Below are 144,179 nucleotides of genomic sequence, written 5' to 3' on the forward strand. Positions count from 1 at the left end.
TGTGTCTGGTATGGTATGTCTTTCAATTAGGATATTTATTTGTTTTACAAAAGAACAAAAGAATTTGCTAATGTTTCTTTGAGGTTGCACTACTGTGTAGTGAAAGGTTTATGTCTGCTTTCCCTTTAAAAAAAAAGAAATAATTTCTTTGTCTGGGATGTTGTAAATATTATATTGCTTTGTGTCATTGCTGTGAGCACTTTATTAATTTCCAAGTTACAACGAGGAACAATCTTTTTCATGACTGCTGACGATGTTGATCAAGTCCAGATCTAATAATAATTCTATGTCTTTTTCTCATCAAAGCTATTGTTGGAGTAAAATAAAATTTCCACACAAATACCACATCAACATGGACATCCTAAAGACTCTGCATGTACAGTTCTGTCTGTGTAAAACTAGCAGTGTGTATTTTCAAGTCTTAGCTGTAAGATGCTTGCACTCATGCATGCACACACCCATACAGAAAAACCATCCATTGTTACTTGTGATGGACAGAAGTCTGTTGATACAGCTAATCCTAGGAGTTCAGATACTAATCTCGGCTTGACGAAACTTTCCAAATTTACTGACACTGCAAATACTAGGTGGGAAAATCTCAATTACAGACTTTCTCAAACAGCTTCAGCATTTTGATGTGAGAAGCCTGAAGAATGGCAAATATATTCTTGTGTGTTTAGTGATGAGTCTTTGGTTACATAATACTTTTTCTGACAGTTTCAGAATATTCATTCATAGCTTCTAGTGAACCATGTATCTTATTAAATTAGGATTAGTCTGTTTTACATCAGTACCCATATTTCTGTACATACATATCTAAGTGTAGAAATGTATTTAGATGTATTTTTTGTTCAGTAAATGCTGTTACAGTTAGAGGTACTGAATGTTTATTTAAAAGTAAGCAGCTCATGATAGGTAACTCACTTTCACTAGAAGGATTCCTGTCCACTGCTGATCATTTGAAAATAGGCAAAAGTCTGTGTTGTGAAACACTTGGCAGTTATAAAAGCCTCATTTTTGAACTCCATGAACTGCACTTTTAAGCTATAACAAGGCCAAAAAAAAAAAAAAGTCAATATCTTGAGGTTTGTTACAATGAACAGAAGTAAAATAAAACTGTCTTGGGTGTTTGTTCTGCTCTTTAAAAGATGTACAAGTTTAATGGATAGGCAGGGCAAAGAGTAAGTGCACTGGTGTCCTACTTGGGAACTGTAGTAGAAGACATTTTTTGTGCCTTTTTTTTTTTTTTTTTTTCATTTTTCTCTTTCCACTTTTGAGTGGACCTCACCTGAATGACATAGTAGAATGGTCAGTGGTGCATTTGCCCTTTTGCTTCTTCCCCCTCCCCCCTTTTTTTTGAATACAAAGGGGTTTTGTTTTTGTGTGTGTTGTTTTTTTTTTTTTTTTTTTTTTTTTTTTTGATTAGTCTAGTTTAATTTCTTTTCCAGATTCATCAACTTAATTTTTAAGGTTGTACACCCAGAAGCCACAATGTTTTGTCAGTAACATTGTGATCATTAGATGTGAGTAGATGTGGCAATGTGATTTAGAAGAAAATTTCATATCACAAAAAATTAGCTAATTAAATGAAACTTTTATGTGTTAGAGAAAAAAAAACAGACATTAAACGTGGTATGAACTGATATGACATGGGAGATGTGATAAAATTCAGAACAAGAAAAATCAAAGTTGAACACAGGAACAAAAATGTAATATACATTGTAAAAAACATTTATAACTATGAAAACCATCAAAGCCATATTATTTAGTAGATGACCAAGGTCATATTTAGCACTGATTAACTCTGAAATGTTAGAAACCTAATCAGATATTTGCAAAACTGGAGCATTGTTTCAGAACTACCAAAGCCAGGAGTTAAAAAATTGAGTCAAATTTCAGACTATCAGGAAGTTGAGTTAGTGGATTAAAAATGAAATTTAATTATTTTTATTTGCCATTTAAAATTAATTCTAACCTTTTCAGGGGCTATGAAATAGCTTTTATTTGAGATGAGAATTGAGATCTCCTTTAAAATGGATAGCTCAGCGCTGCTGGTGATTTGAGCAGAATATCAAAACCATGGTACCGTGCTGAATGGACGGTGCTTTAGTTTTGTTCATCTTAAGCTAAACAATAAAACATAAGTTAATGTATAGGAGTAAACCTGAAATATTTAAATATATATATATATTTTTTTGTTGCCTGTTGCAGAACAATGATAGGGAGGGCACTTTTGCGAAGATGATGGATCTTGCATTTTAATCTAATTATATTTTTCTGCCATACAGAGGCATAAAACCCTTACTGCCACCGTGTCCTTGCCCCATATGGGACAAGGCATATAAACTTGACATTTACACCTCCCCTGTACGCTTATCACTTTGGATCTGCACACTGCCTACCACGAATGAGGGGTGCGAGGGGTGCTACCGCAGGACCAGCACCCCGAGGGCAGAGCGGCCACCGTGGACGCGGGGGAGCCCCAGGGGACCCCCGGGGTGAAGCCGGAGGGGAACCGGTGCCGGTGGGGGTCCCGCCGTGCTAAAGCTGGAGCGAGGCCAAAGGCACAGGGGATATAAGGCTGCCCAGGATATAAAGCGGGAGGCGACGGGCAGGGATCCCAAACTAAGGAGAGGCGAGCCTTAGTAGTCGGGATCTCTGCGTTTCACGTTTAGATGATTAAAAGTGCTTAATAAGTACTTTTATCCCGCGTGGTTAGAGAACGGCTGCAGAAACTTTACGTGCCCTTTTTTTTTTTTTTTTTTTTTTTTTTTTTTTTTTTTTTTTTCCTGTAGCCTTGGAACTGCAAAACCTCAGAAGCCACCTGGAGAGCGCCCCGGCGCGGGGTGGCGCCGAGCCGTGCGTCCCGCTGGAGGGGAGCCTCGGTCGGGGCTGGCAATGCCGAGGGGAAAAAGGACCCGGAGTACGGGCTGGAGGAAAGTCCGGGCTCTTCGCCTGGAGGACATCAGGCACTGGTGGATGAGGCGGCTGCCCGTTTTGGAGTGGGTGCCCACCTATGACTGGAAGGAGAATTTGGTTCCCGACGCGGTTTCTGGGATGATGCTAGCCATTCAACAGGTGACACAAGGTACAGTTAGCACAGCTGAGAGTCATATTTGGAACTGGGGTCCTGCTAAACTTCGTTGGTCTTCTTTTATCCCCCTATTATCCTAAAACTTTCTTTAAGACAAACACATGCTTACCTTTTCAATGTTGATTTAATCTAAATAAAAATATGAGTTTACAGTGTTAACTCTTATGTGTATGTAATCGAAGTAAAAATGTGGATGGAAATACCTTGTGTTATTTTAACTGATTGCTCTGAACTGAACGTTTACTATCCCATCCCTCTGACAGATTTTAAGACTTAATATTGGAGGTAGGAGACCAGTAACTCTGTTCACACAGCATAGGGTTATATCTGATGTTTTAATCAGTTAAATGACCACATTTCCCTATTTTACATGAAAAACAAAATATATCTACATGATAATTGCACTGTAATGTGTCTATTTTATAATTGAATTTAAAGAAATGCCATTCTGGAGTAAGCATTGGCATTCCACTATTACCTGTGTAAACCCAGTGTGCAGCATAAAAGTTAACAACATTTTGTAGTTAAGAGGTGCTTCTTCCAGAAACATTACCCATGGAGAGGGTTTGTGTGCATATGCAGCTTGCATATTTCAGTTCCTATGTTGATTTAAAACTGTATTACCGTACCTAACACACCTCTTGTCAAGCAGCGATACAAAGTAGGGGTAGAGCTAGACTCCATTTAGCAGCTTAAAAATAAAGAAAAATCAATTAAAAAAAAAAAAAAAGAAAAATACTCAGAAAGAAAACCCTGCAGAATGACCTGCAGAAACCAAAAGTCCCAATAATGCAAGTTTGCAAAGTGTTTGCTACTGGGAAATAAGAGCTTTCATCCATTTTTGATATGTCTTTGATAGTGTCACCTTCTTTAGGCAATATTTTATATGTGTCTGAGGCAAATCCCAGCTGCTTGTCTGCTTCAGATGGATTTCAGCTCCTTGCCTTATATAAACTATATATGCTATTTCTTAACAATTTCCCATATTAACTATGCTTAACTATCATCCACATTGTTAAATTATAAGCACTACTTTAATTGAATTACACTGGAGCTGGAAACAACCGGTTTGTATAAGTATTTGTGCTTTTAAGGTAATTAGGAACATCTGCATTGGCATGATTGAACTTTAAGAACCTTAATACCGTAATACTGTAAAGTTTCTAATTTCACTGGTATGTACATATACAAAAATTGTAATTAAAATGCTGTTAGTAACAGCATGGTGAAATTCATAAAAATATTAACAGCAGTTCTACTTTGCTCATGGCTTCAGACAGAAATTTCTTGTTAACTTCTTGTACCAAGAAGTTAATTAATATGAGAGATTAATTTAAGATGATCCAGTAAAGATAGAAAATGGAAAAAACGAACACTGGTATGAAAAAGTTAGAAATGACTGATAATTGTCATGCAGAGCACAGTGTCATTGGGTGTCACAGCAACATATTTAAGTAAATTCACGTATACAGAAATATACTTCAGTTATGGAAAAATCTGAATCTGAAAGCATACACAACAGCTTTCTGAGTGATAAGAGCTGCATGCTTCAGGGCAGAGAGCAGCCCAGTAGTTTGAGAATAAAGAAAAACCTTCCCTCAGAGCTGTTTTTCACAATTTCCTACTGTGGGATATCTTACTCATCTGGTATTGGCCATATTCAGAATATTCAAGATGGCAGGTGCTCTGATCTGATGTAAAGTGTCTGCATTTCAACTTCTAACCAAAAAATTAGAAGAGAGAACTGTCTTTTCTTTGTAAAGGAAGGGTAAGAAGGAAGTCACTGCCCTTAGTGGGTCATGGCATCATACTGAATGCAGCAAAGGTTACTTTTAAAATTGTTCCCTGTAGACTTTTTTAGAAATTGCTTCTGGATAATTCTTATGCAAGAGCAGTTTTCGGAGTCTACCTTGTGTAAGGGAGAAATATAGAAGACTAAATTAGTGATAGTATTAGTGATCAATGCATGCAGATAATGTTTGCTCCCCAAAAGTTTTTTTTTACAGGGCTATTGAATACTTTAGAATATCTGTTCTTATGCTATCTTTTGTTTTGGACAGAATTTTAAAGAACTACTTCCACTTATCTTGTGATTTTCAGTGTAGAAGTGATTGCTATCTAAATGTGACTTATGCCTTTAAACTCTGTAAGGTACCTTCAAGTCAGGCACTCGAAAATTAAATTATGAGTTAAAAATTAAATCACAAGTTCATATATCACTTAATTTAGGATTAAAATTAATTCCACCATGAAATAAATAAAGTAGAAGGTAAGTGCTGTGGGATAGTGTCTAGGAATAGTGCACAAGAAAGGCCTGATACCCAAATATTCAATTGCCTTTACTTCCATGTGCAGTGTGGAAGAAATAGACCTTTAGAAGGCTTCCAAGGTGTTATGTTTACTCTCTCATATTATCCAACTATGACATAATCATTATCAAAGAATCCATAATGTAATAATCTCTGTAGAAAGTGAACCTTCTGAAGATGTTCTTCAAATTCAAACTGAAGATTGTTTAAAACATGCTTAATTTGTGTTTGACCATGTGTAGGGAATTCATTGATTCAAGTGTAACTAGTGGGTCCAGTACTGAGGTAGGGGAGACTGGACAGGGGGACTGGACAGTACTGAGGTAGGGAGATTGGAAGGAGAGTCATGGGATTATTGTGATGTGCTATTTGGCATCTGCGAAGAAGGAGGGCTCAACACCAAATCTTTGCTGAAACCAAGCAGTACTTCTCCACATGCTCCTATAGTTGTTTTATTGTCTACTGCAAATGCAAGTTAATCTTAATTCACAAGTCTCAGAATTCACTACTGAATTCTTCTGTCCTGTTTACTCATCGAAACAATACCTGCACAGTCCCTGTCTATGTCCTCTAGTTTTAGTGTTTTAGCTAATTCAACAGAAGGTGGTGGAAAGAGGTGTCCAATGTAATTATGTTTCTACAAATTGTATGAAAATGGCCATTGAAAACAGATCCTGCAAGTTCTAAAAAGTGGTAATAGAAACTTGTCAGACATTAGTTAATGTGTAGGAAAAAAAAAAAAAAAAAAAAAAAAAAAAGCCTTTTAATGCCCTGATTGCTGGAAAGATGGAAAGATTCAGTTGGAACTTGCACTGCAGGACTGCAAAGGCAGTCAACCTTTAATCTAAATAGACAAAATAAACCAAGCTTCATTAGTTCAAGCACACAAAACTATAATTTTTTAATAATGTCATTCTCAACATCTCATTTTTCAAACACAGAATCATTATTCTTACTCTGATACCTAAGGCTGAAAAATAATCTTAGAATCTTAAATGAACTTGGTTATCCAGTGTTGAAGTTTGTAGCACACTTTCAGAGATAGCTAAGAAATCTCAGTTTTCACGTTTTAGTAATTACAACCTAATTTGTCTGTTTCTCAAAAATCTGTTTTTTATAGACTAGAGAAACAAGTCTCTAAATTAGCAATTGAATCCTTTATTTGCTTCTCAGACTAGTACTTCATTCCCTCTTAAAACTCATTAATACCCCATCAACAGGGAGATGATTTTAAAATATGAAGACTTTTCTTTCTGTTTTGTTCTTTGTTCCTTACCCATACACACAAATTCAATTACTGTCTCCGTGTAGATGATTTGCGAGTCCCTAATAAGATTTTTCTCTCCAAATTAAACTTGCGTAAATAAAATAAACATTCCACAGTGTAGGTATCTACTTGTCAAGGAGCTGCTCTTGCATTCCTCACAGTCAATGGAAATCTAGTTGGTAAGAGTTAGTGAAATTTATGGTGTTTGATGTTGTAGGAGGTAGTGAGTGATTCCATCATTTTTGTTTGCTTGTTTTTCTCTTTCCTTCACTTACTAAACTGTCTGTATCTTAACCCACAAGTTTTCTCACTTTTGCTTTTCTGATTCTCTCCCCCATCCTTTGGAGGGACCAAGCAAGTGGCTTGGGAGTGCTTAGCTTGACCTTGTCAAGGCTGGTTGATTGTACCGGTAAGATTTCCACCAAAAGTAATAGAAGACTGGCTCAGGGGTAGCCACGGAGGATGTAGACATGAAAATTTAGGCGAGGTATTTCCCAGCCATTATAACTGTGGCATTGTGGGTAATAAACCGTTCATGTTTCAAATAGTTAATAAGGCTTTTCTTTACTGTATCTCATCCATTAACCTGTCACAGTAATATCAAATTTCTGTTTGTGGCTTTTCCATGTGACCTTGACTTCATCTATGTAGGCAAGAAGCATACTTTGATCAAATTGTGTCTGAATTTTTCTGAGTTTTCTTGCATGATAACATTAAGATGCATTATGATGTATTCTTTCCATGCAGCTAAATCTCATAAACCTGTCAAACTGATTTTCTGTAGCCTCCTGAACATGTGCTATAACCCATTCATATCTGTTCTGAATGCAGCTGCTTAGCTCATTTTCAGTCTGTGGTAACTTTTTATTGCACTAAACAAGTTATTCATCTTTACTTTCAAGGCCTTTCATAGGTGATCTTCCCTGGCATTATTTATTCATTACCAAGCTGTTGATACATCTCTGATTAATCCATTTTGCTAGCCTTCTTCATCCAATGTAATCTTTTCAAACAAATACCTTTTGTGCCCTCTCTTGGGATATAAAGTATACAATACATACTGCCTGATATATTGCATGCCCATCTCAGTTTTTGCTTCTCTTTTTGATTCTGTATAGAATATCTCTCTCTCTCTCTCTCTCCCCCCCCCCCTTTTATTTTCTGCTTTCCTGTCAGAACTATGTGTACTGTCTACATAGTACACGGCCTCTAGAAGCCATGTAGGTAATGCATCAGTAAGTTTCTCTGACTGTTATGGTCTGCAAAAATGTAAATCTGAGTTTGTCTGAAAAAGGCTATGCAAATTTATCCTCTGTTATGCAGCTGAGTTCATAGCCGCAGAAATTATTCTTAATTATCTCCCATAATCTGTTTGAATACATATATTAGTGTGCATAACTTATTTAGATATGTCAGTTCTCTGTATAGTTAGGGGATGCAGATGTATCCAAAGTGTAAATCAGAGTACTTTGGTTAGGACATTACATAATGTGCAAGGTAAGTTCTCTGATTAACAACTGAAGTTGTCTTACTCTTTCTGGAGGTAAATTCCTAATATAGGTACCTAATTTTAGACAATATGAACCCTTCCCCCAAAACTTTTTCCAAGATCTTGATCTAGGTTAAGATAACTATAATCTTCTTCTGCAAGCCATTAATGACCAGAGAGAATTCTGCTTTGGCAAATATATGACTTAATTTATGTTTTGTGATTCACTGGGTGATGATAATACTTGCACCTTTCACTTTTCATTGTAGGATCTTGGAGATCTTTACACTGTCTAGTAATAGCATTTAGAGTAAAAAAAAAAAAAACAGTTGCAGCACATGAACAAATAAGAATAAAATAACATGAATACATTGAGACTTAAAATCTAAAAATGAACAATTAAAATATAAGGATAAGGAGATATATCTCCTTATCACATAACTCATATATGCATTAAATTAAATTTGCCTGTTGTAAAAGGGATCAGAACACAGTGCACAAAGGGATCCTTCACAAGTTTGTTTCCCTACAATATCTGTTGCTGCTCCAAAAACTGAAGTTTTAAACTGAGGTATATCCATTAATAAATGAAGATAAGTGTTTATCATAAAAATAAACAAACAAAAAGCACACAAAAATCTTCCACAAACCCTCACTGTATTTCTGATTCCATCTTTATATTGTTAAGTTCCTGATATTTGGCTGGATTCATAAGCATTTTGCTATTTGTTCTGAAACAAAGGTGTGACCATGTGCTATACTGCATATACTCAAAGGGTACCCATATGGAAGCATGTGGATACAAGACTTGGACTTTCATGTTTATTGGATTTGAGGTTACAGCAGTGTTCTGCTTTTATTTATTTATTTTTAAGTATACTTTTTGTAGTCAGTGAGCACATGTATATACTTCATATAGAATTTATACATAGTGTTATACATTAGCTGGCTTTCCTATGAGCTATCATGAGAAAGAAACGCTTTGGCTCAAATAGCTTTTGGTGTATTGTTTTTTTGGAGGGGTGGAGGGCCCTTGAGGCGTATTTCCTCCAAAAGTGAAATATGTAGATGGCATCTGATGAAATTAGGATTGTTATTCCTGCCAACTTCTTTTTTTCATTCTGCTAGCCCAATAATAACTCACCAAGGCTTGGTGTGTTTTGTATGTTTTAATTAAAGTTAATTTAATCTTGAGCTGGATTTATTGCTGAACAACTAATTCCTTAACACTAGCTGGAGACCTTGCTGTTAAAAAAAAATGGACTATACTGCCTTCATGCATTCCAGAACTGGTGCCCAGTGTTTTGGAAGGCACGATGCCAAATATATATATGTATATATATATATATATATATATATATAGCTTTTCATGGAGAAACCTCAGCTGTCTTCTCAACTGTGATAGTTGCTGTTTCTTTTTGTTTGTTTGCTTCTTTTTTTTCTTCCTCTTTTTCTTTTCAAGCTCTGACCATAAATGCAGACATAAATATACTCTGAGCAGACTAACTAGAGCTAATAATTTTATTAAGGAGTAGATCTGTCTTGTAAATATACATCTGACATACAAATAGCATATGTAGATGAAATTGAATAAGCACATTTGGAAAGAGAGCCAAAAAATTTCCTAGAGAATGCATTGGAGAATCCGTGCAGTTCATAAATGATTTGTGGAAGAAAGTCTCCAGCTGAACTCTGGTATAGTTCTCCCTTACAAAGAATAATGATGTAAACTGATAATGAAATGTAGCATATTAGTAAGTAAATGCAGGGCAATATTTCATATTTATACAACTTTCCAGCAGATGACTAAGGCATTGGTGCTGCTGTGAATGCACTATTTTCATTCCTAATGTCTGTTAAGATTCTTCCAAGTTGCACATGTGCTAATGCAGACCTGTCTGACAGACTACAAGAAATGTGAATTCAGCTTCTCAGACCTCTGAATCCTCTGGAGCCAGAGTACAGGTATACGTGTTAGTATGACCAGACAAGCTGTTCAATGTCCCATCCCTGCGCCTGGGACGTACCTGAGCACCATGGACAGAGACTGACAAACCCAGGGAGTGTTGACTCCCTGAAGAAAAAAATGACTTCAACTATAAACTTATAGGTCAGATAGATCAAGAAGACTGTTAGTGCTGAGATCCTTGATCATCATTTTGTCAAAATGGATGGTTTTCTTCATAGGTCTCATGAAGTTGGGTTCATCTTGGGTTAAGGCCTTTTATCAGCCAACAACTGGTCTTTATTTCTCTACAGTGTTGATGCTACTTAAGAGGCTACCTCATAGTTTAGTTCTCTGGTTATTTTTACTGAGGTGTAGAGGAGTTCTCCTGTAATCCCTTTTCAAAATACTTATTTTGTTTTATTTTGGAGATGGCCAGGTTCTTCATGTGTTATGGCTGACTGGTGTATTATAGTAATTGGTCTAAATCTTTAATCTCTGTTTGTTTGTCAACAACATTTTTTTTTTCTTTCTTTCCTGGATTTTCATGAAAAGAAAAGAAAATGCTAGATTTTTTTCTATCTGTTTTTGGGTGTAATTATGTAAAATTTTATGTACAGAAAGGTCAAGGTATCTTGATTAGAGAATTCGTAAATGAGTCACACAGTCCACTTGTTTCTACTACTGTAATACTTGATTATCCTTTCTTTTGAACATAAAGATACAGCTGTGAGTATCTGGAAATCTGCAAAGTGGAGAAGTAGAACAGTGTTTTCCCAAAAATACTTTTGACGTAATTCTCAGATGGCACATGGGGAAAGATTCAATTCAGATACTGTATGACTAATACAGTTGAGATACTCCAGTCTCTGTGGACTGAAGGTGACAGTTGCTTGGGAAGGTGCTGCACTAAAGCATCCCTGAAAAAGGAGAGAATGGTTGCTAACACTTGTGTGGACTCTGAAAGATTTATGCTAAATTTTGCAGAATCTATCCTCCCATTTTGCTGTGAATGGGAGGATACTTTCTCCACTTTCCTTAGGCTCTGAATGGCAGATTGGGAAATGATTTTTAGCTCTTTGTACCTTCTCTTTAAATAAGTTAAGCAGAAGGTAAAATCCATGTGTGTAGCCCCAGAAAATTATGCCATTAGGCAATAGAGATCTTGCAAGCATGTGTGCACCATCAAAGAACTGATACTGAGCTTTCCAATTTTTGAAGGAAAATTATTATTTACAAAGGATCATTTTTTTTGTGCTAATAGCTCTTAACAAGCCAGTGCCAAATAATCTTGCAGGGATGTAGATTTGTGTTAAGAAATTGTTATGAAATATACATATTTTTTGTTAACTCAGTAAAAATTGTTAGCCTGGACTTAGAAATTAAAGCCTTAGATATGAATCATTGGCTGTTTAATTTGTTGGTTTTCCAAGAGGGATCGATAGGAGACTCATTAAATGTGTTAATTCTACATTTCAGGACATCTAGAGGAAATGCTTTTCTTATTACATAATTCAGCATTGTGAAGGAGAGAAATTGACTTTTTCTGAAGCATCAGAGATTTTTCATGACTACAGATAGTGTTTTGAGAGGGATAAGATGTGTTAGTGTTGTTTGGGGTTCCATAAACTTGATGTCTGGCTATCTTAATATAGTCTCATTCAAGAAAAGAAAAGTTACAATAATAATTTTTACTTATATAGTAATGTATGCTACAGTATGTAGCAAATGTATAGTTTTTCACAGTAAATAGAAAATGAAGAAATTTTTGAAACTCTTCAGATTAGTTGTAGACTTGCTACTTTTTCTGCTTCTAGTTTGCATACCGCATTTCTAAAAGACATGGTATAGATATCCTCTGAACATACATATGTGTCACCAGCTTTTTTCCAAATGCAAAGAATTGTTAATCACTTCATCATACTATGATGATTCATAGTTCTTTTTATGGAAAATATTTTTTATTGCTGTGACTGTGGTTTTGGCTCTAGCATAATTAGGAGAAACTATCAAATTAGCAAACTGACAGACCTTTATCCTGTGGTAGGCCTTATTTCTATTTGTATCAAGCTTGTTATTCGATAGTTATCTTCATTTGATAGCTACCAAGAGTGGTGCCACATCTCTTGCTTTTCAGTGTGGCAAGCTGTGATTGTTATGCATCTGGTGCTAGCCAAAGAGCGTGGTTTTCAATGAAACTGCGTTGCACAATGTTATCTTATGATAAGGAGTTAGTTAAAGCAAAGAACCACAATATTAATGTACTGTATTTGAACTTATTGTTGTTTGCATTTCTTTCCATGGAATTTATATTCTTATATGAGAACCTTAATGTCACTGCCATTGAGGCTTCTCCACATTACCACTGAAGATTACATGGGATCCTTGTTTTATGATATATTTCTTCTGAGTATTATTACTGTTTGGAATGAAAAAAATTAAAATAATGTTTCTTGTCTTTTGACTAGTTCTTGAGCATATGGAATGCATTGTAGTGAAGTTTAATATGAAAATTAATGAAGTGAGCTGAAATATACTACTGCTTATATCTTTAAAATGTATTTGAACTTTTAGAACATTATATGTCTTACCAGAAATCCTGAAGTCTTTACTAATTCTGTTTTATAATGCCCCTCTGCTCTTACACACAATTGACACATTTCAGTAACAGGAACAAAAACCCAATGGAGTCAGGACTGGAAACAAAGACTGGTAATTTTAGCTCTGCCTTAACTGCCATGACCTCACCATGAAAAGAATGAGCCACCACATCTAGAAACTTAATACAAGAAGACTGTGAAAGGTCCACAAATGCAAAGGCAAAAACAAGGGCCAGATTTATGTTCAGATTATCTGCCTATAGATGAGATGTATTTCTCAGCAGTAAGTCTGTGAGCAAAGTAAAATTCCTTCATGTATCCTGCGGGTTTGCTGGTCTGGGTAGCCCCTTTCACAGTTTTATAAAACTTGTCTGTAAGAGTTCAGGTTATGCCTCTCAATTCTTCTGTGCCCTGTTCAGAGAGCTGAAATGAGACGTTGATGCAGTTTTTGTGTTGCTTCTTGTGCTCTACACACAGCTTGTACAGCTTACGCTGGATCAAACGCATTCTGGCCATAATTGTCAAAAGTTTCAATTGTCATAACGTCCTAGGAAACATATAAAAATGTAAGTACATGTAGAGAGACAATAATTGGCTTTTACAGTCAGATGACAACAGAATACTTTGTGGTAGCTGAATCTTTGTTTTCCTTTTAAATACTGAGAGGAAGAACAATGTATGCTGTTCTTAATCCTCTATTAATTGGAAATATCAAATAGGAAAAAGCTAGTGGTCCCTCTTCTGGAAGAATTTTAGCTTAGCTTGTGGTATATTACTGTAACCTCTAGTTTTGTTTTGTACAACTTCTAAGGTAACCTCATCTTGAACTGAATCATAAAGTTTCTTAGGGTGAAAACTTATTAAATATGAACCATTTCCTTTTATAAGGAAAACTCTTCAGTTCCTTTTAGAAGGAAAGCTTCAAGGTCCAAAATTCTAACAATTAAATTCTATTGTTAGATATTATAAGACTTTAATCTGCTTTCTGCAAAAATGGACATTATTTTAAAACTTGTTTTTCAAAATCATTACTTTTTCCTAATGAAGAAGGAGTTTATGTGCTTCCCGAACACTTAATGGAAGACAGAGAGCATATAAAAAAACTAACAACTCCTTCGATTCATAGATGTGAACCATCTCTCTGTCCCAGACTATGCACGGTCTCTTCCCCAGAACACACACACACATATCTATATGAAAGCTTAGACTGGACTCTCATGTTGAAAGTGGACTTCAGAAAGGCACCTTGTGTACTGCACAAGCCAGTCCTGTGTCCCTACTGCAAGATGTGGTATCCAACAAGATTTACAGAGGACCTCTGCCAAGCAATTTCTCCTAATCTTAGTTTCTAGAAGGAAAAACAGTGAAATGACAGTATAGGCTGTTGCTCTGAAGCATAGTCTGAGGAGTCTCTCTGTTGCCTTATAAGAAGTCAATGTAGACTTGTTTTCTGTCTTGGGTATCTGAAACTGAACAGCAACCACAGCTGCTGCTCTGCAGATATGTCTCTGTTAAAAGAGGCATATTGGGAGACTTTCTAAGAGAAAGATGGACATTGTCCTCTATAGCCAAACAATGAAGGTAACTAGTAATCTATAAAGTTAAATCCTAACCAATTCAGTTCATTTTCTATTTCAATATAAAAATCAAATATTTTCTGTGTTTCTGGACCCACAGCTTTACATGATGAAAAAAAAAAATGTTAATATCTGAAGGATTAAAAAAAAAACAGGCACCTAAAAACAATGAACTCAGGAATATTTTTTTGTTGTTAAAAAAATTAGAAGAAAGCAGACTGAAAGGGCTCCATCCAAACCAAAATTATGAGTTTTGAACTGCTTGTAAGAAATAACCATCTGACTGCCTGGAGCCCTGGCAGTTTCAAACCCTTGTTTGTTGGAATGGGGGGTGGAATGGTACTGCCTCCTCCTGTGAGGGTTTTCTATTAAAAGAGTTTGGAAACCTTATCAAGAAAACCTGGAAAAACAGTAGTTGAGGCCATAAATCATATCTGTGACCTATTTGTTTCTGTTAGTGATGATGATGCAGAAGAAAGTGTGAAGATTTTGATGATAGACAATAGATGAAAAACCTTTCTCAGTTCTTCCTGATCCTTGTTGTAAAACTCTCTTTGCAATGGCTTATGGTCTAGATTTTTGTAAATGAAGGTGTTTCTTTTCCTGCTCTTAATAAAATCATAGACATTTCCTCATTAAAAAAAAAAAAAAAAAAAAAAAAAAAAAAAAAAAAAGCAGAACAGTTTTTATTTTACTTTCATGCAAAGAAGTAATTTCATTTAACTCTCCATAGGGCTGGCCTTTGCTGTTCTGTCTTCAGTCCATCCAGTTTTTGGTTTATACGGCTCTTTCTTTCCTGTCATTATTTATGCCATATTTGGAATGGGTCGTCATGTTGCGACAGGTAAGTGTCTATTTGCTAAAACATTTTGTGAAATAAGGAACTGGCAATTGAAATAAAAGTGTGTTATAAGATCAATGGAAGGAAAATAATTTAAAGACTAAACAGAAATATATATATATTTCTTCTTTTTATGACTATTTCTTTTTTTCCAGTTTACACAATGTTGAATTACCCAGACACCAGGAGATCCACCTCTTCCTTAAATGAGGTTTCACCTAGTTCAACAGGGACAAGCATGAGGAAGTGGTAGCCCAGAAGTACCAGACTCCTGACATCAGCAGAGCTGAGTATAAGTCTAGTCCTGAAAGTCCTAGTCCTGGACAAGCAGCATGCACTTGTTGTGTGGCATCCTGTATTGCTCCAACTAATGTATGCTTGTGGGACCAGTGACTGGATCTGAAAGCATTAATAAAGCTCTTTTTACCCATTAGAAATATCTCTATCTGTATATCTCTATATACAGTACAAGACAAAGTGCATCTGAATTACATCAGTGTCTTTAGGTTTTGCAACATGGACAAAGAAATAATTCGGTAAATTCTGTTTACCTTTTAGGGGAAAAGCCATCAATGCTAAATTTGGCTGACCAGTAATTCTTATGCCAGTCATTCTAATATTCAGTTAAATTATTTAAAATTTCTGAACAGCTAAACAATATTTTAGAGCAGGAGGAAAGCCAGAAGTTTTTTTTCCCTAAATGTGCAGAAAGTTTTTGAGCCTTCTGATGTCTGAGAAAGAGCTGTGGATGCCAATATCAACTTGAAGCTATAAAGAACATTGGAATGTACTCTGCTGATTTAAGAAATATTTTTTAAAGTGAAAATTTAGAATTTGGAAAATAATTTTGCTACTTGAGTAGAGATAGACTAGTATAACTAGTATACTTTTTTTTTTTTTTTTTTCCCATTGAATATATTAACACGAATCTATAATGAAAAGTTGTTTAAAAACAATAATTTGGCAGTGGATTGTCAGCTGCTTGTTATTGTGAGGTTATTAGGAAGATAAGAATGTCTCACATGATCATATGTAGGAAAGTGGATAAAACAGTATCTGGTTGACCTAAATTCTACTAATGAAAACAGATGAGGCAACAAGTAAGTGCAAGCAGATAAGGCTGATCTTTTATCCTTGGGAGGGAATAGCATTCAAAGAGTGATTTACTGAGAGTTTCTCAGTTCTATGGCTGAGAATTCCTGCACAATCTCTTTTGTGGAAACCTGGAAACCTGTTCAGATGTCTTCCAGACAAACAAATGTATTATTATTATTATTATAAATAAACTTGTGTGATATATGTTGTTGAACCTTTCAGTAGAAATGTCTCATGTACTTATCCCATCAGCCACAGTTAAGTAATTGTGGCAAGCAGGCTGAATTGGAGCAATACTGCCTCTCTCAGAACTCCAAATGCTCTGTAATTGCTCTTGTACATAGCTGAAAATCTCCTCTCCTAACAGCAGCTTCTACAATATCAATGGGGCTCTCTATATGTGCATAGGCTACAAGAATGTCCTTTGTTAGTTAAATCACTTATGTTAGCAGGAAATAGGAAATTTCATCAATGGCCATGTTCTGTCAACTTTTACTTGAAATATCTTTTCTATGACATTGTTGATCTAATTTGAAAGATTATTTATCTGAATAACAAATCCCTACATGTTTTTCTTGTCTACTCTTGATGTAAGTGGTTTTGAAGGATCTTCTGTTAGTATCTTTATCAGTGATAGGAAGGCCATGCAATGTGGTAGGTCAGATGTACACAGGAATCAGGAAGGCTAAAAAAATGAATTTGAAGACTGCTGTGGAGAAAATGATCAAACTGGTAGTTAAAAGATCTTTAAATACATCAAAGTGAGGAAGACAGGAAGGAAACTGTTGTGACACCTTTCTGACAAAGATATAAATGGGACATTCTATAACAAGGTCACAAGACCATTGAACTGCCAGAAGGGCTCTGGAGGGAATCCTGGAAACTGTATTTCTCCCCTATTATTACAGACTACAGTAAAAAATAAGATCACTGAAAGTTATGTATGATCAGAGTTTGCTGGAAAGGTGCTAATGTGACTTTTACGTAGGAAAATCCCATCTCACTAACCTCCTAGAGTTCTATAGGAGAGTTAGTAAGCACATAACAAAAAGAAATACTTTGAATGTAAGATATCAGAATGGTCAAACAGCTGCTGATAAGGTTGCACACCAAAGGTTATTAAAGAAACTAAATTGCCCTTGTGATAGAAGAAAAGTTATTTTATTAATTATTAGCTGGTTAGAAGATAAGAAGACAAAGATAAGACTCAATTGTAATTTTTCAGGGTGGAGGAGTCCTAGTAGGGTCCCAAAGAACTTGTGATGGGAGCTTTACTATATCGAGGCCAAGGTGATGGTAGAACTGTACTCACCAGGTTCTGTACAAATAGGGAAGAATAAGAATAATGAGAGCTCAATGAAACTGGTGAGATCACTTTAAAAGAAAGTATAGAATAAAGAGAACACTATGGCAGATTCTGAACCTCTGGAACCTGCTCCCAGAGGACATTGTGGAGGAAGAAAATACAAGCAGGTTCAAACAGAAGATTCAACAATTCATTTCCTAACCTGCCTCCAGTGCAGATTATTTCTTGATTTTTATTTTTATTTTTAAACATACACATCTGCTAACTATATTGGGCTAATAATTAGGTATATAGTATGATTTAATTACCCTAGAAATTTGAATAGTGAACATTTGGGACCTTTAGACAAAAAATATTTCATCACACACATGGTAAGTCAAAAACATCTGTGGTACCTTCAAATAATTGTGAATAATTATGTTTCAACCTCTTTTATTAATATGTCTACATAAATATTCTCATGAAAAGTTTGCATTTAATTTAGATATCTACATGGTATTTTACATAAAGAAATTTGTAATATGTGAAAATATTATCTTAGAAATTATTGTTAGGATTGGACAAAATGACACTCACTTAAAATGGCCAAGTTTTGAAACAGTGATCATTAGTGATGAGCACACATATACAATCACTGGTAACTTTTTTTTTCTAATTTTTATTGTATTATTTTTTTTTAGGAACGTTTGCTTTGACTTCCTTAATATCTGCCAATGCAGTTGAACGTCTTGTTCCCTCAGCTGGCACTAATTTCACTGCAAACAATAATTCAGGAGTCTTGGGCCTATCAGAATTTGAAATGCAGAGGATTGGAGTTGCAGCTGCAGTTTCATTTCTGGGAGGAATCATTCAGGTAAATGGTGAACATACATTCTGTATGCTGCTGATGTTTGGCATTTGTGACAACTCTGACTTTTGTAATATACTTTTTTCACTTCTCTAAGAAAAACTGATCATTGGTCTGGTCTAATGTTCATGAATGTGCTTTAAGAATTTGCTGTTTGAGATGCAGTAATTATTTGTATACATGCTCCTAGGGTGTTGTAATGTGAAGTAAAACCACATTCCATCAGCTCTAATATAACATTCAGTTGCTGTTGGTGTTCCCTTTCCTTCTCCTTCAGAAACAAAACATGAATCAGCTCTCTGGTAAGCACTGACATATTCCTGAGGTTTTCTATTGCTTTTGGCCTGAAGAGAAATACTATACAATATTCAATAATTAAAAACAGTAGGGGAAACATCTTTAAATTCTCTTTAGAGTTCATACACCCATCATTAAAGCAAAATAAATTAGTAAAACAGATGTCTTCAAATGATTCTCCAAAGCTTATTAAAATGATCAGAGGTCTTTTAAATTTTTTCTCTTCTCCTATTTTCACCACAAGCACTGAATTCCTTTATCCATTGCCAGTTGCTTAGGTCTTCAAAGAAGGCTTCCATCTTTCCTAGTAAATATTAAAATGGAAGAAATGTTCCAGCACTTGACATGCAACACCTCCTGGGTACCTCACTTCCTGGAAGAAATCCAGATCCCTACACTTGGTGCTTTGGTTCCCTCTACCATGCAAAAGATGAGCTAAGGAGCCCATATTGGCATCTCCTGTGGCTTGGAACTTGGAAGGAACTGGGGCATAGGCATATGCTAGTTGGTAGGGAGTATCAAGAAGTGTGGCCATTCCTGCTTTTTTTTTTTTTTTTTTTTTTTTTTTTTTTTTTTTAATATATATATATATATTTATTTTTTTATGTTTGTTGTTGGTGGTTTTGTTTTCTTTTATTGGATACAGACTTATAACTTGAGTTTACAATATGAGGGAACCCCCAGAGACAACATGTAGAGTAGACCTGGTGCAGATAACATCACACCTTTCCTAGAGAGGCTGTAGTAGTCTCCCTCCTTGGAAATCTTTAACAGCTGTCTGGACATGGTCCTGGGCAAACAGCTCTAGGTGGCTCTGTTTGAGCAGAAGGTTTGGACCAGGTGACATCCAGAGGTCCCTTCCAGGTCCCTTCCAACCTCAACCATTCTGTGATTCACTGTGAACCACTCTGTGATTTTGTCTGGCTTATGTATGTGCACCAATGACTGTAACACACCACTGCATCGTGTAGAGTGCTTGTAACAGCTAAAAGTCCTTTGAGCATACACATTGGTACTGCTGTGCTCAGAGAATATCAGTCTCTTATGTCATCCCCACTTGTGTGTTAAAATGCCAAAATGCCTAAAGTGGGAAGTTGCCTGCATTTGATCTAAGTTTAAAATCCAATGCAGAAAAATTTTACTTAGCTGCTGCAGAATCCCATTAGGTGTGTGAATCCTCTAGACCTCTTCCTCTTTCATTTTGAAAAGTTCTGCTTTTTCATATGCTTTAAACTGCCCCAGCTGACTTATCTTAGCCTCTATCCTATTTAAGCCTGATTGGAATGAGAAGAACTGGAAAATCCTTTGCTCGAGTCTTCAGAGTGAGTCTGGGAGGGAGCTGTGCCAAGTGTGTGGGCAATTCTCCCAGGTCAGTAAGGTTGTTTTTATTACAGCCCTACTAATAGAGTTAGTGCTTGCTGTGCTGTCACTAGTGCTTCATGCAGGTATAATGGTGAGAGCATTTACCTGGGACACAGAGAACAGATAAAAATATGCATTTCCCATATCCCAGAGGACTGCCTAGAGGCTGCTCATCACAGACATTCAGGTGGAAGTCCAGATAAAAACTGTGATTAAATTTTGCCGTCATCTTAGGTGCTGTGAATTGTGAGAATATTCATTTCTCATTTTGATTCCAGTCTCCTGGCTAGCAGTTGCTGCAGTTATCAGATAAGGAGACAAGGTGAATCTTGCTGGTAGTGGAGAGCTCCATCAATGACCTGTGTCATCTTCTGATCAGAGTAAATAAAAAAATAATGAATCATATGGAATAGGCGTTGTATTCTGGTATGAGAAGATTTATATGACATGTTTTGGAGCAATAGATTTCCATTGAGGACATCCTGAATTTCAAAAGAAGTGGAATTGTCACTGTTGTTGGGATGGTACTTATCTGGGGAAGGAGCAAACCTTCATTTTGTTGTCTTCTCATAAAGCTGTTTTTTTACATTGAAACACAGTGTTCTAACCAGTCCCTAATTACATGGGGGGACATAATTACATAATTACATTACATTAGGGAAACTACAATAAATGGCTGATGCTGTGACTATTCCATACCATGGACATTTTCCACACAAAGGATGAACTGTCCCTCTCCAAAACATCATGTTCCTTCTTAGAAAGAGTATGTAAAGACTTGAACTTGGCCAGAAAAATGATTTGACACTATTTTTCAGCTACTATATCTAAAAAGCATTAAAAACAACTTTTATAATTGGTTGCTGATGAGCAGTATTGGAAAGAAAAAAATGTTCCTGCTTATCCAGAAAACATATTAATGTGACCTGCTATAAGTTTGTTTAATAAGGAAGGAGCACCTTTGAACATGAAGCATGTTTTTGAAAAGCTAATATTCTTATCCAATACTTTGCTTCCCTGTGGAGAAAATTATGTTGCACTATTCTATGTAATACGTAGTTCGTTCTGAAACCAAACATAAATCTTTATTATACAGTGGTAATCAGGAAAAGAGCTCATTTTCCTTTTACAATGGAAAGATTTAGTTAATGACTTTCTGCAGGCTGATATTCTGCATCTTAGAAAGGACAGCTAGGATGGATGGGAGTTCTGGTTCCCACAATGACAACACAGCACAGCATGCTATGTGTTAGTCTAGACCACAGAAGGAAGTCTTCAGGTCTTGGAGTGAAGAAAGCTCATTCAACACACCACCAGAAGCTACAAAATACTTTAAACTCAACTATAATGAACTTAAGAGCAGTAGTTCTAGGAAGAAATTCTTTACTCAAAGGTTGGTGAGGCAGCCTCTGCCAGTGCCTAGAGAAGCTGGCAGCCTCTGCCAGTGCCCCATCCCTGGAGGTGTTCAAGGCCAGGCTGGATCTGGTCTGGTGGGAGGTGTCCCTGCCCATGACAGGGGGTTGGAACTGGGTGGGCTTTAAGGTTCCTTCCAACCTGAACCATTCTATGATTATAAATCAAAAGAACAAAAGTTACCAATTATGTCTATTTTAACAGGCTAAAAAGAACTTTAAACTGGTGACTCAGTGAAGCTGAACTGTCTGTGTCATGTTGGTCTCCAGAAGTTCCCAGGATATCTTCACTTTAGCAATCTTTGATTTCGAGATAATCTACAGAAAATACCAAATGAAAGTTTCACAGTCTGTACTGTTTCCTTACAAGAGATATTCCCTGTGCTTGAACTCATCTTCTTAGCCCAGGCAGCAAATGATTGAAAAGAGTACCACCACTTCTAGTTCTGTGTAATGTTCAAAAAAGAATCATCTCCTTCCAGAACATGGAGTTTGGAGGGTTTTAAAATGTTCTCCAAAACTGAATTCATTTAACAGGTAGCACATTATCAGACTCCATTACTTTGGACAGAAAGTTTGAGATTAGTGATTTCCAAGGAGCCTGTTATGCGTGAAAAATTCTTACTGGCCATAAAGTTAAATTGACTACACAATGAGAGTGGAATTTTAACAATAATAAACTGAGCTTGTTGTCATGGGAAGTAAGTATTGAAAGTGGACAAGAACCAAAAGTGCTTGAATTAATGAACATAGAGGAGTTTGCTTTCTGCAATTACTCATATCTCTTCTCCTTGCTAAATTCCCATATTTTTCTTCTACTCTACCACTTCTGCTTAATCACTTGGTTTTATAATTTTTTTCTGTGATTTTATTTTTTTCTTTTTTTTTTCTGTAGTGTGCATTAACTCAAGACTGCTTTCCCTCACTCTCTCCTGGGTATTTTCCCTTTCCCTGACAGCTCCTTCTGATTTCATATGCATGAATTTTATCAAGAATTTATATCTAATGAAAGCAAAATTAATCTCAAGATTAATGAAAAAGACACAGAAACTAGAAAAAGACACAGAAAGAAAATTTTTTTTTTTTTTTTTTTTTTTTTTTTTAACTCGCATTACTCTCTCTTTGAATTACTCCCTCATCTCCTAGGAACTAAATTTTGAAAAAGGAAAAATTATGGAGACAATCCTAAACTATGTGAAAATTTTATTCTTTTTACAGTTTAAGAAAAACCCATTATTAGTACAAATAACAAAAAGAGAAACTTATTTGCTTTTGGCAGTATTTTGTATTTTATTATTTGCTATTCTGAAGCTTCACAGTCAGTTTTCTCTGTAATTTTTTTGCATCAACAGGGAACGAAAATCATACAGTACACCAGAAAAGACTAGGAACCCACAAAAGTTAGCATCATGACAGTAATGAAGATAAAGTAGATTACTATAAATTTTAAATTAGTAGATTACTGTAAATATTAAACTCTGCATTTTGATTATTGCTCAGTGGGTGAAAGATTTTATGACATAACATAATGTGCTGTAATTGTGCAGTGTCACATTAGCTTACTCTCAAATGGTGTTTATCCAAAAAGCACTGTTAGCCAAGCTATGGACTGTGTCTGTCCTCCAGCAGAGAAGGTTAACTTGAGACTTGATCTATGCCTGTATAAATGCTAAAAATACATAATATATACATCACAAGAAAACTTACATGAAAATGGTTTTGGGAAGTTGATGGTTTGGGGAAGTTGATTTCCAAACAATGTTTTGCCTCCTCTCTATCTAAGCTGTTCTGTACATTACTAATATTACAAGGACAACAGAAATTTGACATGCCAGTTTATACTGAAAATTGCACCCTTCTATTCAGATGTTTTCTCTTCTGGTTGCTTCATGGATGCACACTTAATTAATTTAGCTATAAAGTGAATAAAGAGCAGGATGTACATGCTGATGAAGAGTTGCCATTTTTTCTGGAAGTCCTGAGTTACCTTCTATAGTAAGAGACTGATGATCAGCATAGGCAGGTGCTCGTTGTTTCATTGAGCGGCTTCAGAAATTGCCCATCTGAAACCATAGGCCAGATTTGTATTTATTTTATATAACCCATAGTTATACACAAACAATAAGAAGTATGCTTTAAATGTGACTAACCTTTTAGTTTCTACCTGTGAAGTAGGGTCACATGGCCTCAAAATGCTGAAAAATTAAAAAAAAAAAAATGTAAATGTGTATGAGATGCAGAAGTTATTTTCTGTAATCATAAATCTCTGTAATTCACTGTAGTAATAATAACTTTATCTGAAATATTAATATTATCTAATATTTCTCGGTGATATTAGTTACCTCACTGAACTGCCTCTGTGGTTTTGATTTTTATTAAATAAATATCCATCTCATCCTCTGGAAAATAAAATATAATACGTTTAGAAATTTCACAACAGTACAATACAAACTGATCTTAGGAAAAAAAGAAAAACTCACTAGGGGAGGGAAAATTTATTCCTTATTGAACTTTGCTACTGCGAACAATATTTTAAATATCTGAATAGGCACACTATTAGAACAAACAGATAAACAAAATATTTGAAGTTAGTAATTATTGGTTTCAGGCATGACTAACTAAATTACTAGAGGTTTTTATGTTAAATAAAAACCGCTCTGTTTTTATTGTGTGTGTGTGTTTTATTATTTTATTTATTTATTTATTGGTGAGCTTTTAGACTTGTAGCTCACTGCATACAGGTGAAAAAGCAAATGTTGGTCATGTGTAAGGAATAGTAACATTTGAAAAGGATTGTTTTAACCTCAAAACTACAACAAAAACAAATATAAAGGAGACTGATTTGTTCTGAAGTGACTGTATTTAATATGGTAAACACAAAATAATCCTCATGGACAGTATTGTCATAAACAACTCTGAGCAGAGTTGTTTAACTTTTCATGCAGAACAACTAATGCAAAAGGATATAAAAGTAAAAAAAAAAATAATAATACTTTTTGATCTAATGAGTCTGCAGAACTCACTGTAAGGGGGATAATTTAAATATAATTTAATGTAATCCAGCAAAGTATTGCATGTTATGCAAACCACAGTAGCATCTGTAAGTCAGTAACAACCTTGGTCAAAGAAACAAACTCTGTCAAATCTCATTCTTTAAAGAAAATAAGTGATTGCAGTCTGGGATAAAATGAGATAATATAGTAGGACACTTAATACTTTGGGATTTTGTACTATATTTGTATGAAGAATCTACAATAGTTGTAAACAGATTCCCAGATTAGAGAGGAATTCTATGATCCTATCCCTGCACTCTGAAATAACTTCTGTAAAAATTTCAGGGCAGCTGAAATTATCTTCAAGATCAAATACATGTATAACTGAGCCAAAGTCTACTTTTCTTTTTTTTTTTTTTTTTCCTAGAGGAGAAATCTAGTTTGAATATAGGATTGTGTTTATGAAATTAGATGTTGATTTTCCTTCCTGTTTTAAAATTTCTGATTTTATACAGATATTCTATTTTAAGTTCAAGTATTGCCCAAGTACATAGGAAGTAGATTTTTAAAATCTTTAAAATATCTTGCTTTTACTATAATAGTATAGATTTTGTTGAAACAGCACATGAAACCATATAAACTTCTCTGGTTTTCTGTAAAGAAGAAAATATTTTTGTACCCTCCATCATCTAAAGCAAATTCTGTATCTCTCTTACCTGAATAGCTGCAAAACCAGAAACCTCTGCATTTGAAGTTGATGTAACTATGGATTGGTCATACATGAAATATTTGATGTTGTAGCATGAGAGTACCAAGTATCATGATATATCAGACAATATGCTCAGGGTCAGTAGGATATCAGGTGGCTAAAATTCTGCCAGAGGAGCTATGATGTGTGACTGTGTGGGATAGGGACGCTGGTGGCATAGTGTCCTGGGGCAGGGCAGAGCCCTCTAAGCCCTCTAAGTTGGCATTGGTTAGGTGGACCACAACCCTTTGCCTACTCAGTATGACTATCAGAGGAGCAGGAATGAGTCGGTACAACACTTATTCAGCTGATGTTTTTATAGTATTTGTTTTTCTCCCATATTTGAGTAAGAGAGAATAATAAGTGTCACATGAAGACAGCTTCTCTGAGTTGGCTTACATTACTAAACTAAAGGTAGAATCTGGTAAACCAGTGATGTGAATGAGATAATGCAGATGAACCAGTGGGTTCAGTTTTAAGTTCAGTTCATCCTTCAAAGGACTTGTGTGTTCTATTCTCAATTGTCTTACAGTTTATTAAAAGGACTCTCACTGCCCTATCACCAGGAAGCTGCACTTTATTACACTTACTGATGCACATACCTTTGCTTTCCAGGTAGCAATGTTTATGCTGCAGTTGGGCAGTGCCACCTTCTTGTTAACAGAACCAGTGATCAGCGCAATGACAACAGGAGCAGCGACACATGTGGTGACTTCACAAGTGAAGTACTTGCTGGGAATGAAAATGCCATATATATCAGGACCACTAGGATTTTTTCATGTGAGTTCTGTAAATGAGATGGGTTATTTCATTAGCTAACATTTTCTTAGCACACTATGTGGTGTTTTTTCTTTTCTTTTTTTTTTTTTCTTTATATATATGTGCAGAATTAGTGATGCATGTGTGAATGAAGAAAAAGTAACACTAAAAACTTTTTTTTTCACTACTTCTGTTTGTAGAAACAGATTAGGAAAGCTTGATGAAGAGTTAGCAGGACTGGTCATATTTTGAAATTTAAAATATAAACATATTATAGTATCAATAATTCCTTTCATTAACATGAGCAATTACAGATTTTATACACTTACAGGGAGGGTTAACTTCTGCATGATCAGCTTCTGAGAGGGAACACTAAATATTTCAAATGTCATATTCTTCATATTTTGCTCAATGTAACACAACCATCATTGTGGTAAAAAGAAAGTGACTTGTGATTTGTGGATCTGTTATGCAAAAAATTACCCTAGATATGTTACGTGTTACTTTATGACTTTTTTTTTTTTTTTTTTTTTTTTTTTTTTTTTTTTTTTTTCGGAAGTACTTCAAGTATACAGCTTCAAGGTAGCTTTTATAAAGTGCATATAACCTTTTATATATTATCATGGTGTCTCCCTTTGGAAAGTAGACATTGATGGCTGAAAATTTTAAAGATTTCAATGCTGTATGATTTTACTGCACAAAAGATCTGAGGTTGATTCTTTAAGTTAACTTACTCTAGCAAACTGAGTTTAGGTGTTGTGAGTATAATATCTTGTCTGAAGAATTAGTAGTATTATAATAATATCTATCAAAATGATAATTTACTCATAGCAAAATTATATTTACTAGCTGAGTAGATATTTACTTTGAATTGATTGTAACTGATGATTTGGTTACCATCAGTTACCATCAGATGAGGGAGGAGGTGAGGTTTGTTTTAGTTAGCTACTAAATTAGGACACCTTATTTAAAAAGATTGACCACAGTTTCTTGCATTGCTCATCTCTTCATTTTCTCCTGTTAGTTTGGGAACTTGGTTAATTCAGATTATGTAGTTAAAAGAAAAAAAATATTCATTTCAGAATGTTGTTTTATAGTATTGTATACATTTGGTAACATTTTATTTAGATAATACATCAGTAAGTTTTTCTAGAGGAACTATTTATTAATGAGAATTAGGGACATATAATAAAGGCAAGTAAATATATCTTGTAAGAACATAAGTCAAAATGTCATAGTCATTTTTATGAGTAGTTGGTTGGCCTGTAAGGCTATCACAAATGATTCACCATATATTAAAAAAAAAATGTTTATTCTTTAAAAGCCTTTTCATAAATACTTCTTAATATAAAATGAGAGCAGCTATTTTTTTTCTTTCTTTCTTTTTTTTTTTTTTCCTCATGGTATTTCTGTGGTGACTCTACTTACATATAGGCATATTATCATCGTGTAGAGATGACTAGTGTTAAGTACCACAGCCAAGACATAATCAAAACATACATTATGAGCAATAATAAAGAACAGAAGTAACACAAGGAAATATTTCCACATTGGTGTGCTGATGATATCATAAGTGAGGTAATTCAAATGCTTTGAAAGAAATCTATTCCCTTATCCCTTATATTTTTTAATGTGTTTGAAACAAGGTCTTTGCCCTTCATTTCACTTTCAACCCCCTTTGAGCATTTTCCAAGTAATTTTTTTAAGGTTTTCAATTGCTCTATAGAATCATGTAAAAACAAATCAACAACAACAACAACAAAACTCTGCAACTTAATAACAAATGACAAAGCCTTCATATATAGAAGGGACAATTTTACCATAAAAGTATTTTTAAATGCTTCTGGTATCTGTTTAGACTTATGGATTGCTTCAAAAAACTCTGGTATCTCAGTCAACAGCACTGAATTTGGCAGTGTGTTTCTGGACATGTTCTTTACTCCAAATTCATGAAACCCCAAAGACTGGTATTTTTGCATTTTATTTGTATTTTTTTCCTTTCTCCACTCCAGATCACCTCCCACTCACAAAGCCCATTGTTTTGCTTCAGGCAGCGTTTGGGTTGGCAAAGCAAGAATAAGAATGTTTAATAAAGTGTGATAGGAGAGTTGAAAGTAAAACAAGCCAGTGAAATATATTTTACAGTGAGTGAGATCACGAATAAATATGTAAAAATGAGCATTGTATATGGAGAACAAATCTACTACACTGGCATTGAGCCTATGGGATTGTTGTGTTTACACATAGCTTATGTAATTTATTACATTTAATTTTCTCTGTATATGATTTGTAACACTGCAATTGAGCTGCACATTGCAGTGTCAATAGAGATTTTACAAAATGGAATGGCAAGGTGAATGTGAGAAAGACAAATGGTGAGACAGCGCTACATGTGAAGTCTAAATTTCACAAGGGACAAGAAGAAAACTATCAGCAAGTTTTACTTAGTATCTGAAAACAGAAGGACATATCTATATTTGCCTTTCATCCTTGTGTAGATATGTTTATCCTACCACAAGTTTGTGAGAAAATGCAGCACTACAAAGTGATCTCCTGTGATGTGACAAACCTACTTTGGAAAAAACAGTCTTTTGTGGTTGTGTTGCAACTTGTTTACAAAATCTTGTGGTGCTGCAAGTTAGCCGAGAAAGCCTTCATGTCCTTTCATGTCCTGTTCAAGTCAGTCCTTTACCTCCTCTTTTTCATGTTTTTTTTTGTGTGTTTTTTTTTTTTTTTTTCCCTCTGATTTTTTTTTTCTTACGTAATGTGCTGTATTTGTCAAAAAGAAACAAACATTTTTTAAAAAATGTAGTAGGGCGACATGCCCTTAAGTTGTATAAGGTGTTATAATTTGAATTTTTAATTTTTGAATTTTTGTTTATTGAATTTAATTCTTCATTTGTTTGCCTCAGCTTCCATTCTTGTTTCTGAAATAATCTTTTTTTTTGGCCTTTGACACTACTCTCCATAAGATCCTCATAGAGAATCTTTCTACACTATAGTGTCTAATGGCCAAAGTCTAGTTGGAGACCAGTATCTAGCAGTGTACCCCAGGAGTCAGTAGTGGGTCCAATTCTGTTTAACGTCTTTGTGAACAGTCTTGATGATGGGCACTCTCAGTTAATTCACAAATTACACCAAATTGGTAGGAGTGGCTGATTTACCAGAAGACTGTGATGCCATCCATGGGCACCTCAACAGGCTGAAGGGCGGGACTGACAGGAACCTCATGAAGTTCAACAAGGAGAGCATCCCTCCACTTGGGGAGGAACAACCCCAGGCATCAGCACATGGTAGAGCCACCCATCTGGAAAGCAGCTCTGCAGAATTGGATCTGGGGGTCACGGTGGACACTGAGTTGAACATGAATGAGTGATGTGCCATTGCTGCTAAGAAGGCTAACAGTATTCTTTGCTGCATTAGGCAAAGTATCACCAGTATGGCAATAATGGTGATCTTTCTGTTATACTCAGTGCTGGCGTGGCAGCACTTGGAGTACTTTGTCCAGTTCTGGGCTGCCTAGTACAAGAGAGATCTGGACATTCTGGAAAGAGTCCAACATAGGGCCACCAAGAGACTGGAACATCTGTCCTATGAGGAGAGGCTGAGAGAGATGAAACTGTTCAATCTGGTGCCCAGTGTGAGGACAAGAAGGAATGAGCACAGACTTAGGTTTGCGCCTAAACGGCTTTACAATTAACAATTGTAAATTTACAATTTTACAATTAAACTTTACAATATAGGTGATAGAGCACAGGCACAGGCTGCCCAGAGGCTGTGGGGTCTCCTTCTTGGAGACCTTCAGAAGCCGTCTGGATGTGGTGCTGGGCACCCTGCTCTGGGTATCCCTGTTTGAGCAGGGGCGGGATCGAGTAGTCTGCAGACAGCCTCATCCATTCTGTGTAAGTTCTAGGAGTCTTGGCTATATATTTTTAGAAAAATAACAAATCTTATTTTTTATTCAATTTGTAAAGAAAGAAAAACATTCAAAATGTTTATGCACATTTCTTAGTAATTCTTCATTAGAATTATATTTATTCAGCCTTCTTTATATCTCAGTTTTTCTAGGCAAATTAAATTCAACACCAAAGCCAGAGATAACTAATGCTGGCAGAGCTCATTTTAAAAAGACCCACATCTCTTTGACTTTAACAATTAAGAATCAATCTATTTCTTCCCTTTTCTTACCTCCTTACCTTAGATCTAGCTCAGACTTTAATGGCTTCGTGGGCACAGCTTGCAATGTAGTTTTCCAGATTGCTTTCTTTGTCCTAATTAATCACAGCTCCTGCTTGGGCACTGAGCCAAGGTCTTCACTCTCTTAAAAGTGCATTTTTAGAAAATTATGGATACAAAGACTTATCCCAAGTCAGTCAAGACACAATCCACATTGTCTGATGACAGTAGGATAATATGTGGTTAAAATCTGTCATTTGATTACCATCCTTCAGACCTATGACATGTAGATCATTTTATTTAACAAGTTGATTTTAAAATGTTTTTATTCCAGATTCTGAGAAATGTTTGTGCTGGTTTATATTGTTCATCCTCAGTCAAAAGTTCAAGGCCAATGGGATGGTCTACATCTTCCCCTTTATGAGAAAAAATACATTTCTTCTCCAGTTTCTTCTTATTTTCCATAACAATTTTTAGAACTTTTTATCGTATCTTTTTCCCTTATAAATTATGAAAGACTTCATAGGAATGACAAGAGGAAAAATCACGAAGCTATTTGTAATTTACTCATTCTTCAAAATAAACGTTATGTCTTCAAGGAGAGACAGAATCAGAATGGGGAAAAAATGCCATCATATTGACTACTTTTCTGCTAGAACAGTACTCTTTCCTAAGATAATTTTTCTAGTCCTTTTTCCCATCTAACATAAATATCTGTATTTAAACTCCAAACTACCAAACCTTGTTAGCATTATACATTTGTTTGAAAACAGATTCTGTGGGGCTGAAAATTATTAAGTATATTTTGATAAAATTACAAATTCCACTTCCAGTTTATTTTAGTGATCTTTGTTGTTAGAAAAAGAAATACCTTTCATTTGTTTAATTAAATATCTGTCTCAATTGTTAGATTTTATTATCCTTTATGCTGTCTTTTTAAAGTAAGATACTTGTGAGGCAGTCTAAATCTATAGCCTAGATTTTAACTTCTGTTCTCTATACAGTTTGCATTTCAGGCTACACAGCAGGAACCAAAACTTTAATGCAGAATTCCAGGGACTGAGCCTACCTTGTTTTTTTTTCCCCTGCAGCTTCATTAAGCATATGCATTATTTCCATTTTCATGCCTCTTTTTTTTCCTCTAGTGAGCTAGCCCGGCTAGCTCAGTCGGTAGAGCATGAGACTCTTAATCTCAGGGTCATGGGTTCGTGCCCCACGTTGGGCGCCAAAAAGACTGTCGTGGTTTGACCCGGCCGGCAGCTAAACACCACGCAGCCGTTCGCTCACCCTCCCCCTCCCTCTCTGGGACGGGGGAGAGAAATGGAAAGTGAAGCCCGTGAGTTGAGATAAAGACAGTTTAATATGACAGGAAAATAATAATAACAAAAGTAATAATAACAATAATAATAATAATAAAATGGTGATAATAGGAAAATAATAATAATATGTACAAACAAGTGATGCACAATGCAATTGCTCACCACCCGCTGACCGATGCCCAGCCTAACCGAGCAGTCCGGCCCTCTCCCCCTGGCTAGCCACCCCTATATATTGTTTAGCATGACGTCAGATGGTATGGAATACCCCTTTGGCTAGTTTGGGTCACCTGTCCTGGGTCTGTCCCCTCCCAGCTCTTACTGCACCCCCAGCCTGCCTGTTGGCAGGACAGAGCAAAAAGCTGAGATGTCCTTGGCTTGGTATAAGCACTGCTCTGCAACAATTAAAACAGCATGTTATCAGCACTCTTCTCATCCTAAGCCAAAACACAGCATTCCACCAGCTACTAGGAAGAAAATTAATTCTGTTCTAACTGAAACCAGGACATCTATGCAATGGACTATTGCTTTCATTCATAAGGCCTGAAAATAATTTGTGATGGGGATATAATTATTCCTCTGTATATCATGATGGAAGTTTCCTCCAACTTTCTTCAGTCCTTTGTAACCATTCCATGGACTTGTGATTTTTTTCATTATTTTTTGTTAATCTGTTATCATACTGATTTATGCCTCATTTTCAGGAGCCTCAAATTCAGAGTAGAACTGAAATTACAGTTCACTGATAACTGTGTCCTCAATACTGGAGTGAAGGCAACTGCATTCTTCCAGGCCTGTTATTTACAATTTTGTATTCATCATAATATATCCCTTTTATTCATTCACAGTCATTCTATTCCTATTCCTTCTTTCTATTCCACAGGTTACTTATGTTTAGCATTATATTTCCTTTCTTCATCACAGATGCAATATTATTCTGACCACATTTTACATCACATTGCGCCACACCTTATACTTCAAGCAGCTGAGGCCTCTCATTTGCAGCTCTGTAGCTCTGCTCCAGTCTCCTCTTTTAGCACTTCATTCTGTCTCTCCCTTGCAGTACTGTAGCCATTCCCCAACACCCTGGAACCTGCTGTGTCAGGACTTTTAATCTTGTGGTCCAGTGTGCTTTGCACCCTTGCACCTGCAGATTCCCACACAGGGCTGTTTTTCCCACAGAAAAAAAGTTTCCACTGATGTGTGAATCATCCTTTCTCCCCCCAGCCTCTTTCTATCTCTTGCTTTGTGGCTTTTAACCTATAACTTCATGCTAGGGAAAGAAATAGAGCCTCATAGATAGCATTAGTCATTTAAATAGTTATTTAAATAGCCAACAATACACACACAAAGCATGACAACTAATTAGTATATGCAGCATCTGGACCTGATCAAAGTGTGTTCTATGGAGTGCTTTTAGTATAATGGGCAAGAGCAACCAACACGGAGACTGAGAGCATCCTGATGAAACTATACAGTTACTCTAGAAACTGTACCCCCATGAGTGCTGAGAGGGGGCCCTGAGGAGGGCAATCATCTGGGAAGATTCCTCTTGCTTCTCTTCCCAGCCACTACTGCATTTATTCATTCTCTTTTTCTTCTTGCCCTCTCTCCTTTCTTTATTTTTTTTTTTTTTTTTTTTTTTTTCCTTAGAAGTTACTTTTACCATTGGAATTAATGGATGTCACAAGCTATGGACACCTAAAATAAATCTTTGTGCAAGCTTCTCTCAACATTTTTGTGCAACACTCATTTTTGTCATTGAATTTAATGAAGAGGAATAAGAAAAGGATAAGTATCAGATGTACTGGAATTTTCTAGCTTGCTTCTGCCAACCAATAGAAATGTATACATTTTTATATACAAACATTCACTACACTTTTTGAGTCTTTGAAAATTCATAGAATTTAGCAATGATAAGTTAGTGATTTTTTTCCTTGCAAAATGTTAAGTGGATGTTAGTGTGTCAGATGACTCAAATCCTGGAGTACTGATTCTGATCTCCTGGGTAATTCAAAGCATTTCAAGTTGTGTAGAACATGTCATAGCACTTGACCCAGAACAGTGTATTTTGTAAACTGATTCTAATTTGTTGTTCTTCTCAATCACTGTAGATTTATGCCTACATATTTGAAAATATCAGATCAGTTCAACTAGAGGCTTTACTTCTCTCCTTGCTGAGCATTGTGGTGCTTGTTCTTGTTAAGGAATTGAATGAGAAATTTCAGAGAAACATTAAAATTGTTCTTCCTATCGATCTAGTTTTGGTAAGTATGAAGCCAAATATCAGATGTTTTCCTTTACAGAGTTTTCAGTGGTTTAACTAATCTGCTAAAGTTTATTATGTTGTCTATAGTTACCCACAACCACACCTGCCACTTATTAAATGGATAGCTAATTTTCATGGCTGTATGTTAAATGTAAGAACAGGACACAGTTTGGCTAAATAATTAAGAAAGAAGTGACATACGTTCCCAATTTGTGTAATATTTTTCATGTGCTTACTACTTTTTACATAATTACAAGAATATGGAGCCTAGCATGTTAAAGTGTAAGAAGTTTGATGTAGAAAATGAAAAGTAACTGACACATTGTAACTCCAGGCAAGTCTTGTACTGGGTAGTTCTGGCTCAGATATTGCCTGTTATTTATCTGCAACAAATTTAAATACCTAAACTATTGCTTTCTGTAAGTTTACTTACAGATTTCCTTTCATATGGCATAGGCTAAATTGAAATTAGCTATTGCATTGTAAATCTCTACTTTAAGGATTAAGCTATGGTCAGATAACTAGCACCAGGACAGAAGTTTCTGTTTTTCTCTAGACATCTAAAAGATTTTTTTTTTTTTTTTTTTTTTTAAGTGAAAGATTATTTTCAGAGTGGATCATCACAATTACTCTCTTTAAAAAAAAAAAAATACAAAAGAATCCTTTCTCATGGGCAAAATGCTGGAAAATGAGGTTCTGGTCCCTGCTCTAAGATCTGTTTCTGTATTGTCTTTTAAACAATACCAGAAAATGCAGCAGACCAAGGATGATGGACTGGAGCTTGATCCTGTTCTTGTAGGATTTATGTGATCAGCTCACAGAAAGTACAAGAAACAAGTTGAACATCCTTGGGACCAAAATCTCCTCTCCCTCAGCAAGGTTTATACATGCTGGAACAGACATATAGGAGGCAAACACACCACCTCTTTTGTGCCGAAGTTGTCTCTGCCAGTCTGGATTAGATGCACTCAGACAACATCATCTGCCTCAGACCACTCAGGAATAGCTAAATTATGAATTACTTTAAGCTGTTGGCATGAATGGAAGTGGCCTGAGGCACATGCTGCACAGGGACAGTTTGATGCTGATTGTCAAGAGGCTTTCCAGAGACTTTTGCAGATTGCTTTTATTAACACAGAGCAGCCAAACTTCACTATAGACCTTCTTCAGACATATTTTCTAAACCCATTATTGCATCCAGATCTTAGATTCTTTTGCCTCACTTCCACATTTGCTGAAATTTTAGTAATAATACTTCCCTGTCATAGTTAATTGTAGTAAGGATAAATTCATGAACCCTGTCATGTGTTTAGCTATGGCAATAACAGGGACCATGTGAGAACCTGAAAGCAACAGAAACATAACGTCTTTCTCTGTATTGAATCAAACAGATAATTGCTACATCCGCTGCCTGCTACTATGCTGATATGGAATATGTCTATGGGCTAGAAGTTGTGGGACATATTCCCGAAGGGTAATGTGCTTTTTATTAGCTTCTGGCTTTTAAATATGTTTAGTTCTGCAAACATCTTGTGAAGAGGTCAAAGTAGTTTTCTGAAATAAGAAATGGCAAAAATCTATCATGTCCATTTCTGAACTCCTCAAATACTCTCTCACAGTTCAGTCCCACATTAAAAAGGTGTATTGGTATAGATATTATAATCAAATGCAAACTTTCTTGTACATTTTTGTAGTTATTTCAATACTTTATGGAGTAGGTACAGGATACCTGATGATGTCTAATGGATATATAATAGAAAGGAGATCCTAAAGTCCTTTTGTGGAGTACAGAGGTGGTCTGGGGTGATTCAGTTCTTAACTGCAGCATTTCATAGCAACCCCCATTACAAAGTCTCCCTTAGATGGAGTACATTTCCATACCATCCATAACCTATGAAGATACTAAGTGGTTTAAAAGATTTAAATTGAACTTTTCAGGAAAGCCAAGTATGAAAAAAGAAAAAAGATATACAGTCGAATCTCTTCTATTTCTTATTACAAAATTAGTGAATTGGGGATTTTATGTCAGTGGAGAGAGAGATAATTTAAAGGGAGCTCTCCATAAATTCTCAAACCACAGTTTACAGATGGAATTCTCTATATAAAACTTTCATCTGCCACTACAGTTTTTCCCTGCGGTTCCCAATAGACAGTTATCTTACTAATCTAAAATATTGATAAATATCACCTTACAAGTATTTAAATGTTAACCAGGCATACAGAGACTGTTTCTCTGTTTCTCTTGTATTTTCATGAATTGCAAAATTGCAAAAAGGATTGTTTTTTTTTTTTTTTTTTTTTTTTTTTTTTTTTTTTTTTTAAATTACAGGCTACCACCACCAAAGCTGCCGCCCATGAATGTCCTGTCTGAAGTAGTCACTGAAGCTTTTGGAGTAGCACTGGTTGGTTATGTAGCATCGCTAGCTCTAGCCCAAGGCTCTGCTAAAAAGTTTAAATACACTGTGGATGACAACCAGGTAAAGCTCTTTCTCCTCACTTAAGGAGACCTTAAGGTCAGTAAGCCTTGAAATTGCTTCACCATTTTGGAAAAGTGTTATATATGAATGCCCAGTAGGAAAGCATAAGTTTCATGTGGCATCCTGAGGCCTTCCAGTGATTACTGTAAAACCACAATCTAGTACAAATCAGCTGTGTTATAGCATAGTTGGTTGAGATATACCTTTTGGGAAAGTGCTTCCTTCAGGATAACCTCATAATGCTTCATTTGGTCCAGCCAGCAGCCAATTGAGGTGTTAACATGTTTTTCCAGTGTTTTAAGGCAAGACAGCTTCTCTTCTGGCAGCTGAGGTCTTAAAGACCAGCTAAGATTTTAAATCAGCTACTGATTAAAGAAACAAAGCAATTTTAAAAATAAACCAGGTACTTACAGCCCCAGGACATTTATAATATTTATCAGTTATAAAATAAGGGTTATGCAGAGTAGAAGTCCCATCTGAAATAAAGGTTTATTTATATAAAAGAAGCAGGGTGGGTTCAGAGAGCACTGCCAAATTTGCAGCTGTAAGAGCTTTCTGTGCAGAGTTCCATTCTGCAGCAGGCAAGCTGCAGATGAAAGTGGGGTGTTTGCTTCCTGCACTACCCCACTGCTGGTTATGGTGGACAGGTAACTTCAAGCCAAGTGGAAATCCATGGTAGGAAACACTCCATTTTAAATAAGGTCCTAACTACCAAATAGTGCTATGTGATGAAAATGCTGCCCACATTTTGCTGTTAAATGGTTTGAGATAAATGACATAAAGCTGGATGATGGTTTTGCATACAGGTGGTTTTGCAGCTGGAGACATTTGGTCATTCTATCTCAACAGGTCAGACTTGCTACATCAGTGAATGTGCTTTGCAGCTTCTGCTATTACTGGAAATGTACAGTGACAATGTTCTTGTTTACTCAGTTCTCTAAAAAAATGTTCAGAACGAATACTTTGTTTCATGAATTTCTATTGATGCTGCAGAACAGTGTTTCCCAGGTAGCAGGGGGAAAGCACTTTGAGCTGATATGCTGTAGTGTCTCAAGGACACTAAATGGAGCACAGCAACCTGTGTGTCTTTCTGCATGTTTGGAAAACTTGTAACTTATGCTACTTAATTACTGAAGTGGTGGGAACAATTTATATGTCTGCACAGAATAATGGAGCAAAGAGCAAACCCTTCATGAGAACAGTGTGGCAGCATAGTGGCAAAGATGCATTGCATTCAGGGGTCAGGCAGAGGGGGCTCTACATGGTGATACATTGATGTGCAAGGCTATCTTCTGTCCTTTAAAGTGGTGCTGTTTAAAGTGGTGCTGTCCTGTGCTGCGGAGACCAACATATGATCATGTGTTGTCCTGGCTGGATATAATACCATTTGTGTACTGAGCCTGTGTACTTCTAGCAGTACAGATGCCTTCTCTTACACATTCCCCTCCGGAGATGAAGCCTCGGGGTAGGAGGCTGATGCTGGGTAGCCAAGTTGGGGTGCTTTTGAACAGCTTTAAAAGCTGTTCATCTCAGGCTGCAGACACAAGGTAGTTTCCCCACTGCACTTTTTCTTCTGTAAGTCATTTTCCAGACATGTCTGCATTTTGATTGTGAATATACATCAAATGCATTTGTAATGAATTACAGTATACAGGTAGTGTTGCTGCCATACTTCACTTTCACTAAAGCATGCTATGAAAAAAAAAAAAAAAATAAAAAAGAAGAAGAAGAAAAAAAAGACAGTGGCTGTCTTCTTCCAGTAGAGTCATAAGCCAGAAAAAACTTGGACATTCTCCAGATCCCACTACTTGAGACTGCTGCCTGTTAAAAAGCAGATGTATATCACGATGTAAATACTTTTGCTGAATTTCATCTTCAAAACTTAGCACTATCATTTGTTTTGTGAACAAAACGTCTCTTCTGCTTTTGATGAATCTGGGTTCAGTGGCTTTCAAAATAGCTCTGTGTTGCAAGAAGATATATTATACTGGGAGATATTTTATCATGTATGTATGTGCTATTTTCCCTCAAAAAATATGCCCATCCTTTATCATTGCTAATATTTGCATAGGAGACTCCTTTGTTGGCTAGAAACATTGAAATGACAGAATAACAGGGGAAAAAAAACGTATTCTTTTTAACAACTTTGCAGGAATTTTTGGCTCATGGTCTCAGCAACGTGATTCCTTCATTTTTCTTTTGCATACCAAGTGCAGCAGCAATGGGACGGACGGCACTTTTATATAGTACGGGTGCCAGAACACAGGTAAGAGGTTACAGTGCAGTCAGTAGGAGAAATAAGTCTACGATGCTGCTTACTGGAGCTTGCAGTTGTTGATCCATTGTACTCCTCTCTTCTCCCTTTTCCTCTATCCTGGAAAATTACTCTGCCCAGTCAATTTTAACAATCTGCATGGATCAGCAACCGTCTTACTAGAAAAGCTAATGGTTCCCCTTATGCATTTTTACCAGTTTAATTCAATAAAAACTCTTAAGTCTGGGGCAGTAAGGTGCCTTCAGTGCTTTGCTTTCATACTGCAGAAAACTATACAGAAGACTTTTTATTTTATTATTATTATTATTATTATTTATCTGTCAGCACTGTAACAAAAGTGCCCTCTAATGGTGTCTAAGGAATTTAATGGTTCAGGCTAAACTGTTGTTTTTTGTTGTTGTTTTAAATTCATTTGGTGCTCTTATATGATTTTCAAAATGAGAAAGTAATCTTAAGAGCTGCTCCTAGAGGAAGCAATGCTTCAACTTCTGCCTTGTGACATGGTGTACTTGTCCTGTCCCTCAGCATTCATTGAGACCACAGAGATGACATTTCATTTTTTCAGGACTTTTTTTTGGCTTTCTCTTTCTTATGGAAATGAAATCCAAAAGATTCTGTGGCAATAGCTTGGAAAAGAGGGAATTGTAATCAAAGAAAATGCTCACTGTGACCCTGTAATATTGTTACCTGTGCTTGTGAACAAGAAAGGCAACAAACTGCTCTTCTGAGACCTTGGCATATGATGGCACCATGTGGGCTACCCCAGCTGGGAAACCTTGAGCACTGCCTCTCCTTCCTTCCTCTGAAACTCAAACGTCCATCAGTGTCATCCTGCCACATAAATGTGTAACATGGAGTTTGTTGCAATTGTCCTTTTATAATGCTGGCCTTGCCTGTATAAAGGTCATTAATTACAAGGTAAATGTTAATGCTAAATGACTGACAAGCTTAAGCACAGTCTGTAGGCACCGATGTTTCTTCACTATATTGTGCAATTGTTTCTCAAGCAGACACCACAATACTGAGAAATGATACAAGGCTTTATTTCAAAACTCTGCATGTTAATTATGTGCTAATTAGCCAGCACACTTCTCTGAACGCAGTTAATCATAATGAATAATTTATCCAATAATCATCTTTGAAAGCATTTATATGCAAATAGTTTAGCTACCACTTTGGTATTATCTATTTCAAGTTTTTGCATTGGATTCAATCTCATGTCATGTGCCCTCGCCCTCACAGACATCCTCTTCTCTTACCTGCTCATACATGTATCTTTTGTTGGCAAAGTGCAGTTTTACTGAATTGTGGGAAGCTTTAGGGTAACCTGAAGGCCTATCTGGGTAATCTGTATGGGTTGAAGGCATATAGGACATCTGAGTTCTGGAAGATATAGACAAAGGCCCCACTAGAACATCGTTCACAATATGAAATGGAAAAAGAAACGAACATGGTTTGAAGTCAAGGTAGGAAGTCCTAAAATAACAAGTGTTGACTTGCTTTATCCACAGGTTTCATAGTATTGCAGAGTCTGCATCCACAAATTGGACTGTGGTCATACACTAGGATTAGGAGAATACTTTATAAATAAGTATAAAGTATTTATAAGTGCATAAATAACAACATTCTCTCTCCTGCCTTCTTTGCCTTTGTTTTTGAAGACAACATATCTGCTCAAGACCTTTCTTCTGTGTCTGTCTAGGCAGAATGAATAAATTAGAATATCACTAATTGATTGCCATATCATAAGGAAATAAAAAAAGAAAGGAGCAACAGCTTGAGTTAAGTACACAGGGAGACATGAGAGAAATGTGAAGAGCTTTGCAGAGGCTATATGCATAGCCCTCTTTTCTCCAGACTACATTTTGCATTCAGTGATGTTGCATATTCTTCACTGACATATTTTCCAAGGAGACGACAGAAGTGAAGGACTGTATCATAGACTGAGAAGTGTCCTTCAAGTAGAATCAACACTTTTTTTTTTTTTTTTTTTTTTTTTTTTAGTTGGGAGGTGCGTTGCTTTTTTGAGAAGGCAGAGAAAGGGAAAAGCTCCGTGTGACTCTACCAGCAGATTTTGTGTCCCTTTTGCTGTAAACACTCTCTCTACCCTTCTTGATGGTATTTTTAAGTACACCATGGCTCTCTCTCCTAGTGTTTTAACAACTTGTCTGGTTTTGTTTTTAACAACTTGTCTCTTAAAATTAAACTTAATTATTTTAGTAAAGAAACATTTTATCAATATAAAAATAAAGTGAGCATCTGTCTACTTACCATCAAAATGTTCTGTGAATCTGGACTGTATCTTAATGAGACCAGAAGTTCTCTACTTTGTGCACAGTCAGAGTGGAGGAGATTGTAGTTTTACTGTAGTTTTCCATCAGATTAGTACCATGAATACTGTGAAGTAACATAATTCTTAGGCCATATGTTTGTCTGGATTCATGTTACTTGCATTAATTATCATTATATATACATATAAATGTAATTTGTTGCTATGTTTTCTAAAATAAAGTGCATAGCTGCTATAGCACAAGGGTCATTGGTAGTTTCTGACTTAACCCAATAGCTTTCCAACAGCTTCCTTTCGGTGCCAATCCCAGTAAAAAAAGTTAGAAAACTTGTCCTGTGCAAAAATAATAATACAGTTCTTCATATATAATTGGTACTCAGTGTTATGACAGATCTGTGATTCACTGCAACATAGAATGCAATTGTTATAAATATGTTATGGAATGACACTGGATGCTGTAAAACATCTGAAATGAGATATTAATTACACACGTTTCATTTAAGAACTACATCGGTGGCATCATGGTCTCACTCTGACATAATATTCTAACCCAGATATTGGTATCCCTTACTATGTTCTCACTGTAGTTGGCTGAAGGTAATCACCCTAGATAGAAACTGAAACTACATGTTTCTGCAATCCATAGATACATTAATAGCTGACATATTCAACATCTCATTCTTGATTATGTCTACAACTTTTAATAATAAAACTTTTTTTTTTTTTTTTTTGATTGGGTGATTAGATTGGATTTTCTTTATTTATTTTAGGTGGCTTGCCTTATCTCCTCTGCATTAATTCTTGTGGTGATCTACACAGTTGGACCAATGCTATACTGGCTGCCTATGGTATGTTCCCTATCTTATTTTTTTTGCATCAAATATTTTCTAAAGACTTAATTTCTTTGAGGGAAAGAAATGTCGTATTACATCTGAAATAGCTCCCTTTAATTTCAATGAGAGAAAATAGCTAAAGGTGACTGTGTAGTATATGTAGATTTTACACATACATTGTTATATATATAAGCTATCACTTAAGCATATAATAAAACATTTCTCTTCTACTTACTTAAAGTACTACTTAAAGTCTCTTCCAACCCAAAGCATTCTATGATTCCATTAATTTTACTTAAAGATGTCAAAGATGCTGAATACAACCCCAAAATTATCTAGAATTTTGCTATGTTTGCATACAATTTTAAAACTTACTTCATGCTATTGTTTGCAATGTCAGATGAAGGCAGAACACTTTTCAAAAACATCCTTTTATAGCTTATTCTACTCATGCAAACCAGAGACGTCTGAAGATGCACAATATGTCTTTTTTCTTACTATACTCTTTTCCTCCCTTCATTTTTATATGGAATATATGTAAGTTTTGACTGTTTTCTTATAGAGTTTTCCATATTAGAAAAAGAAAAATGTTTCATATGTTGCTTTCTTGATATTTTATTACTTCTCTCCTATGCTTTTTCAGTCCTCTGTTCAACATTGCAAGTTGAATATTCTCCATCATTCTTGAGCTCCTGAAGATTTCTTCATCCTCTTTTTTTTTTTTTTTTAATTAATTAATTATTTATTTTTATTTGGAGGACTATAAATTATCTTGTCTGCCACAAAATTAATGAATTTTATTTATTTTTTATTTTTGCTTTAAACACTTTCTGCAGATAATTATGAAGGGAAATTTAATTTCTTCACTGTGGAGAAGTTTAGCGCTGATTTGCTTTGGAGTCCCCCAAATGAGTCAGAATGTAGTTGGTCTGATGATGCATGGAGAGTCTTGGAATGTCCTGAAGTTTTTGTCATTTTCTCATAGTCAAGTGCCCTCTAGAATGCCTTCAAGAAAGAAAAAGAATGTCTGTGATACTATTATATTTACATCAGAAGAATACTTGAAATGCTTGAACTTATCCCACTTTTGAAACACTAACTTCAGATTTTCAATAATTTGATTGCAATATTGATCACAGAGCTGGAGAAAGAACATTCATTTTCCCTACTAATTTCATAACAAGCTTTTGTTTTTCTTTCTCTCTCTCTCTTTTTTTTTTTTTTTTTTTTCAGTGTGTGCTAGCAAGCATTATCATTGTGGGCTTGAAAGGAATGTTAATGCAGTTCCGTGACTTAAAAAAATATTGGAATGTGGATAAAATAGACTGGGTAAGTGAAACTCAATCCTAGGAGTTTTTCTTGAGGGCCTTTAATAAATACTTGCTAAATAAACTTTAATAGTTCTATGGCCTTAGAATAGATAAGTGCAAGACATTATTATTAGGGTTTTTGTGTATTAATCAGCTAATTTTCTGTCTCAGAATAGCAGCATCTGAAATATCAGTGGTTTGTATTTAAAAATAATAATAATAAATTTTAGAAATTTTGGCAAGTGATAAAGAATCAAACCCGATTTAATGTTGAAAATGTATATACTGTCAGATCAGATCAATTAGATATGTATCTAATTTTGTAAGCCTACTCTAGCCAGTTAGCATGTTTTTGCTATTGGCAACATTTTTTATTATTTTGCTATTTTTTGTTATTGTCAAAAATTCCAGTACCTTTGTTCTCTTTGGATATGGAATGACCACACAAGACAAACAGAACTGGAAACACCAGAGATGCAGAAAGACGTATGTCCTAGGGTGCTGTAGGTAAATTGCCTTAACTCAGAGATTTTGCAAAGAAAATATGTATTTGATCATAATAAAAGATTCTGCAATATTAGAGATAAAATAGAGCAGAAAGAGCAGACAGGCAGGAAGAGGCATAGTAAGAAAATACAGTATAATGAAAAGTCTGAACAATCTGACATACCTTTGCACAGAATTCCCAGCAAATATTAAAGATGACTCCATGTCAAGAAGACTTCTAGATTTCTTTTCCAAGGGAACCTTTTGAACATATTGCCTAATTAGTGGAACCAAAACTTCTAACAGCTTTCTAGATCACATAAACACATATTGATATCCCATAATGATTCCAAAACTTCTGTTTATGCAGTTTCAGTTAGCAAATATTTATAAAGGTATTTTGGGCACATCCCCCTGTTCTGTGGTGGGAGGTACAGGTTTCTGGAGGTAATATTCAATTTTATTGAACTCTCCAGTGACTTAGTATTCTACAGGGGCAATGGTCATTCTATCCTGATTAAAATATAAATATTTTTATAAAGTACTGAATTTCAATATGGAAAATGGAATTGAGTAAACATCATCAAGTTTGACTATGTGAGGTTTCTCCTATTCCATGACAGAAGACTAGAGTTGATTATTATTATTATTATTAATAATAATATTAATATTATTGGTATAATCCAGAAGAAAAGGTCTGTCTTTCATGAAATCTTATATTCCTAGCAGCAAAATTCTGAAATTATTTTCTATCGCATGTACTGTATTTGGTCTTCAGCTTGACCCAGGCTGCTAGTGACCCAAATGATAAATGGTGTGGATCAAGAATTATTTCTGGGACAGTGGACTTAGGAAAATTGGTAGTTGTGGGAGGGATCTATAGCTTCCCTAACAATGCATTGAGAAAATAAGTGGTTAAGTTTTCCAGCAGAATATTCTAGAAGCTCACTAGCCTTGATGCATCTTTATAGGCAGACTAGCCTGATTGATTTTTGCTTTTGTAGTTTTGGCAGAAAAGGATGGGTGAGTAGTTATTACATCTCTGACATCTGTCATTATTTTTAAGAGAGGTTATAGAGAGGGAGAGTTTGCTGGGTTTATCTTTTTGACTGAACGTACTTGAGCACCGATTTATCTTCAAGTAGTTGTACCATCAATCCTTAGCCTGACAGGGTAAATCATCCTGCTTTAAATAGCATAATCTAAAGCTCTAAACATGGATCTTATGTTGCTGCCTAGGCTAAGGAGCCCCACCAAGCCCAGTGATTTGAGAAATTACAATGGTGTTGATTTTGGCCTGAAAATATTCACCCAAGACCTGACAGCTTGTTGGAAACAAATCAGTTCCATTACCAGGTTATCCAGAGCATTTTGAAGAGAGAAACTCTTACAAAACATTTGGAAGTAATTAGCAGCTGTCCTTTCTGGAACTGATTCTTTGAAGGGTGTGTGTCATGTAACATAGAAGTCAGGTTTGTTATGCTCATGTGTCTGGCAAATGATAGTGCATGGAAACATAATGTTATAGTTTTTGTTACCTTGTTCCCTCACACTTAAGCTTCTCACTGAACACAGTTTGTCGAGTAGTGATTTATACATCATAATCCTTTCAAATGTAAAAGGTACAGCTTGAAATCTCTCCATTCAGCCACGGATTGCTTTCTCTCTCTTTTTTTTTTTTTTTTTTTTTTTAATCAGCTTTCAGGAATGTCCTGCTTTTAAATCCCACCCCTCAAATCACAATGAACTTATTTCCAGATAGAACATCACTGCTCTTGTTCCAGAGTCCTTTCCTGTCATTCACAACTTTCACATTAACTTTAAAGGTCTCTTGCTTCAATTAAGATCTTCTGTTAGCCCCAACACCTTTTCAGATTACTTCAATGATTTCAGATAAATAACTATTCTATTCCACTGATACGTGTTTTAAAATAACAGTATGTTTACATAACTATATAATTTACAGATTTTCTCCTCCCTCCATCTTTTGGTTGTTTCTAAGGTGTTGATCCCTGTGTTATCTGTGTTTTGTACGCTGACCTGAGAATGATTTGTCATGAATTTTTGCCTCTTTTTTTTCTTTTTTTATTGGCGGGGGGGGGGAGGCAAGGTGAGGTGGGGGAGGGAAAGTGGACTTTTTCTGTAGGGGTACCTCACTTTTCAGGTCATCAAGTTCAAGCATTGGTTTCTGTACCCTTCCCAGCAAGGGTAATTCCTTCTGTAGGCCTACTTGTTAACATATCTTCTCTTTTCTATTCACCAACTTGAGAGTGCACTTTCCTAGTATCAACAAAAAGGCCAGTAAAGTCCTTGTTAATTCTTTTTAGGGCTGAAAATCCCAGACGAGCTGCAGCTATTCTAACTAGTTAAAGACAGATAATGGACTGCTAAAGAAAAATATTCATTTTGTTGTTAACATTTGGAAACAGAAATTATCAAATACAGGGGAAATGTGTTTCAGAAGGTGAAAAATGACAATAGAATAAGGATTATTCTCATGAGTTAAACAGCTATATAAAAGGGATTTAGGGTATTGAACAGAGAAATAATATTTAAAGATAAAAAGTGTTAGAAATTGTACAAATGACTTGGCTAGGAAATGACCTCAGCTGAGACAGAGTTAAGTTGTGTGCCTGACTTGTAAAACAGAAAGAACAGCAACAATTTATGGTAAAAATTACACATTCCTTGCATGGTGCTGTGATGTGAGAGGTAGTTATGGATGAATGAATTGTAAGTGCACATTTATTAATATGTAAAAGATGTAATCAATGATACCAAGTCAACAATTAAAGTAGAGCCAACAAGGGAGGGCTTACTTTCAACAAGTGCCCTCCAGCATCTTGGCAGTGTGGGTTTTTAAGACACAAAGCCGCCACATTGTCTAACTATTTTGTCAAAATAGATTGGAGTAGGGGGTGCAGGGAAGGTCTTCCATGGGATTTTGGAGCCCATTGGTGTACTTTCATGCATTTTTAGAACATTTTATCTTCTTATCCTCATGTGGATAGCCTCATGATAACATTTTAGATTTGTTCAGGTATTCTTCATGGTGAAGCCCTGTTTCGTGAGAGATCTCAGAAGGCCTTGCTAATAATCAAATTTCCACAGAGTAACAAACAATCCAGCTCTTCTATGACAATAATTTAACACAAATACTTCTAGGTTATGAAGTCCTAGATTTTCTATCCCTCCTGCATTAGTGAACATGCTACTCTGTGTTACATTAATTTTGCTGCAGTTTGTCTAAGTGGAGTGGGAAGGGATTTACAAGTGCTTAATCCATTGACAGTGTGATTGCCATATAAGTTCTTTTTAAAAAATAATATTTATATCAGTCCATCTGTCTCCAGGCAGTCTGCAGAAACAAATACCCTCTCAACTCTTGAGTATGGAATGTTTGTGAAAACTGGTATTAAAAACGTACTGTATCATCTACTATTCATCAGTTCCTCTTGTATGACTGTAGTGGACTTGAGCACTCATGTTGAGTTTTGGTGCAGGGTACTCTGAGGAATGTATGCAGGCATCAGTCATTTGTCTGCAAAATAATAGAATCACAGAATCATCTAGGTTGGAAGAGACCTCCAAGATCACCTAGTCCAATCTCTGACCTAACACTAACCAGTCCTCCCTTAAACCATATCACTAAGCTCTACATCTAAATGTCTTTTAAAGACTTCCAGGGATGGTGACTCAACCACTTCCCTGGGCAGCCCATTCCAATGCCTCACAACCCTCTCAGTAAAGAAGTTCTTCCTAATATCCAACCTAAACCTCTCCTGGCACAACTTTAGTCCATTCCCCCTCATCCTGTCAACAGGCACGTGGGAGAACAGACCAACCCCCACCTCGCTACAGCCTCCTTTAAGGTACCTGTAGAGTGTGATAAGGTTGCCCCTGAGCCTCCCCTTCTCCAGGCTGAACAATCCCAGCTCCCTCAGCTGCTCCTCGTAAGACTTGTTCTCCAGACCCCTCACCAGCTTCTTTGTCCTTCTCTGGACATTCTTCAGCACCTCAATGTCCTTCTTGAAGTGAGGGGCCCAAAACTGAACACAGTACTCGAGGTGCGGCCTCACCAGAGCCGAGTGCAGGGGGACAATCACTTCCCTAGCCCTGCTGACCACACTGCTTCTTATACAAGCCAGGATGCTGTTGGCCTTCTTGGCCACCTGAGCACACTGCTGGCTCATATTCAGCTGACTATCCACCAATACTCCCAGGTCCTTCTCCGCCTGGCAGCTCTCCAACCACTCATCTCCCAGCCTGTAGCACTGCTTGGGGGTTGTTGTGCCCCAGGTGAAGGACCCGGCACTTGGCCTTGAACCTCATACAGTTGGCCTCAGCCCATTGGTCCAGCCTATCCAGATCCTCCTGCAGAGCCTTCTTACCCTCGAGCAGATCAACACATGCACCTAACTTGGTGTTGTCTGCAAACTTACTGAGGGTGCACTCGATCCCCTCATCCAGTTCATCAATAAAGGTATTAAAGAGATGTGGCCCTAATACTGAGCCCTGGGTGATGTTAGAGATGGATGTACTATGTATCCTTCCTGCAGTCTGAGCCTCCTCCTGGACTCAGTACCTTCTCTACCAAGACAACCACTGAATGAAGAGGACTTTAATAGGATTCTCTTACATGCAAGTGACTGGCATACTTCACAGTATATACAGTGCAAAGCTTGTCAGTCAAATCATGTTAGGGCATGATTATATGCTTTTATCACACCAAGTTCCTATCGCAGCCTTCCCCCAGTGGTGGATGTGTAGATCCTATGAAATTCAAAGGTCTACATGGAAACACACTGCCCATAGAGTTTCAGAGATAGTTGCTACACACGTGCAGTCACAATACCTCCCAATGCTTCTGATACTTTCTGATACATACAGGATTCAACATAAATCTGTATCTTCTACTTGTTTCTTTTCTCCCTCTTTAAAATATAGTACAAACATATTTTGAAGTTGGATTTTGTTTTGATTTTTGAGAGTAACGTGTACCTATATAATACATTATCTCTGAGGTTTGAAGAATGAAGTGGTTAGATTCTATCTATCCTGGAGTATGTACTAACAATCTTGAAGTAAGTTGCCAAAGAAACCTTTGATGTTTTTATGACTTCTTTGTTGAACCTTACAACAGCCCATGAATTAAAAAAAAAAAAAAAAGTCTAGCAGATTAACATAATTCCTACATTCCTACAAATTCCTACAAGTTTGATGCTACTCTGTATAAAAAGTACTGACTCAAAGCCAATATAAATCACTGAAAGGGTGATTGGCAGATGAGAATATGATTGTTTTGGCCCATCCTCTACAACAATAGGAGTCTCTGGTTACAGTTAAGATGTAAGATACTATGCTGCTAAAGGGGCACTCAACTAGCTTTCTCAGTACTCAGCAGTACTTCAACATTTTTGGCTTTGATTCTTCCAGTGTAGACTTTGTTTTGGGATTTCATCTTTCCTTTTTTCTTCTGAGACTAAGAAGAATTTTGCAGGTCTTGCAGCAGATATTTAGTTAGATGTGATATCAAGAATAAGGTGACAACAAGGCACAGGTCTGCAGTTGAAGTGGATTGCTTGATCTCAGGCTTTGTCAAGGGTTCAGCCTTACCAGAATGGGCCAACTCTTGATCCAAATTAATTTGAGGTTTGTAGTCCTTCTGTTAGCCCTTTCACATTTAGAAAGCTTCTTTATAAATATATAATAAATACATTTAGAATTAGTTCTTTTTTTTGATCAGTCAGTACTAAACTTTTTTTTTTTTTTTTTTTTCTTTTTTGTGCAAATATATCCACAGCAATTTGTAAATTTGTATAAGATCCCATTTTAAAATATTACTGGAGGCTGAGAACTGTTTCAAAGAATGAACCACCTCATTTCCTGGCAGCTGGGTCATAGAGAAGACTGCAAAACCTTTTGCAGTAGTTAAGAATTTTTGAAGATGAGGGAGGAAAAGGTTTCTCAGTAGAGTCATGTAACAATCTGTCCTCCATGAAGCATGAACTGTATGAGTTACTGTTTATAATACGTAAAATAACAGTTCTGAAATCTACTTGAGCAAAATTCCTGTGGTTAGGCTGAAAGTATGCTATTGTCTCTGGCTTTCCTGAGCTAAGTGAAAGCATCAGAAAGGGTAATTTTAACACCAATTTTGCCATTGTAATGTGATCTGTTCCTCTGCAAACATTAACGAGAAGCACTGTAATTGTTCAAAGGGGTACCTGTGGAGAACTGTATATTCACAGGAGTGAAAATACTTGCCATTCTTTTTTAACACTTTTTATATAAAGCTAAGGTGGCAGTCTTTGCTTAAGGGTCCCTCAAGGAAAGAACTATGTGCTGAATGTTAAAGTTATATAAGAAATCCAGTCATTTATACTTCTTTTAATTTAAAAATCTCTACATCTCTATGCCACATGGAGTGTTATAGTATGGAAATATAAATGATTATTTTTGTTTATAAATAAATTAAGAAAAAAAAAGTCTTTTTTTTTTTTCCTTTTAAATATTTTAAAACCCTTTTAAAGTGACTTTTGTTTCAGATATTCTTCTTTATATTTTTGTTAATTATATTTAAAGTGAATTCAAAGTATTATTTATCAAGCATTGAAAGATGGGGAAACAATCTGAAATTTTACCAATTTCATGTGAACAAATTCCTTCCCCAATATTTTAAACTTGTTATAGAGTTGGTTTATTCAGCTATAGTCTGATAAATGCCACTTTTAGTTAACTTCCTATCAAATTATAATTCCCAATTAAATAACTAGTGTGAGAAGAGCTCTTTATATGTGATCTTTAGGGTACTTCATTGTGTAAAAGGAAAGGAGGATTTAAACTGTGTGCAGTGAAGAAGCTGACAATAACTTACAATGTGAAAAAATCAAATATAGGTTTAACAAACTGAGTTTATTCTGAATTAGACTTAGTGCAACTTCATATACTGTTTTAAGGAACTCCAATGTGAACTTCTGCGAGCACTAGGATGATGTGTTCTTTAGTGGAGTGACATTATTTTTATTGATAATTCAGTCTTCTGTATTTGTCAGTTCAAAGATCCAAATGTTCACTTTTTTTTTTTTTTTTTTCTGACTCGTATAATGTGCATTGTCACAAAATTAAAGCTAATCGCCATTTACCTAATCAAGTTTTTTTCTTCCCTCCTTAAAGAGCATATGGGTTAGTACTTACGTGTTCACAATCTGTTTTGCTGCTAATGTGGGACTGTTGTATGGTGTTGTCTGCACTATAGTAACTGTGATTTTCCGCTTTTCCAGGTAAGTTATAATTTATTGGAATGTTCTAGTATCACATCGTTTTGTCTTCTTTCTGGCATATTGCTTCACTGATGGGGTATATATACAGTACACTAAATTTAACGAGACCTCAGTTTTTAGTTGCATAGAATCACAGAATGGTTGAGGTTGGAAAGGACTTCCAAGCATGGACACCCAGAGCACCACCCAGAGCCCAGCACCACATCCAGGTGGCTTCTGAAGGGCTCCAAGGAGGAGACCCCACAGCCTCTGGGCAGCCTGTGCCAGGGCTCCGTTGCCCGCACAGCACAGAAGTGCTCCTGGTGCTCAGGGAAAGCCTCCTGGGGGCCAGTTTGTGCCCAGAGCCTCCTGTCCTGGCACTGGGCACCACTAAACACAGCCTGGCTCCGTCCTCCCTGCACCCTCCTTTCTAATTGCAGAAAATTATAGGATAAGATCATTCAGAAGGAAAAGTCACACCTGTAGGCTAAAACTTTTTGTACTATGGCATTATTTTGTGATTTCTCTTACTATTACACATCTCTAGGACCCATTAAATGAAGGTAGCATAAAATCAACAGAGCAATCAATAATATAAATTTGCTTCCAATCAATACTTTTTTGTTTTTGAGAAAGAATATTTCTGACAAGACTAGCACAGGATTGGCAAGCTGATATTTGTTTTGCTAAAACACATTAATGAAAGACAATTACACAACATTTTCTGATGTCTGAAATGTTCACTGTAAACTATATGTAAGAATTAGAAAAGTCAGGACAAAGTAACTAAATCTAACATAAATTCATTTATTATTTTCCATATATTACAGTTATAGAATCATAGAATATCCTGAGTTGGAAGGGACCCTTAAGGATCATCAAGTCCAACTCTTGACACCGCACAGGTCTACCCAAAAGTTCAGACCATGTGCCTAAGTTCACAGTCCAATCTCTTCTTAAATTCAGACAGGCTCGGTGCAGTGACCACTTCCCTGGGGAGCCTGTTCCAGTGTGCAACCACCCTCTCTGTGAAGAACCCCCTCCTGACGTCCAGCCTAAATTTCCCCTGCCTCAGCTTAACCCCGTTCCCGTGGGTCCTGTCACTGGTGTTAATGGAGAAAAGGTCTCCTGCCTCTTGACAACCCCTTGCGAGGAAGTTGTAGACTGTGATGAGGTCTCCCCTCAGCCTCCTCTTCTCCAGGCTGAACAGGCCCAGTGACCTCAGCCGTTCCTCGTACGTCTTCCCCTCAAGGCCTTTCACCATCTTCGTAGCCCTCCTCTGGACACTCTCCAACAGTTTCATGTCCTTTTTATACTGTGGTGCCCAGAACTGCACACAGTACTCGAGGTGAGGCCGTACCAGCGCAGAGTAGAGCGGGACAATCACCTCCCTTGACCTACTAGCGATGCCGTGCTTGATGCACCCCAGGATACGATTGGCCCTCCTGGCTGCCAGGGCACACTGCTGGCTCATATTCAACTTGCTGTCTATCACGACTCCCAGATCCCTCTCTTCTAGGCTGCTCTCCAGCGTCTCATCGCCCAGTCTGTACATGCAGCCAGGGTTTCCCCATCCCAGGTGCAGGACCCGGCACTTGCTCTTATTGAACTTCATGCGGTTGGTGATCGCCCAGTCCTCCAACCTGTCCAGATCCCTCTGCAACAGTTGCTACTTTTGATCATGAGTAAAGGAAAATACTTCATGATTATTTCTTACCACAAAATTAATCCATAGCTCACCAGTCCTACAAATGACTTGTAGGCAAGCAGGCAGTTGTTTGCATGAACATTTAATTGCACTGGAATTAAATACCATATAGACAGTTCAGTCTAATGCTCGTTAAAATTGTGCAGAGCTCTGTTCACAGAATTAATTTGCAGAATCAGCATGAAAGTAGCTCAAAATTACAAGGCAATTGCAAATTATGGCAGATGGTTTCTGCTTGAAACAATCAGAACCTTTCTTATAACCTTCTGCTACTCAGCAAACTAAACTATGGGTAAATTCTGCTAGTAAAAGAAAAGTTTCCATGTTATTTACATACTGTGGTTGGATGACTGAGGTTCTAGTGATAGGACTAGAGGAAATGGCCTCAAGTTGCACAAGGGAAAGTTTAGGTTAGAAATTAGGAGACATTTCTTCCCAGAAAGAGCAGTCAGGCATTGAGACGGGTTGCCCGGGGAAGTGGTCGAGTCAACGTCCCTGGGGGTGTTCAAGGAAAGGTTGGACATGGTGCTTAGGGTCATGGTTTAGTGGGTGACATTGGTGGTAGGGTGATGGTTGGACCAGATAATCTTGAAGGTCTTTTCCAACCTTAATGATTCTATGATTCTATAACAGAAGGGTAGGGATATTTGATTAAAAAAAAAAGCTTGAACCTCTGTTATTGGACAGAGACCTCAACCTGAACCTGCTCTAATAAATAAGACTCTTTCCAGTGATTTTTGTGGTCTTTGTTCATGTTGCACATGATTGTCCATTAAATATAAAGGCACTGAAAGATCTAACAATCTTAAAAGTTGTACTGCACAGGTAAGTTTAGCATGGGAACATGCAGTAAGTCACCCAGTAATGGACAAAAATGTTCTCAGTAATGACTGTTGCAGAAGAGTTAGACACTAAAGCACAAAAAATGTTGTAGATGATTTATTGTGAAATCTCTGTTCAGACACCAGAGTATTGGACACGGTATGTTATGTATCAGAATATATTAAAAACAGCAGCAGCTACAGCTAGATTTATGAAGACAGGAGAGAACAGCTGAGTTTTGCAAGCCTCATTTAGCTGACCCCAGTACCTGCAAATACTCCCTGTGCGTTGCTGCATCTACTAAATGCTTGTGTTCTGGGATGATTTCCATTGCCTAGCTTTAGGCACATAGCTCAGATGATAGCTAATTTTATAGATATCTTATTCTCCACTTAAATGTGTTGCTGTAAAGGATGTATGGAAGTAGAACATCTTACACTGAACTGCCTTTTCAAGGCAACTTTCTCTTTCCACTGACCATATAGGGACACTGTACCCATAGGGACACTGACTTTTCCAGTTAAGTCCTCCACTTTGACAGCTATAGCATAATGTTTTGTTTTATCATACAGAGGTGCATCAATTTTAATGACAAAAAAAAATATCCTTGATTTTCCTAACTCATTTCGATTGAGTATCTTTGTTTCCTTTCCTTACAATATGATTTTGTAGGTAAAAAATGTTAATTAAATCTTTGTACATTTGAAGTTAGTTTATATATTACATATATTGATATAAGACTAGCTCTCTGGCCAGATATAAGTCAGTAATGAAATTTAATATAAACATTTTATTAATAATATTTGAATAAATATATAACATTATTAATTTTTCATATTGATATTCTATAATTCTAAAATTTGCCTTTTACTCTTAACTTCATTATGATTATGATTAATAAGTTTTATATGCACAAATATATATATGGATTGCATTGTCATAACTTTAAACTTGCATGCTGTAATTTTGATGTGTTTCACTTTCTGTTTCTGTTCAAGACTCTTATTGTTTGCCTCACAAATTTTCTGTTTGTATTGGTTACAGAGCAAGGACACTGAGTTTGAAAAATATGAAAGAAGTGGAATATAAATACAAAACTGAAGATAATTGTGTAAGTTATCTTTTTATTTTCCTTTTTTGTTTGTTTGTTTGTTTGTTTGTGTTTTACTAATTTGTATTTGTGTTTGGCAAATGTTTTCCATCAGAGCTATCTTAGGCTCAAAATCTGAATTTGGTTTGGGTGGGTTTACTGTTTTGGAATGCTGAACAATGCTGGAATGTGAGAGGCACATGAGAATGGGGAGGACTCTAAAATGTAAAAACATTATTGTTGAGGCTGGCCCACTTGTCAATTATTATTATCACTTTTCATTCTTAAGAGAATTGGTGGAGTAAATTTGTCAGAGATGGGTAACCAACATTTGACTTGCCTGCCTTTTTTTTTTTTTCTTTTTTTCATGTGTGTGTGTGTCAGTTAATACAATATTTGTACAAAGCCCTATGCATCATTTTTAAGCTAACTGCTCCCTATCTTTTTATCTTAAATGATTAAGATTAGTGCCAGTGACCATGTAGTAACAAAGCACTGTCTACAGACACTGGGGAAAATAACATTTTGTTAAGAAAGCAAATTGCTCAAGAGGTTATTAAACAGAAAAAAAAAAAAAAAAGAAAAATATTTTTAAGATTTATAAAAAATGTTTTTAATTTAATTTATGGAGTCACTGCGTAATTTGGGGTAATTTTTAATGTACGAATGTTAGGGTAATCCAAGTTCCACTGGTAAATAACAGCTTAGACATAAGCAACAAGACTTTTAAACATGAAAATATGCAAGCTTAATGATCTACCCCACCATTAAGGTCTGTGGATTTATAGGGATTATTTCATCAACAGGAGAAAAGACACTTTGATGTGGCAAAAATTAAAAGGGCGTTTAGAAGCTTGTTTGAAACACGTTGTACCAAAGGCATTCACTAAACCGAATTCTTACCCAAGTGTAGAGAGAGCTGTGCCATATGCGCAGGGCAATTGGCAACATCCTTCTAAGTGACAAAGTAAAAATGCCTCCTGAGATGATTTTTTTTTTTTCTTTCTGGGCAGGGAAAGACAAAAATAAGTTATTTTCTCTCAGAAGAGTTTTTATTGAGAAAGGAGTTAGAACTAAACTACAACCAGGACTAATAGCCAAATTTGGCTTCTCCATCCCAGACATAAGGTTATACCTAAGTCTTCCATCAGCTTTATTTGGCCTTATGATTTGAGACTTTCAAGCCTTTCACCTCATAGTAGCTCACTGATGATCGCATGCTTTGATCTCTGAACATCTGCCTTATTTTGTCTTTGTTTTCATCTTCTACTTTGCCAGTATGGCACCGAAGTGCCCACTTGTCTCCATGCTAAGCCATGTATGGAATAGTTTTTAAGGGAATATTTGCAGTAGTTCTACATTCAGCCATGTATTAACCTCTGTTTTACCCCTATTTAAGATGTTTTGTTTAATTAATTTATTTCTCATATATTCTCTTACCCATTTTAATTACTGGTTAGGCTTTACCACTTGATGTACTGAACTATGTTGGTGATATGATGATCACATTCACAGGTAATTGTACTAAGTCACTATACATTTTCTGGGGTTCATTGCCTCAGTTCTGGATGTCTGAAATGTTTCATTAGCCTGTATGATGTCTGCTACAGTACTGTCTGAGAGTTTGTCTGGTTCTCAGAATTCTACAGTAAGGAGGTCGTTTGTGTGGTTTGTGGTAAAGATTTCCAGTCCTGTTTTGCTTAAGGTCTGTTGGGAAAACTGTATCTTCAATGCAATCCCATGATTCTTTGAACTTCTACAGAAGTTGTCTCTCTGTCAGCTCCACTTACTTGTGTTTGAATACAACCTAGTTAAGTAACTTCGCATGTCTTTGACTTTCATGAGGAAGAATAGAGGCTTTTGGAGTTTATATTCTCTTACAAATTCTCAAAGTTTAGTTGTTTGTTTGTTTTACTTCCTGTTGCCCATTGTCATGAGTAGTTCATTTCTGAGAGCTGATACTTGCATAAATCATATATTTTATTTTGGCATAAAAAATCAGTAATGAAAATAAATAGGATCTTGCTGTGCAATGTTCAGTTGTGGATTCAGTGATCCTCTTTCTTTCTCATCTGTTCTCATCAAAATGCTCTGAACTTCCATATGTAATCCAGAGATCCAGCCTCCATGAAAGACATACCTGAAAGGCAAATTAATCCTATTGTGTTTTTGCCAACTCGAGCTTATTAGCAGTGTTGTTATGGATATTTAAAGATCTCTAGTTTCGTGCTTGTTGAGTAGAAAATGCTACTGAAAATATGATCCTGCTTATTCCTGCTTTACAGCACTAGAGGCATAAAAGAATACAGTTATTTATTTGAATATAGATAAAGAACATGCAAGTGTAGTATCTTTTACTAGATCAAATAGTACAACTGGAAAAGTAAAAGACTGGAATGGCCAGCAGAGTTTTCTTCAAGTCTTAAATACAAGCAGCAGACATCAAAGCAGCTGAGAGCAATTGCTCTACACTGAGTCAGGTCTGTCTCAGATGGAAATAGAGAACAAGTTGTTGGTATCCATCACATAGATGGGACATTTGCTGGGGAAACAGCAAGAATGGGGTTCTTTCCCAAGGAAGAGAGACACACAGTTGGTTTATAACCTGTGGAAAGTGAAGACATCAGTAGAATTAGGTTAATTCTACCTAGAAAACATTTGTGTCAACTGAGCTGCTAATACTGATATCTAATATATTTATATATGCATATATGCACATTGAGACTAGCTTTTTACAGTGTGAAGTTTGGATGAAACTTTTTTGATAAAATGCAGACAGGATCCAGGGCAGACAATGGTTCTTGTGCAGATTATTGATTATGTTGGTTGTAGATAAATGATAGCAAAATTTTAAATCTGTGCCTCAGGCTCAGTCTTGATCTAGTCAGTGCAAGTGGAACCATCAGGAATTTGCTTTTGCTGAAGGGCTTAGTGAAGTAAGAGTGGCTACAGAAAGATTTCTTCCAGGGCAGGAGCTTCTGCTGCAGGCTGTAGTTGAATGATTTTCTGCTTCATCTTCAGCTCGGGGTGGTAGGAGAACTTGGGAAGTTGGACTGGTGGGAATTTCCTCTTGTAATGAAGTCAGTGGTGTTTTTTTCCATTTCCATGAAAAAATATCCCTATTGTACTACAGTCATCTTCAGATGACCAAGATTAGCATTATGACTGTTTCCTTAAACCAGCCACATTGTATGCTCCAAAAACTCATTTACTTTTTACAATACATATCATACTTATCTAGTAGAAGATTTTCCCAGTCTGCAGACCTTGTCTTGCTTGTGTATGGAAATCACACCAACTGAAACAGTGCTCCTACTATTTGCCAGGTGATAGTTCTTAGTATTGTGCATTGGAATTAATGATTTTGCTTTTTTTTAAGAACAATTAAAAAAAAAAAAAGTTAAATTAAAAATAAAATCAAATTAAATTAAAGATAATTTTCATTACAGATTACTCTTTTACTTCAGTCATGTATGAAGCTGATCAAGATGGTTATCCATTAGATCATCCTTACAACCCAAAGTTCCTTCTAGATTGATTTACAGGAATTTTCAAGACTTTTTAAGAAATTACCGATGTTGTTATTATTATTTTAATTTGTAAAACCAAGATTAACGTCTCAGCATTTTGTTTATTTCATTTCACAGCAATCATTAAAACAGGTAAAGATAGTTTCAGTCAACAACCCATTAGTCTTTCTGAATGCCAGGAAATTTCATGCAGACCTTACAAAAATAATCCAGAAGGATAGCATGAGTAGCCAGGCATGTGAAGATGTAAACAAGGTAAGATGTGCTACATGCTTCAGTAATCATGGTGACAGTGTTGAAGAGCATGATTGTTTTCTTTGCATTTTTTATTATAATTACTTGAAAATAATATCTTTCCTACCTCTCTATATGTGGTCCTGTAAAAGACATTAAAACACTTAGCCAAAGCTCTTCAAAATTTCTGGGAACCATTACATATCCTCAGTTAATGTGAGGTTGTGACTTTGAAAAGGCAATGAGTAGCTAAAATTCTACTTGAATAAAGTTGTGTGTTATTTTTTGTTATTATTTGTTTGTTTGTTTGTTTTTCTTTGCTCTGGAGATGACTCCATGACAGACAGATGCTTCATTTCTGATTCTATGAATAATTTTAATAGATATAGGAAGAAGGTACAAACTGCTTGAAGTTTTCCCCTAGGGTGGTGTTTCTTTTTCATTTTCTGCACTGATTGTATTGGAAAAATAAATAGCACAAAAATTTTGTAGAACTTGTTTTTGGAAAATCTCCCAGTAAGGACTGTATTTTTAAAGTTTATTTGCACATAGCTACCAAAAATTCCTACAATGTTCCCAGAAAGAGGGGAAAATTTATTATTTTTCTATCATTACAATAAAGACATTCCAATAAAATACAATAAAATATAAACTGTAGGCAATCTCATCCGGTTTGGTGAACTGCACTGGGAAAATCATAGATACTTCCTCGATGGTTTGTTAAAACAGTAATATTTGTCTACCACCTCTGCTGTCTCTTGCTAAAGATCTGCACTACCTTTCCTACTCTGATGGGTGCCTTCTTGTTATTCAGAAATCCAGCTCAGATATTGTGCTGCTTTTTTTCCTTAGCTCTTCTAGTTTAACCGATTTGGATTACCAAGATAACAAACTCCCAAACTGAGAGAAATTACTTAGGATTTTCATGGAATTAATTTATGAGTTAATTTAATAAGTGTAATGAATTAATAAGTTAATTACTAAGTTAATTTATAAGTTACTTAGGAGTGAGATGTTATCCTTTGTCTATTCTGGAAATTACTTGGCAGTACAGCTGACTGAAATATTGTGCATAGTTTTTGTTTGTTTGTGTGTGTGTGTGAAATAATGGTCTTTCTATGGAACATAATGGAAATGAAAAAGAGTTGCACTTTGGATTTTGTTTCCATGCTGTATTCTGTTTTAAACATGTCTACTGGCAACTTAACATTCATATTGAAATCATTACAAAAACATTTCTCCAGATAAACATAACTCTTTAATAAATTTACATCAGAACTATTCTCACTAAAATCTTAGATGAGATTGCATCAAGTAGAAGTTAATCTTACAAGTTTTCTAACTTGAATTTATCTTTTCAAGAACATCTTTCTCTTCTTTCTATTACTTCTTAACCTCTGCTTTCCCAAGAGCATCATTTTTATAATATGCTTTATAATAGCTACAAATATCAAAGAGATTGAGTCATCTGAAGGAAAAAAAAAAAAAGCGGGGTGTGAGCTTACATTTTTATATGACATTAAAAAATAATTAAAGGCTTGCTCAGCAGATATAACATATCCAATAGACAATATGGTTTTTGGAGAGAATGAGTTAATTTTGCTATTGAAAAAAAGAATTCTTGTGCATTGCATTGATTTTCTCTGGTTACTCTGCATTGGATTAGTTTTCCTTGGTATGCTAATCGTTCTTTGCTTTTATTTCAGTGTGAGCAGAACACATTACTCTGTTCATTTTCCAATGGAAGTTGTCATGGTGAGTTTATTTTCTATAAATTATATTAAAACCAAGATGGATGTAAGTGTGCAAAATGGCTCCAGGTTTTTCTATTTATTTATAGGTGAACTCAAATTGTCTGGAAACTAATATTTCAGATAGATCACACCTTCACTGAAGCATGAGTACTAAAAATTATTAAACTGTTAACCTTGGCCTAGCAGATCCTGTTTTTATTCTGTTCTTGACTGAGTTTATAAGATTTCAAAAGTGGGAAACCAATGAAAATATTTTTTTTTCTGCAGGACTCTCTGGTTATTTCACACAAATCAATCTATGCATACTGATATGGGTACCTAGTGTGTGTGGGGGGGATCACTTCCAGCTTGGCCGCCTTTATTGGTCTTCAGCCAAAGGCATAATAAGCTGTTTTGCTAAGCTGTGATCTTGTTTTCTTGTGCGTTTTTTTTTTGTTTGTTTGTTTGTTAGTTGGTTGGTTGGTTTTGGTTTTGAGCTCATTGTGGGACTTGAACATTAATATGCAAAACTAAAAATAGGATGGGATTAGGTCTATGTGAAGTCTTTGTGGTCTTTAAAGGCATTGAACAGAAAAACTCATAAATGTCATCTGAGTTATCAGTGACACAGTGGCCACCAATATAGCACAGTAAAACTGTACAACACAGAATAAAGAAAAAAAGAAAACAACTAAGGGTTTGCTTTTAATTAAGGATTAAGCTGGATAATTCTACTCTTCCCACATTTTATAGCATTTAAATCAAACCAGAGCATGTACATTCCCATGGGATAGCTGGTAGAACCTTTTGCAGAAGATACTTTATACAGATGACTTCATCATGGATGGAATTCAAATATTGTGTTTATTTAAAACACTTATAAGCATTAAGACCACAGTAGAGAATCTGATTTGGGGGCTGTTGTCTGATAGTTTATGCTTATTAACTAGGCTCATGACATTTTTATGTTTTTACAGTGTTTACTTTACTTGGGGTTGATAGAATGTTTTGCTGTAGCACAGCAACATAACGATAATGGCTATTGAGACTATACAGTGCTATACTGTAAAACGGTAAATGAGCACACAGCATTGTGTTTGTGGGGAGATCTTTGGAAGGTCTTGTCAGTACACATTTCAGGTTTCATTGAAATGTGGTTTCATTGGATGAACTGGTATCTCACATTACAGAAATAACAGACAGCACAGGACCTCTCTTCTGATTGCTTTTTTTAAGCCTTGAGGACTTAAATGTTGTTGTTCTTTGTACTAATCAGAGTACAGTGACTCTTTGTGGAAGCTTTAAAATAAAAACTGGTGAGGAGGAGAAAAAAAAAATCACTAAAGCAGCTTGGGGCCTAAATTTTTAGAAAGGAGGTGAGCAGGAAGACATAATTCTTGTCCTTACATCAGTCATCCTAGAAGGCACAGCAGCATCTTCGTCAAAATCTTTATTTTCAGCTTCTGGGGAATACTGATTTGACATTGTCTATATCAGCAACAATTAGTTTCTGTTGCCCTTGCCCAGTGGTTCAGAGGCAGCAGGTCTGTACCACCCCATCCTGCCCTCCTGAAGTCAGGCAGCCTCCACTGAACGGCAGGATGCCAGCTTTTTGGGAAGGTAATGCGAGCTCCAGTCCACCATTGCCTCTCTCCATATATGCATATGCACATGTGTGTGTGTGGTTCCTTAACGATGTTTGTCAAGGAAGGGAATTGAGTATGGTAATAGTAGGGTTTCAAAGTGCGCTTGTGCAACATATCAGCTAAGCGCACTTCAGGTGTAAAGTGAGCTCAACTTCTGTGCTTGAATGTAACATTTAAAGTTAAATAAAGTTAAATCAATTCCCTCCTTCCTTCTCTATTTATTTCCTTCCTTCCAATTTCTTCATTATTGCATCTGTTACACAGAAGCAAGTTACCTGTAATTATATTTATTCCAAATCTGGTTTTGAACTGTCAAACTTTTAACTTTTATTTAAGCAGAATAACAATAAAAAGGGAAAAGTAACCTCAGGCTATTTTTTAAGGTAAAACTTGTTGGAACCTGCAGATATAGTGTGCATGTTTTTGGGGGTGAGTAAGTAACAGGGAAAGAGTAAGTTCTTCTGGTTTGGAGACAGAGTTTTGTAGAATTGATTACAGTAAGCAGAGCAGCAGATCTCATAAATCCTTCCTGGTTTTCCACTGCAGTAATGCCAGGCAGGCTTTCTTTCAAATTCTTTAATTTTGTTTGCAATGTGTTTGTCCTGTCCAAGGTACATTAATAAAGAAAGTAAACCTCTGAAGGTGCAAGTCCAACAGACTCAGACTTCTGTCAGAAAGAAATTAGCACCATTATAAATCTACACAATAAGAAAATTTGAAGTCCTCTCAAGATTTTAAAATCTTTTCCTCTGCTGTGTCAAAACCATTTCAATTAACCTATCATTACATTCATAATTCATAATTATCTTTACATTCATAATTCCTTTCATATTCATCTTTTTTTTTTTTTTTTTTTTTTTCGGAATTTTATATTTTGTGATAACTAATATTAAACCTGTTATTTGTCCACAGACCAATGTAAATAAGATGTACATAGTTTTCTTGTTTTCCCTTTATGAAAGCCAGGAATCATCTGCATGCTAGTTCAGGACACATTTAGTATGTGCGTAGTTTAAGAATCTGAGGTATATTTTCTGTGTGAATCCTAAGTGAACTTTCCCAAACAAGCCAGAATCATGTAGAATTTCAAATCTGAAGAACTTTTTTTTTTTGTCCAGGAGAGACTATTTCTGTCTAATACATCTCACTAATATATTCTGCCTGTTGACTTCACCCCGTTGTTCTGATGCCCCTTCATTTATCTGTACTTCTAAAATGTGCTATTTGCTTAACACGTGTCTCAGTAAACAATAGACAAATTTTACTGTGATATTTTGGGCTTATTTTGTTCTGTTGTTATACAGATTTCTTGACTACTTGGTAATTAAAGCTTTCTCCTATATCAAATGTGCAGGTGAGTCACTGCAGCCATCTCAGAGTGAGCGACGTGTTTTGATATTAGATTGCAGTGGACTGAGTTTGTTTGACTACACTGGAGCCTCCATGTTGCTTCAGGTATTTTTAACACCAGATACATTCTGTACATAGAAATATATGATTACACACACAAGTTATTGGGACCAGTTACTAGTCACATCACTGAGATTAGTGAATAAACGTGGTCACTTATGGAAAAGATGAGCAGAGTTTTGGTACCGAACTGCATTATGTTTATATAAAATTGTATATTAGTACTTCTAAATATTTTAAGTGACATTCAGTGCAAATGCAAGTATTCATATTTAATGGAAATTAGTTTCTGAAAGCACTCATTTTTATGCATTTCTTTATTTTTAAGCTGATTTAGGTCTTATTCATCCCTCTCATGTCAGTTATGTCGGTTATATAACTTGGGTCTCAGCCAAGGCCTTTTCTTATCCTAACTATTTTCTCAGTTTACTGAAGTGAATAATTAAGTGCTAAATTAAAAAACAAAACAAATCAAACAAACAAACAAAAAAAAACAACATATCTAGGTGTGTACATAGTCAAAAGGAAAACTGGGATAATTAAGTAAGGTGAATGGAAGTTATTCTTTATTACATTCCCCCTCAAAATAAAGGCATTCATTAAGCTTAGTAGGTTAATATATATATATATATTATATATATATATATAACATATATATAATATATGTAGGTTAATATATATATATATTAATATATATATATATATATATATATAAATATATATATATATATATATATTAATATATATATATATATATAACAATTTGTGAAACTGATTTCCAAAAGGGCTTTGAGATCTCAAATTTGTGGGACACCACTCCATCCTGGGCTTTGAGATACAGTTTAGGGTTGCAACCTCTAACTGAAAGACAGGTCCAGAACAGAGTTACCCAAAGAAGAAATGCACTCCTTCCATGTTACACTCCTTTCCTAAATATCGTCAATGCTGCTAGAGTTAAAGGGATTTTTAGTCTGAAGCAGGCTTTTGGTTTCTGTTTAAAATTAGTTATTCTGACGTGATAAAAAAAAAAAAAATCGCTTTTATTTATTTATTTATTTATTTATTTTTAATGGGGACTGCTTTGGATGCTTCCTCATCTGTCAGAAAAGGCCCTACTCTTGTTCTAGAGTAATTTTCACTTTTTGTTACTTTTTAGCTTATTGGATACCTAGTCTCTGTTAAGTTGCATATTTTCAAAGAAAGGATAAAGAACAACTTACTGCAGAATGTAGCATGATGGCTACGGCAATTTTCTGATAGACTGCTGGAAGTTTCAAAGTTTCATAGGTCAAATTTCTGTCTTTCTGGACTGGTTGGTAAGCGTACAGAAAGAAGATGCAGAAACTTGTTGAAAAAGGCATACTGGAAAAACAAATCTAACAAATATAATTATAAATGCTGTATAATTAATCATTTTAGTTTTATTACCGGTAGAACTGTAGGGTACTTTTTGGAGCGGGGAGGAAATGATGCTTTCTTGTTCAGTGTGGGTTTGCCTCGTTTGTGTTATAGAGGGGCTCTCTCTGGTGGCTGCTGTCAGCATAGCTTGAACAGCAGCACTTCATGCTCTACCCGCTTTGAATACATTCTTTTTTGTGTGTGTGTGTATTTTATTCTCTGTTGGTATTTTAAACAGTTATTTTTTTTTTTCTTTTTTCTTTTTCTTTTTTTCTTCTTCTTCTTTTTTTTTTTTTTTTTTTTTTTTTAATTTCATGTTTTCACACATATAGATTTACATGGATTGTAAAAACAGACACATTGATGTGTTGCTAGCATGCTGCAAAGGCAAGTATCAGCTTACAGCAAATTTTTTAACATGACAGTTTATATATCCTCACTACCTTATCAGTGCTCATATGTTTGTTTTATTACAGCTTCCTTGATAAAAGCAATGCAGTACGGTGGAAATCTTGAATCTGAAAACCCTGTCTTCTTTGAATCTGTTTCTTCAGCAATTGATGCCATTCAGATTCACAGGGTAAGACTTATAGCAGGGGTAGATAAAGTCTGGAGGGGCTTCCTGGATGCTCACTGCACTTTGGCAGTCTGGGGAAATCTCATTTATACAGTGAATGTTTTGTGCAGAAATCTTTTATCTGTATTCTCTGCAACCAGTCCTCAGCCTCTGGGGCTGCAGCTATCACATTTTCCCTGCTTGCATTCTCTTCCTCTCCTTTTGCAATAACTTCTATGTCTTCTGTGTTGGATCCAGAGGCATGATGTTCAGGTGCATTAACCTGGGTGCGTGGTCCACTGGAAAGCATAATGTCATCTCAAAATACCTAACAGAACCTCTCGGTGAGGGAAATCACCTAGTACTCAGCTATGATTTACTAAAGCTGTACTCTGTTCCTCAGTCTGCATTGCTTAAACAGCGTGCCTCTAGTTAGCATGACCCTGAGATGCACACGTGTTAGGTAACAGAGAAGGCGGATAAATTTGAGTTGGGGTTCCAAGCTGTTCTGACCAAAACACTTCTGGATCCCCGGCAAATTTGTTCAGAGCTAAAAAGCCCATCTCTGCCTGGCCCTGCAGTGTAATGTGTTTGCTCACTGGTGGAAAGAGGGGAGAGGACATATATGAGGTGAAGGGCAGAGCTAGAGGGAGGAGATAGAAGGATTTGATCACAAATTGAGCCTAGAGGCTTGAACAAGCATTTGCTTAAACACGTATTTATTTGCACAATAATAATTCTTCCATTCCTTGTTAAAAGGCTATAAACCTGGGCTTTCCTTGTAAACTGTATAAGCCTTTTCCATTGTAATCCCAGTGTAACTGAGCATGCATTATAAGCAGCGTGCTTTCCCATGGTTGTATTTATGATTCCAAACATGGCTAGAGCTCAGTTCAGAGCCCTCTCCAAGAGACATTAAACTAATCATGGTCTGTGGTTTCTGTTTTCTCTTTCTCCCCTTTACTGTGATCTGGCACATTTTACTAATTTAATTAGAGCTGCCTATGGACAAAATACACTTTCCATTGATTTACCCAGATAAGGCTAGTTGACTCTGTTGTTCTGGTGGATTGACTAGGAAAAGTATATTCTCTTTTGGTGCTTTTCAACATTTTTCTTTGTTGCTCTGCAAAAATAATTTACTGCAATTGTAACTGCAGGGCAAAAATAATGGGGATGGCTATTGTATATTTTGCCTGGGTCTGATTACAAGAATTAGCATGATTGTTATGTTATAAAAGATCTATGTTCTTTATAGACACCAATTAATGTTCCTAACATTCTTGCAAGATAGCTAGCATACCCATTTTATAGTAATGGGATGTAGAAAGACCAGGATAAATGTCCAAGTAAAAAGGAGCTCAGAAGTCCATTTTTCCAGGAACTGGTAACGTGCTTCTACTGGAGTCGCTAAGCAAGTCAAAACTCTGAATAATAGTTTAGTGGAGCAGTCTGAAAAGCTTGCACACAGTCTCACATTTTGAACGTAATTATTATGGACAGTGTATGTATGCTGCCAATGCCTCTTCAGAGCTTTCAAAATACATGTATGTGAGTTGATTTCTTGATGTGTTCCTTGCCTTTAACAACTGAAGATAAGATAATATGGACAGGAGTAAAAAGGAAGGGTGACCGCAATAGCAGCACCACATTGTAACTGTGTCTACACTTCACATGACTTTTTAAGATGCTAAGGTCAGCAGGAATTTTGAGTGAAGAAAAAATGGCAGGATAGAATAGAAAAGAACAGAGTGGAAAGGGGTGGAGATTTATGGAAAGTGATTTGTTTGGATTTACATTTCTGATCCCCTCACATCAGTCTTTCATCCACTACTTTTACATGCTATTCTAGGAAAACATTCTAATACTTTTTTTTTTTTTTTTTTTTTTTCCTTCTGTTTCTCACAATTTAGAATTACAGCAAGTTCAGTGAACAGAGTGAAGTGTGATGCCGACCCATCAAATGTGGCTAGTCCAATCAGCTCATATTCAGAATGAACTATACCACAGTTTCTCCTTAGCAATTTTATTTTTTTTTTTCCAGGAGATCTCATAGATGCTACTTTGTATGCCATACATATTTACAACATTCAGTAATGACAGATCTGCCATTCAGAAAAAAAAAATATCTTTAGCTGCTATCACTCAGAGAATGTTCATACAATTGTTCTATAATGGTTTTATATAATATTTTTATACACATTTAGACACAAATTATTAGAAAGCAGATGTGGGGTATTGGCTGTTTACTCTCTTTTAGATATCTTTTATTATAACATTAGTTGTAATATGCATCTGTAGTTTTGTGCATGGAGTAAGGAGACATGAATTCTTGAAAGCAGTGTGTTATAATTGATACAGTATATGCAGGAAGCCATATACCACTGCATACTCTAATAGCTTTACTTATCCTTTTTGCTGTTCAAGATAGCTATTTGCAATAACAGCATCATATCACAGCTAACATATTCTTGCATTTTTCATATTTGGTTATTATATGCTTTTTAATGCCTGCCAAGGTCAGTGAGAACACAGTATATTGAAAGAAGGCAGATGGATGTTGTCTAAGTGCACTGGATTGTCTCTTCTTCTAGTAGATGTCATGAGTTATTATAATGGTTTGCTATATTTTCAGTGTCACAGGTATTCTTTAGCTCAGATTGAAGAGGAAAAATTGGTAACATTTTTCCAAAACTTTTTCTTGTTTCCAGCATAGTCTGCATTTCTGAATTGCTGCTGGAATTTGATCAGGGCTGGAATCTTCAGCTGCGGCAGCTGGGAGATGACCCTAGAGAGACACAGAAGGCATGTGTCAATTTTCAGCCCAAATTCCAGCTTATGTGAGCACACAAACGAGGGGTGTGGGAAGAATTCACAGGTTGAATTCACACGTTTGGATTGCAATTATGGATTGCCATCAATCATATTAAATTGTGCTATCACATCAGTATCATATTATTTGGCAACATATGTGAAGATTTTTTCCTCGTCTTTTTTGCCATATATGTACACAAGCTGTAAAATGTAAAAGTTGAGGAGAAAAAAAAATGAGAATGGATGAGGAGTATGTAATTACCTCACTGACCTTAAACAATGGAAGCTAAAATGTAAATGAATATGGCATGGCTGTAATGGTTATCTTAGCACTACAGAGAGGAGAGAAGTATAAGGGTGAAGTGCATAAGGGAGAAGCTGGAGTGCATAGCCAAAATCTAATGCTAAGCATCCTCTTTTCAGCAGCAGTTACGTTTGTATGTTTGTCTGGACACAGCTCTCTCCGCCCAAAGCAGCTACCAGACATAGATGAGGCAGCTCACGGAGTGATTTTCACATCTTGCATATTTTTGTTAAGGCAAATATAAGCCTTTCTTCTGTCCTTGATCATTCCATATTACTAGGAGACAACGGGAGAGAGCCCTGTGTTCTTTTACCTTTTCAGTCATAGGTGACCATTAGGGCTATTTCATGCATTGTGCCACAGATGAGCAGAAGCATTCTTTATGTGTTCTACTAAGATAACGTTTCAAAAATACTATGCAAAATGCTGATTAGTAACTGTAAGAAGCTTGTTATACACAGAAGTAAGTTCTGTTCATTGTGCCAAGTGCATTTGTGTCAGATGCTGTAGTTGATTGCAAATGACTCATTACATCCTTGGACATAGTAACAGGCTATAACATTTGGTTATTAATTTTCTCAGACAGTTTTAGTAATTTATGAACACTTTAGAAACTGTTTACATTGTGCTTTAATTGTAGAAGAATCAACTGTATGTCATAGCTGAATGGAGATCTCTACTTAACTGCAAGCTGAATAAATGAATAAAAGTTATCTTTTCTATTAAGTTCATTATTTATTCTTTGATGGCTAAATGTATTTTCCGAAGATTTGTGGATATGTTGGTTAATGAAATTGTTAAACTGTGGTCTTTAGCAAAGATAGCATCGACCATGAGACCTTCAGTTTTGTTCTGAATGATCTTGTTAATGAAACAACACAGATGCTGTTAAAATTATTTGTAATGTTAGTGCCTGATGAAGCTGTCTGCATCAAATTAAGAAATTTGTAGTGCTAATCAAAATATCTTCCACTTTTCACTGTGTTCAATAGAAATAACATTGCTACAGCTAAATGGCTGTTTTGAGATGGACATTTATCTCCCATTAGGTCAAAGACCTTCCTGTGACACAATATCACTTACAAATGTGTTTCATCTGTGTAAGACTACAAATTCAAATTGTCTTAATGCTGTGATTACTGCTTAATTGTCTCTCAGGGTAGAATCAAGGAAGAAATACATTTCTTACCTTATGACTCTGACTTTTCTAATCTTCCAGCACTGGGGCTTGGGATACTTGTAATGTTCCTGTAATATATTTTACTTTGTATAATTAACCTAAATTTCCTCTTATTTCTGGGCATATAAATTGTTAATTAACTTCCCTTTCTGGCAAGTAGCACCACTAATGACAGTTTTTTCTCAGAAGAACAGAGCATTCGAGGAGTCCATGAAGGTGCTTTGAAGCTGGCAGCAATGGAAGCTTCCCTTTCAATTGCTTCTAAAATATCTGCACTGAATATATGCACTGAATATCTGCTTTGCCAGACCACTGCTTTACAGAGCAGTGGTTACAGGGTGAGAGTCTTTTTTTTTTTTTTTTTTTTTTTAATTTTATTTTTTTATTCTATGAGTTACCTAGGAAGGCAAATTACTTCAGTGCTGAAGTAATTTTATTTTATTTATTTATTTATATTTTTTTTGGACCACCAAATTATTGACATTTATGAAAACTGGTGATTTTTGCCTGTCTTTAGGTGACCAGATGCTGTCAGATTTCATAAAGTAGTGACTGACTGCCAGGGAATTATCATTGATCTCTCTGCTTGTGGCCTGTGAGATGCTGAGTGTCTCATCTGCATGACTCTCTGCAAATCTCTGCTGATTGTGTGTGTGCACGGTTATCTGGCAAACAACTGCCTGATTATTTGGTGAAGATTCAAGGAAACACCCTAAACCTTTTAGTTTTGGAGTTCAATATCAGTTTTAACCTGTCCTTGATGCTATTCTGTATATACTGTCCACTGGCTCTGGCTCACAGGAAGCATTAGGCTGTAACTTATGCTGAGGTCTGCAGCAACTTATCCCCAGATGTCCTGTTAGCTGCACCATATTCTTCTTGAGCAGGAAGGCAAAGTGAACCAAACCCACCCTGTAGCAAAGGGGCTGCACAAAGTCCATGTGCTATTAAATGCCCTGGTATCACTCTCACAACTGAGATGGATTGCAGCCAAAAGAATAAGGGGGCTTTGTTATTCTGTCCCCTTGAGGCAGCCATGCATCTTTGTACCTTCCAGCCTGATTTACCTGAATAGACATAGGGACTTTTCAGAGTAATGCAAAGTTTTATTACTTGTGCTTGCATGTGTAAGGCTGTGTGTTGGTAGCAAGGAGTCCAGTCTTGCAAAGTGCTGAGCTCCCCTGGTTCCTGTTGGTTTCTGAAGGCAAGAGAGATTCTACTCCTCACAGCAGAGGTTTGAGGAAGCATCTCCTCACCTAATGTGCCATTCTGCAAGGTTTCACCTAATGAAACCAACAGGGGCTCCAGGCAGTAAACAATTCAGAAAATCTGGCCACTCATTTTGATTCCTATCTGTGTACTCAGATGTACAGGTTTTACACCCCTAAACTCAAAGCATATGGAACATGTGAGTTGTAAAGATCCATGTTTCAATATTGCACATTTTGGTGCATTCTGCACTACATAGGAAAACATTAATGTAATATTATTTTCAAGAGTTGCTCAATATTTTTAGAGATTTGGTATTTGTTTGATGTGTTTAGGATTTCTTAGCTATTTTTAGGAATTAATTCTAAATGTTAGATATTATATGACGTGAATGAAGAGTTTTCCCATAAAATTTAAGATGCGCTAATCAGAATATGCTAAAATGGGGATCTGATCATATGCTTCTTACAGAATTTGTGTTTCACACGTTCCAAAACAAAGCAAGCAATGAGGAAAAAAAATAGAGTGCAAACTGATGTTAAGAAGTGAACATAGTGACAATTATAAATTAGGCATAAAACGTGTAATAAGGAAAAGACTGTTAACATTATATTTATGCAAATTAAATGGTTCTAATTCTCATCATATGTCTTTCTTTTTAAAGGTTATTTGCCCTGATTCTATGATTCAAGTGTCACAAGGTCTGACTTCAGCTGCTTTGACATAATTTATTTGACAGCTCTGTGTGCCATAAATATATAATGTAACAAGGAAAGGTATCTTCACTGTTGAATGAAAACATTAATGCGTCAATACTGTGTATGAATACTGTTTGACATTTACTAGTTACAAAAATAAAATACACAGTATGCCTTGAAAATATGGCACTCCTATTTTTGGAAGATACTTTCTTTGTCTACAGAAAGTAGCGTCTCATAAATAAATGAACAAGTGCACTTCCAGTGTGGATGCTAAATGGTGCTTTCATCATTAAGATGGATTTTTAGTAAAGATCACATAATCTGCATGTTTCCATATGTTTTTTGATGCATTATTTTTTCTTATTTCAATTTTGTGTAATAGCATACACAACAATAAATTTATACAGAAATAAATTGGAATATGAGCCAATTTACATGTGGCAGCAGGAAGATGCCCTCATTATTTCAATACTTAGCAGGTGTTTGTTGTTGTTGTTGTTGTTGTTTGTTTGTTTGTTTGTTTGTTTGGTTTTTTTGTTTTTTTTTTTAAACGTTTTGGTCTAACCAATCTGGGATGAGATATTTTTCTTTCTCCAACCTCAAAATATATTAGATCTTAATAATGAGAAAAGAGAAATTGTATTATATTCAGAAGTTTGGCTTCCTCACAATTCTTAGGGGAGTATGGTGTCTAACAGATGCTTTTACCTATATAAAGAATACAGAAATCTTGGGCTAATTTTCCCAATATTGCCTCTATGCATATACAGTCATTTGAATATATCTTATTTAACTTGGTAGTTTACATCTACAGATGGTGCACACTGATGGTATAGCATATATAAAGTCTGTGGCTTACCCCAGTATAAGGGAAATTATGGGTAAATCCTCCCACTCCCTTAATAACTGCGATGACATCAACAGAAAAAAAGATCGACATCCCTTTAAAAATTTGGTCTTGAAAGTAGTAGCTAAATTTTTCAAGCCTGGTAATTTAGGAAAGCATTTACCTCTACCAAAATTAATACAACTTCTACATTTTTTTTTATTTATTTTTTTTAAAATTTAATTTTACAATGGTTTGCAAAATACAAATGGCTTGTAGTGTCACCAAATTATAGTAGATATACAGTGAAATATTCTTAACGATAAAGGTGTTTTTGTTGTTCTTGTTGTTTGTTTTCTACATCTATGCTTGACTACACTCACAAAATGGCAAGGAAAGCACTCTGGAGTGAGAAGGCTGAGTAACCTCATTCTTTTTATTCCCAGAACTGGAGCCCAAGGTGGGCTCTCACCAGGGGCATGAGAGGTAGCTTTGAGCGCAACTTCTTCCCTAACAGGAGTCCTCTGGCTCCACAGCATTTCTGGAAAGCATGACTTGCAGAAGCAGAGAAATGGATAGCTGTTTAATTTTTTCCTAATGTGCCTTCCAGTACTAAAAAGGCTTTTTGTGCTGGATATGTTCAGGTGATTAAGGATTGAGAAGAACTGAGGGAACAGATGTGTAAGTGGTCATAAAGGTCTGTGCTGTCCCTGTCTGACTTGGTGATTGTAAATGCTTTTTATGTCCATTGTGCTTTAAAACTGCAGCCAGGGTTTAAGAATTTTTTAAAACTCCACAGTGCTGGATTAAGCTGCACCTGATCCTTTCACCTAAATCCCACAAAGTACCTCCCACAAACTAGACACACTGTCTTTATTACATCTGAGAGAGAAACGAATTTGATCCCGTAATTGTTACTAATAGTTGTCAGATTTTGTTGAATGTTGATTTTTGCACATTTTAGCTTGTCTGTGAATTGCTTTGTTTATGTAAAGAAAGCCACCAGCAAATAAGCTGACATTTGTAGACCCAGGTAGTATGGATAAAAAAGCTTCTTGCTCATCAGTTCAGGAAACAAGGTTTCTATTAGTCTACTGACAAAGTGCCAGGAGCATTGCAGAATGACACATAATCTGTCTGGGGTGGTTTTGGGTTTGGACCACTTGCAGCTTCTGAAGGAACTGAACCAGCACAGTGATAGAAAAAGTGATTATAGAAACATGAGGACAGGAGAGGACCTATTCCATTACAGAGCTTCATTCTTTTGTGTGATCTGGTAGCCATGTTTTATAATCTCAAGGGAATGGTCTTTAAATCAAACTCATGATTGCAATGGACTATCACAAACATTTGAAGCCTGAACAGGCTATAGTAATTATAGCAACAATTTGTCTGTGGCAGTCTACAGATGGGAGAGTTTCTGCCTCTGTGGACCTGCTGTGTGTTTACATCTCTATTACTAAAGTCCTCTTCTAATATGTTTTAAAATAATATTATGACATTTCACATCCAAGAAAGTTTAGTGGTCACAGTACTGGAATTGTCAGTTTATACTTCAGTGTAGATAGTTTATACTTCAGTGTAGTTAGTTTGTACTTCAGTATAAACTAATAATTTTAAATGCTCTATGAATTTTCTTTCAGGTTCCTTTTTCTCTTTGCTTTCTCTCTAACTCCTTTTAAATCTTTGGAACTTCATTGCTTTCTGTTTCAAGCTTTCTGCTTGATTCCTTTAGCCAAATTCTTAATTCAGAGTACTTCCATAAAGGAAGACATGTTTTGAAAGAATGAGAGCAATCCTAACTGATAAGGAAAAAAAAATCAACCTCTCTTTTTTGGTCTTGGAGTGTATCCAGATATGAAACAGGTTTTGGAATATTGCATTTGCAATCTGCATTTTCATTTTATTTTCAGCAGTAAATTTGTGTTTAAATCTGCCGATCTTCAGGTTCATTGCTGGCCTGGCTCCACTGTTGCTTCCACTTCACATATCTCCGGCATACCTAATGTCTTCAATTCCCAGCACTATGAAACTGAGGTGGTGACTTTTAGGGGACCCATGATACTCTGGAGACCAGGGTCTTGAAGGCTTCACTCCTTACTTCTTCCCCTGTCCTCTCTCCAATAAGCTCCTCTACAGCTTGAGTACCCCATGCACAACAGTGACTGTGACACACATGCAATGGTTCAGATGCAGAGCTGCAGACCAGGGCTGAGATGCTAGTGAGATATGAGGCCATGGTGCACGGGACTGAGAGGAGGCAGAAGAGTGTGGGAAGAGACCAAATGAGAGAAGAAATATCATGGGAATGGGAGTGTGTGATACTGTGCATGGATGAAAAGTCTGAAGGCATGTGGGGCAGCTGGGATGTCAGGCTGCACGGGGATGCTGCATAAGGAGGCACATGACAAAAAATTCAACCATTTGCTATTGGCAGGCCCCTGATTAGCAGACAAGTAATTTTTCTGCAGAGGTGCCAATTGCCTCACACAGATAGTTGCCCCACACTGCCACTGAGCCTGTTAATGTAGTTGTAATAGCATTTAAATTACTTCAATTTTAAAATTTAAATTAAATTAAATTTTAAATTACTTTAGCAATAAAAGAGGGTGTTGAGGTTTTTTGTTTGTTTGGTTTTGTTTTGTTTTCGAGAGTAAGATTTCTTCTTTCAGACAAAATGTAGTATTTATAGGTGTTTCATCCATAACAGCGAGAAGTACTTGTATGAGCAAGCTGACATCTGTCTCTTTTAACCTCACAGACTACACCTTTTCAGAGAGACAGGTGGTCCATAAGGAGGAACAGGTGTATCCTGAGCATTAACACCTCCGTGTTGTGGGCAGTCTTTGCAAACAGCACTCAAAGCACTTCAATCATTTTTCCTCCATCAATGCCGCTACTCAGATACTTCAACAGGAACCAGTGGGGTAGTGGCAGGCACAGTTCATGGCACGTCTCCAAGAAAACTTAGGATAGGAATAGAAGTGTGTTAGCTAGAGGAGAGGAAGGTAAATGAGAAATATATTCAGCCATAAGATTAATTCAAAGATAGGATGATAGTCCTACTGCCCCATTTATTGGGAGACATCCATGTAGGTTTGGATGGCTGCTGAACCTACCTTCTCCCTGGTCCCCGGCTTAGAAGGGCAACATCCTGCTCACCCGGGCTGTGTGCTCCAAGGTGTGGTCTGAGAACTTAAAGTGTGTTTTGACAGATCACCAAAATCTGCCCCAAATCTGCTGTGCTCAGGTCTAGTTCTGCCACCAGAACTACAAGTTTGGGCACCAGGTAAAAGCAAATGCTGCTGCACTCATCACAGTCAGGAGCAACTGCCAAGACCTCTACCAAGCACTGGAGGTGCTGCGTGTGCCTGTACAGGTATCAGAAAGGACTTTCCCATGCAAATGCTATTTTCATTAGCAAGTAGGAGTAAAAAAAAAAAAAAAAAAAAAAAAACTGCTTAATTTTGTGGGTTGTAAAGTGTGTCTGTACCAGCAGTTTCTTCCCCATGGAAAACAGAAGATAAGTGTTGGTGACATTCAAGTTCAGGGTTTCTTGTGTGTTTTTGTTTGTTTGTTTGTTTGTGTTTTTTTTTTTTCCCTCCAATTTCTTGGCCATGTTAATTTAAGATAGGTCCTTAATGTTATATTAACATAGATTTTTATGTGTCAATTAACAAATAAATTCATTATGAAAACTCATTTAGGGAAGGGCTCACACCAGACAAAGCCTTGGGGCAGCTGTGGAGTGCCGGGATGCAACATCTGCTCCATCAAATTGCACTCAGACATTGCCATTCCTTGGCTGTTCATCGTTGCTCAGTGGCGTCTCAAGCAGCTACGTACCTCCCCAGGACATACAAGTTCAGACACAGACCCACAAAGGCCAAATGTCTCCTTTGAGTCTCCCAGGCATAACCAGCTAAAGGAAGTTGTCAAGGCACACAACCCTTTGACATGGAGAAAAAAAAAAAACCTGAACAAACTACATGCCATGTTGATTTGTCATGCCAGGTTTGCTTTTGTTGATTTATTTAAGCAGTATTGAATTTGACATCCATTTCAAACACTGAATCTACCTTTGAAGCCCACCTATTTGTTATGTTATGAACCTCACTCTGCAATTTAGCTAACGTAAAAATGCCTCCCATTACTAGCAGTGGTGCCTCTCATGACATAACAGAAACTGACTCAGAAAGTAGCATATGCTGTTATCACCCATAATAGATCAGCCACATCTCAAAGACTGGAAGCCAAAATTACCATTTGGCATGTCTGTAAATTCAAATATACCGTCTGTCCTGAGTTGAAAATTAATGGAATTTTGTCTATTTTATATATATATCAAAAGCTTTGCTTTCACTATTGCCATAAAAGATTTTTCAGTTAGTATTTGTATTATAGAAACTCTCCATGGGTGTTTAATGTTGTTGCAGTCCTCATCAGGCTGCAATTTGTAAAACACATCCCCTTCTGCCTCTCTGCAGATTTCTTCCTCCACATCTAGGTTCAGTGTTCCCAAAAACATACAGCTGGGAGGGAGGACACTAAGAGGCTGTTCTGTCCTAAGGTAGAACCCATGAAACCATCCCCAACATTTACTTGTTAATAAAATGACTGGAAATACTAAAATTTTAGACATATACACATATACATACCTCAGTCTACATAACTGTAGTCTATACTCTATATATCTGTGTATATGTATTATGAAGATTCTCCCAAGTGGGCCGGCATTATTTAACTTATATTTTAAAAGGCCTTATAATTCAGAAAGGGGCAATTACTAAAGAGGAACCTTATCTGTACACTTTCTGAACAGAAAACTTCCCGAGAGCAGCCAGATTTCCATGCATACGCATTGCAGGATCAGACCTTTCATGGGTAGCTCATTTCTACACCTGTAGCTGTGGCACACAGACAGCACAAAAAACTCCTGTCGAGGGTATGTTGGTGTATTTTTTGCCCAGTTGAATTCACGGCCTTTTTTTTTTTTTTTTTCAGGCAGCCTCTGCCACTCAAGTGTTTGTGATGAAGGCTTCTTTTTGACAGCTACAGTTTCTAAAAGGGACAAATTATGCGTCCAGTCCTGCAAGCCTGCCTGCAATGAACGCCTTTAGAAATCAGTGGAGCTTTCACATGGCAGATGGCTCCCCAGAATTGAGCTCTACATAATTTTGCGATATTTTAGCTGGGGATATTTTAGTGGTTTTTTCCCTATGCATGACAGCATGATTTGCTGGCTGCTAGAAAATGTCATCAGACCCTTTCTCATTGCACAATGAAACCTTTGGATTATTTTTTTTTTGAAAGAGAAATATATATATATTTTTTTTTCCTCTTGCACAAGATACTGCTATCTGATAAAAAACTGTGACACTAAAAGGCTGGAAGGGTAAAATAGGCCTAAAGCCACAAGAAAGGGGGAGAGGTTTTTTTTGTTGTTTGTTTGTTTGTTTTTTAAATACAACCTTAAAAAAATGTCCCACTATTGAAAATATTTCTGTCCCTTAAAATTTATATGTAATTATATACATCCCTTATGTATCTGATTTCATTTAGGATGTCCTCTGATTTCTCCTGGAAATCATTAAAAGCAAGAATATGATAAACTCACCAGGTTGAGTTCTTTTGCATTCTCTCAAAACAAGAAAATTGTTCTAGAGTAAATTTCATATTCATTACAGAGCAATCCACAGTCAGCCTGCCTCTTGCAAACACAACAAGGGGAAAAACATCACTGCAAACTTCTCCTGTTTTGCCAGCCTTTGTCTGAGTTCCAGAGAGAATTAATTCATTATCCCTGGCAAGGGTTATGTCTGCATGCAGAGATTGCACTGTGTTAACTTGTACCAGAGCTTGCAGTGTAGATTTTGCTCCTCAAAGTTGGTGACACAAGGGGTTAATGGTAACAAGACATATTCCTAGCAGCTATTATAGTGTTTGAAATGCCCTTCCATGCCCAACAGATGTTTAAGTTCAAGAGACCAGTCAGTGAGTGAAGCAAAGGCTGTCTGGCTCCTTGGGCAGTCTATCGAATGACACGGGAGTCCCATTCAGACATTTTACACTTCCAAGTGTGTCATTCCCATGGAATGTGTATGTAGCTATGACTTACTGGCTCTGGCTAGTAAGTTGCCATCAACTTTTTGAATATAGGTATAATTCTAAGCATTTACCTCTGTATTATAGACAAAAATAGGTAGTCGAAACACTTCTTGCTCCTCCAAAGACTTACTAGTCTGTAATGTCATTTACAGCACATAGAAACACACACACCTCTGTGTAGTTTTTTCAGTTTTACTTTGTGAACTATTCCTTTCCAATATTTCTAATTGTTTTCATTAAGCATTCATTTGTTCTTCACCTTTCACTATGATGAAGATTCAACAACACTAAAATTAGCGTGGTTTCCTCATTTCCTTCTTTATACAACTGCCATAATCAATGACATCGGCTGATCTCTGAAGACAGGAACTGCTAGTTAACCTTCATTGCCACTCTTGGCTGAACAGTTGCCTGGCTTTGCAGAGCATAAGATTCTAAATTAGAGAGAAATTGTGGCTATATTTAAAAATATGGAGATACAACAGGAATTTTAACATCAGGATATTTTGATTACAGACCTTTGTTGTTCAGATAATGAACACTTCAAGACATGAATCTTGGCTATGGATAAGGATTTTTTATTCAAAATTATTTTTTACCACTGCACCAACAGTGCAGAGACAGACTCTATATCAGAAAGGTTTGAACACTTGGGGGAGCATGCAGAATCCCACCTCATGTCTCCATGGTCATTTCATGTGCTGGCCATCCTGAGCTTGGAAACACAAATGAGTAAAAGCCTCCTCCTAAACAGAGGCCTAGGCATGATGCAGGAGTCCACCTTTCCTTTGGAGGATGTTCCTGTACTAAACACAGGAGAGAAAGCTATATAAATGGGGAACAACAAGACAAAGACTTTGCCTTGGCAGCTGAGTCAGGATTTTTTTTTTTTTTTTTTTTTTTTTGCATCTGGTAACTGGTGCAGCTCATTACTGCATCAGTAACAAGGAGTCCACATGAAGAGTTAATTAGCACAAGTTTAGAAAATTAGGGAAATGGGACCTTGAGGAAGCAGTCTAAGGCATAACCTGTAAATCCATTTTGCTAATCAAGAGGCATTGCAAGTTTGGCTGACATTTGGTTTAATGAACAACTTTCATTGTCAACCTCCTTCACAGAGTTCAAAACCATGTAGCTAAACTCTAACTTTTCTAATATTTTGTTGAAGGACTGGACCATTTTTCATCAGAGGAATCAACAGATTATGATTTCCCATTCTCCAAATGATGTACAACCTGTCTCTGTCCTCTTTGCTCAAGTCCATAGACCTAGCTTGGTTCATATGGAGGAAAGAGGAATTCATTTCGTTATAGGATGAATATGTCAGAATTAGCATTCTTTGCACAGACTTACTGAACCAGAATAGTAAGATTGATCCTCTCTATTTTTCACTTTGAGCAGCACATTATTTCCTTAATATGCAAGTACTCTTCTCCATATTTTGGAGGAGCCTCTGGTTTTTGAGATCTTGACATAATGCCATCTAAGTAGTAGCTTTCACATGCACATGTGCTAAGTAACAGCCCACAGCAAAGACAGTCTCAGTCTCCTTTTATGTTCCAAAAACTTAGTTACATAACGATTTTAACCTTGAAGCTGATACATCTGTTAAAGATCTGCTCCACCAGAAGTCCTTAAAAAATTCAGTTGGTGTAACTTACATTAAAATTTAGATACAGAGGAGTGAAAACAGGGAATACTCATTATCAGAGATAACATTTTTTGGAATTGACGGAGTTTTTTGAAATGATTTTTTGGGGCTACATCTGGAATAATGGAAGTGGTGCTGTCTTCTCCAGTCTGGGATTTGTGAGGAGCTAGTTTTTGTAGTGACAGAAAAGGAAGAGAAATCCCAAGAACGGATTTTTATCAAGACAACAAGGATCAGTTCATTGGTCACCAAAAATATCATTGAAGAAGTGCTGGATTCATGGAATGACCCCTGAAAAAGATTTGATGTGCCTGAGACATTCCCCGACATGTCTAGAAGGTGAATTTTGACAGTTCCCAGCAGCATTGTAAAACAGAGATGTTTAAAGAGAGGATAAGTATGTCAGAACAAATTAATTCTTATATTTTATTCTAAAAAAAAAAAAAAGTTTCATGCATTTAGGGTGGATTTGGGGGGAAAAATGCTGTTTTCATTAAAAAACAAACACAAACAAATAAACAAACAAAAAACATTTTTCCAGTAGTTTAATTGATTTGGCAAGTAAAATAAATGTGCACATAAAATGCCTTTTGTTCACCACTAATGGAAAATATATTGAGATTTCTTTAAAATATTTTTCCATTTGATTTTTGTATCATTAATTGAAAGGTTTAATATCCTTGAATTCTTTTAGTAAAACTTATATGTTAATTGCAAAATAATTTTCACAGGGAAAATCATTTTGATAGAAAATTGTCAATTTAGTCTGATGTAAATGAGAAAGAAATCATTCCATATTGGTGGAGAATAACAATGAAATTATAATGTCTTGAGGAAAAGTGAGTTTAATTTAGGGAGACAAGAACACCAATGATTCTGCAGCTGAACATCTGAGTTTCATCTGATGTTTTGGATGCTTACAAGATCCAGATTTTAATTCAGAAAACAGAGCTGTCTTGACCAGAACTTCTGTGTTGGTTTGTTTCTAAGTTGTTAACCCTTCCAGGAGATGCTAGCATGGGCAGCTTGCAAAGGGCTGACACCTGCCAATAATTTGATGCTAATTCCTGAACATCAACTGAGCTGAGATGGTTTTATTTATTTATATTTCATTTTTCAGTTATAGTAAAAAAGAAACCTAGCTAATGCAGACATGTATTTCATGTACTATCAATATTAAAAAGAAAAAATAAAATATTTTTTTCATGCTACATTCTTTGGAATTAAATTCTTTCAAATATTTGAACAACAGACATTTACAGATGCTCTGTTTCATTGAAAGTGAATCTGAAGTATGTGCAGCTGTGCTTGTAAACTGTATCCAAGAATAAATGAAATATAAAAATACTCTCAATCTAAGAACAGAAACAATATAATTTGATTATTTGATTCCTACAACCATTTACTGTAGATGTTTGTAACAATAATATTGATTATATGTTTTATGCATTGTTATAGAATTACAATTAATGTTAACTTGTCCATTAACTTGTTGTTATTAAGTATGTTCCTGATGAAAAATGCTTGCACTTGATTTGTGCTCAAAAACATTAAAAAAAAAAATAAATTGAAACTAAATAATGAACTGTATGGGAATTTCACTGACTACCCAGGCTTGTGACTTACTATCTAAGCGCAGTATTTTCTGAAAACAATTTTATAGAAGAGCTTCCTGAAGAAAGTGCAGTTTCATTATTTTCAAAATACTTAACTTATTGATTTTGAGAAAACTTACTGTGAAAAAAATAGTCAGAACAAGATTGTTTGACTATCTTATTCAAATGATTTGAATATTGAATTTTTATATAGTTTTAATATAAAATCAAATCCAAACACAATGTCTTACACAATAACTGGAAATTTGGAATTTTTACAATCTTGAGTTGAAGGATTTTTATCTCCTCAGAACGATGATACTGAGGTCAAAATAAAACAATGTTGAAATATATTGCTTCAATGAGCATGTACTAACATTTTCTGGAATTTTTATTTCATGAGTAATTTTGGAGTTTCAGCTCACCATTTCAATTAATTTAGAGCAGAGAAAAAGGAAAATATTACTCAAAGTGGAATAGAACTCCACAACAAAGGGAATATCTTTATTCCAAACAGTATGAGAAAAAACAAAAAAAAAAAGTAGGTGGAAGACCTTGGTCTGTGAGGTTGCACTTATATGTGAAAGGACTGATATTACTTGCTATATTAACAAATCTGCATATGGATATATATTAAATGAAAACAAGGATTTTGACCTGCCAGTTAAAATATTTAGGGATTTTCCCTCTGTATTGCCTTACTTTTCAGTATATATTTACCACTTTTATATGGACACATAATTTATACCTACTCTTCACTTGACCCGAGCCACTAAAGCAAAAGTACTACCATTAATTCAAGTCAGTTTATACAAAGACTCTTTTCATTGGCAATGAGCTGCTCCAGCACAATAACCTAACAAAGGCCCCACATAAAAGATTTTGTAATGTATTTTTAGGGTACTTTGTATAATTTTGATCTACTTTGGTTTACTTTGCATACCTTCTCTATGTTAATATTATTTGAGTTCTAACTACAGTGGACATCGTATAAAACTACACAAGAACCAAAGAGGGAATTAAAATAATAATAATAACAAAAAAGAATCCTTTCTATCCTTTCATTTGTGGTCAGTCACCACTGTACTCCCTCTCATTTCTTTTGAGATTTGTAGCCAAGAGCAGATCTATGGCCATCTGTTTTTAATCTGCTATTCAGGATGATAGTCTGTGGATCAATGAACTCTAGCCATAGTCTATAGAGAAACTGCAAATCTTTTTGGGATAATTTCCAAAGGATAATAATATTCACAAGAGACTTCTTTTGCCTTCCTTATCTCAAACTACAGTTTTTCATAAAAGAATAGTATCATAGCTGCCTGTTCCAACAATTGCTTCTGTCATGATGCATTATTGCCACTGAGCTAAACAATTGAAGTCATAAATCTCTGAGCTTTTAACTATGCTACTACTGCCCAAAGGAGATTTTGTGAGACAGCAGTGGGCTAAAGACAGTTGAGAGACTAAATGCAAGAGGGTAAAATGGGACAGACAAGCTTCCTTCTAAAACATTGTTCAGATTTTCTTGCAAGAAGAGCTTAGCATGAAATAAAGTTACTTGGCAAGTATGAAATTAAGCAGGGTACACTTGCCTCAGTTAATGCCCAACAGACACTGAACTTACTGACATAAATGAGCAGTTCCTCTGACTGTACACTACCCTGAGAAAAACATTTAGGCAGGAAATGAAAACTACTTTTTGCTGTCCTACTGCCCATTGACTTGTCATCTGTTGAGAGTAAAATACAGAGCACTACTGTCCCTGGCAATTGTGTACTCACCCAGTGAGCACTCCCCTACACTCACACTTCTGTGCATGACCTGCAGCCATCCTCTCAAAGCCAAAAAATACCATGTTTTTAATCTCTTGAGAGGGGCCTGCAGTGCTGCTCCTTCTCCCCTCCCTTGCTGTTCCTGAAGAAAAAGCTGGGACAGTATATTAAACAGAAGGAGATGCAAGTTTTTTATTCACAAACTGATGTTTATAACAGATGTTTATAACAATAATATTGATTATATGGTTTATGCATTGTTATAGAATTACAATTAATATTACTGAGTCCATTAACATGTTGTTATTAAGTATGTTCCTGTATATTAAGTATGTCCCTCCTATACTGCTGGACAGCCCAGAACACTCTGCAGGGTTGCCTGGAATCCCTCAGGGCTTAAGGATGCTCATTATCACACATGCACCACTGTTGCTTGCAGAGGGGCATGAAGGCACAACAAGGCAGCCTACTAACCTGTTCCAAATAAATATGAATATACAGCAGTCCTTAACCATTAACTCTCAGATAAGGCTTCGTTATTTCTTTCAGAAATCTCTTGGAAATTCAACCAGTGTAAACTCAGGAATGTTATCTGATGCAGCCCTGATATCCAAAGTGCATCAACACACTGAAATCCTTGTTGATGTGAATACTCATATTTTCAAATTATTGTTATATACTTCATGTAAGCTGCAGCATCCTCAAGCCTCTTGAGAAAAACCTAAGCTGTCCATTCTTTCAGATTCTTCTAACACTATTTAAGTATGTTGAGATGCTGCATTTTAATATGAACAGCCAAAATCTCCCCTTAGGTACACAAATGGAATTCCCAGTGAAATCAATTAGAGTTGTCTTGGAATCGTCCAGAGTACTGTAAGCTTTATACTCATTTATATCCTAGATGTAATTGGAGATATATCATGTGAATTGACTAATGGAATGCTGAATCACCCCCATTTCACTATCTGGATGGTTCAGGTACTTAAAGCTTTTCACTTGCTGTGAACTTTCAGAACTGGAGCATCTTTGTACACCTCCACTTGTACAAATCACTTCAATTTTATGGTGCTAATCCTCCTCTTTGTTTTGTTTTGTTTTGTTTTGTTTTGTTTTGTTTTCAGGGTGAGGGGGGAGAGCTTATATGGGTTTTCTGCTAAGAAGGAAAGAACTATGGGGAAAATTGTACTTTAAGTTTTAACTGAGGCAATTCTTACATAAAAGTATTTCCACTCTAAAATAATACAGAGAGCATTTTGTAGCAAAACAGATTTTATACATAAATCAGTTACCCAAATACTGGGAAGTATTTTCCAGGGAAATGACTACTATAATGAAAGTTCGAACTGTTGAAGTATAGTGCCTGCCCCATCCGTGTCCATAGAGTTTTCATCAGTGTTTTTTTTGCTGTGCAAGATTTCACCCATCCATGGGGTCACAATTCTCAATGATCAGTGGAATATTTAGAGCACCTAAGAAAAGAATGGAATGGAAATTTCTTCCAAAATACTCTTTCAAGAGCACATAGAAACACTAACAAGCACTAATAAGTTACTGAATCTGAAATTACTTTTTCCTGACAAACTATATCTATTTTATATTAAAAATAATACGCATTCCTAGCTTACACAAAACATGCCAAATTAATTATAAAATATGTTGTCTGAAGCAATTTCTGAGATATTACTTTCATATTTTAATATAAATGTTTTCTTGGTTTTAACCTTTTCAGTTTAGACTGAAGTAAAGCTAAGTTGGGGTGGAATATCCATATTTAAGACATCTATCTGGGAGATATAAGTACAAGTCAGAATCATAGAATCACAGAATGGTTTGGGTCAGAAGGGAGGTTAAAGATCATCTATTTCCAACCCCCTTGCCATGGGCAGGGACACCTCCTACTAGATCAGGTAGCTCTTCTAGATGGCCAGTGTGAATCGTCTTTGTTGATAATAGTAGTGTGAGGAGTCATATAAGCAGGGGGTAGTACCTTGATTCATGCACAGGAGAAAACACATTTTCTATTTTCCTTTTGTTTCTGCCACAGAGTTAGTTAGCTTCAGCTTTATGTAAGAAATTGCCTTCCCAACCACACTTTTTTTCTTTTCCCAGCCTTAAACTTTTAATGAAGAGATAATCTGAATGAAACAGAATATTTTCATTGAGTCTCCTGCTGTCCAAGAAGCAAGGCATTTACTTAAATAAGATTTATCTTCAAAACAGAATATATTGATTATGTGCTATCACAGTAACTGAAGAATTTCTTTGACCAGGTGATTGACGGTGGTGCAGTGATTTTGTTTGATGGATGTCAGTGCATAGGAAAGACAATGGTTTTACGTGATGTTACCAACAGATTTCTGAAGAGTTCAAATCATATTTGTCGTTTACGGGGGGTCAGGAATCTAGGAAGATTTAAAAAAATAATTGATGTTTCTTTCACAGAACAGATTTTTCATTAAGAATACCATAAGATTAGGGTACTGTCTTGGGTTTATGTGGCAATGGCCTGGTAGCAGGTGACCTGCAGGGCTGTGAGCAGAGCCCAGCAGCTGCCCCATGTCAGATCAGAGCCAGCTCCAGGCGGCTCCAAAGGGACCTGCTGCTGGCCAGAGCCAATCCAATAAGCAGTCTTGTTTGCACCTCTGTGAGAGCATATTTAAGAAAGCAAAAGAAGAAGAAAAATATATATCTGTTGTGAAACAGCAGCTGGGAGGGTGAGGAGTGAGAAGCAGCCCTGTAGTTCCCCAGGTCAGTGAAACAGGAGGGCAGGTGCTCCAGGCACACAGAAGCAGTTCCCCTGCAGCCTGTGGAGAGGCCCCTGGTGGAGCAGGCTGTCCCCCTGCAGCCCATGGGTCCCACATGGAGCAGATCTCCACGCTGCAGCCCATGGAGGAGCCCCCAGTGGAGCAGGTGGATGTGGCCTGGAGGAGGCTGCGGCCCATGGAGAGCCCCCGCAGGAGCAGGCCCCAGTCCAGAGCTGCAGCCCGTGGAGAGGAGCCCACGCAGCAGCAGGGGGTCTGGGGGGAGCTGCTGCCCGTGGGGGACCCGTGCTGGAGCAGTTTGCTCCTGGGGGATGGACCCCTGTGGTACGGAGCTGTGTGGGAGCAGTGCTTGAAGAGCAGCAGTCCACATAGGATCAGTTCGGGAAGGACGGCATCCCATGGGAGGGAACCCACATGGAGCAGGGGCAGAGTGGTGGAGACGAAGTGGCAGGGACTGACCACAGTCCGTGCCATTCTCTGTTACCCTGTGCTGCTCAGAGGGGAGGAGGACGTAGAAGAGGGTGAATGGGGGAAGGTGGTTTTGGTTTACTTTTAATTTTTCACTGATGTAGCCTGCTAGTGATAGGCAATACATTTTATTAATCTCCCTATGGTGAGTCTGTTTTGCCCATCACGATAATTATTGAGTAATCGCCCTGTCCTTATCTCAAACCTTGAGCCCTTTCCATTGTAATTTTCTCCCCCATTGAGGAGGGGAAGTGAGATAGCAGTTGTGGTGGAGCTCAGCTGCCCAGCAGGGTAAAACCACCACTGGTACTTCTTAATTGGTGGGTTTTTAACTACTTAATTACTTAATTTAAAATTCTTTCAATAAATGCTTCCTAGCAGTGAAACAATTTTGCTAATCAAGTTTAATAAAGAATAAAGATTTACTTTTTTTTCTTTTTTTACATTTCATCCTCAGAGTTTCATCCAAGATCCATGCAATATTTCCATGAACACAGAATGCACCTGCTACACTCATACATTGTACATTTCTAGGTGGGACTGTATATGTCTAAATTTCCTGTTGGGGTTTCTAGTATCCCTCTCTCAGGGCTATGGGAATCTCAGAATCACAGAATCACAGAATTTCTAGGTTGGAAGAGACCTCAAGATCATCGAGTCCAACCTCTGACCTAACACTAACAGTCCCCACTAAACCATATCCCTAAGCTCTACGTCCAATGTCTAACAACCCTTTCGGTAAAGAAGTTCTTCCTAACATCCAACCTAAAACTCCCCTGGTGCAACTTTAGCTCATTGCCCCTCGTCCTGTCACCAGGCACATGGGAGAACAGACCAACGCCCACCTCGCTACAGCCTCCTTTGAGGTACCTGTAGAGAGCGATAAGGTCGCCCCTGAGCCTCCTTTTCTCAGTTATTCTTTAGGAATGGTAAGGAAATCTCTGTGTGTGTGTTCTTTGAAAACAATCACAGTTAATTCACCCTTTCTCAACATATATAGGAAGTACATGAAAGTATATTCCTTTAAAGAAAAGAAGTAAAAAAGCAGTTGTTTCTTGTGGTGGCCATTTTGTGCTAAAAGCTGCAATTGGGGCTTCCTTTTCAAGAAAAATACAACTTTAAGTTACATTTTCCCTTTTTTTTTTTTTTTTTTTTTTTTTCAATTTATGTTATGCCTGGGGTCTTGGTATATATTCACAACTACTGAATCTGCTCTAAATATTGTGGTTTATTAGTTTTAGAGAATTTTAGGCCTGTCTGAGCTGAACAAAACAATACAATGATATTGGCTGAAATTGTGTTAACAGTTTTATCATTATTTCTACTTCTTTAATTCATTTGCAGGGGTTTTAGCAGCTGTGGAAAATGTTTGTTTCCTGCAGCCCATTAGATGTTATGGAGGGTTGGGAACTTTACAGGAAAAATGAGAAAAGATACTCACCACTTAGAGTTTTCAGATATTTATTTGTTTGACTCCAAATCCTCTGTGTTTTCAAATAAAATTAGATACAGAAATGAATAAAACATTCTTAGAAGATTGAAAACAATCTTTTGCCAAAGATGGGGCATGATAGGTTACAGCATATTCAGTCAGATGTAGATCAGTGCTATGGCTACTTAATGAAACAGCCTTGCTAAACCCTGTGCTTCTATTCACTTGCAAGTGACTGCAAGAGGTAAGAAGATCTCCTGAGGTAGATATTTTCTGGCAAACTGAGGCATCTAATGACAGACAACCCCCTACTCTGGGGGCCTTAGAAGGAAAAGGAATCTAGGTTTTTGTATTGATTATACAGGATATTGCGTTAGCCAGAAGACTTAGCTGAACACCTACAGTGAAAGCTCTGGTGCCTATCTTGGGTGGCCCTTTTGACCAAATATTGCACTCCTCCTGCTTCTGCTTCAAGGACGGAAGGACAGGGTCAGGGTGCAGGGACAGGGACAGGGACTGGTGTTTTGGCTTTCACTGAACATTTTCTTGGCATACAGCTTGCTCTCTATCTGGTACTGCTTTGGTGTCAGCCCCAGAAAGTGCTGTGCTGCGTACCTTATAGCTTTGCTTTAGTGAGGTACAGGAGTATACTGAAATTTGACCATGAAATGAGGCAGGATATGAGAGAGAATGAATACAGGACTTCATGCTTTTAAACTGTTGCTCAGTAAGAAGGAGTGGTCTTGCTGTTTCAGAACCTCAGGTCAGAGCATATTTTACCTCCTGCCTTCCTGGCTCCCTGCAGCAGCATCAGTGAGGATGCTGCCAGCCTGTGCTGAAAGCTCGGGCAGCAGTCTGTCTGCAGAAATCCCTTAGCCATCAACACCAGCCTGCTCCTTTCATCCACAGGGGAAAGGCAAAGCAGTTCCCCATGCCCCATGGGGAGAAGCCATGTCTTCTCCCTTCTCCATGGCCCCTGCCTGGGCAGGGACCCTTGCTGTTCCCACCACATCCTGCACCACTGGTGGGGAGCAGTGAGGTGCGTGTGGGGTTCCTGACAGGGGCCTTGAAGCCAGGCAGGCTCTGGGGGGTTGCTGGTCTCTGCATGGGGGCACAAATGTTTCCTGGCTTCCCGTTGTTCCCATCGTCATTGGTGCCTGCCCCCAGGGCCACCACTGCTCCCTCCCCAGCCTCTCTATGCTGCAAGCGCAGCTTGTCCCTCATTTGAATAAAACCGTCATCAAAACCATTCAGTTGAGTCAGCTATTAAACCACTTAATTCCAAAATCCATACCATGGGTGATTTAGAAAGGACAATTAAAAAGCCAGGGAATGGTCTCTATGGTTTTTTTATTGTGAACTTCATCAGCTCAGAGTGCTGCTTGCCATCAGCTTTGCTAATAAAAGTCTTGATACACAAATTGAAATAGTGTTTTATAGGTGCCTGCTTTGCTTCCCCTCCTCTAGCCCGGTCTGTCAGAAAGTGCTTTCTTGGTTATAAATCACTCTTTATTTTATTTTATTTTATTTTATTTTATTTTATTTTATTTTATTTTATTTTATTTTATTTTATTTTATTTTATTTTATTTTATTTTATTTTATTTTATTTTATTTTATTTTATTATTTTTTTTTTTTTTCTGACCGCAGGTTTAGGGCCAGATTAAGAGCAGCCATGACACAACCAAGAGAGAGAGATGGCGATAAAACAGCCACCCAGTGTGAGTCAAGTGGCTCCTCACAGCTGGGTGCAAGGCTGGTCTGGGATGTCTGGTGAGCTTAGCACCCTTCTCCTGGTCAAAGTCAGGGCTGGGGAATGAGGCAGCTCCATCACAGCTCTGCTACTGCAGCTACAACAGCTGAACACAAACTGTCCTTGGGATGAGGAGCAGGGCTTCAGCCTCACTAGTACCAGTCTATGGCAAAGACGGTGAGACTTCCTTCTGCAGTTAAACTGAGCAAAACTTTTCTTTAGTATCTATTAATTCCAGATTAACAAAACTGAGAGGTGAATGACTAAAACTATACAAAACTCAGAGCAAGATTAATCTGAAATTAATTTTTGTTCTCATGTTGTCCCTGACTACACAGAAAGGAAGCTGGTTTCCCAAATAAGGTTCCTTTTTCGTGACAGCCTATGTGAACCTTGCTTGTTCACATTCTGCAATGTGTGAGCAAAAACCTGGCCCAGATCATTTGTTCTGCCCTTCCATTTCTGCTGGTGGGTCAAACTGCTATGGGAAAAGAAAACTCTGAGAGATCCTCGTATTCAGCCTAAACCAGTGAGAATCTGATATGCTAGGAACTTGGACTGAGCTCAACTTCCCTTTTGATGAAAACAATCCAGGCAAATGCACAACTGAAAATCTTTCCCTCTTCTCTCAGTTAAAATGGAGGGCACTCTGGAGCAGGGCTGTGCCCTCACTGCCAGAGCAGAGTGGTGCAACAGTGCCGGAGCAGCAGGGGTGGGAGCTGCCTCTTTCGAACATCAGCATCACACCTGATGTGAAACCTAGCAGACAGAGACCGTGACTGTGCTGCACCCAGAGTGTGGGCCTGTGAAGACACTTCATCTCATGTTCTTCTCCCTGACAATTTGCTATCCCAGCCAGTTGCCAAGGCAGTGCTCCTCGCTGGATAGCATTAACAGAGGTGTGTTTCCTTTCAGCTTCTACACACGTCTGGTTTTCTATTTCTCTCCCTTTTCCGTTTCCTGTTGGCGCTACATCCTAAACTCCTAACCTCTTACACACATGCACATTTTTTCCCCCCTTACTGGGAGGTGCCGCACAATGAAATCCATGTAGTGAGAGTTTGGTTTGCTGTATGTTGGAGCCGCACATATGCTAGCCAGTTTTCTCACCCACACCCCTCTCCGTGGGATTTCTCAGCACACTTGCTTCCCAGCTCCTGCACTCAACATGTGGTGCAAAGTGTAGTGGAATATCCGGGTCTGAGGCCCTGCAGTGTACATGAGGACTCTTCCTGACTTATATTAACATTACTGCCAGTGAAATCTGTGGCATTTTGATTGCTTTGGAGCTCCAGTCCTGCAACGCCTTTCTCTCCTTGCCCATATGAGTCTCCTTTCGGCTTTTTGTCTTCACATGAAAGAGAGGGCAAAAAAATTCTTTTGATGTTTTTGGGAATATTGCAAGATATTCTCAAGAAAACACCATTTCATTTGCTCAGGCTCTTGTTCATACAGGCTTTCATGACTTCCAGGATTGACTATTTTAATTTGTTCCTGGTGGTGTTCCAGATTGTTTGCTAAACTGGCTGCAGATGGTTTTGAATGTTGCTGCTGCCAGAATTGTTACTAGGACTTGATCTACAGATCATATTTCTCCAGTCTCACGTTCCCTCTACCCCAGTGCCTGTTAAGCAGCATATGGCTTTAAAATTCCTTTACTGACTTATAAAGCTTGCAGTGGCTCTGATTCTCTTTACCTTCCTGACCTTGTAACTCAACTTAGGCTCATAGCTTTTCTGATGTCCACATAGCTTTTCATAATGTCCACTGCTAGTTCAGAGCCAGCATTCAGAACCAGGGTTGAATATGGCTTGGGATTTTGCTCCTTGTCATGCTTCAGTGAAGTAAAAGGAGTGGGATTTTCTTTCTGCTTTGGTTGCCTAATATTCAATTGATTATTCCAAGCTTTACACTAAGCTCTTCTACATAGATGTACACACAGACATAGGCACACACAAGGTCAACATATAGGCAGTACACTGCTACCTTAAAATTAAAAAGTGTGAAAAAAGACAGTTTGATTCTCAGCTGGTGTACAAGAGTAGTGAAATCCCAGAGAACCAATTCCCAGCTATTCTGTGCAAAGAGGGAGAGCTCCTTGTATGTGCATGGCATGCAAAAATTGGAAACACCACCTGTTATTTGTGTGCCCTTCATACACTCTGAGTACTGAAAGCTCAGGAATATCACTCATAGCTAATTACGAATAACTGCTTTCTATTAACATTGTGCCATCTAAGCTGAAAAGCAGGTATTAAAAAATGTTACCTTTCCCAGGTATATCTAGTCACAGAGCATTTGGTTCCTCCCCAGCAATGACCAAGACCCTGGTGCAGGTTTCCACCCCTGCCAGATGCAAAGACCCCAGAAGGGAACTGGTCACCTGGAACTGGGTGTTTGTACTGCACAAGTGGCTGAAATTTTTTATTTGCTGTAATCTATGGGAATTTTGTGACAGCCAAGACTTTAAGGAGTGAGGTTTAGAAGCAGCTTGTTTAGCTAAAGTTGGCAAGTGGATGGAAAGTGCCCTTGTTATCAGTAACCTAGGCCAGGATTGTCCCAGGGGGCACTAAGATTTAATCACAGGGTGTCTTAGGGCCCCCTTCCAAAGATGAGCCACTCTCCAAGCCAAAACACTGACATTTATTCTTTAAGGGTTAATCCATTTCAGGATTTCAGTCCTCTTGCTAGCCATGAGCCCCTGTTGAGCACTGAGTTTTTTGTCCCAATCTGGGACTTCAAAGTGCTCCCTTCTGTTCTCACTGAAACCTGCAAAACCAGGGCAAGAACCCCAGTGCATTTCACTCCTCTGCCTTCACTGACAGTCATGCAGTTATTTCTGAGATGATACATAAGAGTTTCTGTGATCTGAGTAGCTCTGCCTTTACAGATCTCTTTTTCTTCTTAGTCTCCTCAATCTGATTCTCATGACGAGCTCTTAAATCTTTTGCACTTATTCCTTTTATTCTGTCTTTCCATAAACTCTCTTCTGTTCCACTTTCTGGTCAGTCTTCCCTATAGAAATCCTTCCTAGCCTTTGTATTTAGTCTTCTGGAGTTGATCATTGTCACACACACACATATATATTTATATCATCTTGTAGATTTTTTTATTTTTTATATTTTTTAATAAAAAATACTTGACTAGGAAAAACAGGGGAAAAATGAAACAAGAGAAAAAAACAGAAAATTCTAAAAACTTATCTCCACTGCCCTTTAATTGACTGAATTCTAGCTGTTTTTCTTATGTATTGTTCTGTAAAAAAAAAAAAAAAAGAAAAGAAAATGGGAAAGAAAGGGAAGAATGAATGGAGAAATCACCACATCTTCATAAAAATCCTTCTCTCAAGATAATTGCATATATTACAGAAAAATAAGTCTAAGTTCAGATTAGTTTTTGGAGCATAGAATATATTAGGTTTATTCCTGTATGGTAAATTTGTCAAGGGAAAACCCCTTATAAAGTACTCCAGTACTTTATAAATAGTTAGTATACTCCAGTAGAGTTTATGAAGTATATGGAAAGGAGCTGTAAGGGAATATAAGGCATAGGACATGAAAATTCATTAAAGTTCATGACAATTTACAGTTGTGGTGGGGAAGCCAAATGACTTATACAGTCCCCAAGTATACAAGCAGGTCAGCCTGTAGAAATTTGGAATTATTTTTCTCCTGTGTGTGTACTGGTAAAGCTAATATGAGAACATAGCATAGAGGTCTACAACCAGCTTTTTATCAATATGTTGACCAATTGGGGAAAAAAAAAAAAGAATAAAGGAATATGACCCCCAAAAAATAAACAAATTTATTTGAGAGCTAGAGAAGTTACTTTGCCTTCTCAAACTTGAAGCTCAATGTGTTTATTCGAGTGAAAAGATGGATGTTGAAGTAATCTTTATTCCAACAGATATGGCCATAACAAGAGTTACAGCTGGAAGCTCTGGCCAGATGAAGACAGAAGAAAACATCAGATGTGCTCTGAGCAGCAAGGGCAAATAACTGCTGCAACAAAATATCAAACCAAAAAAAAAAAAAAAAAACCCAACCAAAAAAACAAAAAAAAAACAAAAACAAAAAAAAAAAAAAAAAAAAAAAAAAAAAAAAAAAAAAAAACACCCACCACTGATTTTGCCTAAACAAGTCTGAATGCTTTTCTGGAAGACTTGCTTTTACTCAACATAAGTTTTGTTTTAGTCACACATATTAGTGGACTCACTCAATATGTGAAGCCTGGATAGATGTTGGCCACCCTGGCCTTAAACTTTAGCAGTCAGAGAGATGACTTACTGGGTCCACTCAGGTTTCTGTCACCCTTGCTTCACACATAAAGGTGGAAAAACAACCCTGGAGGATTACTTCTATTTGCTTTTAAAAGGAGGAAAACAATGAATATCATTTTTTTATAGAACTGGTTAAAATGTATTTCAGCAGATCTTTTTGATGCTTTTGATTGAAGTTAAGTGCCTTAACAGTTCCAAATAAAACTGTCTAATTTTGGTTTGTTGACTTGAGCTAAAATGTTATCCGTATGAGCTTCTCTGATTCCTCCTGGGAACTGTAGCTCAGATGCAGCATTCCCATTTGTCCGCTGTGGCTTGGGGTCTCCAGCTGAGCTGGATCTTGTCCGATGTTTCAGCTTCAGGAATGTCTATGCTCAGTCAAGGAAGCTTTGGCAAAAAGAACTGGGGCAAGCACTATCTGAACTAAACTCCCTTAAGGTACTGCTATGACTTCTGTGACCATTAAGTAAAATCTAACTGATTTGATTGAAATGTTTTAACTAAGCAAAACATTTCCCTTGGAGTCAATGTTACACAGTGAAGACTCAGAAACCTCAAGGAATATTAATATTTCCTCAAAGTAAAGTTCAGTTTTGCAGAAAATGCATTTTCTATGAGAAAGCGTTCATGGAAATTTCCTGACTTTTTATTTAAGAACAAGAGAACCAGTTCTTAATTGAAAGGGGGAGCGTGCCAAATATTAACACTCCCAGGGACAGCAAAACTGATTAAATACGTGTCTAGTGTTCTGTTTTTAATCCAAGGGAAACTACATCGACGACATACATGTTGTTTTAAGTTTTTTTCTCATTTTTATGAAAAAGTGTCTAAGTAAAACAGCATGTTCTTTATACTGGGGTTCCATTCCCTCGGGTTGCTCTCATCGTGCTCATGGCTGCTCTTTTTTCTGTGTGAGCAGACATGCCAGAAGCATGAGGGCTAGGAGCAGAGATGAAAAAAACACTAAAGTGGTCTGTGTGCACGTCTGACTAGCTGCCATTGTGAGCCATGGTGATCTTGAGACCTGAGCTATCTTTCATGAGCACGATGATAGTTACCATTGACTTCCCACGTGGCAGTCACTTTTACCCTCTTACAGGATTGAAACCCTCAGGGCATGCTGAGACCACTGTCGTCTGTAGTGACACATCTATTCCTGAAGCCACAGCTGTTACAAACAGCCCCAAATGGTGATTAAAATGGGTGAAGTAGGATGTTAGAGGTGGCAAAGTCTTGCTGCTACTGAAAGAACTGGAAAATGCAGATTTTAACTGGAAGCATTATTATGGTCCATGTTCAATCATTCAAAGCAAGCTCTGCTACTTAACCATCTCTGGATCCAGATGCAGGGCAAATTGCAGTCTTTTTCTTAAAAGACTTGCAGTGATATAAATCAGATATTCTGCTGTGTAAGCTTCAGTGCAAGGGAGATTTTGCCTCTTAACTGCACACAGATTTGACTGTTGTGAGACAGTTTGCAGGACTTGTATATGGCTCAGAAACTTGTAGACTTTATTGTAAAACAAGATTTCAAGGAGACCTTGAACTCTGCTTGCTTAGCCACCACTAGTGCCTCTTATATTTTTGGTTTAATAAGTATCACCTTTCCAGATATATTTTTCTCTATCTGTACACATAATGCTATCCAGAAAAAAAGATATATAACAAATATATAACAAATATTATAATATTAATATTAATATTATATATTAATATATATAACAAATATTAATTCTCTCTCTCTCTCTCTTTTTTTTTTTTAATATGAAAATCTCCTTTAAAGCCTATACCTGCATGTTTTAAGGACTTCCTGGTAAAACTACTTGTTACCAGACAATAATTGTTGCTGGACAGACACAGATTAAATTAAAATATAGTAGATAGCCTAAGAAAATCATTCTGATCTTCTTCACTCTGATCAACACTTACTGCTTGTGTATCCACCAACTGCACCATCAGAGTCATCAAAATATCTTAGTACCCGCTATGCTAGATCCACCTGTTCCAGAAAATGCACGTCATTGATCACTATGCTCTGACAATGATGAAAATGTAAAGATGTGGAACTACTGAGACTACTCTTAATACTGATTTAACATTAACCAAGGCTTTCAAATCTCTGGCACAATGTGCCATGTCTGAAAGCAAATCTGCATCTCTGTAGAACAGACCTTTAACTTCTCAACAGTGATCACATGGTCTATTGAAATACAACAAGGTGACTTAAGGAGATATGGATCAGAGTCAGGATTGCTTGAGCAGTAGCGTCTTGATGGTTTTAAATTTGTAGGACAGGTTATAGCAATGTTATTGGAAAAACTGTAATGTCAGCTGATTAAGTGCTCATTAAGTTGCAGCAAAATGCATGATTTTTCTGGAAATATGTTGCATATTTATATGTATGTGTGTCCATATACACTTTTTTAAAAATAAAATTGATACAGTGTCCAGCTGACATAAATCTATGTACATTTCCACACTCTTCACTGGTACTTATTTCCTGAAAACACTGATGGATAATTGTAACTCTGGAAAATATATTTGCTTAGGTGACTTTAAGGCTGAAATCCTTAAAGTGTAAAATACCTTTCAAGAAAGAAAATGTCTTGTCCAAGAGTCACACGTTAAAGGAGTCAAAGGTCAAATCTAAACCTCTTTTACGGTACAGAAATGGGGAGCTGAGATCACATTAAAACACAGTCCTGTTCTGTAGACATCCTGAGATAAAGCAGAAATTTAGAGAAAAAGTCATCCATCCATAACAAGCAGGTTCTTCTCATCAGTGAACACAAAACCAGAGAAGCAGAAAAGACCGGCAAAGCGGTAGTTTTCTTTTACCACTAATATGTGGATGGCTAATTGGAGAGCACTGTGTGACAGTCAGCAACAAATGCTCAATGTATGAATCAAGTAATCCAGTGAAATGGTGAAAGACAAGCCAAATTGTTTACAGGAGGCTTTCAGTGTGGCAGAGGGTTTCAGAGCAGCTTTGCCAACACACAGCTAAGCTCTGCTGGAGATGTGCATAACCAATTCTCAGTGTCTGATCCTGGTCTCCCCATACAAGAGTAGTGACCATGTCTGTCTGCATTAGGTTTGCTCCCTACATTTTCTGGATTATGCTGTCTTTCAAATGGGTAGGTACATGGAGCTGCACAAGCCCCTCAGGATGTCAAGTAGTCTTCAACAATTAAATGCATTATGCATTTCACTTCATGAAACATGATACAGAATGAATAAATCTTGACGTCACTATAAACTAAAGGAGGAAAAAGAAGGGAAACCTATCAAAGAGCAATGTTAGAATAAATGTAAACATAATAGTTCTCTGCAGTGTGATGTGGATGGGTAGCACATCCCCAGTCTGCAGTGCCTAGGATGTGCCTAAGGGAGGAAGTGGAAGAGCTGCCGTGATTGACACTTGTTACCAGAACCGCTTCTGGATTAGATTAGGACTGTCACATTTGTGACAGGGGTTTCCTGGCCAGAAATATGTGTGCATGCACCACCCAGACGGCCTGCACATGCACTGGAAGTGCATCCCATCCTCATGTCTGATGTACTCTGCATGTGCTGTGCAGCTGTGCATGCATAGTTGTCAGATGGACCCAGTGCACATTGCATTTACACTGTCATCTGTACAGTCTATAAACTACTGGGGGAATCACATATGGCACATGTACACAATGTAGTATTTCTGTTTGCTTTTGGACTTCCTACATCCTGAGATGCAGCATGAGGGTAAACAGGGGGCATGCCTGGGACAAGCCAGACAAACGGGGAATGTTCTTTCTTGCATATGTTTTACCCAAAAGGTGATTTTGTAAAACTTGGAAGATGTCTGTTGTGAATTTACAGACTGACACGGGCAGCATGAGCAAAACCAATGCTTTGTTCACGTAGTTTAAAAAAAGTGTTTAATACACAGCTCCTGGACTAGGCTGAGAATGAAATAATATCAAAGCAAGAATGCATTGTTCAAGCAATGCAGCACAGCTCCCAGATGCATAAACCTTTGGAGTAAAATAAAAGCACATGATCCCCATTCATAAAAGCAGCCTTTGGTGGCATTTGCTCTGCCTTTGACTTGCAAACACTCGAGTGTGAAAGCTTTTGTTCATGAGGATATCTGCAGGACTGCGAATACTCTTTCACATAGACTAGTGGTAAAAAGCACATATGTATGCAAACCTCTCTGCAAATAGGTATCTACTACAGTGAGTGACCTGAATGCTTCTCTTCATTTCAGGAGTCAGGAAGGAGAGAGTCTATGCTTTTGGTGACCGAATGAAGAGTTGGTAGAAAGGAGCAGATAAGCAGTTCATAGATGTCCTGGTTTCAGTTAGAACAGAATTAATTTTCTTCCTGGTAGCTGGTGGAATGCTGTGTTTTGGCTTAGGATGAGAAGAGTGCTGATAATACCCCGATGTTTTAATTGTTGCAGAGCAGTGCTTATACCAAGCCAAGGACACCTCAGCCTTTTGCTCTGTCCTGCCAACAGGCAGGCTGGGGGTGCAGTAAGAGCTGGGAGGGGACAGACCCAGGACAGGTGACCCAAACTAGCCAAAGGGGTATTCCATACCATCTGACATCATGCTAAACAATATATAGGGGTGGCTAGCCGGGGGAGGGGGCCGGACTGCTCGGGGTTAAGCTGGGCATCGGTCAGCGGGTGGTGAGCAATTGCATTGTACATCACTTGTTTGTACATATTATTAGTAGTACTATTATCATCATTGTATTATTATTATTATTATTATTATTATTATTATTATTATTATTATTATTATTATTATTATTATTATTATTATTATTATTATTATTATTTTCCTGTCTTATTAAACTGTCTTTATCTCAACTCACGGGCTTCACTTTCCATTTCTCTCCCCCGTCCCAGAGAGGGAGGGGGGAGGGTGAGCGAACGGCTGCGTGGTGTTTAGCTGCCGGCCGGGTTAAACCACGACAATACGATAAGTTGTTCATATATTCAGAATTATTTGATGAAATGTGTGAAAATCAATCCTGTGCTTTGATAAAGCTGTGTCTGGTAATGAGAATATAATGGAGCCAATACACACTGTGATAGGTGTGCACAGATTTTAGGAGTGTGCAAGTTAACATTTTACGGTGCACAAGCAAAGATGGTTGAAAGATTTACAGAAAGGAATTTCAGAATAAAAATACAGCGAGCATTTTTGCCAATAACAGAACCTCTCATGGAACGTTTCCCTCCCTTGTCATTTCGATTCAAGTCCTAAATGTTATTCACTGACACGCAAACTAACAATGACATTTTAAAGCTTGCACAGTGCACATGCATCCAGCTCCCCTAGGAAAAGTCAGGCAAACACCTGACGCCTGCTGGGAATTTTGCTGTGGGTGCCAGACAGCTGCTGCCCATCAGTGTTTCCAGGTGTGCTTATTCGGTTGGGAGGTCGCTCCAGCTGCAGACACAATCATAGCAGGGACCCAGGCAAGCTGCAGAGACAGAGGACATGCTCAGATTTTGCTGCTTGGGCTCCCTTGGTTTTGCCCTGATTTAGAGCACCTGGCTTGTTGCAGGATGCAGATGTTTGCTCTGTTGCCCAAGAACCAGCACTTCATTCCCTTTATAATGAGCACTGTGACCTGGGGGAGTTATTAAATCTGTGGTTCAAAAGAGCCTAGTTTTCCTCTCTTTTTGTTTCTCAGCTGACAGTCTAAAGTTCACAAACAGATTAGTGGAAGAAGTACATAGAAATTAAAAACTTAATTTTCAGACTCCTCTGAGTCAAATCTAATTGACAATTTGAATTATAGCCTGCACTGTTCTTTGTTTCATTTTACTTTGGGGAAATCCCTAGTTATAGTTTTGCTTTGTCCTTTACTATAATTTTAGAAGCCTACATTTAAAAATTATTCTGAAGCAACTTCTAGCATCTGAAGCAATTTTAGGACTACTGCAGAGTTGGTGTGAGACCAGGCGATATTCAAAATTGAAGAGATTATACCTTACTCAGGAGACTAGGTACCTTTTTTAAGACCATCAATTTAATTAAAAAACACAGACACTATATTAGCAGCAAGCTTATGGATCACCATATGCCAGTCAAACATAATGAAATACATGCAAATGTTAGATGGCATATTCTTTTGTCTCTGAAATTAGCAATCTCAGTGAATATTCTCTATGCCACGTGGGGGGATTTACTTATTTATTTGGCTTTATGTATAGAAAAAAGTGCCTATCCAACTGTGTACCTTTTGAATGATAAGAAAGGTTATAAGTAATCCATTGGCAACAATGCTTTCTTTATAGCTTATGGTTTGGCATTCACACCTTCCATCAGGGATGTCTGCATTCTGCACAGCATTTACATTGAGTTGAGATACCCCCTTTTTCTATAAACATGCTTTTACCTTTGTAGGTTATTTGCATTGAAGGGGAAAAACGTCATGAAACTGAAGCCCTGGAGAAAATCACTTATGCTCAAGAAATGCATTTCAACCTTTCTGTCTGAACAGGTTTGTTTTCTTTTCCAACTTCATTCTGCATCATTGTCACCCATCCGCTCGACCATTTGTACTTGGGAAGTCAGGGGACAGGAGAACCTTTGCTCTTTGTATTGCTGCCACCATCAAGAGCTGTAGTGGGAACTGGGGAGCAATTATTTAACAGTTCCCATGACTTTGTGTCTCTGGGAATCTTAATAGAAGCAAACTAAATGTAAGAAGGGACAAGCTCATGACTGAGAAACATGCAAATGATACAAAATATATTGGATAAAAAATCCAGTATGTGAATCACATGTGAGGAAAACCTCAGAAATTATCTTTCTGTAACATACATCTAAAGAGAAAACTTGTCTTAAGACAAGTTCTTATGTTGCCAGTATATGACATTAATTTAATGCCAGGGGAAGGAATTCTGTCATTATTTCCTCCTATCGAAATATGATTTTGATACCATTGCAAAGTCTTTGAGGAGTTCTGTTGGCATTATTTTTGGTATGTTATCTTAAATTGTTGCAGCTCTGTCTAAAGACATTATTTCTATCAGTACAGGATTGTCAGAAGTTTTCTAATGTCTAAAGAAGAATAGCTCAAAAGAGTCACATGTAAGGAAATTACCTTTTAAATCAATTTTTTTTTCTCTTTTCTTTTCCCATGAATATGAGCATTCTCTGCTCAATTATTATATCTGCTAGTGCTCTTGGCTTACCCTGGAGATATGCCATCATATTCTGATTAAGGTGAATTCTTTCAAATACATTCTGGGAACAACAGTAACCAAAGTATTTCCAAAGATGATAAATCCTAAAGGAGATAATGACAGAAAGACCTAGATTCTAGTTCTGATGTGACTTTGTTTTTCAAGTATGAAAAATGTAGAGGATTCCACTCCAATTTTCACAAGTGTTTTAAAACTATTATCTAAATATTTAAAAGTAGTCCTAGTGTATTTTGGTAAGTGTTTAACAAAACATAAAATGCCACATTTGTTAAATGTCTTCAATATGCTGACACCTGTAATCTAACGTATACAGAAAGCTTATTGCATTTATAAAGTGCTGTTTGGGGCTATCCAATCAATATTCTTTTTTCATGGTGAAAACTTGCATTGTTCTTGTTAAGTCATATAGAAAAAGAGAAATGACATCTGAGGAGTGACAAAATATACACTTTTCCCACAGTTGAACCACACGATGTCACTGTTTCTCTTTCCCAAGAAACAACCTTTGCATGTAAAAGTAGACCAGATTCTTCTTAAAATGACAGAAATGCACAGAAATGACATAAAAAGCAAAGAAATTAAGTCAGACATTTCCTTTTGTATGTGTGAGTCAACCTAGGCAATGTGTTGCCTATGTAGAATAACAATTTAATATTCAATTCAGTCTCATAATGTACCAAGATTGATATATTTTTGGTATATCCCTCCAGACAGAACTGACACATATCAATATGTCCCATATTGCATAAAGAGTCAGGCAGAGCTGAATAGAGTTCAAGATAAAGTTAATGTAAGACATTAAAACTTCTTGTAGCCTTCCCTATTTAGCACTGAATATTTCGAAAACTTAGCACCTTTCACTACCACAAAGCTGGATTTTGACAAACACATGCTGTTTCTTGAGACTTCATTTGATCCCTCTATAGGATCGTTGGTTTCCTTCATAAGGATTGTCCCATCCTAGATGTCCCAGTGGGATGCTTGAAAACGACTTAAAGAAGCTCCAAGAGATCAGTGAGCTTCAGGCACTATTTTTCAGAAGGTCCCCAGGGCATTTCAGGAAAGGTCCTTTTCACACAGTCATTTTGATTCTTCCTTTTACAGATAGAAATAAGCCCCTCTTCATTGTGATGCACAGGGGAACTCCCTCCCTCCTTCCAAACCTCTTTCTGAAGTACCCTGTCCAGAACTCCAGTAACGGTGATCTACCGATTCACACAAGCAATGCTATTTATTTACTTAGTGTTGGCTGTTGATTCCACTTTCAGTTTTCTTAGGCTTTCTAGGGCAGGAATCTTGGTCTGTCTGAATTTCTTTTCTGTCCTAAACACACTGCTTGCAGGTGATAAATAATGAAAACATTGTGTTGGTGTTAGTGCCAGCATCTAGATTCTTCTCATACTCTAAGGTCTAGTGGCACAGGTTTTAAGAAATATTGTGTGTAGGAGATGACTACTCCCTGTATTTTTTTGGAGTGGCTTGTGTAAAATGGAGGCATTCTGGCACACACTATTCACCTCTGATTTCTATCCTCTTCTCACAGCTTTAGTGAAAGGGACTCTTCTATTTTCATTCCTTTTGTGGGATGACATATGAAATATATGGAAAATGTGTAGGAAGGTTCTTCACAATTGCCAATTTTGTCCCTGCAGCCCACTGAGATCTCGAACTGAATCACACCCCATCTTCTACATGTCTGAAATAATTCCTATGCTATTCTTTAAAATGGCAGCCAGGAGTACGTGGGAGGTGGGTGCAGTGACATGAAACAGAAGAGAGTGCAGCACCTGAGGAAATTGTCTTTATAAAGTCAAGGACTAGATCATCTGACATCTCTCTCTAAAGTCTAAAAATTCATATCACTGAAGAGCTCCTAAAAATAATTATGCTTTTAATCTTCATTATAAACAATGAAGGTACTTTGCATGAATCAGTCTCATTAGTTCTCCTTCCAAAAGAGAGAGGAGCTAGCAGTCTGGGGTGAGGGATTGTGTGGTGGTTAGCGAGACATATGGTGTGCAGCATAAGGACCATACTGGATGCAACTGAAGGCAGTAGCAGAATTCCCACCCACATCAGTTGATCCAAAGCTGGCCCATAAACACTTTCTTTATTTGACAACCATAGTATAAGTGACTTTACATTTTATAAATGGACTTTAAAGAGGGATTATGAATGGCATTGAGCTTGCCCATGCCAATGGCATCCTTGTTGCCATAGGAACTAATGTACTTGAAAGGTGGGACAAATGTATGGAATTTAAGGAGGGCTGGTAGGGCAGGTACCTAAATAAAATGCATGGTGACAAGCAGTACCCAGAAAAATTTCCACTCTGTTTTTAAGAATATTTAGCTGAATTAGACAAGGCTCTCCATAGGCTGGAGGAGAGGGTTGTGGTGCTTTATCTATTGATATGAGGTGTCCAAATGACATGTTTGTTCCCTGAGGTACAGTCAGTCCGAAACTGGCATGAGAACTGCCTCCAGACTGCTTGTACTGCTGTCACAGGGTAACTGGGGGTCTGACAGCAGTGTCGATAGGCACAACTTCAATCACATCAGTCAGGCAAGGATGAGAAAGCAACAGAATGGAAGGTGCAGTAGCATGGATACCTGCATAGGCTACCAGCTAAATGCTGTTCTTTTATAACAAAATGTAACCCTTGCTCTTCGCTGGGCAATATTACTGAGGCTGGTCAAAACATGGTGCCTTTGCTACAATCATACCTTTGGGTGCAGTTGTATATCGTTATATGAAAACAACTTCATTGGAGCTTCTCTGTAGAGCGTATATAGATGCACTGCTGTCAGAATATGCAAACAAACATACAAGCACCCCCGATTCACACCAGACAGTGGAGTTATGACAGTAATAATGTTTGCCTTTTCCAGACCATGTGTCAAATTTTACTTTGCTCTGAATAAAAGGAGAGGTTTCTTCAGAATAAATGGTAGGGGAGATCCTCGTAGATAGAAGACAGAACACCACAGGGAGAGTGACAGGGTTATGAAGCTCTCCAGTGTCTTCATTTTAGTTGTATTGAGTTTTTTTTTTTTTTTCTAATTTCTATTTCATTTTAAATGAATAAAAATAATTTGTAGGCCTTAGGACCCTCAGGGATACTGAAGCCTGCAGCAAATTTAAGCATACTTACCACTTCAAAGTGAGCTGGGCTTTCTCTTACAGCAGACTAGTTAGCATTTCAGGGGGAAAAAATCCAGGATATTTCTCACCGGAGATGAGTGTAGAGGAAATGTACTTGGCTTCCAGCAGAAATAAGGTGTTTTTGAAATGGTAGCTTTTTTATATAGGGTTGTTCCCTTTAATATCTTCTCAATTCTCTGCTGTCCAGACAGTCACAGCTTCAATTAATACTCAGCTGCAATATTCAAATTCTCTCCAAATTTAGGCAGATGAACACTGTGAAGGCTTCCAGGTTCTATGAGTTCTGGTTTTAGTAATTCAAGGGATTTGTGGAAAGCTGTAAAATTCTGATTTGAAGGGAGAATTATTATAGGTAGGTTATGGCTGCACTAGCAGATCCCAGCAGAGATTTGTGCCCAGCTGTGCTGTGTACCTTTCTCCGGGGTCAGACGACAGTAGACGTGAGGCCTTCCTAAATAGACAACTTTGGTTCAAAACCTGAAATTCAATTCATAATCCAGCTGATAATGATGACTGGGAAAAGAAAAATCATGAAAATCATGGTGCTTTAATGGAAAAAAACATTTCATGGGGTTTCAAGTGTCAGAAATTGTTGGGCCAATCCCCCTTTTGTGCAGCTGGAGCAGTTGCACTGACCCTTGGAGGCCACATGTGCTTGACTGCTGCCTCCCTGGGGAATTCTGCCAGGGATTCTGTGACAGAAAATTCATTTGGCACTGGTGGCATGTTGGCAGTTCCCACTGTCACAGACTTGGTAGCCTGTGTACCTCAGGCATTTCCAGGATAAAGCAGCAAATGGGCGAAGCAAGTCTGAAGGAGTTAGAGATGATATGCCAAGTCACCTCATTAGTCTATCTATAAATGAAAATTTCAGAAAGATTCTTTCCAAGCTTCTTTTTCTCTAACATCGAGATTATATTGGATGAGTAAACACTGTTCTAAGAAAAACAGTTTCCTGTTTAAATCTGCCTGAACTTTAAAAAAAAATGTTGTTTCTATTGCATTGACTGAGATCAGTTCTAAACTTGGGACAATTAGGAAGGAGAACACAGTGAACGTCTTGGTTCACTTCAAAAACCTGTGGTGAAGCCACATCAACAATTTCTCATAATTCTCAGAAGTACACAGGGTACATTTCTGAAGATCAGAACTTCACAGGCTTCCTGAAATAAACACAGTGTAGAAGAGAAGGGGAGAAAACGGGTGGCTGGAGACTAATGTCCTTCTTGCTTAAGTTAGCAGATCTCATTATGATTTTGCATAACCTTCAGCTAACTCTGAACAAAGTCCAGCACTCGGTGATATTGTGCTCATTCATTTTATGGGCTAGATCTCCATAGGCTCATAAAACAAGAACTGGATAATGCTTATTTCATTTTCTAGTACAAATGTAAAAGAAAATATTCTTAGTTCTCCAGGTTTCTTTGTCATAAATCTAAAATAAAACCAACCTAAGACCCAAATAATTTCAACTGTCACTAAAAATATCTTTCCTTTATTATTTCAAGGCCTTCTCTAGAAAAACAACTCCCCAAGTCTTTAAAGGTAAATGCTGCACTGGGAAGATCATTTAAACCTCTCCTTCCTTTTTTTTTTTTTTTTTTTTTTTTTTTTTTTTTTAAAGTGGAGGAAGCAGGTTCAAAAGAGAAGGCTTCCCACAGAGAACAAATTATTCAGTGAACATCAGAACTACTGCAGTCAGAGTTTCTACTAAACTGTGTTTTGAGATTTACTTTGGTGTCTGAGAAGTTGTTATTTTGATTGGTATTTGAGGTAAAACTGTTTTTGATGGTTTGTTTTTTTGTTTGTTTTCCTTTTCTCCCTATAGTAGGAAAATCATGAAGTCCCTCTTCACAGTGGATTCTCTGGCTCTTTTTGTGTCAGTGTATCCTGGGATCTCTCCCTCCTTAACTGGTCGTATTCTTTAAATACATTAATTACCTTTGAGACCTCTACTTCTGTGACAAACTTGATTGAAATAATCCAGAAAGTTCAAAAACCTTGGCATAAGTGTGGGAAGATAGAAATGCAAAACACCTGTATGTTCTAATACAGGAACCCTTATTCTCTGATTATTCCCTTCTAAGCAATAAGGGCTGTCCAGTCTCTGCTAACTGTATCTCTGGCAGTATCCCACAGACATGGGATCCCCATGTGCAGCAAACAGTATCACTGTGTCACAGTTTAATGAGCTATCCAGATACAAAATGAGACGTAGCTTGCAGGTAGGATTGCTTTACACAGGAAGCCAAGATTGCTGTCAATGTCATTCACTTCCTTTGCGCAGTTGTGATACCAAAGCTGACTTCAGAGGTAGCAGGACATCACCAGCACTTCCCCAAACTAAATGTTTTCCTTTCCTATCTGGAAAAATTCCTATTGGCTCAAAGAGTGCACAAGGTGGCCTTCTTTGCTACCTCAGATATTGCCTTCCCTCCACACTTACCTCAAGACTGTCTTTTGGAGAAAAACTAATGGCTTCCTAGACAGACAAGCAGAAGTCTTCTTTGATCCACTTTCTAGCTTTCCTGGCCAAAATGTCTGTTTTAGATATCTAATGACAAGAATGTAAAATGTTTATTTTAGATAACTAATGACCCAGAGATGGGCATTACTGTTTTGCTTCCCCAGTGGTATAGCTTAGTCTCATGATAGTAAGAACTTGAGAGAGATTGTGAGATACAGGTGTTTCTTTTTGTTTGGGGGGGGGAGGGGAGGACAAAAAAAAAAAAAAAAAAGAAACAGGAAAAATGCAAATAGGCAAATGCAAGGAGGAGCTGAACTCCCTGGGGGATCGCCTCAAGGCTGGGCATGGCAATTCCTTGCTCTTAAAGCTGCATCCAGCCCAGCCTGACTTGTTTTGATGTGCTTAAGAATTCATCTGAGTGGAAATTGCTGAACAAAACATGCAGTAATGAGTGTGGGTTTCACTGAAGTGAGAGATGTATTGCACCATGTTTTGTCTAATGACTAATGCCACAGTCTAAGGGATAGGCATCACATCAAACAGATGAGAACAAGAAAACACAGTGGCAACCCCCACTCACCCCAGCTGTGTTCTTTTGGCTCAGTTCTGAACGTGGTGATCATAGGCTGGCAGAGCTGTTGTAGAAAATGAGGTCTGGAACATTTAGAAACATTTTTGAGTGAATTCTGTTTATTAAACACCACTGAGACCTTTTATATTAATTTTCAATCCTTTCAATAACTTGTTTTCTAACAGCTCTAAATCACCCACCTCTTCTTCAGATCTTAATTAGGCCTTCAATTAGGTAAATCACATCTGCTTGTCCTTTTCACCACAGTTCCCCATGTACAGTAGCTCTGGATATTTTAGAGCATATATCCACATTGGCAAGGCAAGATTGGCATTGCTCCCACTGCCGCTGCCACCCACCCTCTCTTTTTGTAAGGGTGCACGCAGATGCAGCAGGGTTGAGGATCACTTCTGCTGCAAATGAGTTGGGTTTGAACAAGGGAGTTACTCTTGGCTGAAAACCCCTTAGTACATGCAAGTATAAACAAAATCAGCAATAAACGTGATCAGTTTGCATGACTGTGTACTTAGTCTAATGATGAAATAGTTGCCTGGGCTTAAACGGCTGCCAACTGCTGTCACTCTGCATATTCCTTGTTGTGCACAACTTTTCCACAGCATGGAGAAGCAGCTACTATTTCAAAGAAGATGCAGGTGTGGACTCACACCTGGCCTGTTAGGATTTCCCTGCTTCACCCTTCAGCCCCACCACGATGCTGGCAGGTGTGGTGACCTCCCTCAGGCTTCTCAGTCATGCTTACTGTGTGCAGGGTGCTGATGACAACCCTGCAGAGCAGGTCCTTGGTCTTGCCTGCAGCCCTGCTCCTACTCACTCTGGCTGTCATTGCAGGCACCCAACTGTGTGCCTACCCTGTTCATAGTGGGAGTGAGGCTACTCACGATCAACTTCTTGATCTGAATCAGCCATGTATAGCATGTCTTAAACCCCTCCTCCTATAGACAGTGTCAAGAGATCTGCATCCTCCCCAGCTCGCTCACCAGATGCCTTTTGCTTCAGTACCTCACAAATTCAGGTTTCTTAAGTTACAGGAGACAACTGACGAAATAACTTTTAAATGAATGGAGGCTGCAGAGTCTGTCTTTAAGATTATAGATCTGACTCTTCTCTTCTGAGACCCTTACAGAGTCATTACCACTAGGAAGATGGAAGTACAGAGTGGATGTAAAACAGTCAGAACTCCCTTTGCAGAAAGAAATGTACTTATTACACTTCCCACACTTGAAAATTGCTCACCTAACATGAAAGGCAGTGTATAATTGGTCTTTCATAGTTAATTTGCTTGTGGAACATAATAATAGCATGCATATTGCTGAAGAAGGCAGTTCTTAAGAGTATTTTTTAACAACTTAAAACAGTTGGATGAGACATTTTAAAATTATTCTACACTTTTCAAAATCCAAAAAGTAAGTTTCAAATTTTAGCCTTCAAAAGTTAAAAATTACTATATTAATCGGCATCTAAGACTTTATTTTGCTGCTTTGTGTGTGCACTTTGGAACAGACTACTTACATGAACTTACAACTTCTCTGCTGGATCTGTCTCATTCGATGAATGGGATGAAATGCTCTGGTGTGCAGTTATGATGGTGTAGTGAAGTGGGACTGTTAGCTAGGGGATCCATGCATAATTTGTTAATGAAGTTGGGGGTTTGATTCAGGGGGCTGCAGGCAAAGAAATGATTTCATCATTAGTTTAATCAAATGCAAGTTGAGAGAGCTGGATACTAATTTAATCTACAACATGGGTTTCCTCTGCAATACTAGGCAAGCCATGTCAGACCTTATTTTCTTTGAGGCTCACTAATCTGTCTACTCCTTGTTTTCTGGATTCCCAGGGCAAGTTGCTGAAAACTAGCCTAGCAGAGACGCCAAGTACTTTTGAATGTAGGACTGGATGATTGGAGCCATGAAAGAACATGCTATGGGCTAAAAATTGCTGAATGCTCTGACATATCAGGACCTTGTAATTTCCAGTGTGCATCCAAAGGAGAATGCTTGGACTTGTTCATAGTTCAGTTTCTCAGGAGTTAAATAGTTGGTGCCGCAGGAATGCTGCGTAACTAAACAGTAATGTCTGTGGAGAAGCCAGCAAGAAGAGCTCCGTGAGAATTAAAATTGTATTCAATGTCTAATTTGAATATTGTGTGTTAGAATGGTCCCTGCAGTGCCTAGTTGTGTTTTGAATGGGGAATGTTAGAGGTGCAGAATGGGACAGAGGTCCTCCAGAGTGAATACCATGTGAATACTTAAGCAGAGTGCTACACCTGTGCAGCAAGTGTGCAGGGAGGAATGTCACACCTTCATGGTGAACATCTTCCATGTTTCCTTAGGCAAGAGATACACCCAAAACTCATCTGGCCCTGAGTAATCTAGGGGATATATACCTCTTTCTGAGGTAAAAGTATGACTCACATGACACAGGCCAATCACATCACTTCATCATCTTCTGGAAAGCAGCAAGAGATACTGTAATGAGGGAATGAGATCAGCTGGGATCACACTAGTAGCTCCAGGGCTCATGGCAGCATAATTCTGGAAATTAATTCCTCTCTCATGTTCTTCCATGTTTTCCTTCTTATTGATACAACAATCCTGTCTTCTCATCCTTCCTTTGGGACAGAAAGCATCACAGGAGCAAAAGCCACACATGGTGGGAGAGTTACCACCAGGCAATATGGCATCAGAAATGCTTTTCCTTCCTCTCTTTTTGGGAAAAGAAAGGTTTTCTCAGCAATCCTCACCTGTCTTATCAGCAGGCTTTGAGGGCCCCAGGAGCAAACCCCACCAGGGATCTAGCTGTTGGGCTCAGAGAAGTGGCAGCCAAGGGCAGTCCCTTCCTTGGGTGATGTGTGGAGAGGCTCTCAATTCATCACACTCTCCTGACCACGACTGTGTCTGGCTGAACACAGTGAGACCATCTGCCCTGGTCAGGGCAGCGTTCCTCAACTCTGTGGACTGCCATAGAAGCTCACAATTGTGCAACGAAGATCATTCAAGCTGCAGTCTCTCCAAGTTAAGCTGCAGGGCACCACAGAAATCTCCTATGTCCAGGTCGGGTCTCACCTGGTACTGTTTAATGCTACACTTCCAAGGAAGCACACCCTGTTTTAAAGATTTCCACCATCTTTCCACCAGCTTCTCCTCCTCATCTGTCTGCCACAGTTTCCTTCTCTTCTCCCCTCTCTTGTGCTGATGCAAGAGCATGATGTCAAGCAAATCAGTAGAAGGATTCAGGATAAAACATACACACAAACTTCCTCCACCAAAAAAATGTTTGCTTTTTGAAACTCAAATTATTTCTCTGGGACCCAGGCTGGGAGCACAGGGTTTGGCATAATCAATGTCACAGCTATGGAGATTTTGGCTCCTGTTTGGCTTTAAAGAAGACTCTGCTGTCCTCAACCATTGATTGCCTTCTTGTTGTTATGTATGTGACAAGCTCCTCCAAGAATTATCATTTTGATCTAGCAGTAGAGAGCTCTACAGTAATAATTGGAAAAAAAAAACGTGTCTCTACCTAACAAGTAACACAGAAATGTTGCAGTCAGTTCTAACATCCTTCCCTCATTAACTAGTTCTATGCCCAAGTTTTCTTCTCCCCATGCCTCGGTGTTTACTGGACTTTTCAGACTCTAAAACTTATGAGTCACAGAAAACCAGTGTTTCTCCAGCCCAGCTGCTTGAATTCTCCAGAGGTTTTTTCTTGGCCTCTCTCAGCTGCAGAAGGGAAGACTGCCTCTTTTTTAAATTCCCAGGTGAGTCACGATAAAAATAGTATGGCACTTGCATTTGTGTTAATGCACCTGCAGTATCATCTGTCTCCCAGCTATGAGGCTGCAAATTTCTTATCTGTGTATAAGTTTAAATACTTATAACTCTCTGCCAATACTTATTACTCTCTGCCAGCATAAAACATACCTGCAACTTTGCAAACTTTTCAGCAAATCGGCACATAGACAGGAGAAAGTGTACGTCCTGACTAATCTTGAGTGATGGGAAATGTATACAGCATTATATTAGTTATTTAGATTCACAAGTTTAGATTTAGTTTTGGAATCACATGATTTAAAAGTTTTTAGGCCAGTCTCCAAAATTCTTTACTTCTCATGGCATATTAGTTCCATAATAATGAATTAGTTTCAGTTCTTACTCTTTTTTGTTTGCAGCTACTTTGTTCTGTTTTTTATCTCACCCTTATTAAAAATCCTAGTTGTGGAATGTTGTCCATTTTAGTCCTCATTTGTCAATGCTAGTCCTAATTTCATCTCCACTAAAATATTTATTTATATTTTTATAACATTGTAATTGAATTTTCAGTCCACTGTGACACATACAGACATTAATCTTGAATATGTTTATTTACAGTTCATAAATATATAATAGATTACTTTTATATTGATGTGATATTGATTTTTGTATTTATATTTATATCACTGTCTAGTCAGCTTTGCCACTCAACACCATTCATGTTCTCCCAGCCCCATAGTGCTCAGCCTGCTGGTTCTGGTTCTGGTTCTGGTCCAGTTCTGACAAAGTTATGCAGCTCTCTCACTAGACCCATAAGCAAACTGCACAATTTTAATTTCTAATCCACAACATTTTGGCTATTTCTTGCTAGTTTACATGACCTCTTGGATGTGGGACAAATTCTGAGGCCAAGTTATTTTGGAGGCTAAACTTAATGGAAAATGAAAAAGAGTTGGACAATTCTGAAAATTCTTTCCCTCTTTCCTCTTTTTCCTCTTCTAGATAATATTACTGCTTGCTTTGATGTCTTGTGTCAGTTATTGAATCTTGATGCATACAGCATAAGAGGACGTAGGGACAATCAACTGGTAGATTCAGTAACAAGAGATTCTATTTATACAAACAAAGACTTAGGGGGGGGGAAAACAACCCAAAATGGCTTTGGGGGCACTTTAAATGTATGTCACGATCTCACAATCTCCTCCAAGTTAACAAATTGCAGTTTAGTACTGTGTTTGGTAATTATTGCATTCATACCTCAGAAGTAAGACCCAGGCATTATGGTTGGTTGGAATTCATCTGAATAAATAGCAGTTTGCCACATTCTTAACAAAAACATTATTCATTAGAACTATTACGTATTAGCAGCCCTGAATAACATTTGGCAATTGCTTTGGGTACACATTACTAAAAGGTCCATAGACGCATACAAATCGCTCGGTGTGCTAATATAAAACAGGGGCAGTAATGAAATAGTAGAGTGAGTATTAAGCTCCGGGACTGCAGCTTTATTCTGCAAAATGTTTCTCTTGCAATCTGTAAACATCTTAGAAATGTGGCTGTTTTTAGGCTGTTTAATGATTCTTAGTCATGAGACCTGAGTTGTATTTACTGCAGGACCCACCTGCTCCGTTCCTTCTGCAAAGAACATGAGTGGCAGTCTGACTTGGTTCAATGTTTTTCAGACATGACAGCAATAAACCCTAAGGTCTTCACAGTCTTTTGAACACAGATTCCTGAAGGCAACTCTCATAAAGAGATGCTTTGAAGAAAGTAACCCAATGGGTGCTATGGCTAGTGGTGCTGACTGCTAGACCAGTAGGAAGTATACAGATATGATGGGAGACTTTCTTGGCAGCTTCTTAAAATTAAATGGCATTTCTTCAAATCATGTGTGATCTGCCTCTGCCCCTGTACATGGCTTTTCATTGCAAAAAAAAAAAAGGAGAAAACACGTCTAATGAGCCAGAAAATTATTGCTTGAAAGAGAAGCTTACATTTTTCCTTGCTCAAAAGAGGTAAGACCAGGAAGAAAACATTCTGTCTCTACATTAAAATTTTCCTTTATCATATACAAGTGTAATTTCATGAAAAAGAAAGGAGGGTTTAACAAGAGAATTTCTGGGATCTCACTATAATAGCTGGACACCACGGGATGTTTAAAGAATCTAAGGATAAATGATGCCATGAGATGGATAGGCTGTCCCAAAGAAGAGAAAAAGCTAGGCACGCCTCCTCAAAGGTATTGAAAATACTTAACTTTTAAAACAGCCTAAATGACTTGCTCGAGATCTTGCAGAAAGTCTCTGAACAAGCAAGAAGCTGAATTCCTTTATCTCAAGTTCTAGTTTTATGGCTTATGACTCCAGTCCAACCACTGAAATCTGCACACAATCTATTAACCAAATAAACAATCCCTCCTTTATTGAAATCCAAATGGTTTCCAAAGCATCTGCTTCCAGTTCAGTCAGCAATCTGGAGGATACATTGCAGCCACTTAAAAGGTAGAAATAATGTTCAGGAGTCATAGCTTTGTATACATGTTACCCATCACTGTGACAAGTATCAGAAATGAATCCACAACGCAGCCAACTTTAAGATTGGTAGGAGCAGTTTATTTTCTGTAAGGGGAGAGGACTAGAGTACTTCTTCTTGTGGTCCATTTTAAAAGTATTTTATAGAAAGTTAAGACAATAGCAAGCCTTGACCTGATTTCTAATTCATTGATGTGAGAAGGTACTTTGGAGGGAAAGAGTAAAGAAAGGAAAGTGTAAGTGGAAAGAAAGAGTAAACAAAGCCAGTTGTTTATTGTGTTCTTGTGATAAAATCGATGGGTAGGGACCTATGAAAATGCATTTGGAGAACAAAAATGCTAAAAATATATATATATATGAATAGAGAGTGCTTTTTCTCTGTAATTTTTAACAGTCTTTCTAATATCTGTTAGGATGTTCTCAGGACAGTCAGTAGAATACATGCCAAATAATTTGTCTGTATGCATCACTGTAATTCCTTGATGGAACAATTTTGTTTGCTTGCTATTGGTATTTTACAAGAGTGTCTAACAGAATCTAGAAATTCACATTTCACAACCGATGCTTGATTTTTGTTAGGTTTATGAAAAAAAATGTTAAGGTTGTGGCAACAGAAGATACTCTCTTAGCCTTGAGAGAAAACACATTAGTTCCATAGCAGAATAGTAATCACAAAAGGGATGAGGGTGTGATAGAGAGTTGTAATTTATTGCCTTTGAGCTTCTACTGTGAACGGAAATTAGCACATTCTTATTACGGTTTCCAGTGATGAAGTATTTAATTACTGGGAATAGCATCACCTAACTATATTTTAGAAATGGATGTTAACTTGCCTTCTCTGTTTAAATTATTTGAAAGGCTTTTTGCTTTCTTGCAGCCAATTTAAATAGGAAGAAGAAGAATCTACAGTGAAAGTTCAGCCTGCTCAGTTCTTCACAGGAAGCCAGTGACTTTGTCTGAACTTCTACACTAGCATAATTCAGATCTAATTCACATGTGCAGTATTATTCACTCTTTTATAGTTGGGCCATAGAATCAATGAACCAAATTTTAAATGTATCCGTGAACAGAACAAGCTCACTCACTGCTCCTTGAAAAGGAGAGAGAAAGAGGGAAGCGGCTTGATCAGATGAGCCTGTTCTTCACTTTCGAATGTTCTTTGAAAAGGCAAATATGTCACATACAGGGCTAATTCTTATTCCCTAAGTTTTTGGGGGTAAACAGAATGGGAGAAGCTCTGGTCAGAGCTGCTTCCAACAGCTGACAAAGTCATTGCTTATCTTTTCTTAGTGGGGCTAGCAGGGTGCTCTGAACATCTGTCTCCTCTCATTGACAAGCACAATGTGGGGGAAAGTGGAAACCCTCACTTTCTCTGCAAGATCCCTCTTCTCCTAGATGTGCATAAAAGTGCAGTTGGATTACATGGGCACTAAGAATGGTGAAAGGATTGTGTAGATTTTCTGCCTGATGATAATTTCTGCTCTGGGATCTATTTTTATTGAAGAAATACAAAAGTACCAAAGAGAACTGCTTTTTATAATATTCAATATTATTTATGAACTAACATTGCTAAAATGTTGGCATTGGAATTAATTTAACTGGAAGTACGGTCATTTTAAAAAGGTGAGAATCCTGAAGTTTTGCTTAAATTGTGTTAGTTACACACATCCATATACAGTAAAGTTGCTGGGAGGCAAATTCATAGCATATACAGCACATTACCGTTGAGAGACAGGCAACCATGTAGGGAGTATGAGCAAGCCAGAGTATTTTCTCTCACTCTACTGTGAAGCTAAACAAAGAGCATTGTGCTACATTGACTAATGCTTGAAAAGACTCTGGGTTATATAATAAAAACTGTATTTACTGAGTTTCAGGTTAACATGGGGCACCTGAAGAAAAAGATGATCACAGGTTTTCCTGTCTTTTAGCTACAGGTAAGAGGGCTGTAAAGAGAAGTAACTGTTCATGCTTTTAGCTTGAGTATCATTGAATTTAATGAGAGATGAGTGGCTAAAACCTCATGCGACACTTTGAAGATACTGGGGTCACAGCCTGCTAGTCTGTTGGAATGACTGATAAACCAGACAGGAACTATATATAGATTTTGAAACAAGTAAATAAGTTAGCACTACGGTAACAGTGATATGTTTGGCCAAATAAATCAACATATTAGTGAAAATGAATTATGCAAAAATAGGGCAAATTATAACTGACTACATGACAGCTGAATTGAGCTACTGTGGAACACTTTAAAGATATCTCTATCAATTTACAAGATGACAATAAATAAAATGGCATAATTTATAGGACATCAGATCAGGCCAATAATTATTTTTTCTTAATATTTTTGTTTAGATGTAAATATGATGGGAGAAAGCACCCATCTGAAGTGCCATTTGGGGTTAAAATCACAACACATAAATGATTACAAAGCTACAGCAAGGATATGCTCAGTCCTTGGCAATGACATAGTGGTCCTGACCAAAAAATAATTATAGAACAAAATGTTCTGCTCACACATTAGAAATAACCAGCTATCAGGGCTGATCCTCGCCTCCTGGTATCTTCTCACCTCCCATCTCTGACAGTCTTCAGATGGCTATTTAACCATCTTGGCTTTGCCTGGAAGCATTCCCAGAGGCCAAGAGACTCAAGATATTAAGTACTTGTCTTTGTAAACAGAGATACTGTCAGCTGCTGCATTTAGGCTGTTTTCGCCTGGAGGAGGAACTTGAGGCAGAAAAGGTGAGTAAACAGACTCTAAACACTTATTTCATATGAAAATGATTTTCAGAACACACCAGTAAATTAAGTGGAGACTTGAGAAGATTGTTGGGCACTCATATGGCAGAAATTATTTGCTTTGCCATTTTCTCCTAAGAACGTCACTGTATGTATTGTTGTCACATAGAAGACCTATCCAGTCTTAAATTCCTGGTTTCTTGGCACAATTCACTCTCCTCGCACCCCAAATCAGGGATTTTTATGGCTGTCACTCCTTGATGGTTTATTAGAAATTGGCTCTCCAGCTGAGTACTTGAGCAAAGGAGTGGAGTGTTGCTGCAACCATGGCAGCCTAAGGGCAATGGAAGATAAGATTTCTAAGCAGAGATTATTCTTCGTATGAAATGGAAGAATTGGAAAGAAGAAACAGCATTGGTGTACTGAAGTTCTTTTGCTCTGAAGTAAACACATTTGGTCATTTGTGTATATTGAGCCTGACAGTTCTTACACAATTCCTTTCTGAGTCTTGCTATTAACTACGATTCTGGTTATGCAGAAATAACTATCAGCATCTTAGTCCTGCATTAGTGTTCACATAAGCATGTTCTTGACTATAAAAAAGGTGGCGAGGGATTCACATTTATTGTGCCTGAGTGACTTGAATGACATTTTCTCAGTTTAGAAGCATCTCCACTTGCAGACTCAGCTTGGGATCTGAAAGTCAAGCTGTGCATTTTCTGGCTCATACAGCTTTGCCATTAAAACTTCATTACATCAAATTCTGTTCACAATTAAACCTGTGCAAATAAATTGTCCTCTGAGTTTGCTAAGGAATAGTCGAGGAAGAAGCATTTGGTCCTGGAATTGGAAAGCATTTTACAAATCATTTTGTGATGCATGAGCCAGAACAGAAATCCACTTTTTCTCTCATACTTTTGTAAACACTGAGGTGAAAGTATAAATACAGTAAAAATGTATTTTAGTACTAAATACATTGGATATAAATACAGACAAGCTATAAATCTATTGAGTGAAAGGATGCAATTTTTTGACAGTCACTTTTCAGAATAAAGACACATTTTAAGAAAGACACAGGTGTGTGTTGAAAGAAATAATTTTCTTTTATATATGGAGGTGAGTCAGACTGTCTTGGGACTTCATATGGTTAACTGACAGGCAGAAAATAGGATTCTGACTAGTACTGCAGCTCCTCTAGCTTCATATGGGAGTTGAAATTGAAAGTAATAATAAACTGTAATGTTAATCACTTCTTTATTAGAGCAGGGACTGAGGATCAAGGAGCCTAAGTTCTTTCTTGTTAGAAATGAGAAGGACCATGTTCTCCTGGGATCCTAGGGACTAAAAGGTAACCAGCATCACTGGGGACAGTGCTGAGTGCCAACAAGCTGAGAAAACATTTCTTTTTCCATCACAATTGTTTCTCAAGGCAGCAGCAGCAGACTCCACAAGTCATGAATGCTTTCAGAACAAATCTTCTTCCCAAGCACATATCCTAGAATTATTTGTCTCTCTCAAAACTCTTTCCTAGCACTGACAGCTAAGTCAGATACCCCCCCCGAACAAGAAAAGTTATTCTGTTGGGTAATGCTGTGTTGAGGATCCTAGAAAGCTGTGTGTGGTGTTACCAACTGCAAAAGATGTCAGCTCATGCATTTTTTTTGAACTTGTGCAACAGTTAGGCTGACCCTCATGATAATAACATTTATAATGAAAAAAAACAAAAACATTTCAGAGAAACATGACATAACTCTTTGTGCACTCAGCACTTATAAGCAATTTTTTCACTTATTCAGGACTGTAAATTGGACTCTAAAATGATCTCCAGGCATGATCTGAACTGAGACTTCAGAGGATGCTCATGTTTTCATCCCGTTTCAACTCACTTGTGATCACATGTCAGCCACCTGCCTTCCTTCAGTCTCTATTAACACAGCTGGGCCTTTTAGTTTGCTTTTTTTTTTTTTTTTTTTTTTTTTTTGTAAAATAGAGGATTTCAATGAAAACCAGATGTTCCATGTGATCCGAACTTTCCTGAGTAAATAAACACTCACTCTGTTCACTCTGTTCCATCCACTTAGTTATAATATACCAAACCATCTCTAATGGAAATGCTTTCACAGGCCATTTAGTAAAAATAAAGTCACAGTTCTCCTACAGAGACATTGATCCTGTGCACTAATGCAGGAAATAGTGGCAATAGTCACTTTGCCCTGGTATCTGTCCTTCCTGTGCACTGTGATGAGGTCATAGAAGAGAAAAGAGTTTATCAGAGCTTCTGAAAGCTCTAGAAAAGCCTTGGGTGAATTTTACAGCCCAGTACTAGTTTTTACATCATGGACACCCTGCACTATCATTGGGGATTGCTGAGATCTTGTGGGCAATCCGGCAGGTGAAGCAGTAAGTGCAGGGTCGCCAGCACATAGTTCACATAATGGCCTGGTCATGTGAATCCACCCTTGTCTCTTATTCCAGCTCTTTCAATCACCTCAGGCAAGGGGTGATGATTTGCTACTTCTGTCTCGGAAGCAGGAGTCTAACGGTAGGAAGAAGGGTAAGTGGGGGCTGTCTCTTAGGTCCTTCACTGGAAGACGATGTTTGGGATGGCTTCATCAACACCTAAGCAAAATTGTTTGGATATGAATAAACAAATGCTCATTATTTTAAGAATAGTCCTTTGTGGGAAAACAAACAAACATTATTCTGATTCTTCCTTGTTAATGAGAGACTGTTTTTCATGGCCATCCCTGACATCAGTGCTCTTTAACTTGAGATGGAGCTGATCATGGCATTTTCTTTAGTGGGCCTGTGAAAATATTTTTTATTCCCTTAGACTTCCAACATAAACAGTTTCTGCCTAAGCATGTTTATATCACTTCATACGACACAAAACTAAAACTATTTAAAAATGGACAGTGAGATATTCTAGATATCAAATTTAAATTATTTTATAAAAAAAGAAAGGAGAAGGACATATGCCATTCACAGTGCAGATGACTCTAGTCTGCTTGCTCATGTTGTCATCTCTCCAGTTTTCAATATTTAAAAAGGCTTCTTCAGAGATTTTACAGACAAATGCAGACCATCTCCAGAAGGAGTCCTTGGAAGAGCTCCAGTGAGAAGCAGGGCACTGGCTGAGATCTGCAAGCAGAGCTCACCTCCAATGAGGCAGCAGCTCTTACCCACATCTCCAGCTGAGTTATTCCATCCATAGGATCTGGGAAGGTGAGCTGGAAATCTGTGCCCCTGCACTGCAGAGAGGCATAATACTCCCAGTCGTCTTCAATGGGAAGGGTTGGGTGAACCTGAGGAGATTTCAATGACCCATATTCTTCACATTGCCCCCTCTCCAGATGCATGTATCACAGCCTCATATGTATTTGATTTGTAGTAGAACAAATCAATATGTACTTGATCTGAGGAATAGAGAGTGGGATAACACAGTTAGCTGATCGTGCGTAGTTCTGCATGATAGTCAAGAGCTATGCTGCTTGTGGAGGACTGCAGGAAAGTTTTACAGTTTTCTAGTATCTTGGCAAGAACAAGGGAAAATTAAGCCAGACTGCATGTGAACCCTCAGTCAAGAGCTCTTGGAGGCACACAGGTGGCTGGAACCTCTTAGAAGTTAAGAATGGAGAGGAAAACAGAGCAATAGCTTTATGCAGTTATGTCTATACTTCAGGCAACTTTTACTCTCTTCTCTACTTCTTAAGTGTCTCTTGTCTCCAAAGGGACATGATAAAGCTCAGGGATCAGCAGTGAGGGGGAGCACAGTCTTGCACACAGCTCTGAAGGTCATGAGCCCTGCCAAATGCAGCCTGACCTCATGGGCAGCCTGAGCACACATCCTCTGTCCTCTTCCCATATCCCTACTCCCAGGACTTCTCCCTTAAAACAGGCATTTGCAAAATGTTATCTGCTGGAAGCACACAAATTGTTCTGTCTGCACAACATGTCTTAAGGCCAGTAAAAATGAGTTTTCCCATTCAGCAAAGATGGAAATGAAAATTGTTAAGTGACTTGCTCAAAACCCAAGAAGGAGCCCACACCAGAGCTTGTAGAAGATTGTAGAAATCACACAGTGCATTTCCCAGGATGGCTTTTTTTCTGAAGGATCCTCATGTCTTAGGCTATTCTGCTCAGAAAGGGCAAATCACAGATTCAGTTAAAGAGGTAGAAGTGTTCAGTGACTTTTCAGTTGGTGTCATGGTTTCAAAGCCCTTCAGAATGTCTGGATCTGACTTACAACCAAAATGAGCTTTGCTTCTCACAGAACACAAAATCCATCCCTAGAGAGGCCATGAACTAAATGCAGTCCTGAGGGGAAACAATGACAGATTTTGAATCTAAGGCTTTTTTTTTTTTTTTTTTTTACCATATCCCAAAACGCCATTTTAAGGTTGATAAATTGGAGATTAGAATATACAGAATTTTCAACAAATTAGTCAGTCACAGTATATTGAAGTCTTTTTAAAATAGAGAATTAAATGCATTTTTAGAAAATATGTAACATCTTAGAGCCACTCTGGATCTGGAACAAAACATGTTTTCTTTATTTAAAATGTAATTTTTATAGATGCATTAGACTTGGAGCCAGAGAAAACATTTTTAACTGCTGAGGTTTTACAGCCACTCTAGGGTTAGGAAAGAAAGCTGAAAAAATATTCTGCCTGGCAGATTTTTAATGCTTCATTTAAAAATAAAAAAAAAAATAAAATAATAATAATAATTGTAACCCTTCCACCTGTGCTATAGTTCATCCAAGTGAAAGAGAAACCGTTCATTTCATCCCTGCCACAATGAACCCAAATTTGGGACAACTTGTGTGAAAAGAAGGAACCACAACAGTGGTGAGAGTCTGGTTAACTACAAGCCTCAGTTTTATGTGTGCAAAATGAAAAGAAAATATCCTTCCTTCTCTGTTTACCTGAATCATTTAGGTGGGTTGGGAAGCAATTTGGGCTGTCACTGTATCTTGTCAGTATAATGCTTTTTGCAAAGAAGGCTTCAGAGATCCCCATATTTTGACATAATTCAAAGCAATTGGTAGCAGTCCAAAAATCGGCTTTTGGAGGTTAAAATGTAATTGATTATCTGTTTAATCAGGTAAATAAAAAGGCATAATGTCTTAATTTGTTAAAAGAAAATAGATCCCCTCTCCAAGGAAGGTCCTATGCCCAGGAAAGGATCTAAAGAAGGTCCTAACCAAACAGGATCTCCCCAGCATCAGCCTGTTGAGAAGACACAGGGTCTGAAATGGTGCTTCATGCATTTCTTAGAGAGAAACACAAGCCAGACTTGTGTGTAACTTAGTGTCTGATCAAAACCATTTCTATCCACATTTTTTTCATGTTGAAATTCTTGCATGTGGAACCTTCATATCTGTGGGTGAGAGTAGACCCTACTGATGAACTTATATTAAAAGGCAGAGCAGCAGCCGTACTCTTTGCATTCACAAAGAGACTCATCTACTCATATGAATCACTTTACACCATTCTTAATGCTGTGCTGCTCTCCCTCTCAGACAAGGAATTGTCCTGAAGTACTTGACTTTCATGTGCTGTAAATCAGAAGTCTGGCATCTGTTCCTGCACTGTGATCAATATAGAGTGTCTGAGGTTTGATTTCTGCATAGAGATTTTACTGGCACTTTCTTGGAAATGCAGGTGTTTCTGAACTATATGGTTTTGTCTGTAGATGAGGGCTAAAGGCCATACTCACAGTATGATCATATAGCCCACAAAAACAAAGAAAATAGGGTTGAAACAGAGCAGAAAAGGCCATGCATTCCATTCCCTTGCATCATGGCAAGATCAACATAATCATGATGAATGTTATCAACGCCTGACCTGGATTTTTCTGAAAACAACAAAATAATTTTTATAAGAATGATATATTTTTTTCTTCCAGATGTAGAACTAATTTCTGGGAGGTGGTACTGCCCACCAGCCCTCAGGATTTGATGTCCACAGCATGATATGAGTTAGTCCTTTTATCTCTGCAAGTTTCTGTCTCACACTTTCTATGCACTGAAGAGTTTAACTTATCTCCTAGTATTATGGAAGATCACAGTTCCATTCACATGCAACATGTTCACAGAATCACAGAATGGTTGAGGTTGGCAGGGATCTCTGGTCCAACCCACCTGCTGCTGCAGGGACAGCCACAGCTGATTGTCCAGGACCATGTCCAGGCAGCTTTGGAAGATCTCCAAAGAGGGAGACTCCACAGACTCTCTGGGCAACCTGTGACAGTACTCCATCGCCCCTACAGAAGTGCTTCTTATGTTTAGATGGAACATGCTGTGTTCAAGTCTGTGCCCATTGCCTCTTGTCCTGGCACTTGGCACTGCTGGAAAGAGCCTGGCTCTTCTTTTTAAACCTAAGCATGTCAGTGGAATCAATTGTTCCTATTTCTCTTTCATGGTCAAAAACAATTCATTGCTACTGCAGGACTTAGCCTTCAAATTTAGATGAAAATGAAAAAGAGTAAAAAAAAAAAAAAAAAAAAAAAAAAGCTAGAAACACTTAAACACTTGGTTATGGTGGGATAAAGAGCAAGCGATGAAAAGAGAATCTTCTGGCTATGTTAGTGTCAAGTACCTGAATTCATAATTACATGGCAAAGATTATCTCTTACCAGTTTTGAGGAGTTCTTCTGCAGGGGCGCTTTAGTAGACAACTATAACTACCAAACAAATGCTCTTTGAGATCCCTAAGAACCTCCATGGCTATGGGTTCAGACAGATCAGGATAACAAAGGAAGTGGCAACACTCACTGTTTGGGAGAAATGGACAATTTAAGGAAAGAGAAGAAGGTGAGGGTGAGGAGAGGGATAGATGGGGAATAGCTTTCAAAATAATAGAGAAAAGTGGAATACCAGCAAGCTACCAGAACTTTTTGGGTAGATAGACTGAAGGCAACCAGACCAATCAAAGTACGCTTTTTGCAGTAGAATTTTTACAGAAAGGTGAGAAGAGGATTAAGTTCATTGTGGGAGCACCAGGAAAATAAAAGATTGACATGTTTCACTTACAATGGGACTGCTGAAAAAAAGAAGAAAAAAAAGAGAGAGAGAGAAAGAAACTGACTGAAAACCTATGGTAAAAGCTGAACCCAGACCTAGAGGAAACAGCAGCCTGGATTATGGAGATGTTCTAAATAGTTCTTAGAAAAAAAAATATGAAAATTTATAGGCAATAATATGTAAGAGAAGAAGGGAAATGGAGTTAAAAGCAGCAGCAGTGGAGGGACAAGGGCAATATACTTCTGGGGCTACATATGAGTGTTGTCTCCTTTGCAGTTTAAGTGCCAGAACTGCTCAGCTTTGCCTCATGGTTCTCACACCTATTCTACTCATGAGACAACACTTTAATATCACCAGATGTAACCCAGATGGTACATATTAATTTATATATGGATGCTGGAAAATACATATATAGTTTCCATTTGAAGTCTTTTAAGTATGATTTTTATATTCATTTGAAAATTGTTCATTTTTATTTGAGCCATAAGGCAGCCAAAATACAGCTCCCAGGTGAATGAACATTTATCTATTCCATGTTGAATGATTCCAGGTTTCTGTGAGACTACGTTTGAAGGTGTGTGCTCATTTCATTTCAGAAATGATTCTCACTGGCTCAACAACAATGTGTTACTGTCAAGCGTCCATTATTATGCTGAATGAAAATGCTGGGGAGATAAATTTAGAACATCTTTCATCTCATTTTCAATATTAACAACTGTTCCATAGACTTGCCAGCAGACCCAAGTGTGTGACAAAGTAGAATGCCTTGATTTAAGCATTTCATTATTTTTCTGTGTCAAACTTGATTTAATAAGTGATGATAATTGTAACTGGACATGATCTTCCGATAATCAAGCAATCAAGCACATCCAGCAGAGCAGGAAAAAGGTGGTGGAGGTGTTTGTTTTAGTAGACTGTGCAACTTACTAGTATTCCCTTGCATTTGGAATCATTGAGAAAAGGCAATTGAAAAAAAAAGAATACACAACATTTACAAGAGAATATCAAACCAACATTAAAGAACAAACTTTACTTCCTACATGTATTTGGTAACTCCCATATTCTTCAACCCATTTCTTGCTTTCTTGTTCCACTCCAAAATGGACACAGTATTTGCAATTGCATTTTCTAGACTTGAAACTGAAAACCTAAGTGATGGTGGCCAGCAGTGGACTTTCTGTTCTGGTTGGCAACAAAGAATAGACAAGGAATAGTAAACACCTAAATATATCAGTAAGTAAATAAATACTTTTTTTTTCTCTTTTTCTCTTCTACCCACTTCCCCACAGGGTAATCTGTTATTATTTCTGCTGTATAGAAGTGGCTATACAGAAAGAAGGAAGATAAACACAAAATCTGACTTTAGTACCCTTAAGAACAACTGGAAATGCTATTTCCAGGCCATTCTGTTCAATCTTTGCCATAAAATGCATTATGCCATGACAGCAAAGAAAACCTTTCTTTGGGAGGAACACTTCCAACAGTAGAGCAGACAGTGGGAGTGATGAGGGTGTAGGAGGTAGTCCTCGGTCTGTGTGTCTGAAATACTCAGTGTGGGAGCTCCCAATTGCTCCCAACTGTTTTTTTCCCATAGTCCCTCAGCCTCCTGACCTACCCCCTTCCCACCAGCCTGTTGAGTTGCTTCACTCCTACCAGCTCCTCTCCCACAACCAGCCCCTGCTTACCAAAACTGATTGGTTTTATTTTCATAGCTAGTAGGTTCAAATTTTCTTTCTTATTTGAGGCAAGACCAGACAAATGAATAGTATTCAAAAATCAATACACTGCACATGTGGACAACAAAGGCTTCCATAATTGTACCAGAATAAACAATGAAATGATAAATCACCCTTGCTACTTCAGGACAGAAAACACCACTGATTCCAGATCTTAGGCAGTAACTTCTTCTACAGACATACTGTTCTATTATTATCTGGTGTAAAGATATTATGAGGCTTGAATTATTTGCAGTTGCCTGCTGTCAGAGTACAGTCACTGGATGAGATGGATTGTTGGTCTGATGAGACAGGACAGTGCCTTTGCTCCATCCTGCCTGTCCCCTAAGTCATCTCCTACTGAAATTATATTTAGCTACTTCCCATAAGTCCAGTGCTAATTCCAGTTGCTATTTCCTGAACTCTTTCTGGTTTGTAGCATTCAGTATTTATAGCATCCTTTTGTTAATGCAAAAGTATGTGGTAATGCAATATTTCAGGTATATTCATTAGGTAAAGTCGCATCTGAAGAAAGTACCAAGGGACATCGCAGCAGTAGGCAATTAATGATTACAGAAAAGGACGGTAGAATATCCTGGAGTAACAACGGCACACATTTTCCAGCAGTCACTGCCCAATGTTTGGAAATAAACACTCTCTTGTTATGCTGCTGCCTGTTAAGTATCTTGGCATTTATCTCACAGCAGAGACCATTCGCCTCTGCCAGAGTTCTGTTCCATTGACAATGTCTCTTAATTGCCTTGTTGTTTAAATAAACAAGACAAGATAATTAAGAGATAATGACAAAGAAATAGGATGTTAGTTATAATGGGTGGTAGGTCCCTCTTCCACTCTAACTTCCCTCTCTAGAGCAGCACAGTCTCTTTGTGCCTCGATTAAATCTCATAGCAACCTTTTGAGTTTCAAAAGGGACCTTTTGTCCTTGCAGTTTGTGTTAAAGTGGAAAAAAAAAATACTCTGATAGTCTGGAGGAGGAAATCGGGTCTGGGAATCTGAGTGGATCAGGTGTTGCAAAGGCTTTGGAAATGTAGAGGAACAGACCTGCAACACAAAAGAAAGAGGTTCTTGTGCAGACAATGACCCAGAAAGAACTGCCTCTTTGCTGCTTCTGTGGTCCTGAAAGTCTCATTCCTACAGACCTGAGAGTGGTCTTGTTTCTGCCCCTGGCCAACCATGTTCAGCAACTCATCCTCTCTAAAGGGCTGGCCAGCAGGAATGCCTCCCTGCTGATGACAGCTATCTGAACTGCCGTTGCACACATGCCTTTTTGGTGCCTCTGCTCACACTTTTCTTTGCTATGCCCTGATACAGAGGGTTAATCAGAGAGACTGCAGTCATGCTTTGAACAATCCATTAGGCACAAATTAACTGCAATGGGACATTCAGCTATTCAGAGCTAGGAACAAAGCAATTTTAAGGTGTATTTATACACTTGGGACACTAATAAAATAGACCAGCGGTCCTTTCTATTCATTACCTTGTTCCCTCAACAGGGACTAACATATGAAGATGCGAGTCCCAAAAGGCTTGATATGTAGAAGACTGGGAGTATTTGTTTCTTACTCATACTACCGAGAAGCCACAAAGAGTGCATTATTGCTTACCTGAGACTTTTGATTTACTTTGGTACTTAATTGTGTATACATGTATAGTTGACAATGACCAGTCCTTCATATGATGTTACCAGTGTACATTTCACTGTCTGCATCAGAGAAGATTATTCTGGCAGAAACACATAGCTAAAAGCTAAGTGTATGAACTTCTGCTGAACAAAGAACAGTAGTGAGAGTGAAGAGAAGTTCCTTTGAACTTCTTTGAAGTTCCTGTTCTCTCTCCTGGCTTCCAGCTTGGCTGTACACTTTTCTTCAAAGACTAAAGCAGTAACATAACAGATTTGCTTCCAGTTGTCTCAGTCCAAACATCTTTCCTGCTGGTTATTGATATTGATCTGACAAGCTCTGTGAAAGGATTTCAGGGCATTCTTAAAGTACTTGTGCTGGCGTCAAACTGTTCAAGCAAGCTGAATGTAAAAAAAAAAACATCATGGAGCCGTCAAGCCTGATTTTGTGTCTGTCCTAAAACAGGTTACACATTACGAAGAAATTTTTAATAGTGAGAATAAAAATTGAGACAGAATTTATTGAGAAATTATTGAGATAGAAGAGCAATGTTTGCTTCACAATTGTGTCTACCTATATCCCAAGTCGGCAGACAAGATGGACTAGAAGTTCTGGAGAAGTCATCATGTTATTATCTCAGATATGTCAGATGAGAAAGAAATGTACAGCAACCTTGCTGAGTGTTAGCTTCTTCTCTTATTGAAAATCACTTTACAGTCAAAGGATGTGTTAATTTTGAAAATGAAGAAGGTATGAGTAAGCTTGCTTGTCGTGTGTTGGGAGATCTACAGAGATGCATACACTCATCAACAATCTTAAAGCCTGCTTCTGGTGACTGTGGCAGTGCCTTGTGTAAGGTTGGCCTGGGGCAGGTTGAAGAATATTTTTAGTAAGACTGAAGTACACCGAAGTAAGACTGATGCTACAGAGACATTTAAAAAGTCTGTAGGTCTTTAGGACTTTTTTTTTTTATTTTCATTTATTATCTGTTATTTTCAGGGTTATGGACTAAACAGGTTGATATATGATGGGTATTTTTATAAGGTCTGGTCTTGTGTTAGAGAAGTAAATTATAGTACAGCTCAGAAAAGAATGCATTGTGTAATATTTCCATATAGCAGACCACAAGAATGATTTAATTACATTAAGATGTTTAATTAGGTCAGCACTACCCACTCAGTGGCAGAACCAAACCTGAAACCTGCATGCTCCATGCTCTTAGGGCCAACAAGCTGCTAGCATAGAGTGCTTAGATTGTTCTTTAAAGGCTAATTATTAAAGCTATTTCAGCCACTTTGGACAGAGAAAATGAGGATACAAGGTACATGGATCACTAGTACATATATGACAAAATGTGAGTTGAAAATCACAGGCAATGAGCATTTACAGAAATACTTCATTACAGCATGCTTTGATGCTGCCCACACCAGCACTGCTTTCATGAAGAAGGCCCTGATAGAGACAAATGCCTGCTTCTATGATTTATTTTATTTATTTATTTACTTTGGTAATAAGAGGAAGATTTTTGTCATTTCATATTCATTTATTTTATTCTGGCTTATATTTTGCAGTCATTCATAGGCAAAGACATAGGTTTATTTTATTTATGGGAATGGGAACTTGCTATGCCTCTATCCCCCAGGAAATCTCCTGGAATAATAGAGGCATTGAGTTTAAAAAAAAAAAAAAAAAAAAGAGTTGAGCATCCGATCAATTAACTGTGCCACTATTAGAAAGAAAGAAGAAAAAAAAAAAAAGAAAGAAAGAAAAGACAAATAAAATGGAAGCTTATTTGCATCTGATTTACATTATCCTTGTAAGCATTGATTCCATTTTTATTTCATTCCTTCTAATACTATTCAGATTGCAGACTGTAACCTTGCTGCACATTTACAGCTGAGTTTCATTGTTCATTTAATCATCTCAGGTGTTACTGAAATAGGGAACACTGCTGCTTGAAAGATTTCCCTTGGGGTTGTTGGGAGCTGTGTGTATCCTGAGGCTGGAGGAGGGGGGCCTGCAGATAACATTCTGGTAGTGCACATCTGAATTTTGATGGTGATCTGTTGAAAAAATCACATGGTCCAGGCTGTGTTGAGACCATCACTGCTGTCTCTTCATTTTGGTCAGCAATTTGTCTTCAGGCTTGCTACTTTGGTTGTCTTTTTATTCTCTCTCTGTAAACCCTTGTTTCAGTTTAAATATTTGCAATAACACGTTTGCCTCTCCCTCTTTCTTCTTATGGGTGGGAACAAACACATAGTGTCAACACTATGCAGTATGTTTTAACCTAGCAAATTATTTCAGTGAGTTTGATAGTGAGTTATGAAATCTACACGATAAGCTCACAACACAAGATTCTTTGTTAAATGTAAGTAATTTAACACAGAGGTATCTGCATCAGGGATGGTTCTTCTTTCTCTGTCCTATGCTATTGCTTGCTCTGGTTTAGAGAGCCAAAAAGTTAACAGTCTCTGGCACTAGGCAATAGCATCCATGATTTGAAATTCTCTTTTAAGTAATATTTTATGTTTGCTTAAAATCTATTGTATTTGCAAGCATCCCCACTTGTAAAATCTTTTACCATTGAATATTTGTTGAAGTCAAACACAGAAAGCATTATCATATTTGAAGTTAATTTATTTAAAAAATTAAGCAAATAGCAATTAAAAATGCTTTTGAAATCTTTGTTTAGCAGTAGTCTGACTTTATTGCCATAGACATACAAGAATATTGTGGATAGGATTCTGATCTAATGTTTCTACTCTAATTCTTCAAATCAAGTTTTTTTCCACCATTTTCGACCAGCAAAATAGTTCTTAGATACTGATGTGATGGCATCATAATGATCAAATGAATTAATAAATAAAAATGTAAACACTTCCCCTCAGGCAACAAATTTGCTGACTTTTATTGCTGGAAGTGAGGGTTAAGTGCAATGTGACAGAAACTGCACTTGCTATTGCAAAAGGAGCTGCTCATTTTGATCAACAGCAAAACATTTGCTTTTGAATCTTGAGACTCCAGTCCCAGTTGGAGCAGCAACCTTTCCCCTATAATTAATTTTTGTGTGCTGTAGTCCATTAGAGAAGAGAGTGACAGCCTCTGGACACAGATTACTGTCTTATGTATGGCCCAAAGGAACATTATGGTCTTAATTAAAGGTGGCTCAGTATGTCAGCCATTGCAGTAGTTTAAGCATTTTTAATACTATGTCAGTATCTAACCACCTTAAAAGAATTCTGGTAGCAAGCAAACTAAGTAATTTAAAGGCAGCTCATGTTCTCTGTAAGTTTTGCAGGACTGCTATTGGGAATACTTGATAATTTATGAAGGCTTACACCACCAAATTAATTACATTTTCCTGATGCCACATGTCCTTTTCATACAAGCTAGCTCTGAATTATAAGTAACAATATTGTCCTTGTTCATTCCTTCAGTACAGGAGACAGCTTACTAATAACACTGGTAGAATTCAGTTGCTGTATTTTAGAAGTGTCATTTGTTAAAGCATCACTACAGTTAAGGTGGTGTGTGCTCCTCTGATATTAACCCTGATTTCTGCTACATGTATAACTGAATCTTGCTTTTGAGCCTTTAGCATGGATTTGATTTAGGAGCATTTTCTACATGGTTTGGAAAAAAAAAAAAAAAAGTTAGCAAAAATTGGCCAATGCAGAGACTTGTGATATGCAGGAGGTGCAAATCCAGACACTGTACTGGTCTGTGTTGGAAAGAGATTGTATTACAACCCTCTGTTTTGACAAACAAGAACTCCTAGGGATCCTTACCACAGATAACTCATCGTGTTTTCTTTTCAGTGATTTTCCTCTGAGGCCCTGCAAGTTTTGATTCGTACTTTGGTTTTATACAGTAGATGCTTCTTGTAAAGACTGGCAAACTCTCTTAATAAGGTTGGCTTAGAAAGAATAAACTTTTGTATTTAATTAAAAAAAATATATATATCTATTTGAATAGAAGATATATAAATACACCATACCCCTGAATTTTCAACTAGTAAGGAACATCTATATCCTTAACTAAGATTTTAGAATATTGAAACATTATTTTGTGACCTTTCCACTTTTTTAAGATGATAGTAAAGCATTTAAGGATGCTTTTGGGATCCTTTTCAAGACAGTAATTTGTACAATACTCACATGGTATACTATTAGTTGAACAACAAAAAATGGATTGGAGATTAAATTCCAATAAAAGAATTTGCAGGAGGAGAATTTTTCACAGTAAATATCAATTTTCTACAGCTCCTTTTAATTATAGTCTGGTTTGTGAAAGAAAGCTTGCTGTCGTGAAGTTTAGGCAGATTCACTGGGTTGGTACCATTCAAGCTCAGTCTTCAAAGATGAAGAAAATGCTGATTCCATCCGGTGAAGACCAGAAGTAAGAAGAGAAGAAATTTGCTCCTTCTGTTCCCATCCTTTTAAATGAATCATGAATTTCAAAGCTAATTGAATTGTGTAAATAACATCATACTAAAGCAATTTATTTTATTCTCCAAATAAACAAATATACACAGACCCAGTCAAAGTAGAAAATGAAATAAAGAAAATTAAATGCAAATAAACCCGCTTAATATAACATTAAGGACAAGACCTTGGAAAACCATTGGCACTCAAAATGTATTTTGATGTTAGACCTTTTTGGAGAGGGCCACAAAGCAATGGATCTCAAAGCTAATTACAGTTTAGTTGTTTTCTATTTTCATTTGTCAGTCTTGGGTGGCCCTAATTCTGCAAATACTTCTAGAAACCATGAAGTTTAAATATTTGCCTTCAACTCCTCAACATTATTGGTAGGCTTAATGCAGATCACAAGTTTTTTCAGAATCTGGACCTGAATGCTACTAACAATGTGAGTTATTATAGTTATTTGTTTTTCATCAAAAAAATGTGTAATCCCAAACCAGTTTTATTTCAATACATATTGAAGTCAACATGGAAAGGCAAGGAGGGAGGAGGAGAGTCCTTTATTTTTATTTTTTTTTCCTCTCTTTCTTCTGTTGGAGGAAGTTAGCAGGTTCTCATGGGGACAGGGAGAAGTGTGACTCTCAGAAGAATGGATGGTTTGGTTTGAGGAATTGTCCTGGTTTTAGCTGGGATAAAGGTAATTTTCCTCCTGGCACCTGGTATGTTGCTGTGTTTTGGATTTAGGATGAGAACTTTGTTGATAACACACTCTGATGGTTTAGTTGTTGCAGAGCAGTGTTTACACTAAACCAAGGACTTTTCAGATTCTCCTGCTGCCCTGCCAGTGAGGAGGCTAGGGGTACACAAGGAGCTGGGACAGAAACAGGACAGCTGACCCAAACTGGCCAAAGGATATCCCACAACATATGGTGTCATGACATACAATAAAACTGGAGGAGTTGGCCAGAGGCAGGGGGCTGCTTCTCTGCGAGTGGGTGGGTGGTGAGCAATTGCGTTCTGCCTAACTTGGTTGGTATATTCTATTATCTCTATTACTAGTATTTTCCCTTCCTTTTCTGTCTTATTAAACTTTTATCTCAACCCATGAGGTTTTTTTTTTCGTTTGCTTGTTTGTTTTTCAATTTTATCCCCCATCCCACTGTGGGGGTTGGGAGCACTGAGTGAATGGCTGTGTGGGGCTTAGCTGCTTGCTGGGATGGGAGGTCTGGAAAGTGGTTATCTTGGAGGTGGAGCATTGTTAAGGTAGGAAGATAAGCCAAGAAGGAGAGAACAAAGTAACATTAGAGAAAGTCGATGGGATCATAAAATTTCTGTCAGAAATATTCTGTCAACACCATGCAGGAAACAAATATATGGATAAATCAGGTCTGATGTTAGCAGTGCTGTCAGTTAGTGAAAAATGGGGCAAATGAGGGAGAGAGCAAAGACTGGAGAAAAACAAACCCTTATAATGGAAGGAAAAGCAAGGAACAGGGGATGAATTTAGTTTGTTGATGCTGACAATCTGACATTCACAGAAAGGTCAAGTTATAAGATATTAATGACTTTTACTGAAAGAGGGTAGATGATGGTTGAAAAGGACAGAATATAGTAGATATAGAGGGATTAAGACAGTGTCAGCAACACAAAGGAGAAAAACAGATTTCTTGGAGCTAGCACCTCTTTAGCACTAGATATAATGCTTCTCCTGATGAGGTTTTCTGTTCTAGTATTTTTCTTTTTATTGTATTCTGGAGCCCCACTCCTCTTTCCAGATGTATTAGTGTCATATACTGAAGGTCATGCTCCACATACTAGTGACTCTGGACAGTCTACCATGCTGAACTAATAGTGAATCGCTTTTTTTTTTTTTTTTTCTTTCTTCTGTGTTTAGTCTTCAGCTCTGAATAATGTTTGGTCATCTTCACATTATGTTAAGTACAATGCATGCTGAAGGCCTTCCAGGTAGTGACATCTGGATATGCTACTTTACAGTACAAAAAATGCCTCAAGGAACTAAGCCTCAAGTAGTTCAGCATCTGTTTCATGTTGTTTCAAGAGATGGTATACTCCTTGTAAGACTGCCCATGAAGAATTCTTACATGAGCTTTGACAGTAGCAACATTTTTCTGTGTTTTCTGCAGCTTGAATTTAGAAGTTTAATCTTTTTAAGAATTTGTTTGTAGTCTGAAATTTAAATGTATTTGAACATGGCTGATAAAAACTGTATTCATTGAACGTGAATAATACTGTAAATAAGGGTCAGAAGAAAGACATATACAACAGCCCTTCACTGTTTAGATGGAATGGTACTGAACATGTCTTATCACCTTACCTGCTTAAAGCTAAAGGAAATCAAGGTCTTTGTCAGCCCTTTCAGGAGGTTGCTCTGTTTTCTCACCACAACAATGTCCTTTATTTTCTCTTTATCACAAATAGCAAAATTTTCTAACAGTTGCACAACGGGCAATGGCTTGTATCAAAATCATTTGTAGAAGATAAGGTATTTTTGGTTTCTGATCATCTTTAGTACTGCCTTAAGGCTGTATAAATTCATGAGTCTTTGGTTCAACTCAGATTGTTTTGTTTTGAATTAAGCCTGAAATAAGAAACTGGAAAGAAGACCAATTAAATAGTATTGCAAAGTGTTGTTGGTTTGTTTGTTTGTTTTTAAGTGATACAACTATAAATGGACAATGAATATCTGCCCTAGGCCAGAGAATATTAGCTGCGAAACACAAGATGGTACTGCTATAGATGGACCAGTTTTACTCTAGCTCTGTTCAATCAACAAGAAAATAATTCTATCTTCTCTCCTAAAGATGCAAGAAGAAATGATTTAACAAGAATCCATTATTCTGTTGTTCTCCGACACATTTATAGCAATGTGGAATTTATTTCTGAAGTGTCAGAGTGACACACAGACCCACCGCCTCTTCTTATCTATTCTTTAGCAGGTCTGATGGTTGAGTGACTCTACCTTGTGGGAGTTTCTTTATGAAATAAAGTTATATTGCAAGCAATTGTCCACAGTTTTAAGGAAGAAATAATGCAAGATACCTGGTAACCTCCTATCCAGACACAGCACTGCAGACAGAACTGTGCATAATCCAGGAGATGTTGCCATAACTTTAGTGAAACACCCTCTACTTGTAATTGTTTGAAACAGAAGGTAAGAACAGTTAGGTATCTGCCAGCCATATTAGGGTGTGAGTAATTCCGTGATATCTAAGAAAATAAATAGTCACAAATTATGTAGGAAAAGTTTCTAAGGAGAGATGTCTCCCTTAAAGGTCATCTGATGCATCTTGTTGGGAAAGCCTAAAAGGTATTTGCACTTACTCCTCTGCTGGGTTTCCTCCAGCCATTGCCTCTGTCCCCTCAATGCACTGATGGATACATGGATGGATATTGCTTCCTCACTCTGGTTTATCTGTGTCAGGACTGCTGCTCTATGGTGGGAGGGAATATGTGTCCAGGCCTTGGAGGCTACCATTCCCTGCAGTTTGCGTGCTGAAATGCCTAGCAAAGCTACATGGCTGTGGAGGTGATTGGGAGCACTCACTGGCACACACGCCCTTCTGTCATCTCTGCTGCTGGGCAATAATTGCTGAGAGATGACTGTGAGCATCTAGGAGCTTTAAAATATCCCAGAAAGTTCCCCAAGGTTGGAGCCTTTTTGTTGTGCTGCTCTCATTATTTTCCCTGTTTTGCTTGTCCTAGTCCAAGTGAAACTGCTGAATGAAAGGGACAGTTTTTGTGGTGATAATAACTCTAATCTCTTCTGGACTATGACTTCATTTATCTATCTGCAAAAAACAAGGCAACAAAAAGGTGTATGAAGGAGCAGCTTAAATAGACCCATAAACAGAATGTCATTGTTACAGTGAACTCGATAAATAGCCTGTTGGCTGCAATGAGAGAGGAACTTAGAATAAATTGTAATGAGAAATAGCATGGATGTGTCCGTATTTGCCATGAAGGAATCATCAGGGACAAATAGTCTTTTTGTTGTTGTTGTTGTTGTTGTTTTTTCCTTTGAATTATAATGTAGTTGTTTTGAGCACATACACATGCACAGCAGTAGTGCATTCTTTATTTATTGCATTTTCACCAAGGAGTACTGATAAAATATGATGAGAAACAGTTCTTAAATATTATATAATTATCTGGAAGCAGAATGAACTTGATGTGTTTTCATATAGTCTGGGTTTGCGTGAATATGTTCTTGTTTTAGCATATCGAAGACTAATGTTGGGTTGATACATATACACAGATGTTTAAACTGCACCCTTGTGGTTTGTTCTGCAGACTTCTATGAACATTTGGATTTATGTTGCCTTCTGCATAACTCTGGTGCTATGCATTGGGCTTATAATGCCAGAGGAAGTGGTTTGATTTTTCCTGTGTCTGAATGAATAGAGTAGGAGAGCTTTACATGTGATCAACCTTTTTTTAAGGTCTCATGTGCCATCTTTAGAGAGACGCTGGAATGTACATGGGGATATTAAGCAATTTGTTAATTCCTCTGTGTTGCCTAGATTGTGGAGTTACTTTTTATGCCAAATTGACATGGCATAGGTTATTGCTGGTTACCTCACACACAAGGTACTAATACCAACAGTTTTAAAGAAAAATGGAAAATAACAATTTTAGGAAGGAAGAACAAGGATTCCCTCAAACCTCTGCTTTGTGGTCAAAAAAATTATGCCTCATCATCTTTAAGCTATTTGTACTCAAGTACAATTAGTCAGGGTGACTGTGCACGTGTAGCTGATGCCTTCAAAACTTCTCACAACTCCTTGCTAAAAGAAAAACTACCACTCCATTAATTCTTTTCTGTACCTGCATTTTATTTCTTATTGCTCTTTCCTGTAATATCTTTCCCCACAATTTGTAGCCACTTTATTTAGAAGACTGCTGACAGTTTGCAAAAAAATGAAGTCTGAGTGTAGTTCTGTATGTTGTCAGTAGGAAAGATGTTTTTGAGTTAAAAAGTTAAATTCCAATGCCATTGTCCTGGAGCTGCAGGAGCCCATTCTCTGTTGGGCACAGAGCCTGTTGACATCATCATTCTCCCTACTGTAGCATAGCCACTCGGAACATCCTAAATTTTATATATTTAGCAAGTCCCCTTTGTATAGTAATAATCAGATGTATACTGTCACACTGTCACTGCCTTGTGGATGGAGGTGAAGAGCATATTTCATGGCATTTGGGCATGCCTGGGGCTGGTGATCAGGTTGGCCTGTGCTTGGCATTAACATTTGACCAAGAACACTGCCATTTCAGAATTACTCCTTAGTGCTTATTGATCTCTGGTAGACTCAGCAGCATACAAAATCTTTTCTGAACAGCTCTCATCTTTGGTTCTCTTCTGTGCTTCAGCAGAGAATGATTTCTTTCTCTTGCTGGCTAGAGGAGTTGAGGTCACAAGGAAAAAGTGGGTGGCCAAGTCGCAGGTGGCGAAAGAGCTGGGAAGGGTCTCCAGATGGCTGACGTCAGACTTCATAAAACGATGAGGACCCAACCCTCATCATTCCTTTAAACCTAAATGTTTGTATGTGTTACCAAACCATCATGTAAAACTATATAAACGTTTTCACATGTTGAACTACAGATTAACTGTGGTGCTTATGATGATAATTAAAACCACAAACACAACATATTGTGAAAAATACCACATGCACATTTAATTATGATTCACATTTCCAGGCGTGCAGTTGGGGAAAGGAATTACTGAATGCCTCTCAGACTTTGTTTTTTGTATTCAGCAAATCTTAGGAGATGTTGAGTAACTTGCAGGATTGGACCTCTTTATTTGTAGAATTTGGAGATCTTTCATTATTTCTGGACTTAGTGTTTAAATTTTTATTTTTTAAACTAATTAAAGTGAAAAATCTGGGATATAGGGTTTTGATATGATCAGTAGTATTGTTTTTTCTAGGTATTTGATATGAAATATTACATTATTTTTTGAATATTTCAAACCATGCAAATTCACAGGGAGAGGGGAGATTTACAAATGTATGTTTTCATTTGCACTTGTAATTTTTATTTGATGCTTGTAGCATTGAGACAAATGTTTCTGAATAATGCTTTATGTATCTGCTTTTGGGGACATTTTGCCATGTTTCTTTTCTCTCCTACAAACCTTGCCTTGCAGCACTGAGTTGGAACTGCAGCACTGGCTTGGAACTGAGCAAATAAGGCACTGCCATTCCATGAAGAAACACCAGTTAGCCTGAATTAGCCACATCAGCAGCTGAAGAAAATAAAAAAGAGACCATGAATAAAAATTATTACATGTATTTTTTGGATTTTTTTTAACCAGTCTCATAAAGCTTTTAATATTTGGCATGTATTTTTTAAATGTTGGTGGTAAGGCTCTAGCAATGAGGCATGCAGCAGATTCCTCTCCAAACCAATCAACTGTGGTGATGTAGAAGGCCAAGACACAGAGGTCATGACTCTTACCAGAAGGGTGGAGACAGGAGACTAAGCTCTGGATGCCTTGTCTGGGTAAAAGCATACCCTGCTTTGCACAAACAGTAACTTAAAAACAGGACAGTTTCATATTTTGTATTTTCCAATTCATTAAAGTACCTATATTCAAATGTAATCCTGCATTGTATTTTCTATTCACCCACAATCTTGGTGCTCTGCAAGTAAAAAGGTGTCCACACATTGCAGAGCAGCACTGCAGGAGAGACACCATGACCAGAGGCAAGAGCCTCTCCACTGCACACCATTGCAACATGCAATGAAATTGGTGTGAGATCTGGGAATGCTGTAATGTTAGCACAATGCTGATGGGGCTGTTTGCAGGATCTTTATTCTATCCTGTACTAAGCAGTAAAGATATGCCCAAGTATAAAAACCCCAACTACCTGTATAAACAACTCTCCCAGATTAACCAATCTAGCAGTAAAATCTTGATGCTATAGAAAAACCATTAAAAACAGTCAAGATTTTTTCGACTATCAGAAGTGTTCAAAACTTCAGACCTTTAAACAATGAAGAAATAATGGGTCATGTTTAAGATTTAAACAGGTAAAGATTTTAGCATACTTAAAGAGTCAACCACTTAAAATTGTTTGTTTTAAAAAGAAGCTTTTTTTTTTTTTTGTTATAAAATGTTTTGTCAAAATTGTTGAGCACTTGAGCCTATTTATTTTATTTTGTTTTATGCAGTGTTTTATTCTCCTTTGGGTTTCTGTGTTGTTGTTTTTTTTTGTTGTTGTTGTTTGTTTCTTTGTGTTTTGTTTTTTTTTTTTTTATTATTTATTTCTCTGTAAATATTTATTAAAATTGTGCAAAGCCATATTTCTTTCCATTAAAAGATTTTTTTTTCCCACAAAATATAATCTTGTATTAAATAAATAAAATAAAACCCACACCTTTTTGTGAAATATTACACTTTGGGGGTGGGGGGAAAAACACTGCAGAAAAAGACATTATGTTAAATTCTGACCAGATGTAATCCAAAACAACACCTTGCAGAGTGTTGAGAAGTTATAGCTATGGAGTCAGCAAAACACAGGTGTAAAGGGCTCCCTCTGTGGAGCACAACTAGCTGTGATGTTTGCTGTGCATTTGAGTTTATTGGGATGTTGTCTTGGGAAGAGTTGCTGGCAATCTTCTCTGTAAATCTGAATGCAGCGTGAGAGAAAAATCACAATGGGCTGTTCAGCTTGAACCTTGTACTGTGCTTGCCATGATGCATACCATTATTATTACTATTATTTTTAAGGGTGGTTTTATTTTTCTTGCTCTGAATTAATGTAACCAAGATCATAACAGCAGCATATGCACAACAAAGCTGCTAACTGAGGAAATATCAGGCTTACAGCATTTCTTTGCACCACAGTTGCTTATCAATGAAGCGTATATATAGCCTAATTAACATAACTGGAACGACTATAATTATGCTATCATTTTGTTTACTTTAGCACATTCTGTTGAGGTATATGGGTAGCAATATTTGTTATTGAAATATTCCCCCTTGCTACATTCAGGCTGTTTAATTATCCTGTTAGTCTATTTTATTTATGGTGTGATTTAGTTGCTTAAAAGTAGGGAAAGTGTTAAAGTCCACAAACCCTTGGCTTAGATTTTCTTCTCTATTTTGGATCTTGGACACAATCTGATAATCTCTAAGCAGTTCTTACTCATGCAAGTAAGGCAGTCCTGTTTTAATTAATATCACTATTGGTTTAAATAAGACTTTGGAGGATAAAAGCCTAAAAATAAAACTAATCAAGAACATGCACAGTGAAAAGTCTTTCAGGCATCCCGTTTGAGAAAGCCCAATGCAAAAGTGAAGCTGTTTGCATTGGGCTTTTTTTTTTTTTTTTTTTTTTTTTTTTTTTTTTCATTGCTAGATAAACACAGTGAAGGAAACTGATAGCAAACGTTGGCCTCTCCCTGACTTTGACTTCACTACTGAAATGACATTATGTCCGCTTTTGGTGAAAGCAAGATATCTCTCCCACAAATGTTTCTGTAGAAGGTTCCTTGTGCAGCCAAATCTTCGAGGATAGGAGCTGGCTGATTCTGCAGCACCACTTGGTGAAGTCTTCTTGTGGTCACTGCTACAGTTGTGGCACAAGGTGCTCCAGGCAGGTTTGCTTTATTCCTTGCTTTAGGGTGTAAGCTACTGACACTAAGAGCTAGGACTGATGCTTGGATCAGCTTTCATATAGCCCACACAAATGTCTATATCTTTGTGGTTTCAGTGGTGGTGTCACCAGTGCTCTCTAGGTCTATGAGAGCCTGAAAATCCCTGGTGTGTTGCAGTTTGAGTGCAGCTCAGGAGAGGCAACCACAGCATGTTCTTATCCTTCATGCCCTTGTGTTAGTGCAAGAGGGGAAAGGAAAGGCAAATGAGGCTTTTCTTCTTCCTGACATGTTTTTCTGGAGGTCCAAGGAGGCAGAAGTCCCTATGCTGCTGTAATGTGATGCTGTGGCCTTGAACTTCCTTCATGCCTGTGCATCCACAGTGCATGCACACAAAGCCTGGCTTTCGCTAGTGGGAGCAGTGCACGACCAGCTCATTCAGTCAAGATCCAGATCCCTCATGTTTCACCAGGGTTAATGCCTTTTCCTTTCTGATGCTGGGCAGAACATTAATAAAGCAAGTCATGCTTGTATGGCTATATGAGTTCTGTAATTAGGAATATCAAGAGTATATTTTAAGTTAAGGCTGAATAAATTAACACAGAGGTATCAAGAGTGCTGGCAGTTTACCACACCTCTGAGCATAGTCCAGGGTCTTTGTTCACATTAAAAGAATAATAAAGATTCTCTCAGGTCACTTGCTGAGTTCGCTTGTTGGCTAGATGGCTAGAATTTATTTATTTAATTTATTTATTTATTTATTTATTTATTTATTTATTTATTTATTATTTTTTTGTGGCTTCTCCATGGATCAAAACTGTACATGGTAGTTTTTTAGTTTTGTCATTAGGAGAGTACCTCACTTCATGTTCTCTAGTTGTCATACTTGCAGTCACTTCTATCTGGGAACAAGTCTACTGCTCAAGCTGACACATAACACAGATGCAGTACCTGCAGTGTGTGAGTGCGTGACAGGTCACAGATATCTAGCTCTTCCTAAGGATCTTCTGATGAAAATGTAAAGGTCTGCCATATTCTCTCTTCTGTCTCTACAAGCTGATTTGCACAAAGACAATGTAGATGTGTAATTTAAAGGCATTGTGTATAAAAGGGTGGGGAGAATTTCCTGAAAACTGCAGTCACACCACAGTTGAAAGAGGAGGAATAAATGAAGAGGAAGCACATTTCAAGCCCACTGTTGAAGAATTCTCACAGTGGCTTTCTGCCTGCCTGTATTTCTTTACCACTCTTGGTCAGGCACCATATGTAAATGAACGCTGCTTACATGCAAGCTCTCCCTTAGAGTTACATCAGCTACTCCTAATAAAAGCTCAATATGTGGAACTTAATCATCTACCAGATGTTTTTATTTACCAGTTCTTATTTTCTATTTAAAATTGCTCATGGGGTTTTCTAGTCACTTGGATCTAATTTAAATGAGTAGACCCAAATTCATCCCTGACAATACATCATTAAAGTGATGCAGTTTTACATAAGAGATGAATCTTGTCCTCAGACTATACTTTTTAAGAATAAAATAATCCATTCCTGGAACTCAACCACTCCTTCCAACCCCTGGCCATCCCCATGAATATGAAAAATTGAGGACATGACCTACGGAGACAGATACACACGTGCATCTTTTCCATTTGTTTTATTGTTATCCCAAGGTCTTTAGCATTAAATATTAGATGATTCTTCTTTTCTTATATAGGACACAGAAGGAGAGAGGAACGAGACTCAGAGACAAGGATCTCAATTTTCACTAAAGCATTGAAAATTGTGCCTTAAGAAGAACTGCAGGGCTGAACTGCTACTGCAGGGCATGAGGCTAGTCATAATTTTTATCCACCTCCTACTCTCTTCCTCTGACTTACTTGTGGCATTTGCTCTCTTCCTGTAGCCCAGCAACTGCTAACAGGGAGCAAAGAAGTGGTTTGTGGGCTGCAAAGAGCAGAGACCAATGCTGTGATGTGCCTGCCAATGTCCATGGCTGGACTTGCTGATCCTTGTCTTCCACTTTCATGCTCCTGTTTCAGACACCACATATACAAATGTATTTCTGCTGCTTGGCAGATTGTCCTTGAAGTCTAACTCTTTCTATTCCCAGCTTGCCTTTTCTTAAATGCACTGTTAGTCATGTTTGGTGTTTTTTTTTTTTTTTTTTTTTTTTTTTTTTTTTGTTGTTGTTTTGTTTTTTAACTTGTGATGATTTTTTTTTCGAATAGTTATTGGTTTCACTTGATAGAAATATATGTTTTAAATTTCAATTGTGATTTACTACATTCAGATTGAGGAAGAGCAGTCCTTTCTGGTTTCTACATCTTTCTGGTATTTTATAGCTGTGTGTAAGAACAATCACCCGACTGGGAAGTATGTGACAGACAGCATGGTCACTTCCTTGGATGACACAATATAACAACATCTTCCTGCTTTGAAAGCTTTGGCAGTGACTGGAGCCATCAATGTGAGCACATCCATATAGCAAATATAGGATTGTATTCGTTGGAGACCAGGAATTCCTCTTTCAGTTCCTTGCTGCCCTTTAGCCATGAGTGCCCCTTCACAGACAGTTGCAGACAGATAAGCATACTGTTTTCTTATGCTCACAGCTCTATTCAGCCCAATTGAATGTACTACTGTGAGTATGTGTGCACACGAATTGCATAACACCTAGATACAAAGTCTGGCCACTGTGGAGAACTGATGTGAGACTCTCCCCACACACAGACAGCCTTGCTATATCTGCTGTGGCTCCCAGCAATACTGTGCTGTGGATTATTTTGTCAATGCTGTTCTCATCTGGGAAAACAAAGAGGATCTTGCCCTTTATTTTGATGTTGTTTGTGCTTGCCACTCTAACTCTTGCCCTTCCCATCCCTCTTCCTACCATAAACATTACCAAGCTTCTGCTCCTATGCCTCTCCCTGTTCAGTCCTTTTGCCTTTGTCCTTTCATCTCCTGCCGTATGGCTTGTGTCTCCCTTGCACTGGGTTATCTCAACAGTTTATATAAAACTCCTTTCAGCCTGCACTAACCACATGGAATTTGTGCAGCTGCATGCCCCACTCAGACTTGTTGCATGCCCTCTTTGTTTACTCTCTGTGCAGGTGACAGTGGTGCAGGCCGGAGCTGCCAGCTGGCTCTGTCAGGAAGAGCACGGGTATAGCTTTGCTTCTACAAGCCTGCACTCCTGTGGTCACTAACATGTTGTCCAGCTTTCATCCCAGAGAGACCTACTGGTTCGTGCAAGTAAAGGGAGCCCCTTCTCTCATGGCACACCCCATGTGCAGCTGATGGTGTATGTAGTTTTATGAGGATCCAGAATTTTGTCCACTGCTGTGGTCAATAGGGTAACATCTGCAATTAGGAAAGCAAGAGGGAAAATGATTACAACAAAAGTCTCAGTGAGAACATCCACTGCATGTTCCTAAACTGCGGTTTATGGTAAGGCACAGGGGCTCTTTAATAATGGGCCTCGAGGATCTCATGACCACAAGCAGTAGAGATTTATGGTGTTTACTTGCACGTATAGCTTCCACACATCACTTTTCCAATAAGACTGACCATGTTGACTGCTGCAGTGAAGGAAATATTTGTTCGTGTGCACTGGCTGCTCAAACCACTGCCTTTGCAGAAGACAGCTACTGTGCAGAGAGTTTCTTTACCTACCTTAGTCATTTCCCAGCAGACAAGAATCTAATCCTTTTCTCAGACCAAAGTGTCTCTTGTGACCTCAGATACACCATGAAAATATTGCATTTTTATTCAAACCAGCCATTGTTTAATCGTGTTTTTTTTTTGTTGTTGTTTGTTTGTTTTTTAATCAGCAAATTGCTTTCTTTTAAAATTTCCCACATGTAACAAGTCACATTGTAATGCATTACTTCAGGCAGTATCTTTCACATTGCATTAGAGTGAGACAAACTTAACATGATTTGATGCTTGCAACCTGCTTCAAACATGGCATGTGAAAGATTTGAAAGAGATGCATATTTCAGGGTAAAGACAGGTTTTTTTAGACTTCTTTTCTCCTTTCTTTACATTTTCCTGCCCCTTTAATTTTAAAGTGAAGTTAATTAGTGGGGTTGCTGGAGAAAGTACAATTAATCAATGCATCTATTTTTCATACTTGTAAAAATTCTATCAATTTCCAATTGTTTTCTTGGTTTCTGCTTTATGTTTTCATAACTTTCTGATTGAAAGGAAAAACTAGCTGGTGACTATCAGGACTTTTTTATTTTATTTTCTAACAATGAAGCAATTAGATTGGAGAAAGAATTAATATAGGTTCTGTGATAACAGAAGAAACAATTCTACTTTTGAAAGATGAGGGATTATATGACTAAATCCCACATGATCAGCCTCCAACATTTTAAGACTTTTTAAATTCTCTGCTTCAAAGGTGAATATAACAACTCTATCATACAAGTGAACATACTTGCTTCACAACAGTGAGGAATACAAAAGAAAAATAATCCATGATTTTACAGTGGCTTCAAACAATTTAATTTGTTTATTGTAATCAGTTTGCACTTAAAGCAAATATTTCATAGTAAAATGCATCTTTTTCTTAGGAAAATAACAAAAGGAATACTTTTACATATGAAGTTTTTCTCTCTCTTAGAAATCTGCTTTGTCAAGAACAGTTTGCTTGAAACATTTCTGAACATA

General features: G+C 37.4%; 1 protein-coding gene and 1 non-coding gene across 2 annotated transcripts; both read left to right on the forward strand.

Moving 5' to 3' along the window:
- Positions 1 to 2,898: 2,898 nt before the first annotated feature.
- Positions 2,899 to 66,711, forward strand: SLC26A7 (solute carrier family 26 member 7). Its single transcript, XM_032182509.1, has 18 exons — positions 2,899 to 3,088; positions 15,015 to 15,125; positions 18,204 to 18,376; positions 25,798 to 25,962; positions 33,548 to 33,700; positions 35,094 to 35,176; positions 36,032 to 36,179; positions 38,332 to 38,445; positions 41,515 to 41,592; positions 42,811 to 42,906; positions 50,550 to 50,656; positions 54,210 to 54,276; positions 57,903 to 58,040; positions 59,726 to 59,774; positions 62,753 to 62,853; positions 64,539 to 64,593; positions 64,683 to 64,786; positions 66,676 to 66,711. Exons 1-18 carry the CDS (start codon positions 2,899 to 2,901, stop codon positions 66,709 to 66,711), a joined length of 1,968 nt encoding a protein of 655 aa, XP_032038400.1.
- On the forward strand, positions 31,270 to 31,342 carry TRNAK-CUU. Its single transcript has one exon. It is a non-coding gene; the product is annotated as a tRNA-Lys (tRNA).
- Positions 66,712 to 144,179: the final 77,468 nt, after the last annotated feature.

The sequence above is a fragment of the Aythya fuligula genome, chromosome 2, assembly GCF_009819795.1.
Source record: "Aythya fuligula isolate bAytFul2 chromosome 2, bAytFul2.pri, whole genome shotgun sequence".
In the NCBI taxonomy this organism is placed as follows: domain Eukaryota; kingdom Metazoa; phylum Chordata; class Aves; order Anseriformes; family Anatidae; genus Aythya; species Aythya fuligula.

Excerpts from the sequence above, each read along its gene's own strand:
- SLC26A7 (XM_032182509.1), top strand. The coding sequence starts at position 2,899 with ATGCCGAGGGGAAAAAGGACCCGGAGTACGGGCTGGAGGAAAGTCCGG. Across the intron at positions 36,180-38,331 it reads ACACTGTGGATGACAACCAG|GAATTTTTGGCTCATGGTCT; the intron begins GTAAAGCTCTTT and ends ACAACTTTGCAG. Across the intron at positions 41,593-42,810 it reads TGCTATACTGGCTGCCTATG|TGTGTGCTAGCAAGCATTAT; the intron begins GTATGTTCCCTA and ends TTTTTTTTTCAG.